At 45.9% G+C, this 144,179-nt stretch overlaps 3 protein-coding genes across 3 annotated transcripts in view; 2 read left to right on the top strand and 1 right to left on the bottom strand.

The window, feature by feature from the left end:
* The window catches only part of mlphb (melanophilin b), a 21,727-nt gene extending 2,664 nt beyond the window's left edge, over positions 1-19,063 (bottom strand). Inside the window, 13 exon segments of the mRNA XM_055053049.1 lie at positions 1-26; positions 386-515; positions 517-578; positions 1,370-1,453; positions 3,461-3,693; positions 4,441-4,561; positions 4,779-4,871; positions 5,179-5,228; positions 6,543-6,635; positions 12,731-12,821; positions 12,823-12,868; positions 14,062-14,283; positions 18,040-19,063. The exon segment at positions 1-26 is cut by the window's left edge and continues 172 nt beyond it. Coding sequence (XP_054909024.1) covers positions 1-26; positions 386-515; positions 517-578; positions 1,370-1,453; positions 3,461-3,693; positions 4,441-4,561; positions 4,779-4,871; positions 5,179-5,228; positions 6,543-6,635; positions 12,731-12,821; positions 12,823-12,868; positions 14,062-14,283; positions 18,040-18,164 — 1,376 coding nt within the window. The 5' untranslated portion in view covers positions 18,165-19,063.
* A 27,196-nt stretch (positions 19,064-46,259) lies between these two features.
* LOC129374375 (collagen alpha-3(VI) chain-like) lies at positions 46,260-139,830 on the top strand. Its single transcript, XM_055052751.1, is given in 50 exon segments — positions 46,260-46,477; positions 50,889-50,989; positions 57,279-57,875; positions 59,136-59,567; positions 59,570-59,614; positions 59,617-59,696; positions 59,699-59,723; positions 60,646-60,945; positions 60,948-61,097; positions 61,100-61,231; positions 61,319-61,912; positions 117,679-118,290; positions 119,899-120,516; positions 120,598-121,194; positions 122,293-122,904; positions 123,037-123,371; positions 123,460-123,538; positions 123,618-123,763; positions 123,852-123,944; positions 124,019-124,072; positions 124,156-124,227; positions 124,326-124,352; positions 124,431-124,475; positions 124,580-124,633; positions 124,717-124,779; positions 125,989-126,054; positions 126,131-126,184; positions 126,265-126,300; positions 126,373-126,435; positions 126,594-126,656; positions 126,740-126,802; positions 127,040-127,102; positions 128,011-128,061; positions 128,211-128,246; positions 128,333-128,395; positions 128,496-128,558; positions 131,261-131,293; positions 131,402-131,438; positions 131,522-131,533; positions 131,615-132,108; positions 132,182-132,284; positions 133,062-133,763; positions 133,847-133,937; positions 134,017-134,072; positions 134,907-135,167; positions 136,216-136,275; positions 136,702-136,887; positions 138,136-138,189; positions 138,466-138,651; positions 139,277-139,830. Coding segments are annotated over 49 exon segments (8,769 nt in total). The 5' UTR covers positions 46,260-46,477; positions 50,889-50,913; the 3' UTR covers positions 139,312-139,830.
* Positions 64,301-70,810, top strand: LOC129374376 (collagen alpha-3(VI) chain-like). The gene is made up of 5 exons (XM_055052752.1): positions 64,301-64,677; positions 66,527-67,812; positions 67,921-68,499; positions 68,595-69,191; positions 69,318-70,810. Exons 2-5 carry the CDS (start codon positions 66,954-66,956, stop codon positions 69,944-69,946), a joined length of 2,664 nt encoding a protein of 887 aa, XP_054908727.1. The 5' UTR covers positions 64,301-64,677; positions 66,527-66,953; the 3' UTR covers positions 69,947-70,810.
* Positions 139,831-144,179: the final 4,349 nt, after the last annotated feature.

The raw sequence follows: 144,179 nt of genomic DNA, 5'->3' as shown, positions 1-144,179 counted from the left end.
TCGGGGCTCATTGAGAGGCGGTCGGCCTGCAGGAGAAACAGCAGAAACAGTTAAACAGGTGAAACATGAATAAACTTTGCATTTATGAAGTTATTTTATTTTCCTTTTGGATCAAAAAAGCTTTTCTGAATTTGCACTCAACTGAAAATTCATAAATTTATTTGCATTTTTTAAGTGTCTTAATCTGGATGTTTCCCTAAAAACTAAAGCAGTGATAGTTGCTGGTGGATTCTGGGCTGAACTGGTTTTACTGGTGGAGCTGCAGAGCGTTTCACTGCTGCTTCATTTTCTCATTTGGATGATTTTATTTCTGCTTTGCTGTCAGAGAAATGAGAGGAAACAAACGTCATGACGCCGAACGTTCTCCGTCTGGAGCCCATCGAACCTTCAGGTCCTCCTCCAGCCTGGCCCTGGTTCTGGTTCCGGTGGGGATCCGGCTCGGCCCGCCCGCCTCGTCCTCCTCAGAGCTCAGGCTCTGGGTCAGCTGGTGCAGCTTCAGCCGGAGCTGCCGCTCCCAGTTCCTCTTCATCCCACTGAGGAAGACGAGGAGGAGACGGACTCTGGGCGGTTCGGACGTCCTGCAGAACCAGAACCCAGACTCTGGGTTTAACTGATTTTATATCAATAAAAACACATCAAAATAATCTAGAAAATGTGTTTGAGTGACATTCAGCTAAAGTCAGTGACGTTCTGCACAAACAGCAATAAAATAACATAAAACTAATAAATAATATTTAAATAAAATGACATTTAAAAACCTGGAATCACAAAGAGTAAAAAATTTATTAGATTAAAATAAATTAAACACATCATTGTAATAAAATAATTAAATCAATAATGGAAAATAAAAGTAAATTAAATAAATAAAACATAAAATAATGTCAAAAATAAATGTAAAAATTGAAATAAATAACTTAAAGTAAATAATAAGTGAAAGCAGCTGAACCTCTGAAGTCAGTATTTAATAAAACATAAAGTTTTTACTGAAAGAACACCTGAAGTTAATCTTTCATGATTTCCACTAATCTGCATGGTTTTAGATCCAGATGTGTTCTGGATGTTAATCGGATCAGAACCGCAGCAGAGAACCAGAGCAGAACCTGGAAATGTTCTGTTTGAAGTGAAACCAGACGGTTTGAGTCTTGATGAGATCCGGTCAGCCGGTCTGCTGCTCCTGTGAACGGCCACCAGGGGGCAGCGCAGCCACGGCTTTCACCGTTAAAACATTATTAGTTCAGAGAAAATGTCATTCCTGTCTCCTCTAACATTTCACAACCAAACAGGAACCAGCAATGTGCTGACATGAGGCCTGGCATCCATAGCTGCGTACTGATTGTTTAAAGCCGGTTACCAGGCAACGAGAGTTTACCTTCCTGTTAGCTGACGTCACTTTTTCCTCCAAGCAGCTCAGCAGCGTCTCAATGGCCGACATTCGCTTGTTCAGGTCACAGATCTACGGAACGCAGGAGGAAACCGTAAGCTATGCAGGATGAGGAGAATCCTGATGTTTTCATACAGTTTGAACACGTTTACAGAACCCATCAGAACCGGACCTGGAAAGCCTGGAGAACCTTCAGGACGACCTGAACCCGTCAAAATAAAAGTTAACGGCGGTAAAGAGGAACAATCTGGACCTATAGATCTAGATTTATACATCTAGAGTCAGCTTCAGTTGTTCCAGCTGTGAACCAGAGATCATGCTGACCTCTGACCTCTGACCCGAGCCTCCAGAGCCACATAAAGCCGGTTCCAAAGTGAGCCGTGTACCAGCTGCAGAACATTTCTAAAGGCTCAGGTCAGAAACTCATCCAGGATTCGTTTAAATCCTGCTGGTAGTTTATAATCCCTGAAGGTTTGGCATCACGACACCAACCAGAACCAGAACCAGACCCAGAACCAGAACCAGACCCAGAACCAGAACCAGACCCAGAATCAGAACCAGACCTAGAATCAGAACCAGACCTAGAATCAGAACCAGACCTAGAATCAGAACCAGACCTAGAATCAGATACTGAGAAGCAGAATTTGACTCTGGTATGACCACAGCACAGGGCATTCTGGGTAAATACAACCAAAGCTAACATGCTAGCCTAGCACCATCTTGTTTCCACCTGGTAAAGAAGGAAGTTACGCTGAGAGATCCATCAGAACCGGGTCTACCGGACCACAAGGTGGGAAATACCCAATGATTCCTGCAGGTCCAGAAAGCTCAGACCTGACAGTGGACCCGTCCTCCAGCCTAGAGCCTCCATGAAGGTACCGCCTGGTCCAGCTGGGAATTCGTTTCTCCTGATTGGTTGAGACCTGCTGAGTCAGCAGCTCCGTCATCGGCCTCCTCCTGGTGTTTGGTTGTCATGGTTATTCTGGTTTAGCGTCGCCCTCGTTTGTTTGGGTTTTTGTGGTTCACAGCGTAACTCTGCTGACTCCGTCCTCCTTGACTCCTGGCCCGTCAAACGGGACTGGAACGCTGACATCACGTCTCCACCGGCGGCCCCTGCAGGTCGTCTGAGGGAAACCCCGCAGGCCTGGCGGCCACATGTCTGGAGGCTTCCCAGCATCCGGTTTGGGCCGCCACGATGTCAGAGACCCAAACACATCAGCAGAGACGGTGACCTTCAAGTGACCTTTAAGTGACCTTTAGGGCTGCTGTTGACTCCAGAACCTGGTGTGCAGAGCGTGTCTCTGTTCCCATGGTTAGTCCACTGTGTGGATGAGCCCTGAGGTTGTCGTGACATCAGGTGTTGATCTGTTTCTCATGAGCGGCGCTGACGGGTCGGGTTGCTGCGGAGAGACGCTGATGTCACGGTTCTGGCCCGCATGCGATCCTGCAGCTGCCTCCAACATGTTGACGATGTGGGAAATCTGTTCACTGATGCAAGTCTTCAAGGAATCCAAACACCTTCAGATGCTCAGTGAGCCGCCGACACCTCCGACCAGAACCAGAAACTCTAAATGAGAATCCATCTGTTAACAGTTTGTGATTAAGCAAAAACTGAGAAATGAAGAATTCATCCAGTTTCTGTTTTAGCAGATTTAAGGAAAACCCACAGATGTTGACCCAGGTGAGCTTTGGGGAGAACAATCCAGAAACTTCATGTTTTCCTGCTTTTTCTGCTCCAGAACCGCTCTGGATCCTGTTGGATCACCCAACCGGGCCACAGCTTCAAGCAGACATGAGCTTGGAGGTTTAAAAGTTTAGCTCTGGTTTCCTCTGATCAGATTTATTTGTGGATTAAGCTTTTAACAATAGATCAACATGTCTGATCATCCCTTCAGTTTCACAGGCCGACCTTCCGGTTTGTCCCACCGGATCGTCCGGGTTCCTGGAATAACGGAACAAACGGAGAATTCAGAGTTTGTGAATCAGATTGTGACGCTGCAGGCCGACGCGAGTCGTCGCTCTGTGGAACAAACAGGATTTATTAACCGATCGGCTCCATCTGCTGGACGATTACTGGACCTGCGGCGCCGCGCCGGCTGAGCACAGGCTCTCCTGAGACGTGTGGCTGCCCGGGTCCGGTTGGGACCGGTACACCGGGACCCGGGGGCAAAGGTCGTCCTCGGAGTCGTCCAGGCTGGGCAGGAAGCTGCTGCCGCCCCGCAGGCCGATGCTGCCGCTGCCGCAGGACGAGTAGCTGAGCCGGGACACGGAGCGGGACGGGACGGTCCGGGTCTCCGCGTACGCCATCTCATCTGGACACACAGAGGAGTCCTATCATGACCTCTGACCTGCTGGCTGAGCATGTGGAGTCTGAAGTGGATCTCTGCTCTCAAACTGGGACCAAACTGGACCAAACTGGGACCAAACTGGACCAAACTGGGACCAAACTGGGACCAAACTGGGACCAAACTGGACCAAACTGGACCAAACTGGACCAAACTGGGACCAAACTGGACCAAACTGGGACCAAACTGGACCAAACTGGGACCAAACTGGGACCAAACTGGGACCAAACTGGACCAAACTGGACCAAACTGGACCAAACTGGGACCAAACTGGACCAAACTGGACCAAACTGGACCAAACTGGGACCAAACTGGGACCAAACTGGGACCAAACTGGGACCAAACTGGACCAAACTGGACCAAACTGGGACCAAACTGGACCAAACTGGACCAAACTGGACCAAACTGGACCAAACTGGACCAAACTGGACCAAACTGGGACCAAACTGGACCAAACTTGGCCAAAACTGGACCAAACTGGGACCAACTGGACCAAACTGGACCAAACTGGACCAAACTGGACCAAACTGGACCAAACTGGGACCAAACTGGACCAAACTGGACCAAACTGGGACCAAACTGGACCAAACTGGACCAAACTGGGACCAAACTGGACCAAACTGGACCAAACTGGGACCAAACTGGACCAAACTGGACCAAACTGGACCAAACTGGACCAAACTGGACCAAACTGGGACCAAACTGGGACCTCACCGTGCTGATTATGCATCTCCAGGTCCAGACTCTGGTTGTCCTGCAGGAGGTTCTGGTGGAAAACGTCCTGCAGGTCGGCCTCAGCGAGCATCGGGTCCATCGCGTCCTGAACGCCGGCGCCCTGCAGGCAGGAAGGACACAGACAGTCTGGAGAAAATAGCCGCCATTCCTCCAGAAAATTTTCACATGATCACAAATTTCAGGTTTTTATTTAGAGCAAGAATTTATTGAAAACATCAGAGATCAGATCGATTAAAGTAAAACTATACTGGGAGTACTGGTGTCTGTACTGGGAGTACTGGTGTCTGTACTGGGAGTACTGGTGTCTGATCCATTACCTGATCCTCCTGACGTCTGGAGTTTGCTGAGTAATCGAAGCCGAGAACGAAATCAACGGGATCAACAGTCAGCCTCCGTTTGGCCTTCTTCATCTTCAGAGAGAATCATCATCATCACCTTCATCATCATCACCTTCATCATCACCATCATCATCATCACCTTCATTATCATCATCATCATCATCACCTTCATCATCATCATCTTCATCATCATCATCAGTATGCAGGATGGAGAAACAGAAAAATATCCTGTTTGAAGCGTTTTATTCAGATTTACGTTGCTGTGGCTATAATTAATCATTATTACTATTATAAAGTGTCATCATCTTATCATTAGAGCCCAAACTGAGCTCCTGATGCCTCAGTAGCAGAAATAATATCGAGGTGAAACGGTTTGGACCTGCAAGTTTGGAGAGTCTGCTGCCTCCAGACTGAGTTCCTCGTATCCACCTGCAGACAGACAGCATGGAGTCATGAAGCTACCATCACTATTTCCTGCAGACTGAACCTGTCAGCTCTGAGCTTCACATTAAAACCTCAGATTCATTTTATTTCTTTATTTCAGATTTTTAAAAAACGAGAACAAGCAAAAGTTATAACAGAGAAAAAGATCTGCATACATATCAAGAACAAAATAGTTTACTGGAGCAGGAAGAACCAAACATTTAATCAGTTTCTATGATCACAATCAATCCTTGTAATGAAGCTGAACATGTTTGATCGGTTCCATGAAGCTGCATGTTTTCCTCTGAGCTCAAACTGGAGAAACAAAATGGAGGCAGACGGAGGGAACCGACTGATCAGAACCGTTCTGTTCCCAACCTACTGGACTGCAGCAGAACCGCTTTAACATTTGCCTGGACTTCACTACACAGCTAACTGCTAAACAACTAACGACTGATAGCTGCGGCTAACTGCTAACAGCTGAATAAACATTGACTCCTCGTCTTTTCATCCAAACATGGAGGAGATTCTCCAGTAGCAGACAGTGTTCAACAAATCTAAAGAGGCCTCTGACTGAAGACTGTTTAACAGTCCCATGCTAACATGCTAACAGTTCATTATGAAGACAGCAGAGAAGATATTCCTCAAGAAGATCCTGGATGACCTCATCAGCTGTTAGCTAGCTCTGCTAATCCACCTCTTTTTGCTTTTGCTGCTCCTCTTTAACCGTTTGATCAGAGAGACGTTGGAGTCTGAGATCCCATCCTCATCTGCATCCATGAAGCCTCCTGCTCAACTGGGGTCAGAGTTCATGTGTTATTTTAGCTTTTGAGATGCTAATCAGATAGCTCAAAGTAAATTTACTCCAGGTTAACATCTGCTGATTATGTTTCATGAAATGCTTGTGAGTTACGTGTGGAAAGTTGGACGTTGTTTTCTGCAGCTGCATCAGAACCAGAGACGGCAAAACATGCAGAGAAACGATAACGAAAGAAGAAATAAGATCCAGAATCAGATACAGGATCGGCTCGAACATAAATCAATATGTCCCGTCTCTGGCCTGGTTCTGTTGGACTGGATCAGCCTGGAAAACTCATCTTAACGATGGAAAATATGAGAAAATAAAACTTTCTGTGTATTTTCTCTGTTTCTGCAGGAGATTAAATCTGAAGTTCAGATGTTTAAATAAACAGAAATTATTTATTCCAACTTTCTGCTGCTTCATAATGTTTGATGGACTTTAATGAATTGTGTCATAAAGAAAATCCAACTGCAATCAGGCAGATAAATATAGACTCTATGATCATAAATCATTCCTACCTGCTTGGAAAACATGAGTTTTAATAAAACGACTGGAGAACATGGACTCACTGTGACGTTCCGGCTCACTGCGGGTGTCAAAGTCTGGACGCTCTGGAAGCAGGAACAGGAAGGAACAGGAAGAAACAAGGAAGAAACAAGGAAGGAACAGGAAGAAACAAGGAAGGAACAGGAAGAAACAAGGAAGGAACAGGAAGAAACAAGGAAGAAACAGAAGAAACAAGGAAGGAACAGGAAGAAACAAGGAAGGAACAGAAAGAAACAAGGAAGGAACAGGAAGAAACAAGGAAGAAACAAGGAAGGAACAGGAAGAAACAAGGAAGGAACAGGAAGAAACAAGGAAGGAACAAGGAAGAAACAAGGAAGGAACAGGAAGAAACAAGGAAGGAATAGGAAGAAACAGGAAGAAACAAGGAAGGAACAGGAAGAAACAAGGAAGGAACAGGAAGAAACAAGGAAGGAACAGGAAGAAACAAGGAAGGAACAGGAAGAAACAAGGAAGGAACAGGAAGAAACAGGAAGAAACAAGGAAGAAACAGGAAGAAACAAGGAAGGAACAGGAAGAAACAAGGAAGGAACAGGAAGAAACAGGAAGAACAAGGAAGAAACAGGAAGAAACAAGGAAGGAACAGGAAGAAACAAGGAAGGAACAGGAAGAAACAGGAAGAAACAGGAAGAAACAGGAAGAAACAAGGAAGGAATAGGAAGAACAGGAAGAAACAAGGAAGGAACAGGAAGAAACAAGGAAGGAACAGGAAGAAACAAGGAACAGGAAGAAACAGGAAGAAACAAGGAAGAACAGGAAGAAACAAGGAAGGAACAGGAAGAAACAAGGAAGGAACAGGAAGAAACAGGAAGAAACAGGAAGAAACAGGAAGAAAAGGAAGGAACAGGAAGAAACAAGGAAGGAACAGGAAGAAACAGGAAGAAACAAGGAAGGAACAGGAAGAAACAAGGAAGAAACAAGGAAGGAACAGGAAGAACAAGGAAGGAACAGGAAGAAACAAGGAAGGAACAGGAAGAAACAAGGAAGGAACAGAAGAAACAAGGAAGGAACAGGAAGAAACAAGGAAGAAACAGGAAGAAACAAGGAAGAACAGGAAGAAACAAGGAAGAAACAAGGAAGGAACAGGAAGAAACAGGAAGAAACAAGGAAGGAACAGGAAGAAACAGGAAGAACAAGGAAGGAACAGGAAGAAACAGGAAGAAACAAGGAAGGAACAGGAAGAAACAAGGAAGGAACAAGGAAGGAACAGGAAGAAACAAGGAAGGAACAGGAAGAAAAAAGGAAGGAATAGGAAGAAACAGGAAGAAACAAGGAAGGAACAGGAAGAAACAAGGAAGGAACAGGAAGAAACAAGGAAGGAACAGGAAGAAACAAGGAAGAAACAGGAAGAAACAAGGAAGGAACAGGAAGAAACAAGGAAGGAACAGGAAGAAACAGGAAGAAACAAAGAAGGAACAGGAAGAAACAAGGAAGGAACAGGAAGAAACAGGAAGAAACAAGGAAGGAACAGGAAGAAACAAGGAAGGAACAGGAAGAAACAGGAAGAAACAAGGAAGGAACAGGAAGAAACAAGGAAGGAACAGGAAGAAACAGGAAGAAACAAGGAAGGAACAGGAAGAAACAAGGAAGGAACAGGAAGAAACAAGGAAGGAACAGGAAGAAACAGGAAGAAACAAGGAAGGAACAGGAAGGAACAGGAAGAAACAAGGAAGGAACAGGAAGAAACAAGGAAGGAACAGGAAGAAACAGGAAGAAACAAGGAAGGAACAGGAAGAAACAAGGAAGGAACAGGAAGAAACAGGAAGAAAACAAGGAAGGAACAGGAAGAAACAAGGAAGGAACAGGAAGAAACAAGGAAGGAACAGGAAGAAACAGGAAGAAACAAGGAAGGAACAGGAAGAAACAAGGAAGAAACAGGAAGAAACAAGGAAGGAACAGGAAGAAACAAGGAAGGAACAGGAAGAAACAGGAAGAAACAAGGAAGGAACAGGAAGAAACAGGAAGAAACAAGGAAGGAACAGGAAGGAACAGGAAGAAACAAGGAAGGAACAGGAAGAAACAAGGAAGGAACAGGAAGAAACAGGAAGAAACAAGGAAGGAACAGGAAGAAACAAGGAAGGAACAGGAAGAAAAAGGAAGGAACAGGAAGAAACAGGAAGAAACAGGAAGAAACAAGGAAGGAACAGGAAGAAACAGGAAGAAACAAGGAAGGAACAGGAAGAAACAGGAAGAAACAAGGAAGGAACAGGAAGAAACAAGGAAGGAACAGGAAAGAAACAAGGAAGGAACAGGAAGAAACAGGAAGAAACAAGGAAGGAACAGGAAGAAACAGGAAGAAACAAGGAAGGAACAGGAAGGAACAGGAAGAAACAAGGAAGGAACAGGAAGAAACAAGGAAGGAACAGGAAGAAACAAGGAAGGAACAGGAAGAAACAGGAAGAAACAAGGAAGGAACAGGAAGAAACAAGGAAGGAACAGGAAGAAACAAGGAAGGAACAGGAAGAAACAGGAAGAAACAAGGAAGGAACAGGAAGAAACAGGAAGAAACAAGGAAGGAACAGGAAGAAACAAGGAAGGAACAGGAAGAAAACAGGAAGAAACAAGGAAGGAACAGGAAGAAACAAGGAAGGAACAGGAAGAAACAAGGAAGGAACAGGAAGAAACAGGAAGAAACAAGGAAGGAACAGGAAGAAAAGGAAGAAACAGGAAGAAACAAGGAAGGAACAGGAAGAAACAAGGAAGGAACAGGAAGAAACAGGAAGAAACAAGGAAGGAACAGGAAGAAACAGGAAGAAACAAGGAAGGAACAGGAAGGAACAGGAAGAAACAAGGAAGGAACAGGAAGAAACAGGAAGAAACAAGGAAGGAACAGGCAGGAATTATTTTAAATTCATTTTAATCTGACATTTCCTGCAGTAATAAAGAGCAACATTACGTTTTATTATCCTGACAGATCATCAGGTTAAAGAGTCATCTCTACATGAAGTCATGATGAAAACAGCTGGGATTAAATGAAGCTCTGTTAGCAGGCTATGCTAACAGCAGGACTCCCTCCGAGCTCTGAGGGCCCGGCGGACCGCAGAGCAGCACTCCCTGTCTGTGTGTGTGTGTGTGTGTGTGTGTGTGTGTGTGTGTGTGTGTGTGGGGGTGTGTGTGTGTGAGTGTGTGTGTGTGGAGTCATGCATGTTGAATTTAATCCAGATGGTCACATGAGTCGCAGCATGTGATGCGGATCTGGTCCCGGTTCTGTTAGCATTTATGACGGTTTCATAATAATCATCATAACGCTGCATTCCTCAGAGAACATGAGAACTTTCCGCCTCCTCCTCTTTGCTCCGCTGAGCCCCGCACAAAAATCAGAGACATGTGAGGAAGATCAGAAGGCCGCCAGCGTCTCTGCCTGCTGCTGCAGCTCGGCGCAGAGAGCCAGCCGGTGACTCAGCGTCAGCAGGAGTCTCTGCTGCACATCAAAACGCTTTCAGCTGAAATAAACCCAGATCCAACAGAACCACCGAGTATGTTCTGAACGCAGTTTCATGAAGTTTATCATCTTCATGAAATGTAAAACACATCATTCAGATGAACACTCCTAAAAAACAGACTTTACTTCTACTGTTACCACATTTTCTGTTCAAACATGAACATATTTTATTTTAATGAGAAAATCTGTCACTATAAAAAGACACTGAAGCTCCTTTTATTTCCTAGTTCTGGCATTAAATTACCTCCATACAAATAAAATGCATCTGTTCTGAAACATCATAAAAACTACCATTCATTACCTTTACAGTTTTCTATTTATTTACTCTATTTATAATAATTTTCTGCTAAAAAAAATTAATAAACACCACAAAGGCATAAATGCTACTGATATAACATAGCTTAGCTACATAGGCTAGCTGATATTAGCTTTGGTGACATAGTTGCTTATGCTACGCTAAAGATCTTAGCGCATCTGTTCAAAGTGAAGAAAATAATTAAACTTATATCTGTCCATATTGTTAAAAATGCTTTAGCTAAACAGAGAGATGTGAGAAATGATTGATTCATGTTGATCAGCTAAAGGGCTAACAGTCTTCGTCTTAGCTCAAAGAGCTAAACCACAACATCTGTCTGCTTTTAGCATTAGCTAGGTGAGACGATGAAGTAGTTCACCTGGCCTTAATCAAATGTAATTTAGTTTTTCTGTTATAGCTGGCAAAAAGGTTATGAAAATAAGAAAACTTGGCAGAATTAGCTTCAAGCCATAGCTAAAGCTATGCTAAGAGTTCCAAGCTTTGAAGCAAGCAATATCATAGTTTAACGTAAAACAATTTATAACATTTTTTTACAATATTAACATAAAATGAAGATTTTTGTGCATCTTTTGTGTTTTATGTTCTTAAGATGATGAAAAAAATCCTCCAAGGATTTAGTCTCTTTAACAAAGTTCAACAAACAGCCTCGTCTTGGACTTCAAACATGTCTTTTGCCACAGTAAAATCTTTGATTCTGGGGTTTTTAGGAGCAAACAGGAAGTTCAAAGGCAAGCAGCTGGTTGCTGAGGGCAGAAATCCTGAGAGTGGAGCTGAAGAGCAGCTGTGGTGAGTCGGATGAGAAAAACAGGAAAAATGGAATTAAATCCCTGTGTCACATCTGGCTTTTCCTGCTGACTTACTGTTAGAAGACTGAATGTTTTAACCAACAGATGTGTGACAAATTAAAGGATGAAGCTAAAAGCAAAGTAGTTTAATTACAGACTGACTCATTTCTAAAGTAATAAAATCTGTTGTGTGAAAATAATTTCTCCCAGTTTGAATGAAGGAGGTTTGATCGCATGAAACGATGCATTTATCCTTCCATGTTCCAAATATTTGATAAAAACAAAATAACCATAATTCAGCCTAAAAATTACAGTATTTTATTTTTTGTTCTTGCTAAAGAAATACAGATCTGTGAAAAATATCCAAACCAACCAAGTTAAATGGGAAAAATAATGCTCCATAAATCTAATAACTGCTTGCTGCACCTGCAGCAGCTGATAAGCACAGAGTCTTTAACATAATTGATGCACCGAAACATTTAAATTGACAAGAAGTAAAAAGAGAACAAAACTTTTAGGGGTGAAAATACTGTTTAGCAGCTGAAAGTTTGTCAGCTTGAGTTCATTAACATTTATACTCAAAATAAAAGTAAAACGTCTTTGAAATCCTGACAATAATCCACAGTGGTTTGCATCGCTAATGAAACATTAGCTAAGCTAATGCTAAAGCGCTACACCAACATTTAATGTATTTAATAGAAGCTAATGCTAACGTGTGAAATTCATGTTAACATTTGCATAAATGTTTAACGATCAGTCCTGGCTGTTCGTTCGTTGCCTTTTGCTCAATAAAGTTTCTTAGAAGAAAAAATAGAATCAGAATAAGTTTCACTCCCTTCAGAATAAGAGCATGAATGAGACATCTGAGAACAGTTGAGAACCAAAACTCCAACATGGATGCCAAACTTTGTTCATCTGATAGTTTATAAAACAGCCAAAGAAATTAGTGATTTAGAGTTTAGGGGAAGCTAAATGTGCAAAACATTTTCAACGTTAGCAAAATACTAAAGTGCTAAATGAACAGTTAGCTACGCTATGAGCGGATTAGCAGAAATGTTCCCACCGCTGATAATGCCGTTTACACATGAACAGTGAGTGACTGAGCTCAGAGGACTTCGCTTCACATTTTTTCTGTCCTTCCTGACAGTTTGCAGCTGCTGACTCTCAGCGAAGTCGTTCATTTTCTGGGATTTCTCCTGCTAAGCTCAAACAGACTTCCCTGACTCCACGTCCGAGTTTTCTGGCTGCAGCAGATTGAACTGTTGACCAGCAGCGACTCCTCAGGGCTTCCAGGAGGAGAAGTGAAACAGATGGTAATTTGTTCACATTTCCACTGAAGGCCGTCCTAATGCTCTTGTGGTTTTTAGTTTAGTTCATTTCCCTCCTCATGCAGCCATCTTGGACCTGGCAGCCATTCAGCAGCCACACTGTTTAGCCACTGAGCAGTTTCAGTTAATCAGTGAGGGCCTAATCTTCTAGCTAAGTGTTTTTAGAGTCAAGTGGTGTCACGTGTCGCTCACTTTATGCAGATTTTGGAACAAACGTTTGAAGCTGATCTTTGGCTGAGTTTCCTGTAAACCAGATTAGTGGAGCTCTGACCTTTGGGGCTCTGGGAGCGGCTGTGTTCCCCGCTCAGCCTCTTAAACAGACATCGCATCACCTTGGCGCTGCCGAAGCGCTTGAATCGGGCCCCGGACGTTCTCATGGTACCACTCCAAAGTACCGATCTTCAGAACCCTGCAAGAAAAACCAGCATTAGAAACACCAAACCAGCATTTCTGGAAGATTCTGGAGGAGAAGTGGATCCATGAACTGCTGATGCAACATTTCAGAAAACAATAGCATGACGGTTTGCACATGGAGCTGGAAGGAGCTAGATGTTTACATTTTTATGGCAGCACAGTGAGCTGCAGGCGTTACATAAGGAGTCTCTGTTCAAACACAGAGCCAGGATGTCAATCATGAGCTTCACTCGCGTTTAGGTAATCCTGGGAAAACCAGGATCTGCTCACACAGCTGCAGAGATCAAGACAACGACGCAGAAACGTAATAAAACGGCTGGATGTCAGCAGGAACCAGAAGAAATTCATTACATTCAGGCACTTATATCCTTCAACGTTCTGCACAAACTATAACAGAGAATAACCATTATTTTTGAATTCTTAAACATCCAGTGTTTTTCTAAAATATGAATATTTAAAACAACAATTAACCTCAAACACTTAGATGACTTTAGCTTCCGCCAGCTTAAGCTGTTTAACTCATAGGTAGTTAAACTGAAAAAGCTAATTTAGATGACATTAGTATGCTTGAGTTCATAAGTTGAAAAGAGGCTAATTGTTGACGCTGCCATCTTTAAAGGGCTGGAAATGCCGGGTAGTGACGGAGGAAAAACAACACAGCCTTCAGCTTCATTTGGCCTGAGTGCGCTGTGCGGTGCGGTCTGTGCGGTGCGCTGTGCGTGTGCGGTGCGGTGCGGTGTGCGGTGCGGTGTGCGGTGCTCACCAGAGCAACCTGTGGCCTTTTATTAACAGATTTCAGATTTCGCACACCTGTGTAAATCCCCGCCCACAACAAGAAATCAGCAAGAACACCAACAAGATTCAACACTAATTGCTAATAGTAACGAGCTTATAGCTCATAATGCATTATAATGTCTTATAATGCATTACAGCATTATAAGACATTATAATGCTATAATGAGGAACAGCTGCTGGAACAGCTGGAACAGCTGGAACCAGGTAAATCATGGATGTTATATGAACTGCAGAAATCTGCCTTGAAACAAAACTTCAGTTTGTTCTCAGTTATTTCTGCTTCCACTGAGTCCAACTGAGAAACTTTGACAAATCAGTCAGAAAGTTCAAGAATAACATTTGAGCTCTTCCTGGTGTGTGACGACCTGAGGGGACAGAACCGGGTGGCTTTACCTGGCCAGGTGGCAGGGCTCACACAGCCAGCCCTGCTCCCTCCTGCTGAAGCGGCTGCAGGAGCGACAGACGTAAAGCTGGCAGTCCAAACACTGGCGCCTGATGTTGAGCAGGAACCTGAAGGGCTGAAGGCAGCGGATGCAGTAGGACTCGGCCAAGCTGCTCCGGACCCCCAGCAGCTCCCGCTTGCTGTCTTCTTTCTCTATTTTACTCTTCAGCTCGCTGGAAAACAACCGGACCGAACAGAACCTTCAGCAACAAATCCTGATGTCTCCATGTTTTCAGTCAAAACTCAACACCTGATGCTTCAAGCACAGTTTGCTTTAGTTGGGTTGTCTGGATTAGTCATGAGCAGACAGTATCTAAACCACAGTTTGGACAACAGCCATCCTGCAGAGCCTCAAGCATAATCTGACTCTTTTCTAAATAATTCAGTTTTCCTCTGAAATACTTCATGTAAACAATAAAACAAACTCTAAAAAACTAACAATAGATTTTTCTTAAAATTGTAGTTGGTATGAATGACTTAACTCTTAAATTGCCTCTGCTTTGTGCGGTGTTTAGCTTGGATCTGTGATTCTGTCCCTTGAGGCCGATCTCCCTGCTGCAGGTCAGATACTGAGACCTCATAAAACCTCAGTGTGAAAAGTAGCTTCATCTCTGTGAGTTTATTCCACTGGGCTGAGTCTAGCACGATGCTAAGCTACGCTAACAGTGTCCAGCACAACTCATCCACAACACTTCCCCCAAACTGCTGAAGCAGTAACTCTTCCAAACTGCAGACATGAAGTCAAAGTGAGTTTCCAAGCCGCTGATCGCAGCTAAATAAACAAACTGGACAACTGCAGCGCGCAGACTTTCCTTTGACTTGTTTTTCTAACAAATAAGAGTTGATGAAAGACAGAAGAAGACTTTTTCTGGGAAGAAGTGGGATTATGCTGTTTTCACTCCTTCACACAATCAATCAAGTTTACAGAGAAACTGCAGAGCAGAAAAAGTCCTGAAGCGAAGCTGAGAAATGTGCAGAGAAAAGTGCCTTTCTGTGCACCGTCCTGCAGCCGCTCTGGTGTTGGGATAATTTCACCGCCTCCAGCCGAATGTTTTCTGCTGCAGAACTGAAAATAAAGCGTCTGATTGGTGGAGAGGTTAAAGCCCACCTCAGAGAGACGCTGGCTGCAGCAGAGGGGAAACTATTCAGATAACAAGCCCCAAATGTCCCAGCTGAAAAACAGAAATAAGAAACTATTCCTAAAGGACTAGGGGAGTTTTATTGCTTATTGAAGGCTTTTGTTTGGACCATACTGGTTGAATTATGGCCCATATCACTAGCTCAGTGGGACATGGTTCAGGATTCCTCAACCCATCGCACACAACTGCTTTGGTTTAAACTCTGAATGATTTCAAAGTAAAATTAGCTGAAAATTCTCAGTACTATTAAACTGCAAATCCCATAAATCTGGAGCGCAGGATTCCCTTCCACGGTCTGAGAGCAGAAAGCAGCGAAGCCACCAGGAAGAGTTCAGGTTGAACCTGGTTTCAGTTCTGGATGTCGGGACAAAACGGCTCTTCGATGATCTGCTCTTCATTTCACAGGGAATAAACTCACTGAGTGGAAACAGCGAAGCCAAACTCCAGTTAGCACTCAGATGGGTTAGCCACCGCTAATACACAGCTGGCTACGCTAACTCTGAGCTACATATGTAGCTCTGAGCTAAACATTGAGCTTGAAGTTAGATGTTCACTCAATATTTAACTTTAAAGTATTTAGTTTGAAAATGTGACTTTTACAAATATAAAAAGCTAAAAACGGCAGAATTTCTGCTGTAGATTAAAACCAGAACTGGACAGGAAAACAGTTGGGCTAGTAACATGTCAAAGGCTTTTTCACAATGATAAATTGGACCAAAAAGTGACATCTCTAGTTTTCTTTGGTGAAACTAGTTTCTGCTCTCAGACGGTTGAACCTGCTCCAGGTTTCTGCTGGTTGTGATTAACTGCAGAGTTTCACAGCAGACCTGAGGAATCTGGGGTCAGCAGCCAGACGTTTCTTTATTCTGCCTGACTGACGCTTTTACGTTTCCAACTTCCAAACAAATCCAGGCTCTCAGAAAGTGCTGCTTTCTGCAGCTGCTGCTGTTATCAGCATCACGGCAGATTTGATGGTTTCTTCCAGAAAAACAGGAATATTCTCCACCGTCCGACAAACTGAGACGCCTTTTACTTCATGCAAAGTTTAGTGTTCTTCTTAAAAGAACAAAGCTGCAGCAGTGTAATCGGTTTGTTATATTTTTATGACAAACACCATAAAAATAGTTCTTGACCATTTTTATGGCGAAGCCGTTTCTGTTTTATGAAAGTGAATGAATAAAGTTCTAACGCCGGGAGGAAATTATGGATATGAAACCAGGAACCAGTTCTGAAGATCTACATGTTTTATGAGCCTTTAAGGCCACAGATTATTAAAATAAGAAACATTTTCTGTGAGCATGAAGTCAGGACAGAAGTAAGTACACCCTTCAGTTCAGGAGTTTATTGGTCTCAGGTGGAATCATGTGGTCATCAGCATTAATATTATAAAACCTTCATCATGATGCTGAATGTTAAATGTTATTAAACTCTAACAGGATTTATCTCTAATAATTCCTCCTTAAGGCTCAGTTTTGTTTCAGTCTGATAGAGTCAGGGTTTAGATTTATTTCAGTTTTTCCTTTTAGCGAATAATAAACTGAACCTGATGCTTGTTTTTTGATTCTTTCAACAAAAGTGAATAAATGTATTCATAACATGAACTCTGTGGGCCGAGCAGAAAACAGAGAAAATGTTTTGCCTCCTGCTGCTTTTTTGCAAACTGTGAACCAACATATTTGGGTTCCATTGCAGAGGTTTGGACAGTTTTATGTGAAAACCACATGAAGAGCAGAACCAGTTCAGAACCGCAGAGGAAGAAACAGCAGCAGCTTCACAGGAACAAACATTCAGATGGAAGCAAGTAACTGCAGCAGAGAGCTAGCCAGGAATGCTAACAAAATGGCCTACAGTGTTGGCCCCGCCCCTCTGCTGGCCTTGCCCCTCTGTCTATTTTAGGAGGTGAATCCTGGATCCAGAACGGTTCAAGTGGCCAGAGGTCAGAGGTCACAGAAGCTAAGATGATAACATTAGTGAAGCCCTCAGTCGTCTGGCTATTTATTAATTGTTAAGGTTTAATATCATCAGCTCTGCTATGAAGGTTTTACAGACAGTCAGGAGTTTGATCAGGGGGATTTTTGTTCATTCTTCCTCATTCATATTAATGAGGTCAGACACTGATGTTGGACAGGAAGGCTTCAGGTTTCATTCTAAACATATTCACACATGTTGGAACAGGAAATGAGCCGTCGCCTTTTACCCTCCCAACATGTCTTGGGTTGGTAAAAGGCTGAACTCCTGAACAACAGCTGAGCCCCAAGATCCTCCTTCCACCAAACTTCCCACTTGACACGACGCAGTCAGAGAAGTCGTGTTCTCCTCAAAGAGTTGAACTTCTAGCTGACCGGATAAATAATGTGATGCTAATCGACTCGTGTATTTCTATCAACAGCTGCTGAAAACTAAATAACTAATTCAACTAAAATAATTAGCACTAATGGAAACACGTCCACTAACCCACTGACAGCACAGCTAATTTTATAGTTAGCGGTTTTGGTAACTCTGAACACATTTAGCTTCAACTGAAGTACATTTCTGCAGCACTTTTCTTGGCTGTTTAGTTGAATAAAGTTTGAGTTGAAGTTTTGATTATTGACTGAAGAATTTTTTTTATTATTCAGATGTTTATATTTATGTTAACTTTAATTCATTATGGAAGAATTTAGCGCTTTAGCGTGAGCTTCAGCTAAATACCATGTTGTCATAACACTTAGTGCTTCAGCATTAGCGCAGCTAGCTCTTGAGCTAGTGGTTCTCACCACTGATCACTAATTAATTCATTTCTGAACTTACCCGAGTCGGTCCTCTTCCTTCCTCCGCAGGTCAAAGTCTCTCTGGACGACGTCCCACACATGTCTGGCCTCTTCGTCCGTCAGTTTGGACAAATCCAATTTCCTGCCCACAGCAGTGGTCGGCATGGCGGCAGAGAACAAAGATGGCCGACGGATGACACCTGACAAACGACAGAAGGCCGAAAATGTTTCTCTGAGGTTTAGTGAAGAAAACTGAGATTGGAGGAAACCAAGATGGAGGAATCAAGATGGAGGAAACCAAGATGGAGGAATCAAGATGCAGCAGACCTGCTGTGAAGCACAGCAGTGGAGGTGTGATGGTTTGAGATCTGGGTCCAAACAGCAGCAGATTTGAACGACAGAAACAAAGAGATTCAAGGTGCTGCAATGGCCTAGTCAAAGTCCAGGCCTCTGCCTGACCGGTAGTCTGAACATAACCTGAATGGATCAGCGCTCCTGCACCTGCTGCTGGAGGGTGTACTTACTTTTTCACGCTCTGCTCCTGCAGGATGCATCAGATCCGTTTTATAGTCACTGAGAGATTTAGCGCCGCCTGGTGGACGGGTGTACTTACTTCCCTGTGGCGTCTCCATGTCCCGTTTGCAGGACTTTAATCAAATCTGGGTTATTTTGGCCTCAGAGGGAAACAGACTCACGTGGTTTCCTAATCTGGCAGGATGAAGGCTCTCCTCCTCTTCCTCAGCAGGCAGAAATCAGCAGACATCCCATAATATTCCTGCTAGGCACAGAAACTTCATCTGATTTCAGGTGGAGCTGCTGCGTGTTTACAGGTGGGAACATCCTGGCTTCTGATTGGTTAGCAGAGCAAACAGTTTATTATTTATTCAATAAAAAGTCATGAAAAGTTCAAACATGAACCAGACGCTTCATGTTTCTAACTGATGAAAGGATTAATGGAGCCGAAATCCTGCAGGAAACCCAGAGACTCACATGATTCACTAATGGAAAACCTGCTGCTCCACCGACCGACACGGACGAGACATGGAGACACGAAGGATCGTTGTATCAGACTCACCTGGCTTCTTCCTGCAGCTCCGATCACAGGTTGACAGCAGAGGTCAGCAGAGGTCAGCAGAGGTCAGCGGAGGTCAGGCGGTGCGTCTCGGACAGGAAGTGTTGCCAGGTGAGGTCGGCCGTCTGGAGGCTTCTGTCGGCTCGGCGCCGTCAGTCTGGATTTAAACTCTGGGTCACATGACTGGACCCAAGCAGGCAGAGCTGGCTGCTGATTGGCTGCTGCTGACTGGGCCCGGATGGGGCCCGCTTCATCAGAACCCTCAGGGTACTCCAAACTGAGGATTCATTTGATCTGATTTCTGTTCTGATTCTGCTAGAAATTTAACAATTTGCTTCAAAAGTCAGAAAGAAACCTTTGAAATATTGATGGGATAAAAACTGGAGCTGCACGATTGCAGATTTCTGCTCCATATCAATAATTTCTCTGCCAATTTTCTAAATGTAACAAGAAAGTTGCTGATTGGTTAGCAATGCAGCAGCTACTGTTAGCGGTTAGCTGCAGACCGACCCGGAGGACCGCGGTTGATTCTGGGAGGATCCGGTCCCACAATATCTGGACCTTCAGAACCGTTCTGACGTCCATCCAGGTTGAGAGCAACACTGATAATGGCATCATGTCACTGATAGGGTCAATAGGTCATGAACAGGACGTTCCATTAGGTCATGGGTCAGGGGTCGTGCTCTTTGTTGATCTGAATGTTCATGTTCACTTATGAACGGCTTCATGAAGCCGACCTGCCCTAAGCTGGACCTGCCTGACCATGACCTTTGACCCCTGAGCTGTTGATGACGTGATTCTGGAATGATGAGTTCGTGTTTGAATGAGAGGCTTTCGCACACCGACATCTGGTTGCCATGGAAACACTGATTTTTCTGTCAACACTGAAGGACCGAACTTTGGTTCAGATCATAAAACCCAAATGCAGAGAAAAGTTTGATCATCTCTAATTAATTGTCCAAAAACACAAACATATGAAAATGTTTTTTTATTTCACATAACACATTTAAAGAAAGTAATTTGGGTTCGGCTCCTAAAACTCCAGGCTGAGACCAACAGAGCAGCTGAGGAAACGCCGATGAAACCACCAGAACTCACATCAGATAAAAACTGCTGCGGCGCTCGGTTCCACCTGATCCGCTCCGTGTTTTCCCAGAGCTCCGGCCATGTGACCAGGGACAGAAACGCTTCTGTAGATTACGTCACCAAACAGAACCGCGCCGTTCACACTTCATTACTTCCATCTGCGCAGACTCTATAGCTGCAGACAGAACCGGACCAGAACCAGAACTGGTCCAGGAATCAGGCAAGGAAGCTGAAAACGGGCCACTGGTGCCAGACCAGAACATCAAAACCCGGTCCCAGACCAGAACCAGCTGGAGGTCTGGTTGGAAATAATCCAGTTATTTTAACAGTAAGTCTAGCTAACAAGTTACTGTTAGCTAACAAGCTAACAGGTTACTGTTAGCTAACAAGCTAACAGGTTACTGTTAGCTAACAAGCTAACAGGTAGCTTAGCTAAGCTAACAGGTTCTGTTAGCTAACAAGCTAACAGGTTACTGTTAGCTAACAAGCTAACAGGTTACTGTTAGCTAACAAGCTAACAGGTTACTGTTAGCTAACAAGCTAACAGTTTACTGTTAGCTAACAAGCTAACAGGTTACTGTTAGCTAACAAGCTAACAGGTTACTGTTAGCTAACAAGCTAACAGTTACTGTTAGCTAACAAGCTAACAGGTTACTGTTAGCTAACAAGCTAACAGGTTACTGTTAGCTAACAAGCTAACACTGTTAGCTAACAAGCTAGGTTATTAATGATTTCTGTCTGTGGACATGTAGCCTGATGTTTCCATGACGACGGTTGAGTCGTTATGGAAACAACATGTCACCCAGCAGCTTCTAAAATCACATATGAATAACTTTGTTCATGTGATGAATTAAAAACATGGCACCATCATCCTCCAGCTACTCCAGCATCTTCTTCATGTTTTCCAGCAGTAGCAACATCCTGATGCTACTGCAACACGATGTTGCACTAGTGTGACGGAAAAAAAGTGTTCACCTTCAATTTTGATAAACAAAGAAGAAAGCCGCCTCATCTAACGTTTATTTCCAATTAGATTTTTTTTCCATTAAGTAAATTTATTTTCGTTATTCCAGTTTAAACACCTGTATGGACAACGTCAGCACAGATACAGAGACACACAGGAAGCACTCATACCAAAGGTCCTCTGGAAATGACTGAACGCAACGGACTGAGGAACCCGGAGTACCCAGAGAGAACCCTCAGGGAGAACGGGCTCTCCAAGCTAACTGCGCATGAAGCTAACTGTATGATAATGATGTTTCTACAGGTTAGCAAACTGATGATCAGTTAATCCAAGCCAATACATCATGCTGACAGGAATATAATGTGGTTACGACCTTTACTAGTTAGTTAATACCATTAATAAACCTGTAATAAACTGCTGCTGTCCTCACTTTAAAACTAATTTATCACCACAAAAGAGAGAGGTCAGCAGTGTTAGCCTAGCCTAGCCTAGCTTAGCTACCCTAGAATGAAGCAACTGCTGGTTGTGGGATTTAAAGGTTTTCAAAGTCCATAAGATTCTCAACAGATCTGAACCGACTGACAGGGAAGTGAGGAACAGAAGTCTCGTTCTCTTATGTCCACTGAAAAAGTTTGAACATTCATATATTTTTTTATAGTGCAAGCGTGAATATATCCAAAAACAAAGATAAATGTAGAGAGCTTGTGGAATAAACAGTTTAAATGCTCTCACTGTGAGGAGCTTTAATCCTCAGGATGTGACTCTGAAATGTCACAACCAGAGCGAATCTTTACTGACCTGATCCGACTCCTCCTGTTCTGCTCTGGTTCCGGTTCGGTTCTTATTGCAGCAGCTCTTTTATGGGAATCCCCCGTTTTCAGAGCCTGGAGGTTTTTACTGGGAACCAACAGCTGTGAAACACATCTGGCCATTAATGCAGTTTTTAATGTAAGACGTGTTTGGAACAGAAGACAAAGAGCTTACAAAGGAAAACTGAAAGCCGTTCAGGACGACTGAGGAAAAAATAGATTCTGTCAAAGATTTTCTGTTTTAGTGTGAAACAGAAACCGTCTGGAAACATTTCATTCTATATTCTATCTGTTCATAACATGAGACTCTTTCTATAAACACATCAGACTCCCAGCAACAGGCAGCGTGAAACCATGAGAACCACCGGAACCATGAAACCACCTGAACCAGAGAACCACCAGAACCATGAGAACCCCAGAACCATGAGAACCACCAGAACCATGAGAACCACCAGAACCATGACAACCACCGGAACCATGAGAACCACCGGAACCATGAGAACCACCTGAACCATGAGAACCACCGGAACCATGAGAACCACCGGAACCATGAGAACCACCAGAACCATGAGAACCACCGGAACCATGAGAAACACCGGAACCATGAGAACCACCGGAACCATGAGAACCACCGGAACCATGAGAAACCAGAACCATGAGAACCACCGGAACCATGAGAACCACCTGAACCATGAGAACCACCGGAACCATGACAACCACCGGAACCATGAGAACCACCAGAACCATGACAACCACCGGAACCATGAGAACCACCGGAACCATGAGAACCACCGGAACCATGAGAACCACCGGAACCATGAGAAACACCGGAACCATGAGAACCACCGGAACCATGAGAACCACAAGAACCATGAGACCATGAGAACCACCTGAACCATGAGAACCACCGGAACCATGAGAACCACCGGAACCATGACAACCACCTGAACCATGAGAACCACCAGAACCATGAGAACCACCTGAACCATGAGAACCACTAGAACCATGAGAACCCGGAACCATGAGAACCACCTGAACCATGAGAACCACCGGAACCATGAAAACCACCAGAACCATGACAACCACCAGAACCATGACAACCACCGGAACCATGAGAACCACCTGAACCATGAGAACCACCAGAACCATGACAAACCACCGGAACCATGAGACCACCTGAACCATGAGAACCACCGGAACCATGAGAACCACCGGAACCATAAGAACCACCTGAACCATGAGAACCACGAGAACCATGAGAACCATGAGAACCACCGGAACCATGAGAACCACCGGAACCATGAAAACCACCAGAACCATGACAACCACCAGAACCATGACAACCACCGGAACCATGAGAACCACCTGAACCATGAGAACCACCAGAACCATGACAACCACCGGAACCATGAGAACCACCTGAACCATGAGAACCACCGGAACCATGAGAACCACCGGAACCATAAGAACCACCTGAACCATGAGAACCACGAGAACATGAGAACCACCGGAACCATGAGAACCACCGGAACCATGAGAACCACCTGAACCATGAGAACCACCTGAACCATGAGAACCACCGGAACCATGAGAACCACCTGAACCATGAGAACCACCAGAACCATGAGAACCACCGGAACCATGAGAACCACCGGAACCATGAAAACCACCAGAACCATGAGAACCACCTGAACCATGAGAACCACCTGAACCATGAGAACCACCTGAAACCATGAGAACCACCAGAACCATGAGAACCACCGGAACCATGAGAACCACCTGAACCATGAGAACCACCGGAACCATGAGAACCACCGGAACCATGACAAACCACCTGAACCATGAGAACCACCAGAACCATGAGAACCACCTGAACCATGAGAACCACCAGAACCATGAGAACCACCTGAACCATGAGAACCACCGGAACCATGAAAACCACCGGAACCATGACAACCACCGGAACCATGAGAACCACCAGAACCATGAGAACCACCAGAACCATGAGAACCACCGGAACCATGAGAACCACCTGAACCATGAGAACCACCAGAACCATGAGAACCACCAGAACCATGAGAACCACCGGAACCATGAGAACCACCTGAACCATGAGAACCACCGGAACCATGAGAACCACCTGAACCATGAGAACCACCAGAACCATGAGAACCACCTGAACCATGAGAACCACCGGAACCATGAAAACCACCGGAACCATGACAACCACCGGAACCATGAGAACCACCAGAACCATGAGAACCACCAGAACCATGAGAACCACCGGAACCATGAGAACCACCTGAACCATGAGAACCACCAGAACCATGAGAACCACCAGAACCATGAGAACCACCGGAACCATGAGAACCACCTGAACCATGAGAACCACCGGAACCATGAGAACCACCGGAACCATGACAACCACCTGAACCATGAGAACCACCAGAACCATGAGAACCACCTGAACCATGAGAACCACTAGAACCATGAGAACCACCGGAACCATGAGAACCACCAGAACCATGAGAACCACCGGAACCATGAGAACCACCGAACCATGAGAACCACCAGAACCATGACAACCACCGGAACCATGAGAACCACCTGAACCATGAGAACAACCTGAACCATGAGAACCACCGGAACCATAAGAACCACCTGAACCATGAGAACCACCAGAACCATGAGAACCACCGGAACCATGAGAACCACCTGAACCATGAGAACCACCGGAAACATGAGAACCACCGGAACCATGAGAACCACCTGAACCATGAGAACCACCTGAACCATGAGAACCACGGGAACCATGAGAACCACCTGAACCATGAGAACCACCTGAACCATGAGAACCACCAGAACCATGACAACCACCGGAACCATGAGAACCACCTGAACCATGAGAACCACCTGAACCATGAGAACCACCGGAACCATGAGAACCACCGGAACCATAAGAACCACCTGAACCATGAGAACCACAAGAACCATGAGAACCACCGGAACCATGAAAACCACCGGAACCATGAGAACCACCAGAACCATGAGAACCACCTGAACCATGAGAACCACTAGAACCATGAGAACCACCTGAACCATGAGAACCACCTGAACCATGAGAACCACCTGAACCATGAGAACCACCGGAACCATGAGAACCACCGGAACCATGAGAACCACGGGAACCATGAGAACCACCTGAACCATGAGAACCACCTGAACCATGAAAACCACCGGAACCATGAGAACCACCGGAACCATGAGAACCACCGGAACCATGAGAACCACAAAACCACCAGGTTCCGAACTCTGAACTCCAGCGACGTCATTAAATGAAAAATCTTCAAAAACAATAATTCAGGAATCATTTCAGACATTGCTGCTGCCGGAAAAAATTTTGTTTCTGTTTTATTGCCTTTAAAGTGTTTTGAATGGTTAAAGTCTCGTCTACCAACTAACTACAGATGTAAAAGGTACAGTTTTATTTGTTTAACACGTTGCCCCTTTCAACTAAACCACGAAGAAGAAAGTAAGAATTTCAGTGATTCTCAGAGTCTGAGGAGACGGAGATAGCGAAGGGAGATGTCCCATTAGCCAGTTTGTCCCAGAAATCACCCAGAAGTAAAATAAATTAATAAATAAAACCTGTAAAAATCCCATGTGGTGTCAGTCTGACAGCTTTTAGTCTGTAGCAGCTAATGCTAACATCAGCACCCACAATAGCAGCTAATGCTAATGTCAGCGTCCTCTTCTCTAAAGCTCAATGAATAATCAGGGTTTCATGAAAATGTGGAAAATGAACGGATAGAAAAGCACTTTGCTGCATGAAGAAACAGAAATACTTTTGTTGTTCAGCTCAAATATCTGTTTATTCAGTAATTAGCAGCAAAGGGGCTTTTGAATTGAAGATGTTGCTGATTTTGTTGATCTGTGTTTAATTTCAGATTCACTAGTTTAAAGAAATGCAGAATAAATGTGAAATTTCTCATAATGGAACCATGTAACAGTCAGAACTGGAAGCATTTAAAAGACGGATGTGTTTGGTAGGAATATCCCTTTAAGAAACCAGAGCTGTTCTCCAAACCGACTCGTCTCTTTCTGACCGCCGCTTCATTTATCCTCCTGCAGTTAATCACAGCGCAATGACAGACATGGCCTCTGGGGGCAGCACGTCCCCCTGTGCCTCGGCTCCTCATGCTGCAGACCAGTGGAGGTTAAAGGTCACCTTCCTCAGCTCATGAAGCATCAGCGGTGCTGACATGTTGTGCGGGATCGCGGCTCGTCCTGTAATCTCACGCTGCTCTGGCTCCCAGCAGCAGGACTGTTCGCCCATGAGCAGAAATTACTCGCAGATGTGAAACACGCTTACTCATTTCTACCAAATCATGGAAATTATATGTTCCAAGGTAAACATGGCTCTGAGAGCAGGATGGAAAAGTCAACGCTCTGGGTGAGTCAGCTCATAAACATCTACCAGGCGGCTGCAGAGCTAACCTCCCTACCTCTAAATCATCCAGCGCTCCACTCACAGCTTCACGTTTCACCGCTTGGGGTTTTCCTTGAGCTCCACTTTCTGTTCCGGCCTCACTTCCTGTTTTAGTTTGAAGGTCTGGTTCTTTTATTCATCGTTTCAAAGGTGAAATTTTCAACTTGCATGTTTGAAAAGTGAGCTGGAGCGATTCCTGAAATCTGATTTAGGAAGTCACATCTCACCATCAACAAGCTCAAACTCCAATATGGCTGCCCCTCAGACAGGTGGAAACCGATGCGTCCATCCACAGTGATCCGGTTGGACTGTGTGACTGAGAGGGCCCCGGCACCCCACCAGGAACCGGCGGAAGCCTTGTTCCTCCTGACGGTCCAGTCGACCCGGTTCTACTGGAACCAGAACTTCTGCTCCACCTCCAGCTGCTGTGGTTCTCACCCAAACCAGCCTGTTCCCCTCCTGGCCTGTGGGGCGCTGCACCAACAACCACTGCAGGAAACGACACTAAAACCTCTGAAGACGCTGAGAGCAACTTCCTGTTTTCACCAGATGAACCAAGATGGAGGCGTCAGAGTTTAGTGATTTCTCTTTAGTCTTTGGCTGAAGACCAGGAGCCATTTCTGCTGCTAGCGCTAGGCTAACACGTTAACATTGGTTACCCAGAATGCCCTGCGCTGTAGTCCACTTCCTGCTTTTGGAGCGGTTTTGGAGGTCAGAGGTTGAGTAGCGTTCAGTCGATGTTCAGCAGCATTTTACTGTGAAACTTCCTGTTTTTGTGTCGATCCAGCAGAAGATCCTGTTCTCCTTCATGTTTGGACCTCGAAGCGCCATCGTTTCCATCTCAGCGCCTTGTAGACATGAATCTACCGTCACCATGTTGGAGCTGCTGTGGCGTCACCATGGCGGCCGGCTAATAGATGCAGGCTGTCCGTTAGAGCCTTCAATGGCGGCCATTGTTCAGGAACGTTGGTGAGTCAGGGAGTAAGCCGAGGAGCAGGGGGCGGCTCTGTGTGGCTGCAGCTGGCACAACCAGAGGGGGATGTGATGCATCAGGAGCTGGAGAGACTTCCAGTCTCTGAAACTGAACAGGAGCCAGACGGACGGTCATGGCCAACGCCGATGACAGAACCGTATTTCAGTCACAATGCGCTTTATTGTCGTTAAATCAGAGAAGAAGTGTTCTTGTGTGAGTCGCAGTGGGTGAGGTGAAGGTGTGGTCGCTTGTTTCCATGTAGGAAGAGGAGCAGCAGCCTTCGTCGGCCGGCCATGGGAAAAAACAAGCGAGGGAACGGACCGGGTTCCAAACCAGAGCGGTTCTGGAAATATGTGTTGACCACGTGATGGGCCGCAGGGCCCGGCCGATTCCCCCGAAGAGCCTCGTTAAAAGCAAAATCCGCAGCAGAGCTCAGTGGGAAACGGACCGACGGCCCAGAAACGTCTGAGGAACCACAAGTTTACATACACCCTGTAAACACACGTTCTCTGTGTTCAATGAGAACCAAACTTCTCCGGCTTCAGATTATTTCTATTCACTGAAAGTCAGAAAATCAGCAAGAACATTTTCAGTTTCTCTGAGTTCAGAAGTTTACATACCTTTGGTCAGAATCTTAAACTGTCTGATTCGGGTCAGATGTTCTGGGTTTCATTCCTAACGTTTCACCCTGTAGTTTGCTGGAGTTCTGGTCCATTCCTCCCAACAGAACCGGTAGAACCGGGTCGGGCTTGTAGAACCTGTGGATGTGAAGCTCACCGTCCTTCTGATTTCTTCAGATGTTGCTTCAGTATTTCCACATAATCTTCTTTCCTCTGGATTCCATCTGGGTTCGGAAGCGCACCGGTTCCTCCTGCAGTAAAACAACCCCACAGCATCATGCTGCCACCACCGTACTTCAGTTAGGATGGTCCAAACAGTTCACTGACTTCTTCTTCGCTGAGTGGCCTTTCAGGTCCGATTCGCTGGATGAAGATGCCATCTCTGGTTTTGGTTCCGGGTCAGTCTGGACGGTTTGGACCAGAACCGTCCTTCCTGAGCAGGACACGTCCGTCCCCCCGGTGTCTCTGATGTCCTCCGTGAGCCCAGAACCGCCTCACGTCCATCAGAGTCTCAGAAGCTTCCTCTGATTTGTTTAAACTGGAATCCATTCAGAACCGGATCCAGAACCGGATCCAGAACCGCGTGTCCTGCATCAGGAATGAACTCAGCTCTTCAGATGGTTTGGGCTTTTGTTCGGTTTATCGTCTCACACTGACTGATGATCTCACCAGTCTATAAATCAGAACCTCGGTTCTTACAAAAACACGAGACAAGCGTTTTAAAGATGGCCGCCGTCCAGATTGGCGATCCTGATCTATAATCAATGAGCGAAAAATCAGGAGAGAACAGGCGATGTCCAACTTCCTGCATCATCAAAATCATTTATCACAGAGTTTTGTTCTTGACTTGGGGTTAAAGCTGCAGGCTCTGACAATAAGCCGATGACATCACGCAGTTCGGGTTGGGCCGAACAGAACCGCAGGAGGAACAAACAACCTCTGCCCGAGCTTTGATGTTTTCATTTAACGCCTGCCAGCATTTCTGAGGTTTTCTGCAGATTTTGGTTCTTCTCTTCCTAACTGAGCATGTTGATGTTGGAGCGTCACGTTGGGCCCGACGGGCTGCAACCGGGTCCAGGTGCAGAGCGGCCCATCAGAACCGGTCTGCGCGTGTTGATCAGCGTAGAGAAATGAAAGGAAACAGGATCGCTGGGGCGATCCGCATCTGGCAAACAGATTTTATACGCCGACGTTTTTCCGTCCTGCTGCTGCCGCCATCAGCTGCTCCTCATTCCAACAAATAAAACTGGAACGTTTTCACAGAAAGAGGAAAACTAAGTACACTCCATGATGACCTCTAACCTCAGCCCAGCAGCCATCTTGATTCTACAGTCATACTGGTTCAGGGTCATGACCTTTGACCTGTTGAGACTGAGATGGAGCTCTGAGCTGATCAGACGTGTTTTCATCTTGGGAATAATCTTCACTTTTATCTTTTAATTTCTATTTTTTAATTATATGTATTTTATCTATAATATTTTTTCTTTTTAAATTTATTGTCATTTAAACAAAAAACATTTTAGAATGTTTTTTAAATATTTATTTTAATTGGTTTTATTTTTTAAATTATTTGATTATTATCTTAAGGATATAAGAACTTTGAGTCGTCTTGAGGTGACCTTTGACCCTGTCTGTCCTGCGTCGTGCTAACACCCTGCAGCCTCCATGTTCCTCTCTTCCAGGTTCCTGCTGATGGATGTGTGGGACCGTCCAGGTGGATCCGGACCCGTTTGGGTTCTGCTGGAACCTCCCACTGCGACATCAGAGCCGTCTGTTCCTCGGCCTCCTACACGTGTAATGATCACATCTTCAGTGTTTATCTGTAAAGATCCTTAGAAGTGGAACCGGCTTTGATCAGGACGAGGAACAAATGAATCGGCGTTCGGACCACAAACTGCCTCCAAGCCGCCGATGAAGGAGGAGCAGAACAGTTCATCCCTGGAGAGGAAACAGGCTGTAAAAATAGTTTCTGCTCGTTTCAGAACCTCCAAAAGCATCAGCTGTTGCTCTGGAAACCAGGTGACCCAGAGGGGGAACACCTGAGCAGAGGCTTCATTTTCAGGTCCCGTCTCCTGACATGATCTCAGGTTTTCTGTGGCTCCAGCTGATCTCTGATGATTTATTGTTACTTTTATTTACAGTTTCAGCATCTAAATTCAGGTCCGGTCCACTCGGCCACGTCGTTTCTTCAGGAAGTCAGAGACCAACCAGCTATGGAAAATGAGAACACTACTAGCTAGCATTAGCATTGGTTATGCTAATGTTAGAAACAAAACATTTATCATTGATATGCAGAACCTGTAACTTCATACATCAGCTGCCTTGATGACAGTTTGCTGTAATCCAACGTGACACAAAGTATAAACATGATGCATAAAACTGAGCTGAAGTTGGCTTCTGATTGGGAAAATAACGTTTCACAACCTTAAGTTATCAAAAATTAATGTCTACTCATTGATTGTGATTATCCCAACCAATTATCTTTAACTTGTTCCAGTTCACAAACTTTAACTCTCAGACTCCTCAAACATGAACGATATTATTCTAAACTAAAAGCAGAATATTTATAGCCTAGTTTGTGATTTATGAAACTTTATTTGATCAGTGAAAATTCAATGCAGAATTATATTAGCATGTTCCACAAATCACAAACTAGATTAAAAATATTCTGCTTTAAATGTTGAAAAAAGTCAGTTACGCCCTGCCAAACTAAATATGCTAGTTGTTAGCCTGACCAAGGCTAACATTAGCTCAGGCAGTGCTAATGCTAGGCTAGCCAAATCTAACGCTAGCATGTCTATGCTAACAGTCAGGAGAGTAAGTAGGCAATCCAGCATACCACCCTTAGCTTGCTAGTCATTAGCCTATCTGATGCTAATGCTAGTGATTAGCTTCCTTCTCATTGGCTAGCACTGGTTGTTTCTGCTGGCCAATCACTAATCAGATGATCAGAACGAATGAGGACGTAGCCTCGTGTCAGCCTGGTGACCCCAGACTGTTCCTGGATCATTGACGGACGTTTGGTTCTGACTCTCTGGTTCTGGAGGCCCAATCCTCTGGAGGTGAACCGACCATACCGGACCGGACCAGAACCAGGACGTTTCTGTGGAGATGGAGATCCCAGCCAGAAGTTCTCATGACAGATATCATCTTTGCTCCAGTAAGAGAACCAGAACCGATCCTGGAGGCGGTTTGGACCCAAACCATGCTGCAGAAGAACTTCATCAGAACCTGATTCACCTGACATGAAGTCAGCTGATCCTCCGAGGAAACCAGTGAAGATGATTCACCTTCAAACTAACAGCATTCGTCAGTTTAACATCTGGGCCACATCTGGACCCGAGGCGCCGAGCTGCAGGACGCGTCGCTCCGCCGCTCTTACCTTCAGGGGCCAATCAGGACTCAGGATTTAAAGATGCTTCTTATTGTTGCTGTTGTTTCTGAAAGTGTAAGAAGAAATCAGAGCCAAAAGGAACCCAGAGGAGCTCAGGCTGATGACGCCTCTGCTCTGTGGGAAACTGTTTATATTTTGCTTTTTTACACGTTTAGGTCATCGAACAAGTTTTATTACGCAATAAAAAGTTCAAAAAAGCCGTTATTAGCAGATTTAGTTTGCATGACGGCAACCGCGCCGCGGTAACAAGGCCTTGAAGGTGGTTTAATGTTTCAGCATGATGTGACCCCATGACCTCTGGAACACTTACTCAGCCTGACTCTGAACCCGATCAGAAAGTCGGTCCGGTTTGGTTTTGGTCCGATCCGAAGCTTCCAGGTGAAACTGGTTTCAAGAACATGGAGCAGAAAACTTAAGTTCCACTTCAGATTTTACCAAAAGTAAAAATATGATGAATCGTCTGCTGTGTGTGAGCCAAGGTGACCCCCCCCCTCCCCCCCACGGCGATGGTGACCCCCCCCCCTCCCCCTCAAGGCGATGGTGACCCCCCCCCCCTCCCCCTCAAGGCGATGGTGACCCCCCCCCCCCCCCTCCCCCTCAAGGCGATGGTGACCCCCCCTCCCCCTCACGGCGATGGTGACCCCCCCCCTCCCCCTCAAGGCGATGGTGACCCCCTCCCCTCACGGCGATGGTGACCCCCCTCCCCCTCACGGCGATGGTGACCCCCCCTCCCCCTCACGGCGATGGTGACCCCCCCTCCCCCTCACGGCGATGGTTACCCCCCCCCCCCCCCCCCTTTGGCGGCGACAGGAGACACGTCTGTCTTCTCGTCCTGCTTTGTGTCGCCACTCAGGTTCCTGACAACTAAAACTATTCAGGAAATTCATAAATTTGACAAATTAAACTGACAACTGAAGTATTTATGACCTTTTGAGAATATTTAAAGTGTGATATATATATTATTCCAGGTCAAACCCAACAAATAAACAACGTTTTGCTACAGTCGGCTTCTGCTTTGGGACAGCCTTCCATCCGAGCCGAGTTTAGAAAGTTTATAATATTACAAAATGTTTTATTCAGAACATAAACAGAAAATCTCAGGCAGCGTTTCCTGAGCTTCAGATTCACTTCGTATTCCAGATGGTTTCACCGCCGAGGAAATGAAGAGGCAGCCTTCATCCTCCTCTTCCTCAGTGGACCTGAGGCTGGTTCACAGGACTTTGACTAGGCAGGAAGTTGAACCTCAGGAAGCTCAGAGCTGACGATTCGTCTCGATCCAGAATCAGTAAATCTGAAGCTGGAAGCTTCGGTTTTATGATGAATCTTCCTTCTTCTTCCTGTTTGCACTATTAAAGATGGAAACATAAATCTGCTGAACTGATACTCAGGAAACCAAAGTCCACTCAGGTATTTTAGGGAAAATAAAATATTTAGCGACGGATGGTCATGAAGGGTTAAATGATATGAGACATAATTTGATGGAAAACAAAACAGATCCCTGAGAACGGCAGCGACTCCGTTCCAATCAACATTTAATTTATTGATCTCATCCTGTTTATCTCAGTACATAAAATAAAGCTATTGTTTCATTAGCTATTGTTTCATTAGCTATTGTTTCATTAGCTATTGTTTCATTAGCTATTGTTTCATTAGCTATTGTTCCAGCTAATGAAACAATAGCTGGAACAATAATCAAGAAAAAATGTGATGTTAAAAGTCACAATGTATCGTTGTCTGGCCTGTTTCTACATATTAGTTTCACTTTAAGACAAAAAACTGATAATATTTGCTTGCTCCTTCTAAAGATTTGATTTTTTAAATTTGAAGTTGAAACTATTTCTTCTTCACAAGAAGGAAAAAGATTACCGTAAGTTTCAGTATATAAGCTGCGAGTTTTTCCCTTGCTTTCAACCGTGCGGTTTGTAGCCCGGTGTGGCCACTAGGGGGCTCTTTAGCAGGAAGTGAGTTATTGAAACTAAAAAATCCAAGAAGAAAGTGCTGATTTTCATTTAGAACAAGCCCAAGCTGGCAGCTTGTCATGGAAGAAGTTCATATGATGCAGCTTTCAAGTTAAAGGATGTCGATCTGGCAGGACAGATCGAGAGCCGCTGCACGGAAACTCACCGTGAATCCAAGGAGACACGAGCAATTTCTAGCTTATAGTCTGGAAAATACGGTGCTAGGATCAATTGGCACTTCTAAGATATATTTCAATCTGAAGTTTCTGCTTTAATCTGAAACAGTTATTTAATGTATTTACCTGGAACATCTTTTACAATAGTAAAACAACTTTTGGTAAGGTTCTGATGGTCATTAGAGAAAAGGAGCAGAAAAAAAGATTGGAGGAAGTTTTAGTACATCGACCTCAGTGAACTTTATTAAGCTGGCAAACGCATCAGATGGCGTCGCCTCAGACAGACGCTTCCAGATGGCGTCGCCTCAGACAGACGCTTCCAGATGGCGTCGCCTCAGACAGACGCTTCCAAGATGGCGTCGCCTCAGACAGACGCTTCCAAGATGGCGTCGCCTCAGACAGACGCTTCCAAGATGGCGTCGCCTCAGACAGACGCTTCCAAGATGGCGTCGCCTCAGACAGACGCTTCCGCTGAAGATTAAAAACTGTCCAGAAGTTGATGACTGATTTCATATGGAAATGCTAAAATATTTAGAAGATTCAGTAACTGAATCTGTATCTCGAGATTATTATAAGTGAGCCGCAAATACAAACTTTCTGCATCAATCAACAGGCTCCTGGCTCATATCTGACCTTTAACCTCTTCATTTCAAGCTGTTGCTGCTGATTGGTTTTAAGTTTTTATTTAGTTATTTAAAATGCTGCAGATAAAGTTATTTTGTTTTAAAGGTATGGTTCCATGTTCAAGGTCCTGGGTTCGATTCCCGCCCCGGGGTCTTTCTGCACGGAGTCTGCATGTTCTCCCTGTGCATGCTGGGTTCTCTCTGGGTTCCCCGGCTTCCTCCCACAGTCCAAAAACATGACTGTCAGGTTAATTGGCCTTCCCAAATCCTCCTAGGTGTGTGTGTGTGTGTGTGTGTGTGTGTGTGGGTGTGTGTGTGTGTGTGTGTGTGTGTGCATGGTTGTTTGTCCTGTTTGTCTCTGTCTTGCCCTGCGACAGACTGGTGACCTGTCCAGGTGACCCCGCCTCTCGCCCAGAACGCAGCTGGAGAGGAACCATCACCTCTTGACCCCGTTAGGGAGAAGGGTGCTCAGAAAATGGATGGATGGGTTCCATGTTAGTAATGTTAAATTAAAACCTGAACTTTCTCTGAAGCGGTTCTGAAGTCCTGTTCAGCGCCGGAGCAGCAGAGCCGACCCATAATCTGGAAATAAAATCCACTGGAAGGATTTCGGCGCTGATCAGGGACCGCCGCTGTCCTGATGGGGAACATGGCCGCCATCATGTGACCAGAGGAAGGAAAACAGTTTGATCCTGTGCAGACCTCTGGACTTCTGAACGCGACGTCTCTCCAGAAACGCCATAATTCGTCCCTGCTGGACGCTCACTTGCCTCCCGGTGTCTTCGCACGCCGACTTCCATCGGAAACAGACAAATGTGACGCTTTTTACATGACAGGCGGTGAGGTCCAGAGGCCCGGTTTGAGTCCACTAATCGCTTCATCGTTTTCATGTGGCTTCATGTTCTGTCAGGGGTCCAGGAAACAGGACGTCCTGTTTCCATGGCGACTGATTCTGGTGGTTAGCCTTCATGCTGACGAAGCCTCAGCTACACAGGAGATTTCTGGGAAACCAAATGAACTTTTATGTGTTTTGGCCTTTAATCCACATAAAACTCTGCTTAGAATCACTAAAAATAAAAATGCCGACCAAAGAGATTTGAGAATTCTCCTTATTTTAAGAGAGGAAAATGGAGGCCAAAGGTTAAGAGGTCAGAGCATGACCGTCTGCGCCACATACGACCGGTCGGCCATTTGGCGGAGGAAAGATGGCCGCTGTCACAGAGCAGCGGATTTCTACGTTGGCTTGGCTTCTGATCCCTTGAGACCCAAAACAGAGGAAGATGACTGTATGAATTATATGGTTGTAAGTTAATGGGTTTTAATAGTTTCTACATGCTACAGAATAATGAAAGACTAGAGAGGAACGACGACTGGAGCGCTGCCTCCAACATCCCATTACGTCTCATTATTTAACCAACTAACGTTTTACAATGTGCAAAGACAATGCTTTATGTTACTTTATTCCATAAATCTTGTTTACTTTTCTCAGAAGTCATAATCTACTTCAACATGTTACCATCCTTCCCTTAGATCAGTGCTTCTCAATTATTTTCCGTTACGCCCCCCCTAGCAAGAAGAAAACTATTCGCCCCCCACTCCCCACCGTGACTGTTGGCAATATTCAGCACGTTTTTGCTGAAAAAACTCTAGCGGCTTATCGGCGTGATTGGGATGTAACGTATTTAAGTGACGCGCTAATTTATTTGGCTTCATGCTGTCCGCTGCGAGCATTTTTAGACACAGCAAACACACCGGTCTTTCCTCTTCTCCAACTGTAGTCACAGTGAAGCCAAGCGCTAAATACGCTTCGTCGTATTTCCTCTTCTTAGCTTTCGGTTGACTTCTGTTGTCTCATTATCTTTGTCTCTCTCCGCTTTTCTTTTCATCCCTGTGAAAAACTTTTTCATGTTGGGGGTTGTTGAATAACGGAGGCCATAGACAGAACGCAGTCGGAGCTTTTTGTTGACTTAACACTGCTAACCAAGGCAAACCTGTTGTCTTGTAAGTCGTAAAATGTTGCACTGTCGCAAACGTGACAGAAGTAACAATGAGAGCGCCACTGCCGCCTACTGTGCGCAATTACACTTTATACTAGTACGGCCAAAAAAAAGCCTGTTCCCCAGGATCACACGCCCCCCCAGGTATCGCACCGCGCCCCCCAAAGGGGGCCCGCCCCACTATTTGAGAAGCACTGCCTTAGATGAAGAAAACGCAGGTAAATTATGTTAACCAGGATTAATGAACACTTTTTAAAGCCTTACTGCTCCAACCGACTTTGAAATGATCAAATTACAAGAAAAATATAGAATTTAAAATAATTCCCAAAGTTACTGAACAAAGAATAGTTTCTGTACCTCCCTTTACTCTCAGATACTTTATGAGTCACTAAATAATGTACCCTAGGATGGCCAGACGTCCCCGGCTGAAGCCGTCCCTGGAAAAGTCCCCGATTTTACTATTTTATTAACGAGAAAAAAAAAGTTTCCTGTAGATTGTTATTACGGTGGCCCTGCGACAGCCTGGCGACCTGTCCAGTGACCCCGCATCTCGCCTGGAACGCAGCTGGAGAGGCACCAGCACCTCCCGACCCCGTTGGGGAGGAGGGTGACCGGACAATGGATGGATGTATTACGGAAACCCCTTCGCCCCTTTTCCACCGGCAGGGAGTAGAAAGCGTGAGTGAACGAGTTGCGCGCAGACACAGCAGTTACGGTAGCTGCTCACGCTTCTGTTAACGTTACAGAGAAGAAGAAGAGCATCGTAGCCAACCGCCAATAAAAATGAAGAAGAGCAGCTGCAGTTTTGAGCAGCTGACCTGATACAGAAACATCGAGTTTTGTTTGAACTGCAAGTTGTTTGAACTTGCGTCATAAAGAATTGGTTCACATAAAACTAAACTTTTATTAACAAACACAACAAGACGAGAGCACAATGAACAGCTACAGAATGAGCCAGAGAGAAATAGCAACAGGATGGTTAAAATAAAGATGTTTTGGAATTAACTGGTGATCATTGGTTGTATTTTCCAAGCTAGATATGAGTTTATACATGTAAGTTTATCACAAACAGTGGAATCGATCAGTGACAAGAAAACTGAATGAAGAGCCTGAACTGAACCTGATGGAGAGATCATCTCTTCTGTTTGTCCAAACATCTTTATTTTTTTTTGCTAAATATGGAATTTTTGAGATTTCATCAGCTGATGAAAAAGGTTAATATTTTTACTAAGATTTTATTGGGAAGAATCCAGCTCCTCGTCTCAAAATAACCAAATTATATAGGAAAACTAATTTTATTTTTTAAATTGTACATTTTCAGTTTTTTTGGGAAATTGAGATGATTTTATGTGTCTGTTACTGGCAGACTGATAAAAGATGAAATAGGAGGAAAATATTCTGATAAACTGAATGAATGAGGAAAACAGGAAAACTGACAAAGCTGGAGAGAAATATGAAATATAAACATATTTAATATCTTATATCTTGCATTTTAAGTGTTTCTCTTTACTATCTTTGTGATGTTTTTCACATAATCTTTTCTGCTCTTATTTCATCCAGACGTCTCTGATCGTGCGGCTCTTCAGACTCAGGAGGTTTTCACATCCAGAGATGAAGTCATGTTAGTGGAGCAGAGTTCACTCATCTCCAACACACACAGCGTCCTCACATATCAGCTACATAATGTTACACACTCATGTATTTATGGACACTAATGTGTCCATTCATGCACGACATTCACTTGTGAACAAAGTTGTTGGTATCGTCTGTTAAAGACTGAAAAACCCACAGTGTCACTGAAACAACCTGAAACTGACAAAAAGTGATGAAGATTTACTGAAAATTAATCAATAAAAAAAATCAGACATGGTTTTTAATTGAGGTTCAGCAGAATAAGAAAATGACAAACCAAGATGACGACAGCCGTACAGATTATTCTGAAAGTTAAAGGTCCAACAGGACTGGAGCCGTTCAGCCTGGCTGTGATGGATAACAGTCCAGAACAACCAAGTTCAGAAAGTAAAGGTGAACTACAAGGTCAAGGTGGACTTCATGTGAGACGATGAAGGAAAGCAAATCATTAAAAAGTGAGGCTGGAATTTACAGACGAGACAAACTGTCCATCAGCTCCATGATCACAGACACAAACATGCTAATAAGTTTTAAGTACCATCATTTTAATTGAGCCACAATCTAAATCAGTAAACACTTTTTATTACTTTTGTCAGTTTTAAGTTACTTCAGTTTCCACTGTGGGCTTTTTGTTCATTAACAGAAAATACCAACTATTCATGTTTGCTCACTTACAAAGTATGAACACAATTTGCCCCATATTTCCAGTTTTAGTTTTCCATTACTTTTATTATTATCAATAGAAATATTACCACTGTGTGGAGAGACATGTTCCTGCTTTGATATTCTATTTTTAATGTTTACGTATTAATAGATATGTAAACTGTAACTGTCCCAGTTTCTTCATTTTATTTAGATAAATTAACTTTTCTTTATCGCTGAGCGAGAAATGTCCCCAGAATGAGTCTTGGAAATCTGGCCACCTTAATGTAAACTGACTATTACTGAAACTAAAGAAAACTTTTACAACTGGAGTGAAACCTGAACTGGAAACCATGAGGCAGGTTAGCAACAGGTTAGCAACAGGTTAGCAACAGGTTAGCAGGGAGGTGAACAGAAACTACAGCGCCACCTACTGAAGAGCAACAGGAAAACATTTTCTTGTGTTTTTACGGTGAACTGACCTGAGGAATCATGAAACAGGAGAGCAATAACGACCGAGCGCTGCCATTAGCATCCATGTTGCGTCTGACTCAAACAGGAAGTGCGCCCAAAACCGACCCGGAAGCAACGGTCCCCAGACAAAGGTTCCACCTGGCCCTTCTGATCCCCCATTACCCTCATAAATACAGGAACATTAATGCGCCTCAATGCAAACTAGATATACATTCTTCATTTTTCTTAGGATATAGAATAAAAAGTATATAATAATATTCTACAATCACAAAATAACCAAAATAATGCAGTGACATTTTAAGTGCACCACATAAACAAGGCTGATTCAAATGCTCATACAGATTATGCTAATCATTAGCATTAGCATGATAATACAAATGTTCAGATAAGAAGCTCAGATTGTTAGCCTAGAGCAGTGCTTCTCAAATAGTGGGGCGGGCCCCCTTTGGGGGGCGCGGTGCGATACCTGGGGGGCGCGTGTGATCCTGGGGAACAGGCTTTTTTTGGCCGTACTAGTATAAAGTGTAATTGCGCACAGTAGGCGGCAGTGGCGCTCTCATTGTTACTTCTGTCACGTTTGCGACAGTGCAACATTTTACGACTTACAAGACAACAGGTTTGCCTTGGTTAGCAGTGTTAAGTCAACAAAAAGCTCCGACTGCGTTCTGTCTCTGGCCTCCGTTATTCAACAACCCCCAACATGAAAAAGTTTTTAACAGGGATGAAAAGAAAAGCGGAGAGAGACAAGATAATGAGACAACAGAAAGTCAACCGAAAGCTAAGAAGAGGAAATACGACGAAGCGTATTTAGCGCTTGGCTTCACTGTGACTACAGTTGGAGAAGAGGAAAGACCGTGTGTTTGCTGTGTCTAAAAATGTTCGCAGCGGACAGCATGAAGCCAAATAAATTAGCGCGTCACTTAAATACGTTACATCCCAATCACGCCGATAAGCCGCTAGAGTTTTTTCAGCGAAAACGTGCTGAATATTGCCAACAGTCATCCCGCTTTGTGAAGGCTACTTCAGTAAACCATCGAGCGCTGCTAGCATCATATAAGGTGGCGTACCAAATTGCGCAGTGCAAAAAGCCCCACACCATAGCAGAGGAGCTGATACTGCCTGCAGTAGACATGGATAGACACGGTGGGGAATGGGGGCGCAAATAGTTTTCTTCTTGATATGGGGGGCGTAACGGAAAATAATTGAGAAGCACTGGCCTAGAGATAATAGTCATTAGCATTAGGGATGTACTTATTTTATGGTGCTGTAGGGTTATTCTTCAGAAATAAACTTTAACGCCTTACAGCTGCTCTTGACCAACTCACCAAAACACAATTTTCCACTTAATGTTTTAAAACCAGAAATAATTAATTGAACTGCTTTGATGTTTTAGCTTTAATTGGTTTATTTTTCTGTGGGCCTTTAATTTTTTAAAGGCGACGTTTCACTCAGGAAGATCATTGGTGGCGCGCTGCCTGCTTGGACTGATCTGACAGTTAATTGAGAAGTGTAATAAAAGCTCTTAGTTTAGCTTCTAATATGGATTTTATTACTATTAACGCTTTACTCATCAAATCTGGTGCAAAAGAGGCCAGTCATTCATCTCTCATTAATTTATGTTTTGGTGGAAATAAGCGGTGGAGCCACACAGATTTTCCTCGGCAGCTGCTGAGCGGTTTGTTCCAGGCTGATGAATCGAGTCGTTATGTGGAAGCGTTTATTTGGGAGCAGAATAAACATGGACTCTGTGGGATGTTTCTCTCCACGTCCGGCCCAAACCGTGATCCCACCTGAGGCTCAGGAAACGCAAGAAAACAATCATATCATCGATTTTAACTCCCATCGATGCAACATTACCATCAGACATGAAATATTGGTTCTGTCTGAGCTGAATCTTTATAACACGTCAACATTTCCTTCTGCTGCCGATTTGAGGCTGAAACTGTAAATCAGACCTGATGGTGGAAAAGTTGGAGCCGCAGAGAGAGCAGGCAGTGGCAGCATCATGCTGGGGTGGAGGTCGTCCCCCGTCTCTCTGCTAACATGTCGTGTTTCTGTAAACCTGCTGATGTCAGAGTCAAAGCTCAGTGGAGTCCCTCACGGCTCAGTATCAGGACTCATTGCACTTATTTTGAAAATGTTCCTGGAGGACAAATAATAAAACATTTTTCACAGAAACAGACGATTCTGGATCCGATCCAGAACTCGATCTAGAACCTGATCTAGAACCTGAACCCGATCCAGGACCTGATCCAGAACCTGATCTAGAACCCGATCCAGAACCCGATCCAGAACCAGATCTAGAAACCGATCCAGAACCCGAACCAGATCCAGAACCTGATCTAGAACCCGATCCAGAACCCGATCCAGAACCCGATCCAGAACCCGATCTAGAACTCGATCTAGAACCTGATCTAGAAACCGATCCAGAACATGATCTAGAACCTGATCTAGAACCAGAACCCGATCCAGAACCCGATCCAGAACCTGATCTAGAAACCGATCCAGAACATGATCTAGAACCTGATCTAGAACCAGAACCCGATCTAGAACTCGATCTAGAACCTGATCTAGAAACCGATCCAGAACATGATCTAGAACCTGATCTAGAACCAGAACCCGATCCAGAACCCGATCCAGAACCCGATCCAGAACCCGATCTAGAACTCGATCTAGAACCTGATCTAGAAACCGATCCAGAACATGATCTAGAACCTGATCTAGAACCAGAACCTGATCCAGAACCCGATCCAGAACCCGATCCAGAACCTGATCTAGAACCCAATCCAGAACCCGAACCAGATCCAGAACCTGATCTAGAACCCGATCCAGAACCCGATCCAGAACCCGATCCAGAACCCGATCTAGAACTCGATCTAGAACCTGATCTAGAAACCGATCCAGAACATGATCTAGAACCTGATCTAGAACCAGAACCCGATCCAGAACCCGATCCAGAACCTGATCCAGAACCCGATCTAGAACCAGATCCAGAAACCAATCCAGAACCTGATCTAGAAACCGATCCAGAACATGATCTAGAACCTGATCTAGAACCTGAACCCGATCCAGAACCTGATCCAGAAACCGATCCAGAACCCAATCTAGAAACCGATCTAGAACCTGAACCTGATCTAGAACCCAATCTAGAACCCGATCTAGAACCTGATCTAGAACCTGAACCCAATCTAGAACCTGAACCCAATCTAGAACCCGATCCAGAACCCGATCTAGAACCTGAACCCAATCTAGAACCCGATCCAGAACCCGATCTAGAACCTGATCTAGAACCTGAACCCAATCTAGAACCTGAACCCAATCTAGAACCCGATCCAGAACCCGATCTAGAACCTGAACCCAAATAGAACCCGATCCAGAACCCGATCTAGAACCTGATCTAGAACCTGGACCCAATCTAGAACCCGATCTAGAACCTGATCTAGAACCTGAACCCAATCTAGAACCTGAACCGGATCTAGAACCCAATCCAGAACCCGATCTAGAACCCGATCCAGAACCTGATCTAGAACCTGATCTAGATCTTTAGCTCCTCTCTGAGATCTCAGAAAAATCCTTCAGACTTTGTGCTGCTTTTTTCTTTTTCTTTGTTTTAATATTTGTGGTTTGTGATGTTTTAAAGCTGCAACATAAATAAGCTGGTGATGCTGCAGCAGGAAAACCTGCAGCGTTCCATCGGAACCTTCACCCTGCAGAACCTTATCTGGATCCAACATGGTTTTGATTGAAAAGTCGTTTCACTCTGTAGTGATGAAGTGAAACTGCATTTGTTTCGATCATATTGTGCATCAATGTATACTTCACATTTGTGGTGCAATTTTAAAAAAGCCAGTCTTCAAAGATTGAAAGTGGCTTTTAATGATGCTTTAAGACTTTTGTTAAATACGCCCAGATGGACCAGTACCAGTGAATTGTGTGTATCTGCTCTTGTCAGCACTTTGATGGCTGTTTTCAGAAAGTTTATGTATAAATGTATTTGTCCTGTAAACGAGTCTAATAATAGAATTATTCTATGTGCCGTAAAATACTCATCTCTACTCTGATGGCCTCCTGACGGGTTAGTTGCCATTTTTAATCCACTTTTTATTCTTTTATCGTTTTTGTTTTCTTTTTGATCTAAATTTGGACTTTAAGTCTGTGTATAAAAAAAATCTATCTACTTTCACATGATGAGCAACAGGAACGTTCAGCGTCAACTTGTCAGAAAAAAAGAAACAATACTATTACTATTACTATTACTAGTACCATTACTAGTACTATTAATAGTACTATTACTAATATTATTACTATTACTTGTACCATAACTAGGACTAGTGATATTACTATTACTAGTACTATTAGTATTACTAGTACCTCTGCTGCTGTATGCTTATCAGTAACATTTCAGCTTCTGCAGTTTAAACTATGAAACGTTCAGAGTCTCTGAGTTTCCTCCTGGTTCTGTCTTCAGGGTTCTGGCGGTTCGGTCCAGCTGCTGATCCTGGTTCATGTTTTCCCCTCACAGCTGGTTGCCTAGCAACACCATAACAGCACAGGAAACCGGCGGGGTGAGTAATGGACCGGGCCTCTGGACGGGCCTCTGGACCGGGTCTCTGGACCGGGCCTCTGGACCGGGTCTCTGGACCGGGCCTCTGGACCGGGTCTCTGGCCGGGCCTCTGGACCGGGTCTCTGGACCGGGCCTCTGGACGGGTCTCTGGACCGGGCCTCTGGACGGGCCTCTGGGCCGGGTCTCTGGACCGGGCCTCTGGACCGGGTCTCTGGACCGGGCCTCTGGGCCGGGTCTCTGGACCGGGCCTCTGGGCCGGGTCTCTGGACCGGGCCTCTGGGCCGGGTCTCTGGGCCGGGCCTCTGGACCGGGTCTCTGGACCGGGCCTCTGGACCGGGCCTCTGGGCCGGGCCTCTGGACCGGGCCTCTGGGCCGGGCCTCTGGACCGGGCCTCTGGACCGGGTCTCTGGGCCGGGCCTCTGGACCGGGTCTCTGGACCGGGCCTCTGGACCGGGCCTCTGGGCCGGGCCTCTGGACCGGGCCTCTGGGCCGGGCCTCTGGACCGGGCCTCTGGACCGGGCCTCTGGACCGGGCCTCTGGACCGGGTCTCTGGGCCGGCCTCTGGACCGGGCCTCTGGACCGGGCCTCTGGACCGGGTCTCTGGACCGGGCCTCTGGGCCGGGCCTCTGGACCGGGCCTCTGGACCGGGTCTCTGGGCGGGCCTCTGGACCGGGTCTCTGGGCCGGGCCTCTGGGCCGGGCCTCTGGACCGGGTCTCTGGACCGGGCCTCTGGACCGGGCCTCTGGACCGGGCCTCTGGGCCGGGCCTCTGGACCGGGCCTCTGGGCCGGGCCTCTGGGCCGGGCCTTTGGACCGGGCCTCTGGACCGGGCCTCTGGACCGAACGCGCTGCAGACACTTTATCAGCTGTCTGTGACCCGATGGGCCGACCCGTTTTTAGGTTTCAGGCTCCATTGGAGGTGAAATCGCGACCTGCTGACCTCTGGGAACCACAGAGAGACGCCTGGTCCGTTTGGGCCGGCGAGCCGTCCTCTGGGTCAGAACCGGGTCAGAACCAGCTGCAGTCCAGGGAATGCGTCACACAGATGGTTGTGTTTACTTTTGCACGTGAAACAGCAGAACCTCCACAGCTCAGCTAAAAGCCCAAACTGGATTTATCAGCGGCTGGTTTCACTAAAACCTCCAGATGATTTAGTGTCAGCAGGTCGTCGTGATTCTGGATCCTCCGAACAGAACCAGCTGGTTTCATTTGCTCTGAAGCCACTTTAAGACCAGAGGACACGAAGCAGGTTGGGCAATGAAAACTGCAGCTAACTGCAAAGCTAACTGAAAGCTAACGCTAAAAGGCAAAAATCTTAGTGCTTTGTAATTTATCTAGAGAAGCTAAGTGCTACATGTTTAACAGAAAATTAGCTCTGCTGTTAGCGGATTAGCACAGGTCCACTGTTTGCCTCCATCTTGATTGTGTGGCCTCTTTAAAGAGACGGTTCATCCCTCCTGGCTGCTTCATTCTGTTTTATCTGGTGATTTTAATGTTTGTTTGTGAGGTTTATAAAACATACTTCACTTCTTCTCTTGAGAAAACTGGAACACAAAGCCACGTTTCCTGGGAAATCTGCATGTTTTCCAAAAGCTGCTGAAACCTCTGACCTCTGACCTCTGTGTCTGCAATCAGATGTAAACAGTTATTAATCATTGTGGTCAGACTGCAGCGCCACCTGCTGCTCCACTTTGACACAACGCTTTCCGAAGGAGCTCTACTCTTTAAATATTTTATATTTTGACACTTTTATTAATATTTTATGTGACAAACTGACACAAAGTCCTGCAGAACAGAGAAGTGGAAAGAAAACCAACTTATCTCTGCTTTGGATTCGAACCCACAACCTTTTCTCTGGAAGGCAGGAGGCTAACTGCACCGCAGTGCAGCTGTGGGAAGGAAATGTTTCATGAGTTCCAAATTATCTTTTACACTAACTAATCTAAAAGCTGCATTTGTATTCAGCCCCTTTACTCTGATACCTCAAAACAAAATCTACCAAGACCTGAGCATCGACCTGGGCTGACAGGAGTTTGAATCCTCAGAGGAGACAAAACTTCTGCTAGTCCTCTGTTAGCTAATTCTTAGCTTAGTGCATTACCACTTTTGCAAACATTTAGCAAACTGTGCTTCTCCTAAATTACATTTTTCAGACAAATTCTTGAATGTGATTTACTTCTCTGGATTTTAAAGTTTGAGTTGAATAAACTTTTGCTTTTTGTTGTAACCAAAGTTTTCATTGAATTGAAGTGAGTGCGTTAGCATTAGCAGGTCTAGCGCTTCTGACTGCAGCAATAGCGTTAGCGGAGCTAGCTGTTTAGCTAGCTGTTTAGCTAGCGTTGCTCACTACTGTCACCTGGAATGTTTTAATCTCTTTATGACTTTTTCAAATCAACCCTGATCAAATCTTGATTCAACAGAAACTCGATAAAGTGATTTCTGAAAAGTTTTCAGGCTGCAGTAGTTTTTTGACAGATTGTTTCTCTGGAACTTTTCCTCTTTGGTTTCTGGTTCAGCTTCACCAAACTTTAATCACTGGGTATCGTGTTAAAATCAGAATCCTGGGGTTGAGACGGTGAGATGCATGAAGAGTAAAATGTGGCTGCCTGACCTCACCCTGCACTGCTCAGATCTTCACCAAACAGGGAGATGTGTCTGGTTTCATTTACCCCGCTCTCCCTCCTCTTCACATTTTTCCTGTTTCTGCAGAGAAAGTGGGAGGAGAGGATCAGGATGGCAAACCTCCAGGCCGTTGAAGTTTGTCCCGTCCCAGCCGCGGACTCTGCCCCACTCCTCCTCTGGCTGCAGAGCGGGACGCCGCCGCCTCCACTCAGCTGCTCTGTCTGCATCTTCATCAGCGCTCAGCTCCGTCCCAGCAGGATTTCACCAGGAGGATAATGACCACAGGTCCATCCTGCTGCCGTCTGTCATAGCTCTGGTCTCTGTTCTTCACCAAGCGGCCTGGTCCGGTCCGGTCCGGTGGAGCGGCTGTGCTTCGGCTCGGGGTGAGTCCTGCGGAGGAGCTTCAGCTCATGTGAACTCAGGATGGTTGTGATAATTACAGCTCTGAGACGTTTCTGGTTTATAGCCCATAAAAGACGCGGCAGCGAGCGTTTTAGCGCTGAAAGCTGTACTTTGGGTTGAGGTCAGGCCAAGAGGTGAAGAGGAGGAAGTTCTGCTGCAGACGGTAAAACCAGCAGATGCTTGAACCTCCATGGTTCTGCTGCGGCGCTGATCCGTAACGAGCAGCAAGAAAAACTCTGAGGCTCAGGAACAAGTTTCCACAGCAGCTGCAGCAGCAGCAGCGGTAGCTGCGGCAGCTGCCACACCCTGAGTCAGCACAGGAAGACACTCCCAGACCACTGGGATGGTTTTACTGGTTCTACTGGTTTTACTGGTTCTACTGGTTTTACTGGTTCTACTGGTTTTACTGGTTCTACTGGTTTTACTGGGCCAGGTTTGAGTCATGGGCTCCTGGTTGGTCTGGTTGGAAGCAGCTGATGGTCACAGAAGCTGAAAGTTAAACTGTTTCTGTTTTCAGCATCATGAAGAAACGTCAGGTTTTCAGGTTTTGTGCTCATGGCAACAATGGTTTCCATGGTTCCATGGTTTCCATGGTTCCATGGTTTCCATGGTTTCCATGGTTTCCATGGTTCCATGGTTCCATGGTTTCCATGGTTTCCATGGTTTCCATGGTTCCATGGTTTCATGGTTTCCATGGTTTCATGTTTTGATGCAGCTGCAGTTTGAAAACAAAGCAGTAAAAATAGTTTTGTCTCTGCTGATAATTTATGAACCTGGCTCTGATTGGCTGCTGGCTCTGATTGGCTGCTGGCTCTGATTGGCTGCTGGCAGGTGTCCCACCGTCGCTCCAGATGTCAGCCTCCTCCTCATCCTCATGACCTTCATCCTGCAGCATCTGCAGCACACATGTGGCCCTGCAGCGTTGGGTTTGTGGTTCATCGGATCAGAACCGAGCCGCTCCGTCTCGCTGACTCAGTTCAGAAGCTTTTGTGGGTCTTTTAAATTCCTGAAAACTGGAACAAAGTTTCTTTCTCTCAGCGTTTCTGTCCCAACTGGTTTGTTCATCCAATCACAGAACTTTTTATTCATGAGTGACTCACAGGTCAAAGGTCAGGCATTTACTAGAGAAAAGCTGAAACTGGTTCTGGACCAGAGAGAAACAGAGCTGGATCCGTTTAAAGGAATAAATTTGTTTGGCTGCTGGCAGGGAAAATCTGGAGTTCAGGTTCTGGTTCTGTTCATCTTGTGTTCAGGTTCTGGTTCTGTTCAGGTTCAGGTTCTGGTTCTGTTCAGTAGCTCAAAATGTTTATGCCATGAAAACGTTGCTGTTTTCTGAAAGTTTGTTCCACATTTTGGTTGGACTGGTTCTGGTTCTGGAAGCAGAGCAGAACCGGAACCAGAACCAGAACCAGCTGTTTGATCCAGTCTGATGAGTCTCTGTGTTTGCAGCGGCTGCAGGAGCCGAAACGTCCGGCCTTAGAAGGCCTGCAGCTGGTGGGCTGATGGATGCGTGTGTGTGTGTGTGTGTGTGTGTGTGTGTGTGTGTAGGTGTGTGTGTGTGCGTGTGTGTGGGTGTGTGTGTGTGTAGGTGTGTGTGTGTGCGTGTGTGTGTGTGTGTAGGTGTGTGTGTGTGTAGGTGTGTGTGTGTTGTGTGTGTGGGTGTGTGTGTGGGTGGGTGTGTGTGTGTAGGTGTGTGTGTGGGTGTGTGTAGGTGTGTGTGTGTGCGTGTGTGTGTAGGTGTGTGTGTGTGTGTGTAGGTGGGTGTGGGTGTGTGTGTGTGTGTGTGTGTGTGTGTGTAGGTGTGTGTGTGTGCGTGTGTGTGTGTGTGTAGGTGTGTGTGTGTGTTGGTTTACTCAGACATCCAGCTCTTCTTTCCATCGTTACGTAACAAACATGGAGGTCTCATCAGCTGTTCATGAATAAAAATGTTTGAAGTTGAAAGTTTTAATCTGACCGGATTAGAACCAACAACTGAAACAACCAGCAGAACTCCTGCTAACCTCTAAAAGAGGAGCTAATTTTTAGCTTAGCGCCTTAGCGTGTTTGCTAACCTTGAAAACGTTTTAGCGCATTTAGCTAACCCTAAACTTCATTTCCTCAATAAATTCTAAAGTTTGCAAAGTTTCCATTTAAAGTTCAACATCTGTGTTGACATGTTAGTTATAGACGGTTTAGAAAATCCAAAACATCAACATTGAACTTCTCATTTTGAAGGAGAGAAGACTATTAATGCAGCGGTTCTGTTGGACCCATTAGCTTTATGAAAAAGAAGAAACAAGACAGACAGTAAAGATGTAAAATAAATAATCACAGTCTTTGTTGTCTTTCAAGGACAGAAATAATTTGAAGTTAGCGCTTTCGAATTAGCTCCTGCTAGGTGCCGCTACCGTACTTAGCATCCTGATGAGGAATCACAGGCTGCTGTTTCCCTGAGTGTCCACTAGAGGTCAGCACTTGTTTCCAAGCAGCAAATGGAAACTCTGCTCTGCTGAGAAACCAATAAAGATCCAAATCTCTGTTTCTCAGCAGACCTATGCCGACTCGTCGTCCCGCAGCATCACTTTTACTTTGTGCTGTTACTATGAAACATCTTTACTCTAAAACCGCGGCCAACATTTCGCTTTTACTGCCTCATAAAAACTCCTCCTAATGGCTAAAATCACATCTGCTGATTGCAAGCAGAACTTTGGTTTGTTTTAGGAAGTAAAAGGAATAAATTTATTTTAAAAAGCGTTAGAAATGCCAGGCCTTGGCTCTCGGTGTGAAGGTTTAATTTTGTCTGAAAAAGAAGTAGAAAGAGCCTCTTTTATTTCCTGGGACATGACTTCACATCCCGCTGTAGGAAAAAGTGAGTCTCCTGCAAGCAGCAGCAGCCTGCAGTGAAGCTGAGCAGTTCTCTTAAAAAACAGAATAATGTGAGAGGAAAGTCCAGCGTTTCCCCTGGAGACCCCATTACTAAACTTCTCCATCTGGCAGCTCGAGCAGCTGCTTCCAATCATCGCCCTCTGACTACCGAACCCGCTCTGCCTCACACCCACAGACTCCCGGCTCAATGCATAAATGCCTGATTATAAGCAGATAAAACATCAAACTCAAAGATTCTCATCTAAATTTCTCCAAACATGGAGGCGCGTTCCCCAGACTGACAGCTTTCTCTGGGAATCCAGATACTTTCCAACAGGGAGCGATCCGAACCTCACAGTTTCTGACCCAATCGGTTCGTCTGGCGACGCAGCGCCGTGTTTCCATCAACGTTTCTTTAGTTATGATTAGATATCGCAATAGAAAAGCTTCATGGAAATGGAGAAATTGGAAAACATTTCATTGGAAACTTTGCAGAATAAAATCTGATGTAGTGAATGTTTACGTCACATGACGGAGCAGCTGGTTCCTGTTGTCTGTTTGTCTCCAAACATCCTGCAGCATCAGCAGACAGAACCGTCACAGCCATCCGACACCAACCAGATCCGCTCTGGATTCGCTCCAGACTGAATTCACATTATTTCATTTTTACGATGTTTTTTAGAGAGAAACATGGAAACAGGATGTGGCTCTTCCTGGTCAGAACCTACAGGTCACTTTCCACAAGCTCTTGAATCATATCAGACATTTTACAATCAGGTGTTCTCATCATGTGACACAGAAAATGTTCCTTTGTGGAACGTTCAGGTTCTCTAAACCTACAGGCTGCACCTGTGACCTGTGACCTTTCTAAACGTACGTGGCTACATTTCCCAATATAGGTATCGACTATTTCCCATTACTCTCAGACACTTTCCAGAGCTTTCTGTGACTTTCAGGGATCTTTTCTTGCTTCTACACAGAACTTGTCAAACTAACACAAAACTTTCAGGGATCAGATTGTGGAGACTTGTATCGTGTGACTTTCCTTACAAGATGTTGTGGGAAATATTCAAATGACATTCCTAAAACTGCAGGATTCTGTTTTATGTGGCGACTTTCCAAAGTCTTTCTGAAACATGCTGGAGGTTTTATGAAACATGTGGGCTAATTTACGTCTGGTCACCTACAATCTTTTTATAGCATATTTTCCAGAACCTGCAGCGTAGTTTTAGCGCTAGCTCTGCTATCACTTGCTACTTACTGGAAGCACCGTGTTGCCTTCAGGAACAAAACGAGAACTTAGTTTAATTTATGGAACTTGAAAACTTTCTGGAACAAAGAAATGTGTTTTTTTTTCTGTTTTGTTTGGACTGTGGAAGATGCTTTGCTTCAGGGTTGTGGGTTGAATTATAACAGTAAATGTAAACAGAAATAGTTAAAGACCAGAAACTTCTCAAATGCCAAACTGATAGCAGAAAATGAAAGTTAATGTTTTCATGTTTCCCTGAGCTGCTCAGAGTCGTCCTGATGACTTTTTCTGTTTCTCAGCTGTGTGTGTCAGTTTCACCTGAAGATGGGGTGGCAGCGCTTGTTGCCCCTGTGTGTCCTCCTGGGGGCGCTGTTCCCCCCTGAACTCCATGCTCAGGACGGTAAGAAGAACCATCTCACCTTTTCTTCACCTTTCCTCCTTCAGCTGAGTTTACAAAACAGTTGATGATGAGAACTTTAAATAAAAACTTGCATTTTATGAAAGTGAATGTAAAATAAATGAAACGACTGAAACTGAAGTTGACAAAAAATCACAAACAAACAATCATCGTTATTTAAATTTTCATGGACTTTTTGTGAAGCTGGTTGTAAAGTTTACCAATATGATCATCTTACCTGATTGATCAGAGGATTGATAACTCAAAGAGAGCAGAGTGAAATGTTCTGGGCAGCTGAACAGTCAGTTTAATGTGAAACATTGTCACATAAGAAACACACCCAGTGTCTTTTCTCGGTCTTCTGTCCTCTGACGCTCTCCTCTGAAGACTGTGCACGAGGCTCGGCAGCTGATGTGTACTTTCTAGTGGATTCGTCGTGGAGCATGGGGCCGGAGAACTTTGACCTGATCAGAACGTTTCTGTACAGCCTGATCAAATCGCTGCACCAGGTTGGAGGAGGGAGGTTTAAATTCGCCCTCACGCAGTACAATAGCAGGCCCCGAACCGAGTTCCACCTCAACACCTACCCAACGGCGCCGGACGTCCTGGCACACGTCAAGGCCATGTCGCACCTGGGCGGCGGCACCCGGACCGGCCTGGGCCTGGACTTCCTGATCCGAACACACCTGACGTCTGCGGCGGGGAGCCGCGCGGCTGACGGGGCGGCCCAGGTGGTGCTGGTGCTGACCGACGGGCGCTCGCAGGACGACGTGGCCGAGCCGGCTCAGGCGCTGCGCACGGCGGGCGTGGAGGTGTTTGCAGTCGGCGTTCAGGACGCGGTGGACTGGGAGCTCCGGGAGCTGGCCAGCCAGCCACAGGAAACGCACATGTTCAATGTAGACTTCTTCCTCAAGTTGCGGGACATAATTCAAGATTTGGTAGTGAGTGTGTGCGGTGCAGTGAGCCGGGTGGGGGGCCCTCTGCTGGCCAATGAGGCCCCGGTGGCTGGACGAGGGACAGGTAACCAACAGTCCCACCTCAACTACCACACTAACCTGCCCACATGTGCAGGAAGAAGCTGCTGCTGAGATCAGGAACCTCCGATTAACACCGCCCAGTTTTTAATTCGATTTTAGCACCATAACGTTTCCACCTGCAACATTAACCTGATGCCGAGTGCAACTCATACTGTCCTGGTGCTAACAGGTTATTTCTGCAACTAACAGTCACTTTTACAGAGTTCATACGACACGTCTTGGAAACTACCGCGTGATTTTCCAAAACTTACGGAATAATCCCCAAAACGTCTCAGAGGAACGGAGCTGAAGTGACTTCAATCCCCGTCTACCAGAACTCATAGGAACTTTAGACGAAGTCACCGGTTCCGGTACTGGAACCGAGAGGTTCCCAGACGGACCGCTTTAAGAACCAACAGAACCAGCCAGTGCTTTCTAACTTATACTGAACTATTATCAGAAACCAAAATTACAGTCAAACATTGACAGCAACATTTTCATAACAAGAAGAAGTTGGCAAGATATTCATTTGTTTGTTTAATTTATTAGGGACACATTAATGAACAATCAATACTTCTGTACAGACTGTAAATGAGCCAGATTATAGCATATTCGCTCATTTCCATCTGTAGTCCCAAGACAGGAAGACCCAAACAACCAAAAGACATTATAAATGAAGAAATCACATTAACAAACATTCACAAAACATACATTAAAAAGTTAGTTATTAATTTATAAATGTTGTTACTGGATTTATATTTATTTAATTAGCAAGAAAACTACTGTCTACAAACTAAATGCTTGAAGACAGTACTCTTTGTTTCACTAATATTAGTCTGTAGCCAAATATTAACCAAGTTAGATAAATGTTAGTAATTGTGGTTGAAAAATGACGGAAGGGAAAACCCGAGTCAATCTGAATTAAATCTGACACGTCCTCATTGAGCTTCAGAACATTTTAGGCTAGTCAGGACTTTTTAGCAAGAAAGTGAGTTTGAAGGAAAATCTGCTGGGTTTTATTGGCATCTAGAATAAATAATCAGATGAAATCTAAAAACGTTAACCTGAAATAAGAAGAGAAATATCAGGTAGTTTGCCCTGACGCTTGTTTGTGGCGCACCACAGGGATCAGTCCTTTCCACAAACAAGTCGACTGCTTTCTGATGAAGTTTCAGTTTGTAGATCATAAACAGCAGAAAGATTTTGAAATTCCTCAGATTAACACAACTTGATCTGATCTTGATGGAAGCCTCAATTCCTGGAGGCTTTTACTTTGAAAACGTCCCAACCTGAAATCATGGAGCTCCTAACCAAAGCTAACCACACACCACTGCTTATGTGTCCTGCACATGTTTGTCTGTCTTTATCAGCCACAATGTCTCTGTGAAACATGTTCAGGAAATGAAACAGCTATGAACCTGACAGGAACCAACCGCGACCTGCTGCAGTACTGAACCTGGCCACTAGAGGGGGAGTTCAAATATACAGTGCTTGAAAGGAAATGGGATTCCTTTCAATCACTTTAACCTCATTGGTCCAGCATCACCTGAACCAATGAGGTCTGAATGAAATGGGACTGAATCAGATGTAAGATTCTGCAGCAGGAAGCTGGGAGGACCGCAGGTTCATGACTGGTCAGCTCACCTCAGGTCTGTAACAAGAGTCTGCATGAGAGGCTGAACGCAACGGAGCTCACTTCACGACAAATTACCCCAGGACAGGTTACCCCAGAACAGGTTACCCCAGGACAGGTTACCCCAGGACAGGTTACCCCAGGACAGTTTACCCCAAGACAGGTTACCCCAGGACAGGTTACCCCAGGACAGGTTACCCCAGAACAGTTTACCCCAGGACAGGTTACCCCAGGACAGTTTACCCCAGGACAGGTTACCCCAGGACAGGTTACCCCAGGACAGTTTACCCCAGGACAGGTTACCCCAGGACAGGTTACCCCAGGACAGGTTACCCCAAGACAGGTTACCCCAGGACAGGTTACCCCAGGACAGGTTACCCCAGAACAGGTTACCCCAAGACACGTTACCCCAGGACAGGTTACCCCAGGACAGGTTACCCCAAGACAGGTTACCCCAGGACAGGTTACCCCAGAACAGGTTACCCCAGGACAGGTTACCCCAGAACAGGTTACCCCAGGACAGGTTACCCCAGGACAGGTTACCCCAGGACAGGTTACCCCAGGACAGGTTACCCCAAGACAGGTTACCCCAGGACAGGTTACCCCAGAACAGTTTACCCCAGAACAGGTTACCCCAGGACAGGTTACCCGAGGACAGGTTACCCCAGGACAGGTTACCCCAGGACATGTTACCCCAGGACAGGTTACCCCAGGACAGGTTACCCCAGAACAGGTTACCCCAGGACAGGTTACCCCAGGACAGGTTACCCCAGGACAGGTTACCCCAGGACAGGTTACCCCAAGACAGGTTACCCCAGGACAGGTTACCCCAGGACAGTTTACCCCAGAACAGGTTACCCCAGAACAGGTTACCCCAGAACAGTTTACCCCAGAACAGGTTACCCCAGAACAGGTTACCCCAGGACAGGTTACCCCAGGACAGTTTACCCCAAGACAGGTTACCCCAGGACAGGTTACCCCAAGACAGGTTACCCCAGGACAGGTTACCCCAGAACAGTTTACCCCAGGACAGGTTACCCCAGGACCCCAGGACAGGTTACCCCAAGACAGGTTACCCCAGGACAGGTTACCCCAGGACAGGTTACCCCAGGACAGGTTACCCCAGAACAGGTTACCCCAGGACAGGTTACCCCAGGACAGGTTACCCCAGGACAGTTTACCCCAAGACAGGTTACCCCAGGACAGGTTACCCCAAGACAGGTTACCCCAGAACAGGTTACCCCAGGACAGTTTACCCCAAGACAGGTTACCCCAGGACAGGTTACCCCAGGACAGGTTACCCCAGAACAGGTTACCCCAAGACAGGTTACCCCAGGACAGGTTACCCCAAGACAGGTTACCCCAAGACAGGTTACCCCAGGACAGTTTACCCCAAGACAGGTTACCCCAGGACAGGTTACCCCAGGACAGGTTACCCCAAGACAGGTTACCCCAAGACAGGTTACCCCAGGACAGGTTACCCCAGGACAGGTTACCCCAAGACAGGTTACCCCAGGACAGGTTACCCCAGGACAGGTTACCCCAGAACAGGTTACCCCAAGACAGGTTACCCCAGGACAGGTTACCCCAAGACAGGTTACCCCAAGACAGGTTACCCCAAGACACGTTACCCCAGGACAGGTTACCCCAGGACAGGTTACCCCAAGACAGGTTACCCCAGGACAGGTTACCCCAGGACAGGTTACCCCAGGACAGGTTACCCCAAGACAGGTTACCCCAGGACAGGTTACCCCAGGACAGGTTACCCCAGGACAGTTTACCCCAGAACAGGTTACCCCAGGACAGGTTACCCGAGGACAGGTTACCCCAGGACAGGTTACCCCAGGACAGGTTACCCCAAGACAGGTTACCCCAAGACAGGTTACCCCAGGACAGGTTACCCCAGGACAGGTTACCCCAAGACAGGTTACCCCAGAACAGTTTACCCCAGGACAGGTTACCCCAAGACAGGTTACCCCAGAACAGGTTACCCCAGGACAGGTTACCCCAAGACAGGTTACCCCAAGACAGGTTACCCCAGGACAGGTTACCCCAGGACAGGTTACCCCAGGACAGGTTACCCCAAGACAGGTTACCCCAGAACAGTTTACCCCAGAACAGGTTACCCCAGAACAGGTTACCCCAGGACAGGTTACCCCAGGACAGGTTACCCCAGGACAGTTTACCCCAGAACAGGTTACCCCAGGACAGGTTACCCCAGGACAGGTTACCCCAGGACAGGTTACCCCAGGACAGTTTACCCCAAGACAGGTTACCCCAGGACAGGTTACCCCAGGACAGTTTACCCCAAGACAGGTTACCCCAGAACAGGTTACCCCAGGACAGGTTACCCCAAGACAGTTTACCCCAGAACAGTTTACCCCAGGACAGGTTACCCCAGAACAGGTTACCCCAGGACAGTTTACCCCAAGACAGGTTACCCCAGGACAGGTTACCCCAGGACAGGTTACCCCAAGACAGGTTACCCCAGGACAGGTTACCCCAAGACAGGTTACCCCAAGACAGGTTACCCCAGGACAGGTTACCCCAAGACAGGTTACCCCAGGACAGGTTACCCCAAGACAGGTTACCCCAGGACAGGTTACCCCAGGACAGGTTACCCCAGGACAGTTTACCCCAAGACATGTTACCCCAGGACAGGTTACCCCAGGACAGGTTACCCCAGGACAGGTTACCCCAGGACAGGTTACCCCAGAACAGGTTACCCCAGGACAGGTTACCCCAGGACAGGTTACCCCAGGACAGGTTACCCCAGGACAGCTTACCCCAGGACAGGTTACCCCAGAACAGGTTACCCCAGGACAGTTTACCCCAAGACAGGTTACCCCAGGACAGGTTACCCCAGAACAGGTTACCCCAGGACAGGTTACCCCAGGACAGGTTACCCCAGGACAGGTTACCCCAGGACAGTTTACCCCAGGACAGGTTACCCCAGGACAGGTTACCCCAGGACAGGTTACCCCAGAACAGGTTACCCCAGAACAGGTTACCCCAGGACAGTTTACCCCAAGACAGGTTACCCCAGGACAGGTTACCCCAGGACAGGTTACCCCAGGACAGTTTACCCCAGGACAGGTTACCCCAGGACAGGTTACCCCAGAACAGGTTACCCCAAGACAGGTTACACCAGAACAGGTTACCCCAAGACAGGTTACCCCAGGACAGGTTACCCCAGGACAGGTTACCCCAGGACAGGTTACCCCAGGACAGGTTACCCCAAGACAGGTTACCCCAGGACAGGTTACCCCAGGACAGCAGCAGTTCAGTGTGAGTTTCCACAGAAGGTGCACCTCAGAGCGTTGTGTTAGGCAACATCTAAAATACTTTCTACATTATAGTCATGTGTTTTCACACATGGATCCGTGGACAGGGATGTTTATCGCCATGGAAACAGCCAAACTGTGGTAGGAGGGCTGCTGATCTAAAACACCTGAGCAAACAGTTTAGGGACCCTCCTTGGTTCAGCCTACATGCAGTATGATGTTTTGTCGTTGATTCATTCACTCTGGATGTTTTGTCACACATGCAGTGATTTTCTAACTCAGTTGATGTCTTTGTCTCACTAGATTATTTGCTTTCACTATTTCCATTTGTTCTGTTTTTTCTCTTTCTCTCCTTAAAGCACCAGATTCATCTGACCTAATATTCTTAATTGATGGATCACTGAACGTTGGAGCAGCTAACTTCCCCTATGTGCGTGATTTGGTTACGAGAATCGTTGAGCGCCTGTCTGTGGGCAGGGATGGCATTAGGGTGGCTTTGGTCCAGTACAACACCGACCCACAAATAAAGTTCTATCTGAATAGCTATTATGAGAAGTCGTCGGTCCTGGAGGCGGTGAAGGGCCTGAGCTTCTCGGGCGATGATGAGTCCAACCTGGGGGCGGCCCTGGAGGAGGTGGCTGACAGCCTGCTGGGCGAGTCGGCCGGAGGCCGGGCAGAGGAGGGCGCGCCCCAGGTTTTGGTGGTCATCAGTGCCGGAGCGTCCAGTGACGACACCGGCGCCGGCCACCGGGCCCTCATCAGGGCCGGTGTGGTCACTTTAGGGGTGGCGGTCGGTGCCGATGCTGCTGCAGAGCTGGAAGAGGTGGCCACAGATAAAAGCTTTGTGGTGAAAGCTGACAGTTTCAGAGATCTGACCTCCGCCGATGAAAATGTCTATGGCTACATTAACGGCTTGGCGACGCGCTCCATTATATTTCACAATGAATTCACTGAAGGTATGTAACTTCTTCTGGTGTTGGTGGGTTGGGGTTTGTAAAGCCGGAGGGTTTCATGAACTGTTTGACAGATTCAGGTAGGTTAAGATGAATAATGTCAGGATTCCTGTAATTCTGCTGTTAAGTTCACACATAACAACCAGCAATGGACAGAAAACTGGTGACAGCATGATGTCACTTCCTGTTTCTGACTGCAGACAGCAGAGAAGTTTTAATGGCGTCTGTTGCTCATGTGACCAGATAGAACGAAAATATCCTTTATCAGTCAAACATAGGCAAAATTCATCAAGGTGTGTAGATTCACACAAGTGTTAAAATATATATAAACAAGAATAATAATAACATTGATTTATACTGTATAGATTAAAACACAAAAATACTGTAGTTATCAGAAATAAATCAGATTAAAGGTACAACTCAGTAGGATGACTTTTCTTAATTTAGATGCATAAAATTTGCACTTGCAGATTCAGAAGACAGATTATTTACAATATCTAAAAACAGAAATATCATTTAAAATGAATGAAACTGTGAGTACAGCTGGGACCAGAATAGATGAACACATGAATCAAACCAGTTCAACCTTCATCAGAGAGGAAGAGGAGGATGAAGGAGCACAGAGCCTCAGCTCACAGATTGAGACACAAACATTGAGACACAATATGCCATCAGTTCATGATCTACGGGGATAAATTAATGCCAACAAAGAACAGAGCTGCACACGCTGCTGCTAAAATGCTAATTCCTCATTTAGCATTTTGCCAAACACTGTAAACCTTCAACACACTTGAGATAATTTTACAGATAAATTCAAAAGCATTATTTGCTTGGCTGTTTTATAAACTTTCAGCTGAATAAAGTTCAAAATCTGTTTTAAAGTTTGATTATATTAAAAATTCAAGTAGCTTGATGTTTATATTCATGCTCTTAATTTGAAGTGGCTGATAGACTTCAATTATGTTTCCTCCCAATAACCATTTAAAACAATAAACATACAGGAACCAAATAAAATAGAGAACAATACAAACAACAATAAGAGCTTTATGAAACATTTATATCATCTGAAAATTATGTTGATTTTTAAAGGTTGTAGTTTTAATATCAGATATGATTTGAATGGCTTCAGCATTAAACTTGATTTTTAGAATGCTAAAGATATTAAAATACAATAAAATCTGTAAATTGCACATTTGGAGGTGTTAATAAAAACGTTCTGCTTCACATGTGCAGATCGACATTTATTCTTTTTTCTGTTTTCAGTCGTAACGGTTGGAGAACGAGACATCATTTTCCTGATCGACAGCACAATGGGAACGGCCGTCATCAACACTGTGCGGGAATACATCCGGCGCTTCGTCAGCACCAAGGAAATCGGTCCCAACGCAGTCCAAGTGGGCATCGCCCAGTTCGCCACCGACACCAGGCTGGTCATGGACCTCCAAACCCACGGGACCAAAGAATCGCTGCTCAGTTTGGCAGCCATCAGAGCCAGATCGGGACAGACCATCAACATCGGAGCCGCCTTGGACTTTGTGCGGGCTCAACATGCTGAGGCCTGAGAAGGCAGCCGCATCAGCCGCAACGTCCCTCAGCTCCTGTTGCTTGATTGTCAGCAGCAGTCCAGCGACAGCGTGGCGGGGGCCGGCTCAGGCTCGGCAGAAGCTGGCGTTCTGGCGCTGGCCGCGGGCTCCAGGCTGCCGTTGAGGACGAGATGAAACAGATCGCCTTTTCTGATAGCCTGGGTTCATGGCAAAGGACTTCAGACAACTGTTTCGCAACGCCAGGGAGATAACCGACGCCCTCTCAACGCTTTCTGGACGGTGGTGGTTGAATCCCCCACTGATCCAGGTAATTCCTCATTTTCCTAACCACCTTCGCAAAATTGGTCAATGAGCAAAAACTGTAACATCCCAGCCAATAAAAATGAAAGAAAAGGCACTTTGAACAAAATTCACTTGAACAAAATTCACTTGGGTGAATCTGGATGGTTGTTTTCCAGTTTCAACACAACCCTCTTAATTTGAAGTGTTAAAAGAGAAACTAAACCCCAAATCCACATTTCTATGCAGATATGCTCACCAAAGATATAAACCCTTCAGGGTTATATCTTCATCTTTCTGTGCAATTTGTGCCATTTTTAAAAAAGATCGGTTTGTTCACACGGTCCAGCTTGGTTGATGTCATCTCAGCCCCTGCTCTGGAATAAAATATTACAATTCATGATTTGCCACCTGGTGGCGTTCCTCTGCTTCATGTGTGAGTAATATGGAGATGGAGTGGAAGGGTCGGCTCTGCCCCGCGGACCAGGAGGGGCTCACAGGGTCAGGCTCAGCTGCTGCACAGTCGCTGCTGATTTCATGTGTTTGTTGCCATAAAAGTCTCCAGCAACAGAAAAGATTCGTCGATAGTCGCTTTTGCGAAAATAGTTGCTAACATTGCTACAAAGGTGCTAAGTTTCCCTCATCTGCAGCACTGGCCCCTCAATGTGGCTTGGCTCCGCCCACTTTGCTGCAGGTTTTCCTCATTTTTGTCCACATTTTCACAAGGGGTTTATAGTTACACTTTAAAATAGCAAATCTATACATATTTCAATTCAACTGATTTATTCACATTGCATCACATTTATTAAAGGAAAGACAAGGACATAAGGAATGACCTCACTGAGGACCACAGCTGCTCACCTGTGGTACAAATGGTTTAAAAGTTACTGATACAAAAGCTAGTTAAGTTGCCCTGCAATAAGATTTGCATTTTTTGTGCTTTCCTTTAGCGGTGATCACCACGGTGCAGAGAGTGTTTCGAGACATCGTGTTCCTTGTGGACGGATCAAACTACGTGGGGAGCAGCAACTTGCCATTTGTGAGAGACTTCATGATCAACATCGTCAATCAGCTGAACATAAGTCCTGAGCAGGTCCAGATTGGACTCATGCAGTTCGCAGAGCAGCCAAGGATTGAATTTTACCTGAACAGCTACAACAACAACCGAGACGTCGTGGACAAAATCTCTCAACTCAGGCTGACCGGAGGCTCGGTGCTGAATACTGGAGCTGCCATGAGTTACGCTTTGGACAAATGTTCCAGACATCAGTTGGGTCACGCAAACTCCAGGGTGCCGTGCAAGTGCTGATCCTGATCACTGGTGGTCCCCTGCAGGATGACGCTGGAAGCGAGGCTGATAGATTGGCTTTGGCAAATGTTTTGACTTTTACAGTGAGTTCTGGCAAGCTGACCAAGAAGAACTGAAAAAGATTGCCTTCATTCCAAACCTGGCCTATCACAAACAGAGATTCTCTGAGTTACCAGCCTTGGTCGATGATATGATGCAGAATATAATAACTGTAGTTGGTGACACAGGTTAGTCTCCAAATGTTCTTTTAACACTGATAAAGTTGAATATATATGAATGCAAGACGCACTAACAGGCTTCTTTCCTTCCCACAGAGGTGATTACTGGAGGTGAAAGAGACGTTGCCTTCCTGATTGATGGGACTGACAGTGTTCAAGGATTTTTCCCCTACATTCGGGATTTCATCCTCAAAGTGATTGAACCACTTGACATAGGGACTGACAAAATTCGCGTCTCTGTGGTTCAACACAGTGAGAAACCCACCCCGGTCTTCTACCTCAAGACTTATCAAACCAAAGAGGAGGTGATAAGAGCTGTTCAGGGGATGGCTCTGGCTGGCGGACGCAGCCTGAACACAGGAGCCGCTCTGAGATACATGAAGTCCACCATCATGTCTGACAGCAATGGCAGCCGCGCTGCTCAAAACGTCCCTCAGTTTCTGATTGTTTTGGCTGCAGACAGATCCATGGATAGCGTCACGGGACCCGCCGGGGAACTGAAGACGGACGGAGTTGTACCGTTTGGTGTTGGTGTCAAGAACGCAGACAAGAAGCAGATTGAGGCCATAGCGCACAACCCTTCGTTTGCTTTCAATGTGAAGGAATTCAGGGAACTGGAACCCATATTGCCGAGGATCAACAACTATATTTCCCTATCGAAGGACCAGCTGGAATCCGCCCTACGGCAAGGTAAGACAGACAACCTTTCCTTCTCGGTGCGATGAAGCTGCCGTGTGAAACGCTGCTTTTTTCTCATGTTTGCTGCTTGACCAGAATAACTGAACTTTATCTGTGTCATAGTGCAAAATGATGCTGTAAAAAGAGATATTGTGTTCCTGCTGGATGGGTCTGATAACACCAGAGACGGATTCACAGACATAAAGAGTTTTGTTAAAAACATAGTGGGACGCCTGTATGTTGACGAGGGCCTTGACAGAGTGTCTGTGGTTCAGTTTGCCGACAGACCCGCGGTCGGCTTTCATCTAAATTCCCACAAGACAAAGAGCGACAACATGAACGCCATTGATAACTTAGCGCACAAAGGTGGGAGGCGACTCAATGTTGGTGCCGCTCTTCAGTTTGTAAGGCACAGGGTCTTCACGTCGTCCACAGGCAGCAGGAGGCTGGAAGGGGTGCCCCAGACTTTGATCCTCCTCACTAGCAAAGCGTCTGCAGACAGTGTGAAAGGACCAGCATTTGCCCTGAAAGAACATGAGATTGTGGCAGTCGGGGTTGGAGTGGCAGACGCTAACCTTGCAGAATTGGAAATGATTGAATTTAAACCTGGCTTTGCATTCAAGGTCACTGACTTTTCCAGTTTAAACTCAATCCAAACACAAGTTCTCTCTGCACTGAACATACAGCAAGACAATCAGGAAACCAAGAATGGGATTTCTGACTTAGTAGGTAAGAACACCAAATGTAAACGATATTTTATTTCTTTAAAACTATTGCCGAGTGAAACCTCATTAAGTCAATCAAAGGTTGGGACGAAATCAGGAATATTTCAGTTTTTTCTGTTCAGGTAGTAATTATTCTCACTAAAACCTTTAAATTATTGTTTTCTTTTTAATTCTTCATTGAGCTTCATGTAGTCCTATATATAACAAAAACATAATTCCTTACATAAAGACACGAATCCTCCGTTTCCAACCACCCTTTCTATCCGTGTATCAACCAGTTGACATGTTCAGCAGTAAGAGGGACGTAGTGTTTCTCCTTGACGGATCAGACGACTCCAGAAATGGACTTCCAGCTTTCCGAGAGTTTGTCAGAAGAGTGGCAGAAGAGCTGGATGTTGGCAAAGATGGCGTTCAGTTAGCTGTTGTGCAGTACAGTGATGATGCCACGGTTTACTTTAACCTGGCAACCCACAAAACCAAAAAGGAAGTTATCTATGCCATCAGGGCGCTTCGACATAAAGGAGGAAGAACCCGTAACACCGGCGCTGCGCTGGAGTTTGTGCGAAAACATGTTTTTTCAGCGTCCTCTGGCAGCAGGCGCCTGGAGGGCGTCCCTCAGGTCCTGGTCGTGCTGACCGGTGGTGCGTCCAGTGACGATGTGTCCAGCGCTGCTTTGGGCCTGAAGCAAGTTGGAGTTTTTTCTTTCGTCATTGGAATGAAAAGTGCTGACCAGGAGGAACTTGAGAAAATTGCCTCCTCCTCCAGGTTTCTTTTCAACTTTCCTGTCTTCAGTGAGCTTCTGTCCATTCAGCCTGAGACGGCTGCGTTCATCCAGACTCAAGTACAAACTCAGCCTCCTTCTGGCGTGGGTAAGAAGCCTCACAGATTTACAGCCTCCCTGCTCGTGTCCCGCTACCACAGACTTTAATGCCAAAGAAACTGCATCATCTTCTTCCTCAGTCGATCAGTTTCATGCTTTTTGTTCCTTGTGGAAGATGCAACATCTCGGTTGCATTGTTTCTTGTTTTGCTCTGAATATTTTTCTTCTCGGACCTTGGAGAGGATTTCTCTTGCTTCTGCAGCTCTTCCTTGAGCCAATGATAAACTCATCATTGACAGATTATTATTCATAAAAGGGTGAATGACTGAATGTAGTGTGAAGCGCTTTGAGGTCCGCTGGACTCAAAGCGTTATGCAAGTACAGTTTCTTTCTACTGTTTAGAAAAATATAAAATGTGTTGCTTCTCTCCATCTTTAATTTAAGAAAGATGAATATTTCCTTTGTTTCACAAGATTCTTCTTGATTAAACATTTACCCAAAGTATTTAAGTACTGAATACTTTTTTACTGCAAAGCTTCTTAGTCTTTCACTCCCAACTGGTTTTGCTCTGATAACTGTTTGCAGCTTTTGATCATCGTGTCTAATCGTAAAACTTGCATTCTCTTCTAGTGGAGCTAGAGTCTCCTGAAAGAGACATTGTGTTTCTGTTGGACGGCTCTGATGACACGCTGAGTGGCTTCCCAGCAATGAAAACTTTTGTCCAACAAGTAGTAGAAACCCTCATTGTTGGTGAAAACAAAGACCGTGTTTCTGTGGTTCAGTACAGCCAAGATCAACAAACACATTTCAGTCTGAACACCTACACGGACAAACAAGCTGTTCTTAACGCAGTCCGACAGCTGGACCACAGAGGGGCCGACCCCGAAACACTGGTGCAGCTCTGGAGCAGGTGAGGAGGAACGCTTTCGCAGAATCCTCAGGGAGTCGCTACCAGGAGGGCGTCCCTCAGGTCCTGATTCTGTTGACTGGGGGAAGATCCGGAGACGATGTCACAAGAGCTGCCGCCGATCTGAAAAAGGACAAAGTTGTCCCTTTCTGTGTCGGAACAAAATCTGCCGACATTTTAGAGCTCCAATTGATTGCTCATAACCCATCCTATGCCTTCTCTGTTCTTACATTTGATGACATTGGAAGCATTCGTCAGCAGCTTGAGTCTTTGGTGCAAAGGGTGCCACGGCAACAGCCCAGAGAAAGAGCACTTAATGTTTTAGGTAAGAACATTTTCTGAATCTGAGCTCAGCAGGCAGTAGCTTATCCAACCATCCCTTAAAGCACTAAATCATCCCACATTTACTAAAATAATGATGCACTTTGGTCTGTTTTTAAGTCAGTAAAAATACATTTTCTCAGGTACAAAAAATGTTGTCCAAGGTTAGAAAATGTAAATGTGAATGTCTGCAGGGTCCTCTGCTGTGTCTGACAGCAGGAACGGAATCAGAGACAGACGGGACGGAATCAGAGACAGACGGGACGGAATCAGAGACAGACGGGACGGAATCAGAGACAGACGGGACGGAATCAGAGACAGACGGGACGGAATCAGAGACAGACGAGACGGAATCAGAGACAGACGAGACGGAATCAGAGACAGACGGGACGGAATCAGAGACAGACGGGACGGAATCAGAGACAGACGACGGAATCAGAGACAGACGGGACGGAATCAGAGACAGACGGGACGGAATCAGAGACAGACGGGACGGAATCAGAGAAGACGGGACGGAATCAGAGACAGACGGACGGAATCAGAGACAGACGAGACGGAATCAGAGACAGACGAGACGGAATCAGAGACAGACGGGACGGAATCAGAGACAGACGGGACGGAATCAGAGACAGACGGGACGGAATCAGAGACAGACGAGACGGAATCAGAGACAGACGGGACGGAATCAGAGACAGACGAGACGGAATCAGAGACAGACGGGACGGAATCAGAGACAGACGGGACGGAATCAGAGACAGTTCGTTCGAGTTGTTAAACAATGCAGCAAGTTCAGTTTGTTATAAAAATGGACTGAAGTGTCCAGCAGAGCATCCACTGAACCAGCAGGTCACGACAGTGGAGAGGAAAAACTCTCCTTTAACAGGAACGAATCTCCAGCAGAATCAGAACTCAAATCAGAAGCTGTTTTTCTATCAGTGATTTTTATGTCCATTTTAAAGTATTGCATTAGAAAAGTTTGGTGGAAACAGCAAAATGAGATGTAATTTCCTCAACTTCACAACTCGGCTCACTTGAGCTCAAAAACTTGAATAGCATAGACCAACTTTATTGTCTTTGCACGTCAGACGTTCAAAGTGCTTAGCAAAAGAATAAAATTACATATTAAATATGGACCTTGAAGGGTTTTTTAAATATGTTGAAACTGTAAGTCTACATATATTCAGGCTATCAGCGAACAGGAGTAGATTATCTAAACCAGATGTGACTAATGGATAATACTGAAGGTAAATAAGAGGTACTTTACCATAAGTTATTGGGTCAAAGGAGCTGAAAACACTTTAGCCAAATGAGTTGTGATGTAGCGACATTTCCGTTCAGTGGTGGATCCACTTCCTGTTTTTTCCAGCTGTGCGCAGCGTCAACATCTGATGAAGTCACGCTCTGCGTAGATGGAGTCGCAGTTTCCTTCTTCTTCTCTTTTGCGACATTTCTAAAGTTTGCTTACAGTCGCTATGACAGTTGAAACGTTGGTAGTGGCAACAGCCAGGAGAACCGTCGGTTCACAGCGTGACGGACGGAGCAGAAACCCAGCAGAGATTCTTCCTAATAACGTTCATAGGACTTGTTACAAATTAGATTTGTCATTATTATTTTGTAAAGTGGTTATGCAAACAGAGAAACATATTATCTGTTTGGATTGATATGAGATGAAACATGTCCTTCAGTTGTATTATTGATCATTAAAAGATTTGTATTGACTTAAAAATGTGGAACAAACTAATCCGTTAAAGAGTTTGTAAAGTTTAATCCACAAGACAGTTTGTATTTTAAGGAACAAGCATCTATCTCTGAGGATGAACCTGCACCAACTCCACATTGTGTTTTCTGTTAAGGTTCCACACAACAGAGAGAGTTCATGCACAGAGACATTGTGTTTTTAATGGATTCCTCTGATGAAATGCTGAGTGACTTCACACAAGTGCTTGGCTTTATTGAGCAGATGGTGGAGAAACTCACTGTGGGTGAGAGGAAAGATCAAGTTTCTGTGGTTCAATACAGCAACGAACCTTCTGTCGAGTTTCTCCTGAACACACACAAATCACAGCAGAGCGCTGCCGACGGTTTAAAAACCATCAGACACAAAGGAGGCAGGTCGCGCAACACAGGGCAGCTCTGAATTACGTCAAGGAAAATGTTTTCACAACTTCCTCTGGAAGCAGACGCCAACAAGGAGTCCCTCAGGCCCTGGTTCTTCTGACCAGTGGACGCTCAAATGACGATGTCAGGAGCGCTGCGGAAAACCTAAAAGAAATTGGTGTGATGATATTTGTGGTGGGAATAAAGAATGCAGACATCCTTGAGATGCAGTCCATTACCCAGGAAGCCAGTCAAGTTTTCCTTGCAGCAGACTCCAGTGACATGTCAGACACTGAACAAGAAATCCTCACATCCATTCAGACGAGTCAGAAGTACGTTGCCACAACAGCGTCAGATGGTAAGATTTTAACAGTTTGCCCACAGCTTGATGAATGCTTAGTTTTCGTCGGTGGCCGTTCACTGAATCAGCCAACTTGTCTGGTTCATCTGGCTCCAGATCCCAGCAGCAGAGACATCGTGTTTCTGATTGATGGCTCTGATGATTCTCAGCGAAGATTCCCAGACATCACAGATTTTGTCCAGAGAATAGTGAGAGACTTGAGCATTGGTCCCGACAGTGACCATCTGGCTGTGGTCCAGTACAGCAGCACCGCTGAGATTAATTTTAACCTGAGTCGCTTCATGACTGAGGATGATGTTCTGGAAGCGGTTGATGGCCTGACTCACAAAGGAGGTTATCCTAAAAACATTGGAGCTGCTCTCCAGTATGTGAGAGACCACGTCTTTACTCCAGAGTCAGGAAGTCGGATCCGGCAGGGCGTCCCACAGATGCTAGTGCTGCTGAGCGGAGGACGATCTGGGGACGACATCAGAACCTCAGTGAGGTTACTGAAGGAAATGGGTGTTTCTATAGTTGCCATCGGGACGAGTGATGCAGACACCTTAGAGCTTCAGACAATATCTCATGAACCCAGATATGCACTGTCTGTTACTGACTATGAGGAACTGTCCACTGTCAAGCAGGACGTGTTGTTGTTGTTGAGAGAGCCGTCCCAACATGTGGTGCATTCAGTAGATTTTGGTAAGATCTGCTCTGACTCTGATGTTGTTTAAAAGAACGTCAGGTTTTCTCATGTCATCATGAGAAAACCTGCATGCCTTTAATCTTTGCTTCTTGTTTTTGTTGCAGATTCAAAGAAAAGCGATGTTGTTTTTCTAATTGATGGCTCCTATGACTCAAGAAATGGCTTTGAGGAGATTCGAGCCTTTATTCAAAGAATTGTTGAAAATTTAAACGTGAGTCAGAACGGAGACCAAGTAGCTGTTGTTCAATACAGCCGTGACGCCACAGCTAATTTCTACTTGAACTCCTATTCGTCTAAGAGCGATGTGCTCAGTTCCATTAGAACGATGAGGCATAAGCTGGGACGGCCGCTTAACATCGGTAAAGCACTGGAGTTTGTCAAGGACCATGTCTTTGCTGCTTCAGTGGGAGGCAGAGGAGCCGATCGGGCTTCTCAGCATCTGTATTTGTTCAGTGGTGGTAGGTCTGGAGATGATGTTAGAGGACCAGCTCAGATACTGAAAGCCAAAGGGATAAAGACTTTGAGTATTGGAACAAAGAATGCAGATACATTGGAAATGCAAACAGTGGCTTACACACCTGGACATTATTTTTTTGTTCCAAACTATGAAAACCTGCAAAGAATTCACACATCTGTGGAAACCAAACTGAGGGACTCACAAGAAACCACTGAGTTCACAACTGGTAAGAAGCAAAACATAAGAGTTCTCCAGGTGGCTGAAAATTCATGTTCTTTTCAAATTCATGAACTTGTCTAAATGTGCTTGTATACATTTCAGACACTTCTACAGATGTAGAAACGGAACATCAGAAAGCTGATATTGTTTTTCTTGTTGACGGATCCGATAACATGCAACCTAATGAAAGACTAATTTTGGAGTTTGTGACAGATTTTGTCAAGAAGTTAGAAATTGGGCCGAGTAAAGCACAGGTTGCTCTGGTCCAGTACAGCACAGAACCTACTGCTGACTTTACCTTGAACAGATACTCAGTGAAGGAGGACACCTTGAATCACCTGAGCAATGTGAAGCTGAAAGGAGGTGGCTCAGTAAACACCGGCAGAGCCATTGATTTTGTGAGGAATACGATCTTCACTGCTTCATCGGGAAGCCGGCTCCAGCAGGGAGTCCCACAGGTCCTGGTCCTTGCAAGTGGGAGAAAGTCTGAGGATGATATCCTACGCCCAGTGGGAATGCTGAAAAACGCTGGAATTGTTGTGTTTGCTGTTGGAGTGGGCAGTGCAGACAGGTCTGAGATGGAGCGGTTTGCCCCAGGGGCATGGTATTTTCTCAAGGAGTCATCTGATTTTCCGCTGGTGAGGCAGCAGCTGTTGTCAGCCACTGCCGCTCTCAGAGGCTCTGTAAGCCCAGGGATTGGTAAGTGAAAAACTTTCTCTCACCTAAAACGCAGAACATTCAACTATATTGAGCATATTTTGGTGGTGACTATACTTGGTTGTTCAGCAGCACTTTCAAAATGTATCTGATGATTCACATTCTTAGGTTCTAGTTCCACAATGAAAAGAGATATTGTATTTCTCATTGATGGATCTGATGACGTCAGGAACACATTCAGCACCATTCGTGAATTCATCGCAAACCTGGTTCAAAATTTTGATCTAGACCATGAGCAGGACAAAGTTGCTGTTGTCCAGTATAGCAACAAGGCTGAAATCAGTTTCGGTCTCGATTCCTTTTCTACAAAAGATGACGTTCTCCAGCACATTGCGAGCCTCAAGCCAAAAGGCGGCCGCCCTCAGTACATCGGGGCAGCTCTACAGTTTGTAAAAGACAAAGTTTTTGTCTCAAATGCTGGTGGGCGAAAAAATGAAGGCGCACAGCAGATACTTGTTGTACTGGCCGGGGGAAGGTCAAGAGATTCGCCGCGGGGCCCGGCAACCGCACTAAAACGTGGGGGGGTTGTCATATTGGCAGTTGGATCAAAACAGTCGAATTCAGCTGAAATGCAGGCCATTTCATCTGACACAGACTACACCTACTCTGTCCCTGACTTTGTAAATCTGCCTCGTATTCAACAACTTCTGATGAGGCGTCTTACTGGAATCAAGAGTCAGGAGACGACAGAAGGTAAGGGTGAAGGTTTAAAGGTCACATATATACATAGTGGGTGAAAAGTGTTGCCACCTTACTCACTTCCTATTTTTTGCATGTTTGTCAAACTTCAGTGTTTCAGAACATCAAATCAATTGAAATATTAGTCAGACAACAAGTAACACGACATGCAGTTTTTAAATGGTGTTTCTACACCTACATGGCCCCATTAAAGGAAAAGTGATTTATCACACCTGAGCTCCAACCTGATTCCTCTTCTGTTCTCGTGACATCACTTAAATCAAGGGATGCATTGATCCACCGTAATACAGACATCTGAGGTTTAGTATCTGCCAATTCTAAACCTCAGTTTCCTGAGGGAGTCTTCCCAAGGGATCAATAAAGTACTAGTCTAAGTCTAAGCAATGCAGAAAAACTGCTGAATTGACTTTTTTTTTAAACAAACAGAAATGTAGTGAATTACAAATTTATTTCCTAGCTCAGTAAAACATACTTCAATATACCAACAACTTCACAAGTTTCAGCTGTTACTGAACGACTTTAATTTGTTCAGTTAATGCAGTTAGGAGCATAACAGTCAATGTAAATTAAAAAAACCTGAAACTGACATAAACAATAGGTTGACTGCTTTGGGCAGAAATGCAAATGTGAACTGCATCAACCTTTCTGTCATGCTTCAGGAAGTGCGATTAAAATCAATGCAAAATAAATAAACGCAGAAGAAAAGGGCAGAAGTATTTGTTTGAATCAAAATACAGAAACAAACGATCTCTTCTGCACCAGGAAATAATGTGTGGATAATATTATCCACACATTTGTACCAGTTGCATTTAAATAAATGCAGAGCATCATAAGCAAGCTGAATCGTACAAAGCAAAAACCAGCAGTCCTACCGTTCACAGAATCGAATTGCCCCATCAGGTATGGCGTCACTTAAATATATATTTTTGAAGTTTTGAGCTTTTGTTCCATCTTCCAACCACGCTGTGAGTTTCTGTCCTTTTAGCCTTGTTAGCAGGTTAGGGACCAGCTAACAAGGGATTCCCTCAAATAAGCAGAAGAAAATAATAAATATAACAAGTTTTCTTCAACCCCAAAGGAAAATATAACAATTCTCATATTGTAGGTGATACAACTCTAGCAGTGAAGCCCAGGAACGGGGAGACATACATACATGTGTGCAGTGGCATGCAATGTATTGGTATAATGTCTAAAGTAATAAAATCTCTGAAACTCACTGAGAAACTAAAAAACATTCCTGTGGACATGATTCCTCCGATCACATTTCTAGTTCTGGCGCTGTTTTCTTTTCACCGGTATCTTGATCGTCTCTGACGTATCTTCTTTTCCAACGCCTGATACCAGCGTGGGTTGAGTGATGCGCTGGAGATGCTAATGAGCCGTGTGAAAACTTCAAACTTGACATTTAATGACCAAAACAAAAGTTTGAGTGGTAAATTAAGAATTGTGTAACAGTCAGCTCTGGATTTTCCCTCCACATCCCCTGAAACTGCAGACTTACAGTTAGTAGCCGATGTTACGACAGGAGATGTTTTTCATATTGATATAAATATATTAATATCGGATCGGCCCATCTCTAATTAAAATAAGGCCTAACTCAACAGCTGCACATCATGTTGAGGTCCAAATAAATTCAGAAACAAAAGAGGGAGAAGATAATTGATGTCTATCAGTTTGGAAAACTGATATAAAGGAATCAAAAGGCATTTCTAAAGCTTCGGAAAGCTGTTCACTCCAAACATGGAGTGAATAAGTAAAAGTGATGAACCTTTCAAGCAGTGACTGGCAGATCACACTTACTTCCTTAAGAAGTCACAAAAACCCAAAAATAAATCCAGAGGACAGAACTCCCCTCTGACATGATCAGCCGTCATGCTGCCAATAAAACGAAAAAAATGCGGAAAAATGGCCTGCATGGGACAGTGAATGGATGAAGATCATAGCCGAGCAGAAAAAACATAAAAACATATCTAATTTTACAAGAACAGACCTTCCGCATGTATTAAGTTTAAATAGCAAAAACTTTCTCAAACAGGAAAATAACGGGTCGGATTTTTTTCACAGATTAAAAAAACACACCAGAAAACAACTGTTAATTGTATTTATTTCTGTTTTCAAAAAACAGCAGTTTAAAATGATTAGATGTTCTAAAAAAATGTTGAAAAAATATGCGAAAAAAAGGAATGGAGAAAAACATTTTCATTACTTCAAATATGATTGAGTTTAAAGTAAAATTTGAGATTTCTTTTCCAGCCTCGGTCAAGAATCCACAAACTGGAATACAGGAGTTTGTCTAGCACTGATAAAATAACTGATGTTTGGAGGTCAGCTTATTGCCTGACTTACAATAGGGCCAGAATTTGCTACTTCAACCTGAAATTGTCTTATGCTCCCTAGTGGTGAGACAGCAGCCAGCAGGAAGGGATGTGGTGTTCTTGCTGGATGGATCTGACGGCACTAGATCTGGCTTCCCAGCAATGCGAGACTTTGTCCAACGGGTAGTCGAGACACTCAGCGTAGATGACAACAAAGACCGTGTCTCAGTGGTTCAGTACAGCAGGGATCCAACTGCCCAGTTCTATTTGAACACGTACACGACAAAAGGCCAGATCCTTGACGCCGTCAGGGGTTTGAGGCACAAGGGCGGAAGACCCCTCAATACGGGAGCAGCTCTCCAGTACTTGAGGGATAACGTCTTCACTCCCTCTGCCGGAAGCAGGCGGCCGGAAGGAGTTCCACAGGTCCTAGTATTGCTAAGTGGCGGAAAATTCGACAGTGTTGACGCACCCCGCCGCCCTCAAACAGATGGGCGTCTTGATCTTTGCAATTGGAAGTAGAGGCTCCGACAGCAGAGAATTACAGAAAATGTCCCACGATCCCAATTATGCTCTGTCCGTGTCCGAATTCACTGACCTTCCCAGTGTCCAACAGCAGCTTCAGGCCTCTGTGGAGGCCGTGGTTGTTGACGTCACCCCTGAGTCACCAACTGTACTCGGTATGTTTTCAGGCATGCTCCTCGAAAGGCGACCTAAGCAGTTGCCTGTCTTAATTCTAAGCACAAGTAGGAAGAGAACTTGTTGGATCCATGCTTAGTTCCCAGCTTGCCTGTTGTGATGATGCATGCCATGCTTAGCTTCTGTAAGACGTGAGAAAGCTTAGGACATATTGTCATTTCAAAACAGTCCTGTAGTTGACAGGGATCCTGGGAGGCATCCTTTTTCAAAGGTTTTCACTCTTTTGCCTTCCCCCTTCTATCCCAGGGCACGGCCAAAAGGACATTGTATTCCTTCTCGATGGTTCTGACGGCACAAGGAATGGCTTCCCCGCCATGCGGGATTTTGTGGAGAAAGTGGCGGAAAGGCTCGATGTGGGAGAAAACAAAGACCGTGTATCTGTGGTCCAATTCAGCAGAGAGGCTGAAGTCCAATTCTATCTAAACACGTACAGTACAAAAGAGGATATCGTGGATGCAATCAGAGGGCTTAGACACAGAGGAGGAAGACCCCTAAACACCGGGGCAGCCCTCCAACATGTCAGGGACAACGTCTTTACAACCTCCTCGGGGAGTAGACATCGGCAAGGTGTCAAACAAATGTTGATCCTGCTAACTGGGGGAAGGTCTTTTGACAACGTTGACGCCCCAGCCTCTGCTCTCAAGCAGCAGGGCGTCTTTGTGATTGGTATTGGAACCAGGACCTCTGACAGCAGAGAGCTGCAGAAGTTATCATATGAGCCCACTATGCGCTATCAGTCTCTGATTCACAGACCTCCTAGTGTCCAAGCACAACTCTCCTCTGTCATGGGCACGGCGCTAACAAGGGTCACACCTTTGCCACCAACAGTGACGGGTAAGAAAGTGATGCATTTTTAACATGGCAAGGTTTGAAAGATGTTGTTTGAAGTCAGTTCATGAATAAATTTTCCAGCCTCGGTCAAGAATCCACAAACTGGAATACAGGAGTTTGTCTAGCACTGATAAAATAACTGATGTTTGGAGGTCAGCTTATTGCCTGACTTACAATAGGGCCAGAATTTGCTACTTCAACCTGAAATTGTCTTATGCTCCCTAGTGGTGAGACAGCAGCCAGCAGGAAGGGATGTGGTTTCTTGCTGGATGGATCTGACGGCACTAGATCTGGCTTCCCAGCAATGCGAGACTTTGTCCAACGGGTAGTCGAGACACTCAGCGTAGATGACAACAAGACCGTGTCTCAGTGGTTCAGTACAGCAGGGATCCAACTGCCCAGTTCTATTTGAACACGTACACGACAAAAGGCCAGATCCTTGACGCCGTCAGGGTTTGAGGCACAAGGGCGGAAGACCCCTCAATACGGGAGCAGCTCTCCAGTACTTGAGGGATAACGTCTTCACTCCCTGCCGGAAGCAGGCGGCCGGAAGGAGTTCCACAGGTCCTAGTATTGCTAAGTGGCGGAAAATCATTCGACAGTGTTGACGCACCGGCCGCCGCCCTCAAACAGATGGGCGTCTTGATCTTTGCAATTGGAAGTAGAGGCTCCGACAGCAGAGAATTACAGAAAGTGTCCCACGATCCCAATTATGCTCTGTCCGTGTCCGAATTCACTGACCTTCCCAGTGTCCAACAGCAGCTTCAGGCCTCTGTGGAGGCCGTGGTTGTTGACGTCACCCTGAGTCACCAACTGTACTCGGTATGTTTTCAGGCATGCTCCTCGAAAGGCGACCTAAGCAGTTGCCTGTCTTAATTCTAAGCACAAGTAGGAAGAGAACTTGTTGGATCCATGCTTAGTTCCCAGCTTGCCTGTTGTGATGATGCATGCCATGCTTAGCTTCTGTAAGACGTGAGAAAGCTTAGGACATATTGTCATTTCAAAACAGTCCTGTAGTTGACAGGGATCCTGGGAGGCATCCTTTTTCAAAGGTTTTCACTCTTTTGCCTTCCCCCTTCTATCCTCAGTTGACACGGCCAAAAGGACATTGTATTCCTTCTCGATGGTTCTGACGGCACAAGGAATGGCTTCCCCGCCATGCGGGATTTTGTGGAGAAAGTGGCGGAAAGGCTCGATGTGGGAGAAAACAAAGACCGTGTATCTGTGGTCCAATTCAGCAGAGAGGCTGAAGTCCAATTCTATCTAAACACGTACAGTACAAAAGAGGATATCGTGGATGCAATCAGAGGGCTTAGACACAGAGGAGGAGAGACCCCTAAACACCGGGCAGCCCTCCAACATGTCAGGGACAACGTCTTTACAACCTCCTCGGGGAGTAGACATCGGCAAGGTGTCAAACAAATGTTGATCCTGCTAACTGGGGGAAGGTCTTTTGACAACGTTGACGCCCCAGCCTCTGCTCTCAAGCAGCAGGGCGTCTTTGTGATTGGTATTGGAACCAGGACCTCTGACAGCAGAGAGCTGCAGAAGTTATCATATGAGCCCACTTATGCGCTATCAGTCTCTGAATTCACAGACCTCCCCTAGTGTCCAAGCACAACTCTCCTCTGTCATGGGCACGGCGCTAACAAGGGTCACACCTTTGCCACCAACAGTGACGGTAAGAAAGTGATGCATTTTTAACATGGCAAGGTTTTGAAAGATGTTGTTTGAAGTCAGTTCATGATAAATTTTCCAGCCTCGGTCAAGAATCCACAACTGGAATACAGGAGTTTGTCTAGCACTGATAAAATAACTGATGTTTGGAGGTCAGCTTATTGCCTGACTTACAATAGGGCCAGAATTTGCTACTTCAACCTGAAATTGTCTTATGCTCCCTAGTGGTGAGACAGCAGCCAGCAGGAAGGGATGTGGTGTTCTTGCTGGATGGATCTGACGGCACTAGATCTGGCTTCCCAGCAATGCGAGACTTTGTCCAACGGGTAGTCGAGACACTCAGCGTAGATGACAACAAAGACCGTGTCTCAGTGGTTCAGTACAGCAGGGATCCAACTGCCCAGTTCTATTTGAACACGTACACGACAAAAGGCCAGATCCTTGACGCCGTCAGGGGTTTGAGGCACAAGGGCGGAAGACCCCTCAATACGGGAGCAGCTCTCCAGTACTTGAGGGATAACGTCTTCACTCCCTCTGCCGGAAGCAGGCCGGAAGGAGTTCCACAGGTCCTAGTATTGCTAAGTGGCGGAAAATCATTCGACAGTGTTGACGCACCGGCCCGCCGCCCTCAAACGATGGGCGTCTTGATCTTTGCAATTGGAAGTAGAGGCTCCGACAGCAGAGAATTACAGAAAGTGTCCCACGATCCCAATTATGCTCTGTCCGTGTCCGAATTCACTGACCTTCCCAGTGTCCAACAGCAGCTTCAGGCCTCTGTGGAGGCCGTGGTTGTTGACGTCACCCCTGAGTCACCAACTGTACTCGGTATGTTTTCAGGCATGCTCCTCGAAAGGCGACCTAAGCAGTTGCCTGTCTTAATTCTAAGCACAAGTAGGAAGAGAACTTGTTGGATCCATGCTTAGTTTCCCAGCTTGCCTGTTGTGATGATGCATGCCATGCTTAGCTTCTGTAAGACGTGAGAAAGCTTAGGACATATTGTCATTTCAAAACAGTCCTGTAGTTGACAGGGATCCTGGGAGGCATCCTTTTTCAAAGGTTTTCACTCTTTTGCCTTCCCCCTTCTATCCTCATTGACACGGCCAAAAAGGACATTGTATTCCTTCTCGATGGTTCTGACGGCACAAGGAATGGCTTCCCCGCCATGCGGGATTTTGTGGAGAAAGTGGCGGAAAGGCTCGATGTGGGAGAAACAAAGACCGTGTATCTGTGGTCCAATTCAGCAGAGAGGCTGAAGTCCAATTCTATCTAAACACGTACAGTACAAAAGAGGATATCGTGGATGCAATCAGAGGGCTTAGACACAGAGGAGGAAGACCCCTAAACACCGGGGCAGCCCTCCAACATGTCAGGGACAACGTCTTTACAACCTCCTCGGGGAGTAGACATCGGCAAGGTGTCAAACAAATGTTGATCCTGCTAACTGGGGGAAGGTCTTTTGACAACGTTGACGCCCCAGCCTCTGCTCTCAGCAGCAGGGCGTCTTTGTGATTGGTATTGGAACCAGGACCTCTGACAGCAGAGAGCTGCAGAAGTTATCATATGAGCCCACTTATGCGCTATCAGTCTCTGAATTCACAGACCTCCCTAGTGTCCAAGCACAACTCTCCTCTGTCATGGGCACGGCGCTAACAAGGGTCACACCTTTGCCACCAACAGTGACGGTAGAAAGTGATGCATTTTTAACATGGCAAGGTTTTGAAAGATGTTGTTTGAAGTCAGTTCATGATAAATTTTCCAGCCTCGGTCAAGAATCCACAACTGGAATACAGGAGTTTGTCTAGCACTGATAAAATAACTGATGTTTGGAGGTCAGCTTATTGCCTGACTTACAATAGGGCCAGAATTTGCTACTTCAACCTGAAATTGTCTTATGCTCCCTAGTGGTGAGACAGCAGCCAGCAGGAAGGGATGTGGTGTTCTTGCTGGATGGATCTGACGGCACTAGATCTGGCTTCCCAGCAATGCGAGACTTTGTCCAACGGGTAGTCGAGACACTCAGCGTAGATGACAACAAAGACCGTGTCTCAGTGGTTCAGTACAGCAGGGATCCAACTGCCCAGTTCTATTTGAACACGTACACGACAAAAGGCCAGATCCTTGACGCCGTCAGGGGTTTGAGGCACAAGGGCGGAAGACCCCTCAATACGGGAGCAGCTCTCCAGTACTTGAGGGATAACGTCTTCACTCCCTCTGCCGGAAGCAGGCGGCCGGAAGGAGTTCCACAGGTCCTAGTATTGCTAAGTGGCGGAAAATCATTCGACAGTGTTGACGCACCGGCCGCCGCCCTCAAACAGATGGGCGTCTTGATCTTTGCAATTGGAAGTAGAGGCTCCGACAGCAGAGAATTACAGAAAGTGTCCCACGATCCCAATTATGCTCTGTCCGTGTCCGAATTCACTGACCTTCCCAGTGTCCAACAGCAGCTTCAGGCCTCTGTGGAGGCCGTGGTTGTTGACGTCACCCCTGAGTCACCAACTGTACTCGTATGTTTTCAGGCATGCTCCTCGAAGGCGACCTAAGCAGTTGCCTGTCTTAATTCTAAGCACAAGTAGGAAGAGAACTTGTTGGATCCATGCTTAGTTCCCAGCTTGCCTGTTGTGATGATGCATGCCATGCTTAGCTTCTGTAAGACGTGAGAAAGCTTAGGACATATTGTCATTTCAAAACAGTCCTGTAGTTGACAGGGATCCTGGGAGGCATCCTTTTTCAAAGGTTTTCACTCTTTGCCTTCCCCCTTCTATCCTCAGTTGACACGGCCAAAAAGGACATTGTATTCCTTCTCGATGGTTCTGACGGCACAAGGAATGGCTTCCCCGCCATGCGGGATTTTGTGGAGAAAGTGGCGGAAAGGCTCGATGTGGGAGAAAACAAAGACCGTGTATCTGTGGTCCAATTCAGCAGAGAGGCTGAAGTCCAATTCTATCTAAACACGTACAGTACAAAAGAGGATATCGTGGATGCAATCAGAGGGCTTAGACACAGAGGAGGAAGACCCCTAAACACCGGGGCAGCCCTCCAACATGTCAGGGACAACGTCTTTACAACCTCCTCGGGAGTAGACATCGGCAAGGTGTCAACAAATGTTGATCCTGCTAACTGGGGAAGGTCTTTTGACACGTTGACGCCCCAGCCTCTGCTCTCAAGCAGCAGGGCGTCTTTGTGATTGGTATTGGAACCAGGACCTCTGACAGCAGAGAGCTGCAGAAGTTATCATATGAGCCCACTTATGCGCTATCAGTCTCTGAATTCACAGACCTCCCTAGTGTCCAAGCACAACTCTCCTCTGTCATGGCACGGCGCTAACAAGGGTCACACCTTTGCCACCAACAGTGACGGGTAAGAAAGTGATGCATTTTTAACATGGCAAGGTTTTGAAAGATGTTGTTTGAAGTCAGTTCATGTATAAATTTTCCAGCCTCGGTCAAGAATCCACAAACTGGAATACAGGAGTTTGTCTAGCACTGATAAAATAACTGATGTTTGGAGGTCAGCTTATTGCCTGACTTACAATAGGGCCAGAATTTGCTACTTCAACCTGAAATTGTCTTATGCTCCCTAGTGGTGAGACAGCAGCCAGCAGGAAGGGATGTGGTGTTCTTGCTGGATGGATCTGACGGCACTAGATCTGGCTTCCCAGCAATGCGAGACTTTGTCCAACGGGTAGTCGAGACACTCAGCGTAGATGACAACAAAGACCGTGTCTCAGTGGTTCAGTACAGCAGGGATCCAACTGCCCAGTTCTATTTGAACACGTACACGACAAAAGGCCAGATCCTTGACGCCGTCAGGGGTTTGAGGCACAAGGGCGGAACCCCTCAATACGGGAGCAGCTCTCCAGTACTTGAGGGATAACGTCTTCACTCCCTCTGCCGGAAGCAGGCGGCCGGAAGGAGTTCCACAGGTCCTAGTATTGCTAAGTGGCGGAAAATCATTCGACAGTGTTGACGCACCGGCCGCCGCCCTCAAACAGATGGGCGTCTTGATCTTTGCAATTGGAAGTAGAGGCTCCGACAGCAGAGAATTACAGAAAGTGTCCCACGATCCCAATTATGCTCTGTCCGTGTCCGAATTCACTGACCTTCCCAGTGTCCAACAGCAGCTTCAGGCCTCTGTGGAGGCCGTGGTTGTTGACGTCACCCCTGAGTCACCAACTGTACTCGGTATGTTTTCAGGCATGCTCCTCGAAAGGCGACCTAAGCAGTTGCCTGTCTTAATTCTAAGCACAAGTAGGAAGAGAACTTGTTGGATCCATGCTTAGTTCCCAGCTTGCCTGTTGTGATGATGCATGCCATGCTTAGCTTCTGTAAGACGTGAGAAAGCTTAGGACATATTGTCATTTCAAACAGTCCTGTAGTTGACAGGGATCCTGGAGGCATCCTTTTTCAAAGGTTTTCACTCTTTTGCCTTCCCCCTTCTATCCTCAGTTGACACGGCCAAAAAGGACATTGTATTCCTTCTCGATGGTTCTGACGGCACAAGGAATGGCTTCCCCGCCATGCGGGATTTTGTGGAGAAAGTGGCGGAAAGGCTCGATGTGGGAGAAAACAAAGACCGTGTATCTGTGGTCCAATTCAGCAGAGAGGCTGAAGTCCAATTCTATCTAAACACTACAGTACAAAAGAGGATATCGTGGATGCAATCAGAGGGCTTAGACACAGAGGAGGAAGACCCCTAAACACCGGGCAGCCCTCCAACATGTCAGGGACAACGTCTTTACAACCTCCTCGGGGAGTAGACATCGGCAAGGTGTCAAACAAATGTTGATCCTGCTAACTGGGGGAAGGTCTTTTGACAACGTTGACGCCCCAGCCTCTGCTCTCAAGCAGCAGGGCGTCTTTGTGATTGGTATTGGAACCAGGACCTCTGACAGCAGAGAGCTGCAGAAGTTATCATATGAGCCCACTTATGCGCTATCAGTCTCTGAATTCACAGACCTCCCTAGTGTCCAAGCACAACTCTCCTCTGTCATGGGCACGGCGCTAACAGGGTCACCCTTTGCCACCAACAGTGACGGTAAGAAAGTGATGCATTTTTAACATGGCAAGGTTTTGAAAGATGTTGTTTGAAGTCAGTTCATGTATAAATTTTCCAGCCTCGGTCAAGAATCCACAAACTGGAATACAGGAGTTTGTCTAGCACTGATAAAATAACTGATGTTTGGAGGTCAGCTTATTGCCTGACTTACAATAGGGCCAGAATTTGCTACTTCAACCTGAAATTGTCTTATGCTCCCTAGTGGTGAGACAGCAGCCAGCAGGAAGGGATGTGGTGTTCTTGCTGGATGGATCTGACGCACTAGATCTGCTTCCCAGCAATGCGAGACTTTGTCCAACGGGTAGTCGAGACACTCAGCGTAGATGACAACAAAGACCGTGTCTCAGTGGTTCAGTACAGCAGGGATCCAACTGCCCAGTTCTATTTGAACACGTACACGACAAAAGCCAGATCCTTGACGCCGTCAGGGGTTTGAGGCACAAGGGCGGAAGACCCCTCAATACGGGAGCAGCTCTCCAGTACTTGAGGGATAACGTCTTCACTCCCTCTGCCGGAAGCAGGCGGCCGGAAGGAGTTCCACAGGTCCTAGTATTGCTAAGTGGCGGAAAATCATTCGACAGTGTTGACGCACCGGCCGCCGCCCTCAAACAGATGGCGTCTTGATCTTTGCAATTGGAAGTAGAGGCTCCGACAGCAGAGAATTACAGAAAGTGTCCCACGATCCCAATTATGCTCTGTCCGTGTCCGAATTCACTGACCTTCCCAGTGTCCAACAGCAGCTTCAGCCTCTGTGGAGGCCGTGGTTGTTGACGTCACCCCTAAGTAACCAACTGTACTCGGTATGTTTTCAGGCATGCTCCTCGAAAGGCGACCTAAGCAGTTGCCTGTCTTAATTCTAAGCACAAGTAGGAAGAGAACTTGTTGGATCCATGCTTAGTTCCCAGCTTGCCTGTTGTGATGATGCATGCCATGCTTAGCTTCTGTAAGACGTGAGAAAGCTTAGGACATATTGTCATTTCAAAACAGTCCTGTAGTTGACAGGGATCCTGGGAGGCATCCTTTTTCAAAGGTTTTCACTCTTTGCCTTCCCCCTTCTATCCTCAGTTGACACGGCCAAAAAGGACATTGTATTCCTTCTCGATGGTTCTGACGGCACAAGGAATGGCTTCCCCGCCATGCGGGATTTTGTGGAGAAAGTGGCGGAAAGGCTCGATGTGGGAGAAACAAAGACCGTGTATCTGTGGTCCAATTCAGCAGAGAGGCTGAAGTCCAATTCTATCTAAACACGTACAGTACAAAAGAGGATATCGTGGATGCAATCAGAGGGCTTAGACACAGAGGAGGAAGACCCCTAAACACCGGGGCAGCCCTCCAACATGTCAGGGACAACGTCTTTACAACCTCCTCGGGGAGTAGACATCGGCAAGGTGTCAAACAAATGTTGATCCTGCTAACTGGGGGAAGGTCTTTTGACAACGTTGACGCCCCAGCCTCTGCTCTCAAGCAGCAGGGCGTCTTTGTGATTGGTATTGGAACCAGGACCTCTGACAGCAGAGAGCTGCAGAAGTTATCATATGAGCCCACTTATGCGCTATCAGTCTCTGAATTCACAGACCTCCCTAGTGTCCAAGCACAACTCTCCTCTGTCATGGGCACGGCGCTAACAAGGGTCACACCTTTGCCACCAACAGTGACGGGTAAGAAGTGATGCATTTTTAACATGGCAAGGTTTTGAAAGATGTTGTTTGAAGTCAGTTCATGATAAATTTTCCAGCCTCGGTCAAGAATCCACAAACTGGAATACAGGAGTTTGTCTAGCACTGATAAAATAACTGATGTTTGGAGGTCAGCTTATTGCCTGACTTACAATAGGGCCAGAATTTGCTACTTCACCTGAAATTGTCTTATGCTCCCTAGTGGTGAGACAGCAGCCAGCAGGAAGGGATGTGGTGTTCTTGCTGGATGGATCTGACGGCACTAGATCTGGCTTCCCAGCAATGCGAGACTTTGTCCAACGGGTAGTCGAGACACTCAGCGTAGATGACAACAAAGACCGTGTCTCAGTGGTTCAGTACAGCAGGGATCCAACTGCCCAGTTCTATTTGAACACGTACACGACAAAAGGCCAGATCCTTGACGCCGTCAGGGGTTTGAGGCACAAGGGCGGAAGACCCCTCAATACGGGCAGCTCTCCAGTACTTGAGGGATAACGTCTTCACTCCCTCTGCCGGAAGCAGGCCGGAAGGAGTTCCACAGGTCCTAGTATTGCTAAGTGGCGGAAAATCATTCGACAGTGTTGACGCACCGGCCGCCGCCCTCAAACAGATGGGCGTCTTGATCTTTGCAATTGGAAGTAGAGGCTCCGACAGCAGAGAATTACAGAAAGTGTCCCACGATCCCAATTATGCTCTGTCCGTGTCCGAATTCACTGACCTTCCCAGTGTCCAACAGCAGCTTCAGGCCTCTGTGGAGGCCGTGGTTGTTGACGTCACCCCTGAGTCACCAACTGTACTCGGTATGTTTTCAGGCATGCTCCTCGAAAGGCGACCTAAGCAGTTGCCTGTCTTAATTCTAAGCACAAGTAGGAAGAGAACTTGTTGGATCCATGCTTAGTTCCCAGCTTGCCTGTTGTGATGATGCATGCCATGCTTAGCTTCTGTAAGACGTGAGAAAGCTTAGGACATATTGTCATTTCAAAACAGTCCTGTAGTTGACAGGGATCCTGGGAGGCATCCTTTTTCAAAGGTTTTCACTCTTTTGCCTTCCCCCTTCTATCCTCAGTTGACACGGCCAAAAAGGACATTGTATTCCTTCTCGATGGTTCTGACGGCACAAGGAATGGCTTCCCCGCCATGCGGGATTTTGTGGAGAAAGTGGCGGAAAGGCTCGATGTGGGAGAAAACAAAGACCGTGTATCTGTGGTCCAATTCAGCAGAGAGGCTGAAGTCCAATTCTATCTAAACACGTACAGTACAAAAGAGGATATCGTGGATGCAATCAGAGGGCTTAGACACAGAGGAGAAGACCCTAAACACCGGGGCAGCCCTCCAACATGTCAGGGACAACGTCTTTACAACCTCCTCGGGGAGTAGACATCGGCAAGGTGTCAAACAAATGTTGATCCTGCTAACTGGGGAAGGTCTTTTGACAACGTTGACGCCCCAGCCTCTGCTCTCAAGCAGCAGGGCGTCTTTGTGATTGGTATTGGAACCAGGACCTCTGACAGCAGAGAGCTGCAGAAGTTATCATATGAGCCCACTTATGCGCTATCAGTCTCTGAATTCACAGACCTCCCTAGTGTCCAAGCACAACTCTCCTCTGTCATGGGCACGGCGCTAACAAGGGTCACACCTTTGCCACCAACAGTGACGGGTAAGAAAGTGATGCATTTTTAACATGGCAAGGTTTTGAAAGATGTTGTTTGAAGTCAGTTCATGAATAAATTTTCCAGCCTCGGTCAAGAATCCACAAACTGGAATACAGGAGTTTGTCTAGCACTGATAAAATAACTGATGTTTGGAGGTCAGCTTATTGCCTGACTTACAATAGGGCCAGAATTTGCTACTTCAACCTGAAATTGTCTTATGCTCCCTAGTGGTGAGACAGCAGCCAGCAGGAAGGGATGTGGTGTTCTTGCTGGATGGATCTGACGGCACTAGATCTGGCTTCCCAGCAATGCGAGACTTTGTCCAACGGGTAGTCGAGACACTCAGCGTAGATGACAACAAAGACCGTGTCTCAGTGGTTCAGTACAGCAGGGATCCAACTGCCCAGTTCTATTTGAACACGTACACGACAAAAGGCCAGATCCTTGACGCCGTCAGGGGTTTGAGGCACAAGGGCGGAAGACCCCTCAATACGGGAGCAGCTCTCCAGTACTTGAGGGATAACGTCTTCACTCCCTCTGCCGGAAGCAGGCGGCCGGAAGGAGTTCCACAGGTCCTAGTATTGCTAAGTGGCGGAAAATCATTCGACAGTGTTGACGCACCGGCCGCCGCCCTCAAACAGATGGGCGTCTTGATCTTTGCAATTGGAAGTAGAGGCTCCGACAGCAGAGAATTACAGAAAGTGTCCCACGATCCCAATTATGCTCTGTCCGTGTCCGAATTCACTGACCTTCCCAGTGTCCAACAGCAGCTTCAGGCCTCTGTGGAGGCCGTGGTTGTTGACGTCACCCCTGAGTCACCAACTGTACTCGGTATGTTTTCAGGCATGCTCCTCGAAAGGCGACCTAAGCAGTTGCCTGTCTTAATTCTAAGCACAAGTAGGAAGAGAACTTGTTGGATCCATGCTTAGTTCCCAGCTTGCCTGTTGTGATGATGCATGCCATGCTTAGCTTCTGTAAGACGTGAGAAAGCTTAGGACATATTGTCATTTCAAAACAGTCCTGTAGTTGACAGGGATCCTGGGAGGCATCCTTTTTCAAAGGTTTTCACTCTTTTGCCTTCCCCCTTCTATCCTCAGTTGACACGGCCAAAAGGACATTGTATTCCTTCTCGATGGTTCTGACGGCACAAGGAATGGCTTCCCCGCCATGCGGGATTTTGTGGAGAAAGTGGCGGAAAGGCTCGATGTGGGAGAAAACAAAGACCGTGTATCTGTGGTCCAATTCAGCAGAGAGGCTGAAGTCCAATTCTATCTAAACACGTACAGTACAAAAGAGGATATCGTGGATGCAATCAGAGGGCTTAGACACAGAGGAGGAAGACCCCTAAACACCGGGGCAGCCCTCCAACATGTCAGGGACAACGTCTTTACAACCTCCTCGGGGAGTAGACATCGGCAAGGTGTCAAACAAATGTTGATCCTGCTAACTGGGGGAAGGTCTTTTGACAACGTTGACGCCCCAGCCTCTGCTCTCAAGCAGCAGGGCGTCTTTGTGATTGGTATTGGAACCAGGACCTCTGACAGCAGAGCTGCAGAAGTTATCATATGAGCCCACTTATGCGCTATCAGTCTCTGAATTCACAGACCTCCCTAGTGTCCAAGCACAACTCTCCTCTGTCATGGGCACGGCGCTAACAAGGGTCACACCTTTGCCACCAACAGTGACGGGTAAGAAAGTGATGCATTTTTAACATGGCAAGGTTTTGAAAGATGTTGTTTGAAGTCAGTTCATGTATAAATTTTCCAGCCTCGGTCAAGAATCCACAAACTGGAATACAGGAGTTTGTCTAGCACTGATAAAATAACTGATGTTTGGAGGTCAGCTTATTGCCTGACTTACAATAGGGCCAGAATTTGCTACTTCAACCTGAAATTGTCTTATGCTCCCTAGTGGTGAGACAGCAGCCAGCAGGAAGGGATGTGGTGTTCTTGCTGGATGGATCTGACGGCACTAGATCTGGCTTCCCAGCAATGCGAGACTTTGTCCAACGGGTAGTCGAGACACTCAGCGTAGATGACAACAAAGACCGTGTCTCAGTGGTTCAGTACAGCAGGGATCCACTGCCCAGTTCTATTTGAACACGTACACGACAAAAGGCCAGATCCTTGACGCCGTCAGGGGTTTGAGGCACAAGGGCGGAAGACCCCTCAATACGGGAGCAGCTCTCCAGTACTTGAGGGATAACGTCTTCACTCCCTCTGCCGGAAGCAGGCGGCCGAAGGAGTTCCACAGGTCCTAGTATTGCTAAGTGGCGGAAATCATTCGACAGTGTTGACGCACCGGCCGCCGCCCTCAAACAGATGGGCGTCTTGATCTTTGCAATTGGAAGTAGAGGCTCCGACAGCAGAGAATTACAGAAAGTGTCCCACGATCCCAATTATGCTCTGTCCGTGTCCGAATTCACTGACCTTCCCAGTGTCCAACAGCAGCTTCAGGCCTCTGTGGAGGCCGTGGTTGTTGACGTCACCCCTGAGTCACCAACTGTACTCGGTATGTTTTCAGGCATGCTCCTCGAAAGGCGACCTAAGCAGTTGCCTGTCTTAATTCTAAGCACAAGTAGGAAGAGAACTTGTTGGATCCATGCTTAGTTCCCAGCTTGCCTGTTGTGATGATGCATGCCATGCTTAGCTTCTGTAAGACGTGAGAAAGCTTAGGACATATTGTCATTTCAAAACAGTCCTGTAGTTGACAGGGATCCTGGGAGGCATCCTTTTTCAAAGGTTTTCACTCTTTTGCCTTCCCCCTTCTATCCTCAGTTGACACGGCCAAAAAGGACATTGTATTCCTTCTCGATGGTTCTGACGGCACAAGGAATGGCTTCCCCGCCATGCGGGATTTTGTGGAGAAAGTGGCGGAAAGGCTCGATGTGGGAGAAAACAAAGACCGTGTATCTGTGGTCCAATTCAGCAGAGAGGCTGAAGTCCAATTCTATCTAAACACGTACAGTACAAAAGAGGATATCGTGGATGCAATCAGAGGACTTAGACACAGAGGAGGAAGACCCCTAAACACCGGGCAGCCCTCCAACATGTCAGGACAACGTCTTTACAACCTCCTCGGGGAGTAGACATCGGCAAGGTGTCAAACAAATGTTGATCCTGCTAACTGGGGGAAGGTCTTTTGACAACGTTGACGCCCCAGCCTCTGCTCTCAAGCAGCAGGGCGTCTTGTGATTGGTATTGGAACCAGGACCTCTGACAGCAGAGAGCTGCAGAAGTTATCATATGAGCCCACTTATGCGCTATCAGTCTCTGAATTCACAGACCTCCCTAGTGTCCAAGCACAACTCTCCTCTGTCATGGGCACGGCGCTAACAAGGGTCACACCTTTGCCACCAACAGTGACGGGTAAGAAAGTGATGCATTTTTAACATGGCAAGGTTTTGAAAGATGTTGTTTGAAGTCAGTTCATGAATAAATTTTCCAGCCTCGGTCAAGAATCCACAAACTGGAATACAGGAGTTTGTCTAGCACTGATAAAATAACTGATGTTTGGAGGTCAGCTTATTGCCTGACTTACAATAGGGCCAGAATTTGCTACTTCAACCTGAAATTGTCTTATGCTCCCTAGTGGTGAGACAGCAGCCAGCAGGAAGGGATGTGGTGTTCTTGCTGGATGGATCTGACGGCACTAGATCTGGCTTCCCAGCAATGCGAGACTTTGTCCAACGGGTAGTCGAGACACTCAGCGTAGATGACAACAAAGACCGTGTCTCAGTGGTTCAGTACAGCAGGGATCCAACTGCCCAGTTCTATTTGAACACGTACACGACAAAGGCCAGATCCTTGACGCCGTCAGGGTTTGAGGCACAAGGGCGGAAGACCCCTCAATACGGGAGCAGCTCTCCAGTACTTGAGGGATAACGTCTTCACTCCTCTGCCGGAAGCAGGCGGCCGGAAGGAGTTCCACAGGTCCTAGTATTGCTAAGTGGCGGAAAATCATTCGACAGTGTTGACGCACCGGCCGCCGCCCTCAAACAGATGGGCGTCTTGATCTTTGCAATTGGAAGTAGAGGCTCCGACAGCAGAGAATTACAGAAAGTGTCCCACGATCCCAATTATGCTCTGTCCGTGTCCGAATTCACTGACCTTCCCAGTGTCCAACAGCAGCTTCAGGCCTCTGTGGAGGCCGTGGTTGTTGACGTCACCCCTGAGTCACCAACTGTACTCGGTATGTTTTCAGGCATGCTCCTCGAAAGGCGACCTAAGCAGTTGCCTGTCTTAATTCTAAGCACAAGTAGGAAGAGAACTTGTTGGATCCATGCTTAGTTCCCAGCTTGCCTGTTGTGATGATGCATGCCATGCTTAGCTTCTGTAAGACGTGAGAAAGCTTAGGACATATTGTCATTTCAAAACAGTCCTGTAGTTGACAGGGATCCTGGGAGGCATCCTTTTTCAAAGGTTTTCACTCTTTTGCCTTCCCCCTTCTATCCTCAGTTGACACGGCCAAAAAGGACATTGTATTCCTTCTCTCGATGGTTCTGACGGCACAAGGAATGGCTTCCCCATGCGGGATTTTGTGGAGAAAGTGGCGGAAAGGCTCGATGTGGGAGAAAACAAAGACCGTGTATCTGTGGTCCAATTCAGCAGAGAGGCTGAAGTCCAATTCTATCTAAACACGTACAGTACAAAAGAGGATATCGTGGATGCAATCAGAGGGCTTAGACACAGAGGAGGAAGACCCCTAAACACCGGGGCAGCCCTCCAACATGTCAGGGACAACGTCTTTACAACCTCCTCGGGGAGTAGACATCGGCAAGGTGTCAAACAAATGTTGATCCTGCTAACTGGGGGAAGGTCTTTTGACAACGTTGACGCCCCAGCCTCTGCTCTCAAGCAGCAGGGCGTCTTTGTGATTGGTATTGGAACCAGGACCTCTGACAGCAGAGAGCTGCAGAAGTTATCATATGAGCCCACTTATGCTATCAGTCTCTGAATTCACAGACCTCCCTAGTGTCCAAGCACAACTCTCCTCTGTCATGGGCACGGCGCTAACAAGGGTCACACCTTTGCCACCAACAGTGACGGGTAAGAAAGTGATGCATTTTTAACATGGCAAGGTTTTGAAAGATGTTGTTTGAAGTCAGTTCATGTATAAATTTTCCAGCCTCGGTCAAGAATCCACAAACTGGAATACAGGAGTTTGTCTAGCACTGATAAAATAACTGATGTTTGGAGGTCAGCTTATTGCCTGACTTACAATAGGGCCAGAATTTGCTACTTCAACCTGAAATTGTCTTATGCTCCCTAGTGGTGAGACAGCAGCCAGCAGGAAGGGATGTGGTGTTCTTGCTGGATGGATCTGACGGCACTAGATCTGGCTTCCCAGCAATGCGAGACTTTGTCCAACGGGTAGTCGAGACACTCAGCGTAGATGACAACAAAGACCGTGTCTCAGTGGTTCAGTACAGCAGGGATCCAACTGCCCAGTTCTATTTGAACACGTACACGACAAAAGGCCAGATCCTTGACGCCGTCAGGGGTTTGAGGCACAAGGGCGGAAGACCCCTCAATACGGGAGCAGCTCTCCAGTACTTGAGGATAACGTCTTCACTCCCTCTGCCGGAAGCAGGCGGCCGGAAGGAGTTCCACAGGTCCTAGTAGTGCTAAGTGGCGGAAAATCATTCGACAGTGTTGACGCACCGGCCGCCGCCCTCAAACAGATGGGCGTCTTGATCTTTGCATTGGAAGTAGAGGCTCCGACAGCAGAGAATTACAGAAAGTGTCCCACGATCCCAATTATGCTCTGTCCGTGTCCGAATTCACTGACCTTCCCAGTGTCCAACAGCAGCTTCAGGCCTCTGTGGAGGCCGTGGTTGTTGACGTCACCCTGAGTCACCAACTGTACTCGTATGTTTTCAGGCATGCTCCTCGAAAGGCGACCTAAGCAGTTGCCTGTCTTAATTCTAAGCACAAGTAGGAAGAGAACTTGTTGGATCCATGCTTAGTTCCCAGCTTGCCTGTTGTGATGATGCATGCCATGCTTAGCTTCTGTAAGACGTGAGAAAGCTTAGGACATATTGTCATTTCAAAACAGTCCTGTAGTTGACAGGGATCCTGGGAGGCATCCTTTTTCAAAGGTTTTCACTCTTTGCCTTCCCCCTTCTATCCTCAGTTGACACGGCCAAAAAGGACATTGTATTCCTTCTCGATGGTTCTGACGGCACAAGGAATGGCTTCCCCGCCATGCGGGATTTTGTGGAGAAAGTGGCGGAAAGGCTCGATGGGAGAAAACAAAGACCGTGTATCTGTGGTCCAATTCAGCAGAGAGGCTGAAGTCCAATTCTATCTAAACACGTACAGTACAAAAGAGGATATCGTGGATGCAATCAGAGGGCTTAGACACAGAGGAGGAAGACCCCTAAACACCGGGGCAGCCCTCCAACATGTCAGGGACAACGTCTTTACAACCTCCTCGGGGAGTAGACATCGGCAAGGTGTCAAACAAATGTTGATCCTGCTAACTGGGGGAAGGTCTTTTGACAACGTTGACGCCCCAGCCTCTGCTCTCAAGCAGCAGGGCGTCTTTGTGATTGGTATTGGAACCAGGACCTCTGACAGCAGAGAGCTGCAGAAGTTATCATATGAGCCCACTTATGCGCTATCAGTCTCTGAATTCACAGACCTCCCTAGTGTCCAAGCACAACTCTCCTCTGTCATGGGCACGGCGCTAACAAGGGTCACACCTTTGCCACCAACAGTGACGGGTAAGAAAGTGATGCATTTTTAACATGGCAAGGTTTTGAAAGATGTTGTTTGAAGTCAGTTCATGATAAATTTTCCAGCCTCGGTCAAGAATCCACAAACTGGAATACAGGAGTTTGTCTAGCACTGATAAAATAACTGATGTTTGGAGGTCAGCTTATTGCCTGACTTACAATAGGGCCAGAATTTGCTACTTCAACCTGAAATTGTCTTATGCTCCCTAGGTGAGACAGCAGCCAGCAGGAAGGGATGTGGTGTTCTTGCTGGATGGATCTGACGGCACTAGATCTGGCTTCCCAGCAATGCGAGACTTTGTCCAACGGGTAGTCGAGACTCAGCGTAGATGACAACAAAGACCGTGTCTCAGTGGTTCAGTACAGCAGGGATCCAACTGCCCAGTTCTATTTGAACACGTACACGACAAAAGGCCAGATCCTTGACGCCGTCAGGGGTTTGAGGCACAAGGGCGGAAGACCCCTCAATACGGGAGCAGCTCTCCAGTACTTGAGGGATAACGTCTTCACTCCCTCTGCCGGAAGCAGGCGGCCGGAAGGAGTTCCACAGGTCCTAGTATTGCTAAGTGGCGGAAAATCATTCGACAGTGTTGACGCACCGGCCGCCGCCCTCAAACAGATGGGCGTCTTGATCTTTGCAATTGGAAGTAGAGGCTCCGACAGCAGAGAATTACAGAAAGTGTCCCACGATCCCAATTATGCTCTGTCCGTGTCCGAATTCACTGACCTTCCCAGTGTCCAACAGCAGCTTCAGGCCTCTGTGGAGGCCGTGGTTGTTGACGTCACCCCTGAGTCACCAACTGTACTCGGTATGTTTTCAGGCATGCTCCTCGAAAGGCGACCTAAGCAGTTGCCTGTCTTAATTCTAAGCACAAGTAGGAAGAGAACTTGTTGGATCCATGCTTAGTTCCCAGCTTGCCTGTTGTGATGATGCATGCCATGCTTAGCTTCTGTAAGACGTGAGAAAGCTTAGGACATATTGTCATTTCAAAACAGTCCTGTAGTTGACAGGGATCCTGGGAGGCATCCTTTTTCAAAGGTTTTCACTCTTTTGCCTTCCCCCTTCTATCCTCAGTTGACACGGCCAAAAAGGACATTGTATTCCTTCTCGATGGTTCTGACGGCACAAGGAATGGCTTCCCCGCCATGCGGGATTTTGTGGAGAAAGTGGCGGAAAGGCTCGATGTGGGAGAAAACAAAGACCGTGTATCTGTGGTCCAATTCAGCAGAGAGGCTGAAGTCCAATTCTATCTAAACACGTACAGTACAAAAGAGGATATCGTGGATGCAATCAGAGGGCTTAGACACAGAGGAGGAAGACCCCTAAACACCGGGGCAGCCCTCCAACATGTCAGGGACAACGTCTTTACAACCTCCTCGGGAGTAGACATCGGCAAGGTGTCAAACAAATGTTGATCCTGCTAACTGGGGGAAGGTCTTTTGACAACGTTGACGCCCCAGCCTCTGCTCTCAAGCAGCAGGGCGTCTTTGTGATTGGTATTGGAACCAGGACCTCTGACAGCAGAGAGCTGCAGAAGTTATCATATGAGCCCACTTATGCGCTATCAGTCTCTGAATTCACAGACCTCCCTAGTGTCCAAGCACAACTCTCCTCTGTCATGGGCACGGCGCTAACAAGGGTCACACCTTTGCCACCAACAGTGACGGGTAAGAAAGTGATGCATTTTTAACATGGCAAGGTTTTGAAAGATGTTGTTTGAAGTCAGTTCATGAATAAATTTTCCAGCCTCGGTCAAGAATCCACAAACTGGAATACAGGAGTTTGTCTAGCACTGATAAAATAACTGATGTTTGGAGGTCAGCTTATTGCCTGACTTACAATAGGGCCAGAATTTGCTACTTCAACCTGAAATTGTCTTATGCTCCCTAGTGGTGAGACAGCAGCCAGCAGGAAGGGATGTGGTGTTCTTGCTGGATGGATCTGACGGCACTAGATCTGGCTTCCCAGCAATGCGAGACTTTGTCCAACGGGTAGTCGAGACACTCAGCGTAGATGACAACAAAGACCGTGTCTCAGTGGTTCAGTACAGCAGGGATCCAACTGCCCAGTTCTATTTGAACACGTACACGACAAAAGGCCAGATCCTTGACGCCGTCAGGGGTTTGAGGCACAAGGGCGGAAGACCCCTCAATACGGGAGCAGCTCTCCAGTACTTGAGGGATAACGTCTTCACTCCCTCTGCCGGAAGCAGGCGGCCGGAAGGAGTTCCACAGGTCCTAGTATTGCTAAGTGGCGGAAAATCATTCGACAGTGTTGACGCACCGGCCGCCGCCCTCAAACAGATGGGCGTCTTGATCTTTGCAATTGGAAGTAGAGGCTCCGACAGCAGAGAATTACAGAAAGTGTCCCACGATCCCAATTATGCTCTGTCCGTGTCCGAATTCACTGACCTTCCCAGTGTCCAACAGCAGCTTCAGGCCTCTGTGGAGGCCGTGGTTGTTGACGTCACCCCTGAGTCACCAACTGTACTCGGTATGTTTTCAGGCATGCTCCTCGAAAGGCGACCTAAGCAGTTGCCTGTCTTAATTCTAAGCACAAGTAGGAAGAGAACTTGTTGGATCCATGCTTAGTTCCCAGCTTGCCTGTTGTGATGATGCATGCCATGCTTAGCTTCTGTAAGACGTGAGAAAGCTTAGGACATATTGTCATTTCAAAACAGTCCTGTAGTTGACAGGGATCCTGGGAGGCATCCTTTTTCAAAGGTTTTCACTCTTTTGCCTTCCCCCTTCTATCCTCAGTTGACACGGCCAAAAAGGACATTGTATTCCTTCTCGATGGTTCTGACGGCACAAGGAATGGCTTCCCCGCCATGCGGGATTTTGTGGAGAAAGTGGCGGAAAGGCTCGATGTGGGAGAAAACAAAGACCGTGTATCTGTGGTCCAATTCAGCAGAGAGGCTGAAGTCCAATTCTATCTAAACACGTACAGTACAAAAGAGGATATCGTGGATGCAATATCAGGGCTTAGACACAGAGGAGGAAGACCCCACCGGGGCAGCCCTCCAACATGTCAGGGACAACGTCTTTACAACCTCCGCGGAGTAGACATCGGCAAGGTGTCAAACAAATGTTGATCCTGCTAACTGGGGGAAGGTCTTTTGACAACGTTGACGCCCCAGCCTCTGCTCTCAAGCAGCAGGGCGTCTTTGTGATTGGTATTGGAACCAGGACCTCTGACAGCAGAGAGCTGCAGAAGTATCATATGAGCCCACTTATGCGCTATCAGTCTCTGAATTCACAGACCTCCCTAGTGTCCAAGCACAACTCTCCTCTGTCATGGGCACGGCGCTAACAAGGGTCACACCTTTGCCACCACAGTGACGGGTAAGAAAGTGATGCATTTTTAACATGGCAAGGTTTTGAAAGATGTTGTTTGAAGTCAGTTCATGTATAATTTTCCAGCCTCGTCAAGAATCCACAAACTGGAATACAGGAGTTTGTCTAGCACTGATAAAATAACTGATGTTTGGAGGTCAGCTTATTGCCTGACTTACAATAGGGCCAGAATTTGCTACTTCAACCTGAAATTGTCTTATGCTCCCTAGTGGTGAGACAGCAGCCAGCAGGAAGGGATGTGGTGTTCTTGCTGGATGGATCTGACGGCACTAGATCTGGCTTCCCAGCAATGCGAGACTTTGTCCAACGGGTAGTCGAGACACTCAGCGTAGATGACAACAAAGACCGTGTCTCAGGTTCAGTACAGCAGGGATCCAACTGCCCAGTTCTATTTGAACACGTACACGACAAAAGGCCAGATCCTTGACGCCGTCAGGGGTTTGAGGCACAAGGGCGGAAGACCCCTCAATACGGGAGCAGCTCTCCAGTACTTGAGGGATAACGTCTTCACTCCCTCTGCCGGAAGCAGGCGGCCGGAAGGAGTTCCACAGGTCCTAGTATTGCTAAGTGGCGGAAAATCATTCGACAGTGTTGACGCACCGGCCGCCGCCCTCAAACAGATGGGCGTCTTGATCTTTGCAATTGGAAGTAGAGGCTCCGACAGCAGAGAATTACAGAAAGTGTCCCACGATCCCAATTATGCTCTGTCCGTGTCCGAATTCACTGACCTTCCCAGTGTCCAACAGCGCTTCAGGCCTCTGTGGAGGCCGTGGTTGTTGACGTCACCCCTGAGTCACCAACTGTACTCGGTATGTTTTCAGGCATGCTCCTCGAAAGGCGACCTAAGCAGTTGCCTGTCTTAATTCTAAGCACAAGTAGGAAGAGAACTTGTTGGATCCATGCTTAGTTCCCAGCTTGCCTGTTGTGATGATGCATGCCATGCTTAGCTTCTGTAAGACGTGAGAAAGCTTAGGACATATTGTCATTTCAAAACAGTCCTGTAGTTGACAGGGATCCTGGGAGGCATCCTTTTTCAAAGGTTTTCACTCTTTTGCCTTCCCCCTTCTATCCTCAGTTGACACGGCCAAAAAGGACATTGTATTCCTTCTCGATGGTTCTGACGGCACAAGGAATGGCTTCCCCGCCATGCGGGATTTTGTGGAGAAAGTGGCGGAAAGGCTCGATGTGGGAGAAAACAAAGACCGTGTATCTGTGGTCCAATTCAGCAGAGAGGCTGAAGTCCAATTCTATCTAAACACGTACAGTACAAAAGAGGATATCGTGGATGCAATCAGAGGGCTTAGACACAGAGGAGGAAGACCCCTAAACACCGGGGCAGCCCTCCAACATGTCAGGGACAACGTCTTTACAACCTCCTCGGGGAGTAGACATCGGCAAGGTGTCAAACAAATGTTGATCCTGCTAACTGGGGGAAGGTCTTTTGACAACGTTGACGCCCCAGCCTCTGCTCTCAAGCAGCAGGGCGTCTTTGTGATTGGTATTGGAACCAGGACCTCTGACAGCAGAGAGCTGCAGAAGTTATCATATGAGCCCACTTATGCGCTATCAGTCTCTGAATTCACAGACCTCCCTAGTGTCCAAGCACAACTCTCCTCTGTCATGGGCACGGCGCTAACAAGGGTCACACCTTTGCCACCAACAGTGACGGGTAAGAAAGTGATGCATTTTTAACATGGCAAGGTTTTGAAAGATGTTGTTTGAAGTCAGTTCATGAATAAATTTTCCAGCCTCGGTCAAGAATCCACAAACTGGAATACAGGAGTTTGTCTAGCACTGATAAAATAACTGATGTTTGGAGGTCAGCTTATTGCCTGACTTACAATAGGGCCAGAATTTGCTACTTCAACCTGAAATTGTCTTATGCTCCCTAGTGGTGAGACAGCAGCCAGCAGGAAGGGATGTGGTGTTCTTGCTGGATGGATCTGACGGCACTAGATCTGGCTTCCCAGCAATGCGAGACTTTGTCCAACGGGTAGTCGAGACACTCAGCGTAGATGACAACAAAGACCGTGTCTCAGTGGTTCAGTACAGCAGGGATCCAACTGCCCAGTTCTATTTGAACACGTACACGACAAAAGGCCAGATCCTTGACGCCGTCAGGGGTTTGAGGCACAAGGGCGGAAGACCCCTCAATACGGGAGCAGCTCTCCAGTACTTGAGGGATAACGTCTTCACTCCCTCTGCCGGAAGCAGGCGGCCGGAAGGAGTTCCACAGGTCCTAGTATTGCTAAGTGGCGGAAAATCATTCGACAGTGTTGACGCACCGGCCGCCGCCCTCAAACAGATGGGCGTCTTGATCTTTGCAATTGGAAGTAGAGGCTCCGACAGCAGAGAATTACAGAAAGTGTCCCACGATCCCAATTATGCTCTGTCCGTGTCCGAATTCACTGACCTTCCCAGTGTCCAACAGCAGCTTCAGGCCTCTGTGGAGGCCGTGGTTGTTGACGTCACCCCTGAGTCACCAACTGTACTCGGTATGTTTTCAGGCATGCTCCTCGAAAGGCGACCTAAGCAGTTGCCTGTCTTAATTCTAAGCACAAGTAGGAAGAGAACTTGTTGGATCCATGCTTAGTTCCCAGCTTGCCTGTTGTGATGATGCATGCCATGCTTAGCTTCTGTAAGACGTGAGAAAGCTTAGGACATATTGTCATTTCAAAACAGTCCTGTAGTTGACAGGGATCCTGGGAGGCATCCTTTTTCAAAGGTTTTCACTTTTGCCTTCCCCCTTCTATCCTCAGTTGACACGGCCAAAAAGGACATTGTATTCCTTCTCGATGGTTCTGACGGCACAAGGAATGGCTTCCCCGCCATGCGGGATTTTGTGGAGAAAGTGGCGGAAAGGCTCGATGTGGGAGAAAACAAAGACCGTGTATCTGTGGTCCAATTCAGCAGAGAGGCTGAAGTCCAATTCTATCTAAACACGTACAGTACAAAAGAGGATATCGTGGATGCAATCAGAGGGCTTAGACACAGAGGAGGAAGACCCCTAAACACCGGGGCAGCCCTCCAACATGTCAGGGACAACGTCTTTACAACCTCCTCGGGGAGTAGACATCGGCAAGGTGTCAAACAAATGTTGATCCTGCTAACTGGGGGAAGGTCTTTTGACAACGTTGACGCCCCAGCCTCTGCTCTCAAGCAGCAGGGCGTCTTTGTGATTGGTATTGGAACCAGGACCTCTGACAGCAGAGAGCTGCAGAAGTTATCATATGAGCCCACTTATGCGCTATCAGTCTCTGAATTCACAGACCTCCCTAGTGTCCAAGCACAACTCTCCTCTGTCATGGGCACGGCGCTAACAAGGGTCACACCTTTGCCACCAACAGTGACGGGTAAGAAAGTGATGCATTTTTAACATGGCAAGGTTTTGAAAGATGTTGTTTGAAGTCAGTTCATGAATAAATTTTCCAGCCTCGGTCAAGAATCCACAAACTGGAATACAGGAGTTTGTCTAGCACTGATAAAATAACTGATGTTTGGAGGTCAGCTTATTGCCTGACTTACAATAGGGCCAGAATTTGCTACTTCAACCTGAAATTGTCTTATGCTCCCTAGTGGTGAGACAGCAGCCAGCAGGAAGGGATGTGGTGTTCTTGCTGGATGGATCTGACGGCACTAGATCTGGCTTCCCAGCAATGCGAGACTTTGTCCAACGGGTAGTCGAGACACTCAGCGTAGATGACAACAAAGACCGTGTCTCAGTGGTTCAGTACAGCAGGGATCCAACTGCCCAGTTCTATTTGAACACGTACACGACAAAAGGCCAGATCCTTGACGCCGTCAGGGGTTTGAGGCACAAGGGCGGAAGACCCCTCAATACGGGAGCAGCTCTCCAGTACTTGAGGGATAACGTCTTCACTCCCTCTGCCGGAAGCAGGCGGCCGGAAGGAGTTCCACAGGTCCTAGTATTGCTAAGTGGCGGAAAATCATTCGACAGTGTTGACGCACCGGCCGCCGCCCTCAAACAGATGGGCGTCTTGATCTTTGCAATTGGAAGTAGAGGCTCCGACAGCAGAGAATTACAGAAAGTGTCCCACGATCCCAATTATGCTCTGTCCGTGTCCGAATTCACTGACCTTCCCAGTGTCCAACAGCAGCTTCAGGCCTCTGTGGAGGCCGTGGTTGTTGACGTCACCCCTGAGTCACCAACTGTACTCGGTATGTTTTCAGGCATGCTCCTCGAAAGGCGACCTAAGCAGTTGCCTGTCTTAATTCTAAGCACAAGTAGGAAGAGAACTTGTTGGATCCATGCTTAGTTCCCAGCTTGCCTGTTGTGATGATGCATGCCATGCTTAGCTTCTGTAAGACGTGAGAAAGCTTAGGACATATTGTCATTTCAAAACAGTCCTGTAGTTGACAGGGATCCTGGGAGGCATCCTTTTTCAAAGGTTTTCACTCTTTTGCCTTCCCCCTTCTATCCTCAGTTGACACGGCCAAAAAGGACATTGTATTCCTTCTCGATGGTTCTGACGGCACAAGGAATGGCTTCCCCGCCATGCGGGATTTTGTGGAGAAAGTGGCGGAAAGGCTCGATGTGGGAGAAAACAAAGACCGTGTATCTGTGGTCCAATTCAGCAGAGAGGCTGAAGTCCAATTCTATCTAAACACGTACAGTACAAAAGAGGATATCGTGGATGCAATCAGAGGGCTTAGACACAGAGGAGGAAGACCCCTAAACACCGGGGCAGCCCTCCAACATGTCAGGGACAACGTCTTTACAACCTCCTCGGGAGTAGACATCGGCAAGGTGTCAAACAAATGTTGATCCTGCTAACTGGGGGAAGGTCTTTTGACAACGTTGACGCCCCAGCCTCTGCTCTCAAGCAGCAGGGCGTCTTTGTGATTGGTATTGGAACCAGGACCTCTGACAGCAGAGAGCTGCAGAAGTTATCATATGAGCCCACTTATGCGCTATCAGTCTCTGAATTCACAGACCTCCCTAGTGTCCAAGCACAACTCTCCTCTGTCATGGGCACGGCGCTAACAAGGGTCACACCTTTGCCACCAACAGTGACGGGTAAGAAAGTGATGCATTTTTAACATGGCAAGGTTTTGAAAGATGTTGTTTGAAGTCAGTTCATGAATAAATTTTCCAGCCTCGGTCAAGAATCCACAAACTGGAATACAGGAGTTTGTCTAGCACTGATAAAATAACTGATGTTTGGAGGTCAGCTTATTGCCTGACTTACAATAGGGCCAGAATTTGCTACTTCAACCTGAAATTGTCTTATGCTCCCTAGTGGTGAGACAGCAGCCAGCAGGAAGGGATGTGGTGTTCTTGCTGGATGGATCTGACGGCACTAGATCTGGCTTCCCAGCAATGCGAGACTTTGTCCAACGGGTAGTCGAGACACTCAGCGTAGATGACAACAAAGACCGTGTCTCAGTGGTTCAGTACAGCAGGGATCCAACTGCCCAGTTCTATTTGAACACGTACACGACAAAAGGCCAGATCCTTGACGCCGTCAGGGGTTTGAGGCACAAGGGCGGAAGACCCCTCAATACGGGAGCAGCTCTCCAGTACTTGAGGGATAACGTCTTCACTCCCTCTGCCGGAAGCAGGCGGCCGGAAGGAGTTCCACAGGTCCTAGTATTGCTAAGTGGCGGAAAATCATTCGACAGTGTTGACGCACCGGCCGCCGCCCTCAAACAGATGGGCGTCTTGATCTTTGCAATTGGAAGTAGAGGCTCCGACAGCAGAGAATTACAGAAAGTGTCCCACGATCCCAATTATGCTCTGTCCGTGTCCGAATTCACTGACCTTCCCAGTGTCCAACAGCAGCTTCAGGCCTCTGTGGAGGCCGTGGTTGTTGACGTCACCCCTGAGTCACCAACTGTACTCGGTATGTTTTCAGGCATGCTCCTCGAAAGGCGACCTAAGCAGTTGCCTGTCTTAATTCTAAGCACAAGTAGGAAGAGAACTTGTTGGATCCATGCTTAGTTCCCAGTTTGCCTGTTGTGATGATGCATGCCATGCTTAGCTTCTGTAAGACGTGAGAAAGCTTAGGACATATTGTCATTTCAAAACAGTCCTGTAGTTGACAGGGATCCTGGGAGGCATCCTTTTTCAAAGGTTTTCACTCTTTTGCCTTCCCCCTTCTATCCTCAGTTGACACGGCCAAAAAGGACATTGTATTCCTTCTCGATGGTTTCTGACGGCACAAGGAATGGCTTCCCCGCCATGCGGGATTTTGTGGAGAAAGTGGCGGAAAGGCTCGATGTGGGAGAAAACAAAGACCGTGTATCTGTGGTCCAATTCAGCAGAGAGGCTGAAGTCCAATTCTATCTAAACACGTACAGTACAAAAGAGGATATCGTGGATGCAATCAGAGGGCTTAGACACAGAGGAGGAAGACCCCTAAACACCGGGGCAGCCCTCCAACATGTCAGGGACAACGTCTTACAACCTCCTCGGGGAGTAGACATCGGCAAGGTGTCAAACAAATGTTGATCCTGCTAACTGGGGAAGGTCTTTTGACAACGTTGACGCCCCAGCCTCTGCTCTCAAGCAGCAGGGCGTCTTTGTGATTGGTATTGGAACCAGGACCTCTGACAGCAGAGAGCTGCAGAAGTTATCATATGAGCCCACTTATGCGCTATCAGTCTCTGAATTCACAGACCTCCCTAGTGTCCAAGCACAACTCTCCTCTGTCATGGGCACGGCGCTAACAAGGGTCACACCTTTGCCACCAACAGTGACGGGTAAGAAAGTGATGCATTTTTAACATGGCAAGGTTTTGAAAGATGTTGTTTGAAGTCAGTTCATGAATAAATTTTCCAGCCTCGGTCAAGAATCCACAAACTGGAATACAGGAGTTTGTCTAGCACTGATAAAATAACTGATGTTTGGAGGTCAGCTTATTGCCTGACTTACAATAGGGCCAGAATTTGCTACTTCAACCTGAAATTGTCTATGCTCCCTAGTGGTGAGACAGCAGCCAGCAGGAAGGGATGTGGTGTTCTTGCTGGATGGATCTGACGGCACTAGATCTGGCTTCCCAGCAATGCGAGACTTTGTCCAACGGGTAGTCGAGACACTCAGCGTAGATGACAACAAAGACCGTGTCTCAGTGGTTCAGTACAGCAGGGATCCAACTGCCCAGTTCTATTTGAACACGTACACGACAAAAGGCCAGATCCTTGACGCCGTCAGGGGTTTGAGGCACAAGGGCGGAAGACCCCTCAATACGGGAGCAGCTCTCCAGTACTTGAGGGATAACGTCTTCACTCCCTCTGCCGGAAGCAGGCGGCCGGAAGGAGTTCCACAGGTCCTAGTATTGCTAAGTGGCGGAAAATCATTCGACAGTGTTGACGCACCGGCCGCCGCCCTCAAACAGATGGGCGTCTTGATCTTTGCAATTGGAAGTAGAGGCTCCGACAGCAGAGAATTACAGAAAGTGTCCCACGATCCCAATTATGCTCTGTCCGTGTCCGAATTCACTGACCTTCCCAGTGTCCAACAGCAGCTTCAGGCCTCTGTGGAGGCCGTGGTTGTTGACGTCACCCCTGAGTCACCAACTGTACTCGGTATGTTTTCAGGCATGCTCCTCGAAAGGCGACCTAAGCAGTTGCCTGTCTTAATTCTAAGCACAAGTAGGAAGAGAACTTGTTGGATCCATGCTTAGTTCCCAGCTTGCCTGTTGTGATGATGCATGCCATGCTTAGCTTCTGTAAGACGTGAGAAAGCTTAGGACATATTGTCATTTCAAAACAGTCCTGTAGTTGACAGGGATCCTGGGAGGCATCCTTTTTCAAAGGTTTTCACTCTTTTGCCTTCCCCCTTCTATCCTCAGTTGACACGGCCAAAAAGGACATTGTATTCCTTCTCGATGGTTCTGACGGCACAAGGAATGGCTTCCCCGCCATGCGGGATTTTGTGGAGAAAGTGGCGGAAAGGCTCGATGTGGGAGAAAACAAAGACCGTGTATCTGTGGTCCAATTCAGAGAGAGGCTGAAGTCCAATTCTATCTAAACACGTACAGTACAAAAGAGGATATCGTGGATGCAATCAGAGGGCTTAGACACAGAGGAGGAAGACCCCTAAACACCGGGGCAGCCCTCCAACATGTCAGGGACAACGTCTTTACAACCTCCTCGGGGAGTAGACATCGGCAAGGTGTCAAACAAATGTTGATCCTGCTAACTGGGGGAAGGTCTTTTGACAACGTTGACGCCCCAGCCTCTGCTCTCAAGCAGCAGGGCGTCTTTGTGATTGGTATTGGAACCAGGACCTCTGACAGCAGAGAGCTGCAGAAGTTATCATATGAGCCCACTTATGCGCTATCAGTCTCTGAATTCACAGACCTCCCTAGTGTCCAAGCACAACTCTCCTCTGTCATGGGCACGGCGCTAACAAGGGTCACACCTTTGCCACCAACAGTGACGGGTAAGAAAGTGATGCATTTTTAACATGGCAAGGTTTTGAAAGATGTTGTTTGAAGTCAGTTCATGTATAAATTTCCAGCCTCGGTCAAGAATCCACAAACTGGAATACAGGAGTTTGTCTAGCACTGATAAAATAACTGATGTTTGGAGGTCAGCTTATTGCCTGACTTACAATAGGGCCAGAATTTGCTACTTCAACCTGAAATTGTCTTATGCTCCCTAGTGGTGAGACAGCAGCCAGCAGGAAGGGATGTGGTGTTCTTGCTGGATGGATCTGACGGCACTAGATCTGGCTTCCCAGCAATGCGAGACTTTGTCCAACGGGTAGTCGAGACACTCAGCGTAGATGACAACAAAGACCGTGTCTCAGTGGTTCAGTACAGCAGGGATCCAACTGCCCAGTTCTATTTGAACACGTACACGACAAAAGGCCAGATCCTTGACGCCGTCAGGGGTTTGAGGCACAAGGGCGGAAGACCCCTCAATACGGGAGCAGCTCTCCAGTACTTGAGGGATAACGTCTTCACTCCCTCTGCCGGAAGCAGGCGGCCGGAAGGAGTTCCACAGGTCCTAGTATTGCTAAGTGGCGGAAAATCATTCGACAGTGTTGACGCACCGGCCGCCGCCCTCAAACAGATGGGCGTCTTGATCTTTGCAATTGGAAGTAGAGGCTCCGACAGCAGAGAATTACAGAAAGTGTCCACGATCCCAATTATGCTCTGTCCGTGTCCGAATTCACTGACCTTCCCAGTGTCCAACAGCAGCTTCAGGCCTCTGTGGAGGCCGTGGTTGTTGACGTCACCCCTGAGTCACCAACTGTACTCGGTATGTTTTCAGGCATGCTCCTCGAAAGGCGACCTAAGCAGTTGCCTGTCTTAATTCTAAGCACAAGTAGGAAGAGAACTTGTTGGATCCATGCTTAGTTCCCAGCTTGCCTGTTGTGATGATGCATGCCATGCTTAGCTTCTGTAAGACGTGAGAAAGCTTAGGACATATTGTCATTTCAAAACAGTCCTGTAGTTGACAGGGATCCTGGGAGGCATCCTTTTTCAAAGGTTTTCACTCTTTTGCCTTCCCCCTTCTATCCTCAGTTGACACGGCCAAAAAGGACATTGTATTCCTTCTCGATGGTTCTGACGGCACAAGGAATGGCTTCCCCGCCATGCGGGATTTTGTGGAGAAAGTGGCGGAAAGGCTCGATGTGGAGAAACAAAGACCGTGTATCTGTGGTCCAATTCAGCAGAGAGGCTGAAGTCCAATTCTATCTAAAAACACGTACAGTACAAAAGAGGATATCGTGGATGCAATCAGAGGGCTTAGACACAGAGGAGGAAGACCCCTAAACACCGGGGCAGCCCTCCAACATGTCAGGGACAACGTCTTTACAACCTCCTCGGGGAGTAGACATCGGCAAGGTGTCAAACAAATGTTGATCCTGCTAACTGGGGGAAGGTTTTGACAACGTTGACGCCCCAGCCTCTGCTCTCAAGCAGCAGGGCGTCTTTGTGATTGGTATTGGAACCAGGACCTCTGACAGCAGAGAGCTGCAGAAGTTATCATATGAGCCCACTTATGCGCTATCAGTCTCTGAATTCACAGACCTCCCTAGTGTCCAAGCACAACTCTCCTCTGTCATGGGCACGGCGCTAACAAGGGTCACACCTTTGCCACCAACAGTGACGGGTAAGAAAGTGATGCATTTTTAACATGGCAAGGTTTTGAAAGATGTTGTTTGAAGTCAGTTCATGAATAAATTTTCCAGCCTCGGTCAAGAATCCACAAACTGGAATACAGGAGTTTGTCTAGCACTGATAAAATAACTGATGTTTGGAGGTCAGCTTATTGCCTGACTTACAATAGGGCCAGAATTTGCTACTTCAACCTGAAATTGTCTTATGCTCCCTAGTGGTGAGACAGCAGCCAGCAGGAAGGGATGTGGTGTTCTTGCTGGATGGATCTGACGGCACTAGATCTGGCTTCCCAGCAATGCGAGACTTTGTCCAACGGGTAGTCGAGACACTCAGCGTAGATGACAACAAAGACCGTGTCTCAGTGGTTCAGTACAGCAGGGATCCAACTGCCCAGTTCTATTTGAACACGTACACGACAAAAGGCCAGATCCTTGACGCCGTCAGGGGTTTGAGGCACAAGGGCGGAAGACCCCTCAATACGGGCAGCTCTCCAGTACTTGAGGGATAACGTCTTCACTCCCTCTGCCGGAAGCAGGCGGCCGGAAGGAGTTCCACAGGTCCTAGTATTGCTAAGTGGCGGAAAATCATTCGACAGTGTTGACGCACCGGCCGCCGCCCTCAAACAGATGGCGTCTTGACTTTGCAATTGGAAGTAGAGGCTCCGACAGCAGAGAATTACAGAAAGTGTCCCACGATCCCAATTATGCTCTGTCCGTGTCCGAATTCACTGACCTTCCCAGTGTCCAACAGCAGCTTCAGGCCTCTGTGGAGGCCGTGGTTGTTGACGTCACCCCTGAGTCACCAACTGTACTCGGTATGTTTTCAGGCATGCTCCTCGAAAGGCGACCTAAGCAGTTGCCTGTCTTAATTAGCACAAGTAGGAAGAGAACTTGTTGGATCCATGCTTAGTTCCCAGCTTGCCTGTTGTGATGATGCATGCCATGCTTAGCTTCTGTAAGACGTGAGAAAGCTTAGGACATATTGTCATTTCAAAACAGTCCTGTAGTTGACAGGGATCCTGGGAGGCATCCTTTTTCAAAGGTTTTCACTCTTTTGCCTTCCCCCTTCTATCCTCAGTTGACACGGCCAAAAAGGACATTGTATTCCTTCTCGATGGTTCTGACGGCACAAGGAATGGCTTCCCCGCCATGCGGGATTTTGTGGAGAAAGTGGCGGAAAGGCTCGATGTGGGAGAAAACAAAGACCGTGTATCTGTGGTCCAATTCAGCAGAGAGGCTGAAGTCCAATTCTATCTAAACACGTACAGTACAAAAGAGGATATCGTGGATGCAATCAGAGGGCTTAGACACAGAGGAGGAAGACCCCTAAACACCGGGGCAGCCCTCCAACATGTCAGGGACAACGTCTTTACAACCTCTCGGGGAGTAGACATCGGCAAGGTGTCAAACAAATGTTGATCCTGCTAACTGGGGGAAGGTCTTTTGACAACGTTGACGCCCCAGCCTCTGCTCTCAAGCAGCAGGCGTCTTTGTGATTGGTATTGGAACCAGGACCTCTGACAGCAGAGAGCGAAGTTATCATATGAGCCCACTTATGCGCTATCAGTCTCTGAATTCACAGACCTCCCTAGTGTCCAAGCACAACTCTCCTCTGTCATGGGCACGGCGCTAACAAGGGTCACACCTTTGCCACCAACAGTGACGGGTAAGAAAGTGATGCATTTTTAACATGGCAAGGTTTTGAAAGATGTTGTTTGAAGTCAGTTCATGAATAAATTTTCCAGCCTCGGTCAAGAATCCACAAACTGGAATACAGGAGTTTGTCTAGCACTGATAAAATAACTGATGTTTGGAGGTCAGCTTATTGCCTGACTTACAATAGGGCCAGAATTTGCTACTTCAACCTGAAATTGTCTTATGCTCCCTAGTGGTGAGACAGCAGCCAGCAGGAAGGGATGTGGTGTTCTTGCTGGATGGATCTGACGGCACTAGATCTGGCTTCCCAGCAATGCGAGACTTTGTCCAACGGGTAGTCGAGACACTCAGCGTAGATGACAACAAAGACCGTGTCTCAGTGGTTCAGTACAGCAGGGATCCAACTGCCCAGTTCTATTTGAACACGTACACGACAAAAGGCCAGATCCTTGACGCCGTCAGGGGTTTGAGGCACAAGGGCGGAAGACCCCTCAATACGGGAGCAGCTCTCCAGTACTTGAGGGATAACGTCTTCACTCCCTCTGCCGGAAGCAGGCGGCCGGAAGGAGTTCCACAGGTCCTAGTATTGCTAAGTGGCGGAAAATCATTCGACAGTGTTGACGCACCGGCCGCCGCCCTCAAACAGATGGGCGTCTTGATCTTTGCAATTGGAAGTAGAGGCTCCGACAGCAGAGAATTACAGAAAGTGTCCCACGATCCCAATTATGCTCTGTCCGTGTCCGAATTCACTGACCTTCCCAGTGTCCAACAGCAGCTTCAGGCCTCTGTGGAGGCCGTGGTTGTTGACGTCACCCCTGAGTCACCAACTGTACTCGGTATGTTTTCAGGCATGCTCCTCGAAAGGCGACCTAAGCAGTTGCCTGTCTTAATTCTAAGCACAAGTAGGAAGAGAACTTGTTGGATCCATGCTTAGTTCCCAGCTTGCCTGTTGTGATGATGCATGCCATGCTTAGCTTCTGTAAGACGTGAGAAAGCTTAGGACATATTGTCATTTCAAAACAGTCCTGTAGTTGACAGGGATCCTGGGAGGCATCCTTTTTCAAAGGTTTTCACTCTTTTGCCTTCCCCCTTCTATCCTCAGTTGACACGGCCAAAAAGGACATTGTATTCCTTCTCGATGGTTCTGACGGCACAAGGAATGGCTTCCCCGCCATGCGGGATTTTGTGGAGAAAGTGGCGGAAAGGCTCGATGTGGGAGAAAACAAAGACCGTGTATCTGTGGTCCAATTCAGCAGAGAGGCTGAAGTCCAATTCTATCTAAACACGTACAGTACAAAAGAGGATATCGTGGATGCAATCAGAGGGCTTAGACACAGAGGAGGAAGACCCTAAACACCGGGGCAGCCCTCCAACATGTCAGGGACAACGTCTTTACAACCTCCTCGGGGAGTAGACATCGGCAAGGTGTCAAACAAATGTTGATCCTGCTAACTGGGGGAAGGTCTTTTGACAACGTTGACGCCCCAGCCTCTGCTCTCAAGCAGCAGGGCGTCTTTGTGATTGGTATTGGAACCAGGACCTCTGACAGCAGAGAGCTGCAGAAGTTATCATATGAGCCCACTTATGCGCTATCAGTCTCTGAATTCACAGACCTCCCTAGTGTCCAAGCACAACTCTCCTCTGTCATGGGCACGGCGCTAACAAGGGTCACACCTTTGCCACCAACAGTGACGGGTAAGAAAGTGATGCATTTTTAACATGGCAAGGTTTTGAAAGATGTTGTTTGAAGTCAGTTCATGAATAAATTTTCCAGCCTCGGTCAAGAATCCACAAACTGGAATACAGGAGTTTGTCTAGCACTGATAAAATAACTGATGTTTGGAGGTCAGCTTATTGCCTGACTTACAATAGGGCCAGAATTTGCTACTTCAACCTGAATTGTCTTATGCTCCCTGTGTGAGACAGCAGCCAGCAGGAAGGGATGTGGTGTTCTTGCTGGATGGATCTGACGGCACTAGATCTGGCTTCCCAGCAATGCGAGACTTTGTCCAACGGGTAGTCGAGACACTCAGCGTAGATGACAACAAAGACCGTGTCTCAGTGGTTCAGTACAGCAGGGATCCAACTGCCCAGTTCTATTTGAACACGTACACGACAAAAAGGCCAGATCCTTGACGCCGTCAGGGGTTTGAGGCACAAGGGCGGAAGACCCCTCAATACGGGAGCAGCTCTCCAGTACTTGAGGGATAACGTCTTCACTCCCTCTGCCGGAAGCAGGCGGCCGGAAGGAGTTCCACAGGTCCTAGTATTGCTAAGTGGCGGAAAATCATTCGACAGTGTTGACGCACCGGCCGCCGCCCTCAAACAGATGGGCGTCTTGATCTTTGCAATTGGAAGTAGAGGCTCCGACAGCAGAGAATTACAGAAAGTGTCCCACGATCCCAATTATGCTCTGTCCGTGTCCGAATTCACTGACCTTCCCAGTGTCCAACAGCAGCTTCAGGCCTCTGTGGAGGCCGTGGTTGTTGACGTCACCCCTGAGTCACCAACTGTACTCGGTATGTTTTTCAGGCATGCTCCTCGAAAGGCGACCTAAGCAGTTGCCTGTCTTAATTCTAAGCACAAGTAGGAAGAGAACTTGTTGGATCCATGCTTAGTTCCCAGCTTGCCTGTTGTGATGATGCATGCCATGCTTAGCTTCTGTAAGACGTGAGAAAGCTTAGGACATATTGTCATTTCAAAACAGTCCTGTAGTTGACAGGGATCCTGGGAGGCATCCTTTTTCAAAGGTTTTCACTCTTTGCCTTCCCCCTTCTATCCTCAGTTGACACGGCCAAAAAGGACATTGTATTCCTTCTCGATGGTTCTGACGGCACAAGGAATGGCTTCCCCGCCATGCGGGATTTTGTGGAGAAAGTGGCGGAAAGGCTCGATGTGGGAGAAAACAAAGACCGTGTATCTGTGGTCCAATTCAGCAGAGAGGCTGAAGTCCAATTCTATCTAAACACGTACAGTACAAAAGAGGATATCGTGGATGCAATCAGAGGGCTTAGACACAGAGGAGGAAGACCCCTAAACACCGGGGCAGCCCTCCAACATGTCAGGGACAACGTCTTTTACAACCTCCTCGGGAGTAGACATCGGCAAGGTGTCAAACAAATGTTGATCCTGCTAACTGGGGGAAGGTCTTTTGACAACGTTGACGCCCCAGCCTCTGCTCTCAAGCAGCAGGGCGTCTTTGTGATTGGTATTGGAACCAGGACCTCTGACAGCAGAGAGCTGCAGAAGTTATCATATGACCCACTTATGCGCTATCAGTCTCTGAATTCACAGACCTCCCTAGTGTCCAAGCACAACTCTCCTCTGTCATGGGCACGGCGCTAACAAGGGTCACACCTTTGCCACCAACAGTGACGGGTAAGAAAGTGATGCATTTTTAACATGGCAAGGTTTTGAAAGATGTTGTTTGAAGTCAGTTCATGAATAAATTTTCCAGCCTCGGTCAAGAATCCACAAACTGGAATACAGGAGTTTGTCTAGCACTGATAAAATAACTGATGTTTGGAGGTCAGCTTATTGCCTGACTTACAATAGGGCCAGAATTTGCTACTTCAACCTGAAATTGTCTTATGCTCCCTAGTGGTGAGACAGCAGCCAGCAGGAAGGGATGTGGTGTTCTTGCTGGATGGATCTGACGGCACTAGATCTGGCTTCCCAGCAATGCGAGACTTTGTCCAACGGGTAGTCGAGACACTCAGCGTAGATGACAACAAAGACCGTGTCTCAGTGGTTCAGTACAGCAGGGATCCAACTGCCCAGTTCTATTTGAACACGTACACGACAAAAGGCCAGATCCTTGACGCCGTCAGGGGTTTGAGGCACAAGGGCGGAAGACCCCTCAATACGGGAGCAGCTCTCCAGTACTTGAGGGATAACGTCTTCACTCCCTCTGCCGGAAGCAGGCGGCCGGAAGGAGTTCCACAGGTCCTAGTCTTGCTAAGTGGCGGAAAATCATTCGACAGTGTTGACGCACCGGCCGCCGCCCTCAAACAGATGGGCGTCTTGATCTTTGCAATTGGAAGTAGAGGCTCCGACAGCAGAGAATTACAGAAAGTGTCCCACGATCCCAATTATGCTCTGTCCGTGTCCGAATTCACTGACCTTCCCAGTGTCCAACAGCAGCTTCAGGCCTCTGTGGAGGCCGTGGTTGTTGACGTCACCCCTGAGTCACCAACTGTACTCGGTATGTTTTCAGGCATGCTCCTCGAAAGGCGACCTAAGCAGTTGCCTGTCTTAATTCTAAGCACAAGTAGGAAGAGAACTTGTTGGATCCATGCTTAGTTTCCCAGCTTGCCTGTTGTGATGATGCATGCCATGCTTAGCTTCTGTAAGACGTGAGAAAGCTTAGGACATATTGTCATTTCAAAACAGTCCTGTAGTTGACAGGGATCCTGGGAGGCATCCTTTTCAAAGGTTTTCACTCTTTTGCCTTCCCCCTTCTATCCTCAGTTGACACGGCCAAAAAGGACATTGTATTCCTTCTCGATGGTTCTGACGGCACAAGGAATGGCTTCCCCGCCATGCGGGATTTTGTGGAGAAAGTGGCGGAAAGGCTCGATGTGGGAGAAAACAAAGACCGTGTATCTGTGGTCCAATTCAGCAGAGAGGCTGAAGTCCAATTCTATCTAAACACGTACAGTACAAAAGAGGATATCGTGGATGCAATCAGAGGGCTTAGACACAGAGGAGGAAGACCCCTAAACACCGGGGCAGCCCTCCAACATGTCAGGGACAACGTCTTTACAACCTCCTCGGGGAGTAGACATCGGCAAGGTGTCAAACAAATGTTGATCCTGCTAACTGGGGGAAGGTCTTTTGACAACGTTGACGCCCCAGCCTCTGCTCTCAAGCAGCAGGGCGTCTTTGTGATTGGTATTGGAACCAGGACCTCTGACAGCAGAGAGCTGCAGAAGTTATCATATGAGCCCACTTATGCGCTATCAGTCTCTGAATTCACAGACCTCCCTAGTGTCCAAGCACAACTCTCCTCTGTCATGGGCACGGCGCTAACAAGGGTCACACCTTTGCCACCAACAGTGACGGGTAAGAAAGTGATGCATTTTTAACATGGCAAGGTTTTGAAAGATGTTGTTTGAAGTCAGTTCATGATAAATTTTCCAGCCTCGGTCAAGAATCCACAAACTGGAATACAGGAGTTTGTCTAGCACTGATAAAATAACTGATGTTTGGAGGTCAGCTTATTGCCTGACTTACAATAGGGCCAGAATTTGCTACTTCAACCTGAAATTGTCTTATGCTCCCTAGTGGTGAGACAGCAGCCAGCAGGAAGGGATGTGGTGTTCTTGCTGGATGGATCTGACGGCACTAGATCTGGCTTCCCAGCAATGCGAGACTTTGTCCAACGGGTAGTCGAGACACTCAGCGTAGATGACAACAAAGACCGTGTCTCAGTGGTTCAGTACAGCAGGGATCCAACTGCCCAGTTCTATTTGAACACGTACACGACAAAAGGCCAGATCCTTGACGCCGTCAGGGGTTTGAGGCACAAGGGCGGAAGACCCCTCAATACGGGAGCAGCTCTCCAGTACTTGAGGGATAACTTCACTCCCTCTGCCGGAAGCAGGCGGCCGGAAGGAGTTCCACAGGTCCTAGTCTTGCTAAGTGGCGGAAAATCATTCGACAGTGTTGACGCACCGGCCGCCGCCCTCAAACAGATGGGCGTCTTGATCTTTGCAATTGGAAGTAGAGGCTCCGACAGCAGAGAATTACAGAAAGTGTCCCACGATCCCAATTATGCTCTGTCCGTGTCCGAATTCACTGACCTTCCCAGTGTCCAACAGCAGCTTCAGGCCTCTGTGGAGGCCGTGGTTGTTGACGTCACCCCTGAGTCACCAACTGTACTCGGTATGTTTTCAGGCATGCTCCTCGAAGGCGACCTAAGCAGTTGCCTGTCTTAATTCTAAGCACAAGTAGGAAGAAACTTGTTGGATCCATGCTTAGTTCCCAGCTTGCCTGTTGTGATGATGCATGCCATGCTTAGCTTCTGTAAGACGTGAGAAAGCTTAGGACATATTGTCATTTCAAAACAGTCCTGTAGTTGACAGGGATCCTGGGAGGCATCCTTTTTCAAAGGTTTTCACTCTTTTGCCTTCCCCCTTCTATCCTCAGTTGACACGGCCAAAAAGGACATTGTATTCCTTCTCGATGGTTCTGACGGCACAAGGAATGGCTTCCCCGCCATGCGGGATTTTGTGGAGAAAGTGGCGGAAAGGCTCGATGTGGAGAAAACAAAGACCGTGTATCTGTGGTCCAATTCAGCAGAGAGGCTGAAGTCCAATTCTATCTAACACGTACAGTACAAAAGAGGATATCGTGGATGCAATCAGAGGGCTTAGACACAGAGGAGGAAGACCCCTAAACACCGGGGCAGCCCTCCAACATGTCAGGGACAACGTCTTTACAACCTCTCGGGAGTAGACATCGGCAAGGTGTCAAACAAATGTTGATCCTGCTAACTGGGGGAAGGTCTTTTGACAACGTTGACGCCCCAGCCTCTGCTCTCAAGCAGCAGGGCGTCTTTGTGATTGGTATTGGAACCAGGACCTCTGACAGCAGAGCTGCAGAAGTTCATATGAGCCCACTTATGCGCTATCAGTCTCTGAATTCACAGACCTCCCTAGTGTCCAAGCACAACTCTCCTCTGTCATGGGCACGGCGCTAACAAGGGTCACACCTTTGCCACCAACAGTGACGGGTAAGAAAGTGATGCATTTTTAACATGGCAAGGTTTTGAAAGATGTTGTTTGAAGTCAGTTCATGTATAAATTTTCCAGCCTCGGTCAAGAATCCACAAACTGGAATACAGGAGTTTGTCTAGCACTGATAAATAACTGATGTTTGGAGGTCAGCTTATTGCCTGACTTACAATAGGGCCAGAATTTGCTACTTCAACCTGAAATTGTCTTATGCTCCCTAGTGGTGAGACAGCAGCCAGCAGGAAGGGATGGTGTTCTTGCTGGATGGATCTGACGGCACTAGATCTGGCTTCCCAGCAATGCGAGACTTTGTCCAACGGGTAGTCGAGACACTCAGCGTAGATGACAACAAAGACCGTGTCTCAGTGGTTCAGTACGCAGGGATCCAACTGCCCAGTTCTATTTGAACACGTACACGACAAAAGGCCAGATCCTTGACGCCGTCAGGGGTTTGAGGCACAAGGGCGGAAGACCTCAATACGGGAGCAGCTCTCCAGTACTTGAGGGATAACGTCTTCACTCCCTCTGCCGGAAGCAGGCGGCCGGAAGGAGTTCCACAGGTCCTAGTATTGCTAAGTGGCGGAAAATCATTCGACAGTGTTGACGCACCGGCCGCCGCCCTCAAACAGATGGGCGTCTTGATCTTTGCAATTGGAAGTAGAGGCTCCGACAGCAGAGAATTACAGAAAGTGTCCCACGATCCAATTATGCTCTGTCCGTGTCCGAATTCACTGACCTTCCCAGTGTCCAACAGCAGCTTCAGGCCTCTGTGGAGGCCGTGGTTGTTGACGTCACCCCCCTGAGTCACCAACTGTACTCGGTATGTTTTCAGGCATGCTCCTCGAAAGGCGACCTAAGCAGTTGCCTGTCTTAATTCTAAGCACAAGTAGGAAGAGAACTTGTTCCATGCTTAGTTCCCAGCTTGCCTGTTGTGATGATGCATGCCATGCTTAGCTTCTGTAAGACGTGAGAAAGCTTAGGACATATTGTCATTTCAAAACAGTCCTGTAGTTGACAGGGATCCTGGGAGGCATCCTTTTTCAAAGGTTTTCACTCTTTTGCCTTCCCCCTTCTATCCTCAGTTGACACGGCCAAAAGGACATTGTATTCCTTCTCGATGGTTCTGACGGCACAAGGAATGGCTTCCCCGCCATGCGGGATTTTGTGGAGAAAGTGGCGGAAAGGCTCGATGTGGGAGAAAACAAAGACCGTGTATCTGTGGTCCAATTCAGCAGAGAGGCTGAAGTCCAATTCTATCTAAACACGTACAGTACAAAAGAGGATATCGTGGATGCAATCAGAGGGCTTAGACACAGAGGAGGAAGACCCCTAAACACCGGGCAGCCCTCCAACATGTCAGGGACAACGTCTTTACAACCTCCTCGGGGAGTAGACATCGGCAAGGTGTCAAACAAATGTTGATCCTGCTAACTGGGGGAAGGTCTTTTGACAACGTTGACGCCCCAGCCTCTGCTCTCAAGCAGCAGGGCGTCTTTGTGATTGGTATTGGAACCAGGACCTCTGACAGCAGAGAGCTGCAGAAGTTATCATATGAGCCCACTTATGCGCTATCAGTCTCTGAATTCACAGACCTCCCTAGTGTCCAAGCACAACTCTCCTCTGTCATGGGCACGGCGCTAACAAGGGTCACACCTTTGCCACCAACAGTGACGGGTAAGAAAGTGATGCATTTTTAACATGGCAAGGTTTTGAAAGATGTTGTTTGAAGTCAGTTCATGAAATTTTCCAGCCTCGGTCAAGAATCCACAAACTGGAATACAGGAGTTTGTCTAGCACTGATAAAACTGATGTTTGGAGGTCAGCTTATTGCCTGACTTACAATAGGGCCAGAATTTGCTACTTCAACCTGAAATTGTCTTATGCTCCCTAGTGGTGAGACAGCAGCCAGCAGGAAGGGATGTGGTGTTCTTGCTGGATGGATCTGACGGCACTAGATCTGGCTTCCCAGCAATGCGAGACTTTGTCCAACGGGTAGTCGAGACACTCAGCGTAGATGACAACAAAGACCGTGTCTCAGTGGTTCAGTACAGCAGGGATCAACTGCCCAGTTCTATTTGAACACGTACACGACAAAAGGCCAGATCCTTGACGCCGTCAGGGGTTTGAGGCACAAGGGCGGAAGACCCCTCAATACGGGAGCAGCTCTCCAGTACTTGAGGGATAACGTCTTCACTCCCTCTGCCGGAAGCAGGCGGCCGGAAGGAGTTCCACAGGTCCTAGTCTTGCTAAGTGGCGGAAAATCATTCGACAGTGTTGACGCACCGGCCGCCGCCCTCAAACAGATGGGCGTCTTGATCTTTGCAATTGGAAGTAGAGGCTCCGACAGCAGAGAATTACAGAAAGTGTCCCACGATCCCAATTATGCTCTGTCCGTGTCCGAATTCACTGACCTTCCCAGTGTCCAACAGCAGCTTCAGGCCTCTGTGGAGGCCGTGGTTGTTGACGTCACCCCTGAGTCACCACTGTACTCGGTATGTTTTCAGGCATGCTCCTCGAAAGGCGACCTAAGCAGTTGCCTGTCTTAATTCTAAGCACAAGTAGGAAGAGAACTTGTTGGATCCATGCTTAGTTCCCAGCTTGCCTGTTGTGATGATGCATGCCATGCTTAGCTTCTGTAAGACGTGAGAAAGCTTAGGACATATTGTCATTTCAAAACAGTCCTGTAGTTGACAGGGATCCTGGGAGGCATCCTTTTTCAAAGGTTTTCACTCTTTTGCCTTCCCCCTTCTATCCTCAGTTGACACGGCCAAAAAGGACATTGTATTCCTTCTCGATGGTTCTGACGGCACAAGGAATGGCTTCCCCGCCATGCGGGATTTTGTGGAGAAAGTGGCGGAAAGGCTCGATGTGGGAGAAAACAAAGACCGTGTATCTGTGGTCCAATTCAGCAGAGAGGCTGAAGTCCAATTCTATCTAAACACGTACAGTACAAAAGAGGATATCGTGGATGCAATCAGAGGGCTTAGACACAGAGGAGGAAGACCCCTAAACACCGGGGCAGCCCTCCAACATGTCAGGGACAACGTCTTTACAACCTCTCGGGGAGTAGACATCGGCAAGGTGTCAAACAAATGTTGATCCTGCTAACTGGGGGAAGGTCTTTTGACAACGTTGACGCCCCAGCCTCTGCTCTCAAGCAGCAGGGCGTCTTTGTGATTGGTATTGGAACCAGGACCTCTGACAGCAGAGAGCTGCAGAAGTTATCATATGAGCCCACTTATGCGCTATCAGTCTCTGAATTCACAGACCTCCCTAGTGTCCAAGCACAACTCTCCTCTGTCATGGGCACGGCGCTAACAAGGGTCACACCTTTGCCACCAACAGTGACGGGTAAGAAAGTGATGCATTTTTAACATGGCAAGGTTTTGAAAGATGTTGTTTGAAGTCAGTTCATGAATAAATTTTCCAGCCTCGGTCAAGAATCCACAAACTGAAATATTACTTTCAGTAACAGATTTATCTTTTTCATTGGAGAATCATTCTTCCAAATGTGGTCATTTTTACATTCAGAATAAAAAATCCCCTAACACATTAACTCCTTTTTTACTATCAAATTTTATGCTTAAAAAATCTACCCAAAGTCTTTTTGCAACAACGTAGGTATGTGCGTGCATTTGAACACCACAGGGATGTGTGCTTTGTTCGGTTCTTTTTACACTCTTCACCCATGAATATGTAGTCATCCACTCCTCTCACATGTTTCAAAACCTTTCAGGTTACACCATTGCAGTGGCTCTGATAACAAACAATGATGAGACCCTGTACAGAGAGGATATCCAGAACCTTTCCCAGTGCTGTTCAGTAAAAAACCTGATGCTCAGGAAGGTAGGAGAGTGTGTAGGCAACATCAAATTGCTCAGTTTTTGTGAGCATCCACATCAACTCTGACCTGGTCATTGAACATTTCTTTTCTGATGAAGAAGGCCCAGAAAAAACTCTTCTTCCTCAGGAAATTGAAAAGTGCTGGACTCCCAGCTCAGTTACTAAACAACCTCCACAGATTTTTAACTGAGAGCATCCTCTGCCCCAGCATGACTGTGTGGTACAGCAACTGCACAATCTAGGACAAAAAGCATTTAGCCCAGGTGCTGAAAACTGCCCAGTGGATTGTGGGGAGTTAGTTACCAAGCTGATACACCCCACCTTGCACATAAACTGTTCCACTGCCATCAGGGAAATGGTAAAGATACACAAGTATTGGACAGAAATCTGTCTATTTCAATATTCTCTGCCCCTGCAGACATACCCTCACTCTTATGCTTTTTCATAAGGACTGATTAAGACTTTATCACTGAAGGTACCACTCCAATTTCATTCTGATGAAGAAACATAATGACAAATAAAAATATTTTTTATTTCTTTGAAGGTTTGATTCAGCCGTCGATTGGTTCAGTTGTCTCATACACTAACAAGTCGTCTTCCTGATCTTTTCAGAGGGTCCACTGGACTTTTTTGATATCCTAATGTCATTTTTTTTCTCCAGACTAAAACCAGTGATTGTGGTCAGAGTAACTACATATAAACAATGAGATTAAATAATAGCACTTCAATTAGGAACATAGACATGAATCGTGTGTAATCAGATGTTCTAGGGTTTTGATGTTGATCAGATGCAACAACATCATGTGATCCTTCCAAGCATCACATCATCATTAGAACATTTTTCTAATCAGAAGTTGCCAAGACTTTCTGACCGAAGGGCAGTGGAAGGAATTCAATAAAGACTCACTTTAAAAGCACTTTGTTCATAACTCTTCAACACTCAGATGGGATTTTATAAATTCAGTTACATCCAGGATGTACTCTGTGCTTGCAGTTAAAATGTTTAGCATTGGGACCAAGGGGTTGTGTGCAAATTCATCAAAATAACAGTTAGCCTTCAGTTTTTTTCTGTCATTGTTTAAAATAACCAATAAGAGATGAAAAGCATTCTATTAAGGCAGCTCCTTCTCAGATGGAAGCTTCTTTATTAATCATTGACATTAAAGGCAAAGCTGAGGTCATTTTAAAGCCTCTGAGTGATGGGTTCTGAAACTTCAGCGAGAATTTGTTTGATTCCTGCCGACTTTGGAGGTGGTGGCCCTCTGGGGCCTCTGGGGCCGCCACCTCGGTCTAAATACAGCCAGGGCTGTGGTGCAAAAAGGCCTATTGAGTAATATCTCAATGAGGTCCACAGCATTGAAATCAAGTTATTTTGATCCCTCACTTAAGATCACTTTTAATTTATACTAATTCATTGTCATTTTGTTTTTCTTACAGCGGAATCGCAAGGCCCAAGAAAAGACATTGTCTTCCTCATTGATGGATCGGATGGTGTTGGGCGAGAATTTGCTATCATCCAAGAGTTCATCCGCAGAGTGGTCGAGAGTCTCAACGTGGGGGAAAACAAGATCCGAATTGGTGTTGTCCAGTATGGTGACTCTGCCAAGGCTGACATGCATCTCAATACCTATACAACCAAAGAAGGCGTCCTAAACGGCATCAGGGAAATGAGACAGCTTGGAGGAAGACAGCGGAACCTTGGCCAAGCGTTGCAGTTTCTCAGTCAGAATGTTATGATACCAGCACGAGGTAGCAGGAGGCGAGAAGGTGTGCCGCAGTTTACTATTGTTGTGTCCAGTAGGCCCTCAACAGATGATATCACTCGTCTAGCCTCTTCCCTCAAGCAATCTGGAGTCATCTCATTCAGCATTGGCACAAGGGAGATCAACCCCACAGAACTAAATGTATTGTCATATGTCCCAAATTTCTCCTTTACTGTTGATGACCTCCCCGGCTTGTACACAGTCCAAGAAAATCTCATCAACACAATAACAGAGTTATCAGACGAGGATATTGCAAGTTTGAGACCTCGATTCCCAACATATGAAGGTGAATTGTCTTTATTTCTTTTCTCTTTAAATCTCTATAGTTTTTAGCTCTGAAGGACGCTGTACTAATAAAGTTTACTTACCTACTTACCAGGATTACAACAAGCTTTAGTATCCCTAAAACAGTGCTGCAACATCCTGAGACAGTCAGGCCATTTCTAAAGGTGAACTTCCTGTTCTTAGCCAGGAAACATCTGACACATCCACAGTTAGAACAGCTGCAGATGATTTGGTGTTGACGTTAGGGGGAGTGCTGATAATTTGTGAATACGCAGTTTTAGGTTGAGTGCTGGCAAAGCTTTAAAAGTATATTTATGGCTCGAGTTCCTTCCAAGTTAATGATGTTTAAAGCATTGCAACAGCAGAAAAGCAACTGATGATCAAAACGTGTAAATTAACACAAAGATAAAAATATTAAATATATAACACAAAAGAATAATATACAGCATAGAAAGAGCAACATTACAACATAAAAAATGTAGATTAATTAAGTGAATAAAGGAATGTGAGCCTGAGTAAATAACTGAATGGATGCGACTGAGTATTTTCACAATAAACCTTTTAGAAAAGTATGTACCATATTTTCCGGACTGTTTGTCATGTAACATCAGCATACCGTACAATTATTCAGCCTGTCGTTAACTCTATTCTATTTTTATTGCATTTCAAGATGACATGTCTGTTCTTGGTGTTGGATTTTATCAAATAAATTTCCCTCAAAAATGTAACTTATATGGCGGTGCAACTTACAAATGTATTTTTCTTCTTTGTTATGCATTTTATGGCTGGAGCGACTTATACTCCAGAGTGACTTAATAGTCTGGAAAATATGGTCAATGAAATGGTCAAACACAAACCATTTTCTTTTCATTTGTTCAGAGTTTTTCTAGTAAATACTGCATTGACTTTGACTAGTAACCAATCACAACCAGTAGATCAAAACGCAGCACTAGGCTGCAGTCCTTATTAATACAATACTTTATTCTTTAATTTCTTACTCTAGGAATTTGTAGTTGAGCCTACAAATATTTAATATTTGCTGTTTGTTTTAAGTAATATTTTAACTTATTTTGTACTTGAATCTGACCAGCATTAGATATTAGGATATAGTTTAAGATTACATATCTTGTTTTAAAATCTACTCAATCTGGATGTAAACTGGAGAGCACAAAGTGATGCACCATATTTGAATTGTCTTTCATTGTGTGTATCTTTTTAAGACGCTTTATGGTTGTACTGTCCATAATGTCTTCCCAAAGCACATAGTGACCAAGTCAAATGTTCGAATTTCCTATGAATATTTTTTAAGATAACACAGTGGGCCACTGGAGGGGAAATCCTGATTTTAAGGTACAGAAATTTGAAAACACAGAAAAAACTTTGGTTCCTACAATGGTCAAACCAAAAGAGTTTAATGCGTTTCAATCATTTGTATAAATACCTTAACGGTCTTGTTGGTCTCTTTCTGTTTACAACTGACATAGATTAGGGTTTCTACATGCCCCATGTTTTTAATCGTATATCCCAGTAAGGGATGTACGATCCTTTACTGATCCTTAATTGCTATGATCCTTAATCGTAGTGTTTTATTTTGCTTGTATCTGAACAGTATTCACACCACCGGCAACAGGAGATAAGAGGGATGTTGTCTTTCTGATTGATGGCTCTTCTGCAACACGTAGTGAGTTCCCGTCCATCCGTGACATGATAAGAAGAGTTGTGGAGCAGCTGGATGTAGGACTGGACAGGGTCAGAGTCTCAGTGGTACAGTACAGCGACGATCCAAAGCCAGAATTCCTCCTCAACGAACACTCCACCAAAGCTGAGGTCCGGCAGGCTGTGGGGAAACTCAGAAGCAGCGGTGGAAATCGCCTCAACACGGGCCGGGCTCTCGAATGGGTCTCCAGGAACATCTACCAGAGATCTGCAGGAAGCCGCATCGAGGAAGGCGTGCCTCAGCTCCTCATTCTGGTCACAGGCGGCAGGTCTTCAGACGATGTGTCCACACAAGCCAACCAGCTAAAGAGAAATCAGGTTGCCCCCCTTGCCATTGGTTCGAGGAACGCAGATGTAAATGAGCTGAGACAGATTTCCTTAAAGCCAGAGCTCGTCTACTCCGTTGACAGTTTTCAAGACTTTCCGAGAGTGGAGCCACAACTCATTAGTTCAGTCCAAACAATATCCACCTCTGACATTATCAGCAGTTACATTCCAACAGTGGATATAAGTAAGAAATTTTATTTTTACTTTACTGTTAGTGGTAACCTGCTGGAATTTATGTTTTGTCACATTCTTGTTTACTTTGCAGCCACCCTAGATCTTGGGAAAAAGGACATCATCTTCCTCATTGACGGCTCAGACACCACAGGCCCCAGTGGGATTGTCCATATCCGAGACCTTATCGTCAGCATTGTCCAACAGCTTGATGTGCAGCCTGATAAAGTTCGGATTGCTGTTGTCCAATACGCAGACAGAGCGAAAACTGAGTTCTCACTCAACACCCACAACAACAAGCAGGCTGTGCTGTCTGCTGTCAGACGCCTTCGTCAGATGGGCGGACGCTCCTCTCAGCTGGCCAATGCCATCGATCATGTCTTAGAGAACGAGGTCAAACCATCGGCTGGCGTTCGTCTGTCTGACGCCTCCCAGCATCTCGTGGTTCTCACAGGAGGACCGTCCTCCCAACCGGTTTCTATCTCTGGACCACTGCTGAAGAACAAGCGGGTGAACTGCATTGGTGTTGGGGCTGGCAACGCTGACACATCTCAACTAAGACAAATTGCCACGTCGTCAGAAGACGTTGTTACAGTGCCTACATTCCCCAACTTATCGACAACAAAAGACAAGATTATTTCCAGACTGAGAGGCTCCACAGGGACGGATTTCCCCACATATGTTTATCCAAGTAAGTCAGATAACTTTAACGTGTGCACCTATGGGACAGATTCGAACCAAAAATATGGCCTAAAAACAAAGAAAAATAACAAAAATAGATAATAGCCAAGTGTACAAAAGTAGTTTGGAAGTTAGTACAACTTCAAAAAGTAAAGTGAGTCAAGTGCACGGCACTTATTCATAAAAATGTAGATTATTTTGTTCTGCACAGAAGCTGAGATAGGACACTTTTAATAATTAACATTATTCTAAATAAATTCTTTATTATAATGTCTCTTTATAAATGAGCCTAAAGTAATCCAGATTATTTACATAGCTCTAATTCACTATAAATGTCATCTCAAAGAAGCAAACAATTATTTTCTTCCACATTTTCTATAATCAGACAGAAATAAATTCAGTTTAATTTTATCCTAAACACAAAGCAAGACATTTAATAGCAAGTTGGTCAAAAATTATAAATCTGGCCGACTGGATCAAGATTCTGAGTTTCCAACCATTAGAATAAAAAGCATTCATCCAATCAAAAGGAAAAATCTTTTCAGGCACTGCAGATTTAAGGGTTGATGTGTAGATAATAGCTGCAGCACAGGAACCGCTCAGGTGTTTTACACCGATGCATTCTGGGTAAAGTGTTTCTCATCATGACCATCATGTTTGAATCTCTGTCCAGAATTACTTCCCTAATTTCTGGTGAAGATGTTTACTGGCAGCATTAATCTGATTTCTGTATCATTTAGTTGTTTTGACTAATTAATCCTTGTACATCTAAAACATGGACATGATTACATTGTAGCACAACAAAATACATTTTATTGTCTCTTAATAATAAAATAGCTAATTATTTAAATATTTTACCATTTCTGAGTAGATTTTTATCTTTTGTTATTCTGGGCATTTCTAGTTTTTATGTAGTCAAAAGATGAGATTCACCTGAAAAACAAAGTCAAACTTATTTTAAACTGTAGCAAAAGCATAAGTGTAAATAATATCTTCTGTTTTTTGGTTTGAGTCAAAACAGAAATGTAAACAACAGCAAAGACTTGGATACGCTCCCTGTTTCACCTCATATGTTCTGAGTCTTTGCTACATGTTTGTTTCCTTTTAGCGGAAGATCTGCCTCAATCCAAAAAGGCTGACATAGTTTTCCTCATGGATGGATCCATCAACCTGGGCCAGAGCAACTTCAACGACGTCAGGGACTTCATCATGAATCTTATTGATCTGTTCTACAGCGAGAGAGACAACCTGCGAATCGGCCTTGCGCAGTATGCCACAGATGTGAGCGACGCCTTTTTCCTCAACACCTATAGCAACAGGGACGACGTCATCGAAGCTATCGGCAAGATAGAATACAAAGGCGGACGCAGAATCATGACCGGCGACGCCATTCGCCACGTGCAAGACGTCCATTTTACCAAGCAGAGAGGCAGCAGGAAAGATGAAGGTACCCCTCAGATCCTCATGCTCGTCACAGGAGGTCGCTCACAGGATGACGGGAAGACGGCCGCGCTGGGCCTGAAGAAGAGAGGCGTAAGGATCTTTGCTGTTGGAGTGGGCGACATTCAGGATGAGCTGGAAAACCTTGCGAGTCAGTCGTCCACCGCGGCCCGAGCTCAGACCTTCCAGGAGCTGTCAGAGCTGAATGAACAAATCCTGGAGGCTTTGGACGATGAAGTGAAGGGGAAACCTTGCATTGATACACAACAAGCAGCAAAACGTGAGAGAAAATTATTTTGGCTTCCATAACTAACTTTACTTTATAGAGCTGTTAAACCTAAAATTTGCTTTTCAGATTAGAATTTCAATGTTTTTGATAAAGTATCTAAAGTACAATAATGTTGTTTTACAGCCTGCAATGTTGAGGTGGTAGTTGGCTTTGATGTGTCTGGTCAGAACATCTTCAGCACTCAAAGTAACATTCAGAGCAAGATGAACGCCATCCTGCAAAGAATTTCCAAAATGGCCCCCATCAGTTGCTCTGGAGGGCAGAACCCCTCCATTCAGGTGGGCATATTGGCCTTGGACTCTGCCTCCAAGCCGGTCCAGATCGACTTCCAGGTCAACCCTGATGAGCTGATGGAGGCCTTCAGAGGCCTGCGGAGTCAGGGCCCCTTCTTCCTGAACGCTCAGACCATCCAAGCCTACATGAACCGGTTCCGAAGCAGACAATCCGACACCATCAAGGTTGGTTCCTCAAACACTTGGAAATGACTTGCAGAGTTGTTTGTTGTTAAATCAAAAACTGATCATTGTTTCCACTTTGAACCTAAAGGTCATCATCCACCTGACGGACGGTCTCGATGCTCCATACCCTGAAATGAAGAGACGAGTTGAGGAGCTTCGTCAGTCGGGTGCGGAGATCTCACAGGAGACAGCCTGACTACCATCCAACCATTTTTTAACAGGATGTTTCTGTACAACCTCAATCAGGAGTGAACAGTTTCATTCTGGTGGGGCTGGAGCGGGTGGAGCAGTTTGAAGAGGCGTTGCTGTTGGAATTTGGCCGCGGCTTTCGATACACAAGGCCCTTAAAACTCAACGTTATGGACCTGGACTATGAACTCCTGGAGGAACTGGTGAGTACAGATAAAACCCAACCATCGTCTTTTCTGGAGGTTAATTTTCCTTAGAGGTCTTGAAAAATACTTTTCTTCCCCTCCTTAGGACAACATTGCAGAGAGGGAGTGCTGTGGCGTTCCATGCAAATGTACTGGGAACCGAGGAGACCGAGGGGGCGTGGGCCTGCCCGGGATCAAGGTACCTTAACTGGACAACGGCATATTTCTGTAACCATGGGTTAGCTTCCTAACACTTTCATTGCTCTGCTGCAGGGAAGTCCAGGATTACCAGGAAGCCCTGGACATCCTGGTGACGAGGGTGGACCAGTGAGTCCAAATGTCTTCTTCCATCAGACACCTGTTACATCTTTAATGTTTGTGTATTCAGTTTCCATTTCTTCTAATCCCAGGGAGAAAGAGGTCCGCCGGGTGTCAACGGTACTCAGGGCTTCCAGGGATGTCCTGGACAGAGAGGTGTCAAGGTCATTGGAATAATTTTTTCACCTTTCGGCTGAATAAAGGGATACGTTTTAATTAAATTACTGCAACAGTGATTCAAATCTACAAATTTTCTTTCCAGGGAGCTCGTGGGTTCTCAGGAGAAAAGGTGAGTGTAACCTTCCTAAGTAATAAAAAACATGTGATATAATATATTCATCTCTCTAAGCATGTAATTTTGCTTTAGGGTGAATTAGGAGAACTTGGACTTGATGGCATCAATGGAGAAGAAGTGAGGTTTTTTTCTGACATAATGAATCAGTTGCATTATGTCGTGTTTTCAGTTCTCTGTTTTTCTCTCAATGCTTGGCTTAATGGTGTTTAACATCTTTGCAGGGGAAAAGTGGAGTTGCTGGACCTCCAGGTGACAGAGGAAACCCTGGCAGGAGAGTAAGAAACATCACACATTTTCATTTGTTTCCTCTGATGCATTTAAAAAATGGCTAAAAAAAACATTGTTTGATTATTTTTAGGGTGCTAAAGGAGCCAAAGGTCAAGCAGGCGACATCGGACAAATGGGAATCAGAGGAGACCCTGTGCGTATTATAACATTTAGCTTTGTTTGAATAACTCCTGGGGAATGAAACTGTCTCATGTCCTCACCTTGTCTGCAAACTACTCTAGCGTCCTCCCACAGTCCAAAACACAAATGTCAGATTAATTGGTCACTTCTAACCCCCAACTACAGCCATGTTTCCATTGACTTTTCTTCATCCACATTTTGAGGAATTGGACGAGAAAAGGTCGGAGACGGCAAAACTCCAAAAAACTTTGTCAGTTTTGTAAAGGAGTTTTTGGGCCCAACCCAAAGAAACCCTTAAAGATAAATAAAAGCACATTTACAGAATGAGGCACTTTTCCTCCTGACGGTCCGGTCGACCCGGTTCTACTAGAACCAGAACTCCATCATCTGCTCCACCTCCAGCTGCTGTGGTTCTGAGTCCAACCAGCCTGTTCCCCTGGCCTGTGGGGGCGCTGCACCAACAACCACTGCAGGAAACGACACTAAAACCTCTGAAGCAACTTCCTGTTTCACCAGATGAACCAAGATGGAGGCGTCAGAGTTTAGTGATTTCTCTTTAGTCTTGGGCTGAAGACCAGGAGCCATTGCTGCTGCTAGCGCTAGGCTAACATGTTAGCTTAGGTTTGATTTACCCAGAATGCCCTGCACTGTAGTCCACTTTCTGCTTTTGGAGCGATCTCTGGTCCGCTTGGTGATCACATTCAAACTGAGCCCAGACCTGGAGGACCAGAGGTCAGAGGTCGACCAGCATCAACACCTCATCAACTGAACAGAACTTTGACTAGGCAAGTAGACTGGAGTCGGGTTCTGACAGTGAATATTTACCTCACATGACCCATCGGCTGCTTTCCAGTTCGGCCTTCGATAGAATTGCATTTCTACGTGTCCAGACAACACGTACCGTTGCCAACACCAGTTGACAGAGCAGTGGATGAAACCTCGCCTCATCAGCAAAACTATCCCAAGTCTTCTGGAAACTCGGCTGGTGGATGTTTAGCTGTTTGTCTTCTTCTCTGTGTCAACTGGAAATGGAACTTGTTGTTCTCTGAATGCCAGACATTTGGGTGGAAGGAAAATGTCTCTGGTTCTGTTCTTGGGTTCTTTTTAAACTAAAGAGAGAGTAATCATATTCCACTGATATTTTTTTTATCAACATGGTCTTTACTTAGTTTTCTTAACATTAAGTGGAGGTAAAACTCAGGGAATTGTGTCTGTTCTTTAGGGGACGAGGGGACGAGATAACAACAGTCCAGGACCTAAAGGAGAGCGCGGTGATATTGGACCGCCGGTACAGCCTAATCTTTTTCTGTACCGTTGATGTTGATGTAATTATGGTGACAGAGATATCTGTTCCCGAATGACAGGGAGTTCCTGGTGAAGATGGGTTGAAAGGAACTCCTGGCGATCGTGGTAGACGGGTAAATAACTCATTTAATCACTTACAAAGTTCTCAGGCTTCTTGTGAACCTAGACTTAAGTGTATCCTATGCTTTTTAAGGGACTTGATGGCAGAAGAGGTCAGCCAGGACGGCCGGTAAGTTCCTCTGTGAAGAATCGCATCCCAATGTCTGAGTAACTCTGGTAGTAATGTGCTGCTCATCTAAAGGGAAACCGCGGGCTTCCTGGAGACAGAGGCCAGGCCGGACAGCCTGGGATCGCAGGCTCCAGAGTGAGTTTAGTCCTTTCACTTCCATCACATTTCACAATTTCCTTGTTTTCATTGGATCCCAGCAAATCCAAACAAACTTGTGTGTGACTATAGCTGACTTCATTCATTAGCTGATAAGATGAATGAACAACGTAAAGACTTGCCCTGTCTTTTCCCAGGGTGCAGCTGGACCAGTCGGTACACGAGGACCCAAAGGGGAAGATGGGAACCCAGGACCCAGAGTAAGCCAACCAAACTCAGCTCTTCTGTGCCTGAGGTCGTGTTGGACACCTAACCCAAAATGTCCCGACGTTTCACCGTTTAGGGTCCTGGAGGTAATCCTGGTCCAAACGGAGAAAACGGAAGAAGAGGACCTCTGGGTCGCAAGGTAGGGAGTGAATGCGACGAGTGTCAAGTTTCATTTTGAGACTGTTTGGAGAACCAAGCTGCTTCACACGACGGCACACAGAGAGGCTGAGCTCCAGCCGCATGAGCCTGATTAAATCTGTGGAAGCGAACCTTACAGCCCACAGAAACACTCCCCTCATGATTCATTACTCTGGCATTTTCTCAAAAAATACTCCTATCCTCATTCCCTGTGTCTGGTTCTCATGCTCTCTTGTAGGGAGAACCGGGAGAACCGGGACCCAAGGGTGTGATTGGACCGGTTGGCCCCCACGGAGAGCCTGTGAGGATGAAATCTTAACTTCTTTCACAGAAACATATTTATTATGCGCACATTTTAATTATTTTCTCTTTTCATGCTTTCAGCAGTTCAGAAATTTTTATTGCTTGACCTCTTAAAACTCGCAGCCGTGAAACTGCCAGTCATTTGTGTTTCCAGCTGCGGATCATGGAGCTTCTTTAGAAACGTAGCGTTAGCTGCTACATGTTTAGCATTGAGATGCTATTTTAAGCTAGCACAGCTTTGCTGACAGGCTAACTGCTAGATCAGTTTAGAAGCAGAAATTAACCCCTGGTGGGCCGAGCCGCTACTTCGTGTTTGCATCAGAAACACATGAATGAGTAAAAGATGCAAAAATTGTGTTTGGATCTTTTTTAATGCATTCAAATCAATGAAATTTGTCGAAATTAATGTGCAAAAGTCTTAGCCATATATTTTTGTAACTATTGCGACCCCCGTGTGACAGACATGCACAGTAACATGATTATGATGCATATTTATTTCCTGTGACAAATAGAAAAAATCTTTTTTTTCACTCTTTGCAAATTATTTTCAAACAACTTCATCTTGAAAGGTTTACGGAAATATGAAAACTGTGACTAAGAGATCATACTTAAAGGAATTTAACACTTTAAAGATCAATATGTTTACATAACTCCCCTTAAAAAACTGTTATTAAAGATCAACAAACAGTTTGGAAAGCATCAAGCAAACAGGCAAACTATTTTTAAGGATAAAAATATTTTCAATTGCATCTTTTGTCATTTAAAATCATGACATTTCTTTTTTATAAATATATAGTAAATATAAGGTATTTTCATTGACATAAAACTGAAGAGGCTTGAAAACAAGGAAACCAGAAAGCCTCTGTGTTTCAAGGTCACAGCAGTTTGTTTCTATTTTCTGTTCAGGGTCAAGATGGCAGAGATGGAATCGGTTCGAAGGGAGAAAAAGGAAGGAAGGCAAGTGATTGTTCAGGACACAACATGTTTGATGGTTCTAGTTCTGGTTCTGGTCGACATTTTGATCAATTGATTTTATGTGTTTGGCTACTCACTGCTTCATGGTGACGTAAGTGTAATTATTTCATACCATCTGCTCTTCTTTAAAGGGTGATGATGGTTTCCCAGGATTCCCGGGACTCAAGGTCAGCCGAGGTCACGTTTCCAGGTCACGTTTCCGGGTCACACTCTGGATCGTTTGCAGGATGTCTGATGAGTTTGATGGTTTCAGGGTGCAGCCGGAGACCCTGGACCCCGTGGAGGACCCGGACCCAGAGGGAACCGTGGACAAAGAGTACCTTCACATTCCTTTTCTATTTTGCACTAAGAAATCTTTGCAGCAGTGGAAGGAAATCACCTTGCACACATCCTGACTTCATGCCGACTCGTTCCAGGGCGTCTCCGGGGATGTTGGATCACCTGGACAGAAGGGAGAAGTTGGATATCCTGGACCCTATGTGAGCATTTTAAACCCCTAAACTTCCCAAAAATCTAATGACATCATCCAGATGTCAAATCTTACAGCATTGCCGTCTCATGGGACCAGTTGGATGCTTTAGGGCGTTTCGCCTTCACACTGCTTGATGCCCATTGTTGATTTATATTCCAGGTGATTTGAATGCTATAGCAAAGAGGAAATTTAGAAAAAGTTCAGAAAAAACTATCTCAGTCCTCCTCAATATTCAGCAAGAGTAGCATAAATAGATATTTTATATGGTGCCACAAACAGGGCAGCATCAGCACTGTAAACTTTGACCTGGATTTTGAATGTGGCACTGTCTTTATCTCAAGGTGAAGTATTGTTAACGTCATCATTTCAAGATGTGTTGACATGAATCAATAAAAATATTTAAATCAGAGGGAGCTTCAACCATAAAGCAAAGGAGCAGCCAATGTTTAGTTTGAAAATGTCAGAACCCTAACCCCAACAGTAACATGATCACCATCGGCTTAGGCTAACCATGATGCTAACCGTGATGCTAACCATGTAGCGCATCAAGGTTATCTCAGGGCAAATTCTGCTTTATTCTCACCAAAGTGCACCACAGCACATGGTCACAAGTTGGGTTTGACAACAGCAGGTAATAAGGAGCTTCACAATGAATACCTGTGGATGCTAACGTTAGCGTCCTGTGTCGGTGCCGTGTCACTATCTGCTTACGTCACACCAGCCAAGTTTTAGACTTGAGAATACAGGAAAACTGAATTTATAAAGAAATTAACTCAACAACGACCAGTTGTTTAACAGTGATGGTCTGTTGTTGAGTTAATTTCTTTATAAATTCAGTTTTCCTGTCTCTCCTGGGGAATATGCCAAAGTTCTTGGATCTACAAAGATGTGATTCAGACAGAAGCCGAGAGTCGATTATCAGTCTCCAGTTCGATCTGCCAAACATTCTCCTGTTGGCAGAATGTCTTATTGTTTCCTCCTCACAATAATAAGTGGATCAGATCCCTGTTTCTGGAGGTCGTGACCTCTGTTCCTGAACATCATTGAAATGTCTTTCGTATCACTTTGTCCTGGAAATTAATCTGGCTGCTCAATAATCACTTTCTTCTCACTAACAAGGTAAAAGAAGTTTCTTTTAAAGTCGTTCCCAGAATCTTCCCCGTTAAAGTTTATCTAAAGAAATTCAACTCTAACATTGATGTGAAGTAATGTGACGTTTGCCCAGAATCATTTGTTCTGGTTTTGTCCTCGTTCTAAAGTATTTTGGAAACATTTTTGTAACTTTATTGATTCCAAAATATCAGCAGGATTTCAGTTATATTGGAAAAATGTCTTGTTCATATTTCAACAAAATGGAGGAACGAATGTGAAAAGTTTCCTTATCAATTTAATAATTATTAAGGCTAAATTTCACCCATAAATGCACATATTTGAAGAAAAAAACAAACTTAAACATTATTTATTAACAATTCGATCCTCAACCAACCAAAGAGCAAAATCAACAATATGTTCTTGAATCAACTTGGACTTTTATCTTTATGCTTTATCTGATGCTCCCCCTGGTCAAGTATTATTATTGTCTTATTGTGTTATGTTCACAATACAATTGTATTGTTGTTCATTGGACTAAATAAAGTTAAAAAATGTCGTCATGACGCGACTGTCAAGGCGAGAGAGACGTAGGAGCCAAGCGGAGAGAAAACGGGACAGCTGATATGCAGATAAGATTTATTACAATGAAACTTAAACTCTTAGATTTTGGCAAACTGACTGGCGGACATGTTGGATCAAAGCAGCTCAACATTCTTCATTTGAACACACAAGGCGTTTTGGTTCTCTTAAAATTGCTACTTTATTCATGATAATAATCAATTCTGGTTTTATATTGACTTTCTTATGGTCAATATAATAAAGTCAATTATAACACATCCCAACACATTATTGACAAATGTGTTGTCAATATAAATACACTGCTCCAAAAAATAAAGGGAACACTCAAACAACACAATATAACTGCAAGTCAATCAAACTGTCCACTTAGAAAGCAACACTGATTGACAATCAATATCACCTGCTGTTGTGCAAATGGAATAGACAACAGGTGGAAATTATTTTCATATTTATTTCATTCATTCAGTTCTAGGATGTGTCATTTGAGTGTTGCCTTAATTTTTTTGAGCAGTGTAAATTAACAACACATTTTATTTGAATCAAACAAAATTAAAAACACTTAAGTTCATCAAACAAAACCATCCTCTTGTAATTTCAATGAACTAAATAATTTTAATCTGACCTAATCTGAAACACATGACCTTTTGATTTTTTGTCAACATCTTCTACAGGAAAGTTCTTATTTTTAAGAACCACTGCTTCATTATAGTTTTAGGTTTTTCCAAGAGGATGGACATTAGTTCAATTTTCCAAACTAACAAGAAACATAAACGTAAAATAAATTTTTGTGTCAGTGTTGTGGAAATTCAATGATATTATTCTATGAAAAAAACTTAAAAACTGCTAAAACCTAAATTTGTTGTGTCTATAATTAAAATGTTGATGGTTTTTTTAGCATTTTTAGCTAAAGTTCAAAGCCTTGGTTGATGGAGCAGGAGCTGCTGCTCTAATGTGGGAACATGGAGATAAAAACATTTGTGGAAATGATCCTGTTGTAAAGTCAGGTTGCGATTTGATCGACTTGTTTTTGCTTCACAGGGGGCCAAAGGACCCAGAGGACCAGGTGTTGTGGTATGTCTCCATTTCATCAAATAAATTATACCGAGCTAATAAATCAAACTTTCCTCTGCCTCTATTTAGTTCACTTTTAGTTTTCTAATCATTTCTTATCCGTTTCAGCAATGTGACCTGGTCAAGAAGATCAGAGATAACTGTCGTAAGTTTTCTTCGTTTTTTTTACCTCTGCATGCGTTTTTGTTCTTTACAGTCAGTTTCTCACTCTTTTCTTTTCTCTCCCAGCTTGCTGTTATGGTGAGTATAGAGGATTGCTGAATTGCAGGAAATGAGTCAGGCGGCGTGTTTCTCCAGAGAAACGGGTGTCTTTGGTTTTAGGTAAGCAGGAATGTCCGCTGTACCCCACCGAGCTGGCCTTCGCATTGGACGTCTCGCAGGGCGTGGACCGCCAGGTCTTCAACAACATGCGGGACACGGCCGCCCTCCTGGTCAGGAACATCACCATCGCCGAGAGCAACTGTCCGAGAGGAGCTCGCGTCGCTCTCACCTTGTACAACAACGAGGTGATCACCGAGTTCCGGTTCGCCGACTCCATGAAGAAGCGATCGCTGGTGGAACACATCGAGGTGCTGCAGAAACCGCGGTCCAGTAAGGAGGCCAGTCTGGACACGGCCATGAGCTTCGTGGCCCAGAACACCTTCAAGAGAGTACGCAGCGGTTTCCTGATGAGGAAGGTCGCAGTCTTCTTCGTTGGTCATCGTGTCAGGCAGACCCAGAGAATCACCAACGCCGCCCTTCGTCTTCACGATGCCGGAATCGCCACGCTACTGTTGGTGAACAGCGAGAGCAGAGAGCTGAGCCGGGCCGTTCAGGTACGACCCAGCCAGAAAAATGATGGGCGGTCCTGTGAAAGCAGCTCATCTCAGTCATTCTCCTTTAAACCAGGTCAACAACACGGCGCTGGCCCAGGTCATCGTCCTTCCCTCCCCAGGAAGCTCCCAGTACAAGTCGGTCTTCCAAAAGATCTTGAGCTGCCACGTCTGCTATGGTGAGACGCTTCCGGCTCAGAGTTAAACTGGGACGCAAAATACATGTTCACTGCATTTTATTTGGGAGAAAAACTTTTGACATAAAGTATTTGATTATTTATATGCACAGGAAATTACATGGAAATGAAAGAGATTAGCTTTTTATTTCATCCATTAATTTCTTAGTGACCATTTTGGAGAAAAATGTCAAAGCGTCAGAAAATTGTTCAAAGATGTGGCCTCTTCATTTTTAAGTAAATTTTGTGAAAAGAAAATGTAGAAACAAAGAAGAGTTAGGTGGTGCTAAAGTTGGAGATGAAACCTCAGTTCAAACCCATCCGGCGTGATGTTGGCTCGCGCCGGGTTCGTTTGGTGGTCCAGTCAGAAAGCAAACCTGGACAGGAATCCAAAATGCTGAAGACAAATCAACAGACATTTTCTGTTAAATATACTCCATTAGCTGTGGGCAATGTTTGTTTGATCTGAACCATCTGGAGTGAAATCCTTTGTGTTGCTCCAATCACACTGTAAAACCAAATCTGTTATATCTGCAATGTTTAATTGCTCTCTCCTGCTTTGAAAACAAAAGTTTGAATGGTGCCGTGTGAGCCAGCGTTTCTAATTAATGTTTCACACTCACAACCTCGAGATTCATCCGTCTCATCAGAGCAGATCCCTGACCAGTCTGCATATCGGTCAGATTGATTCAGACATTTCCTCCAGCCAGACTGAAACAACAGAGTTGTGTTTAGTTTGATGTATCTACATCATTAGTAATAATACTTTGTCTTTTCTAGATTCCTGCTCTCCAGACCAGCTTTGTGACTATCTGCCTCCGTCAGCCAGCCGCGATCGGCGATCTCTGACGTCTGACGTGGACATCGACATGGCGTTCGTCATAGACAGCTCCGAGTCGACCTTCCCGTCCTTTTTCATCGAGATCAAACGATACATCGCTCACATCGTAGAGGCTCTACACGTGTCTTCGGATCCCACCGCCTCTGTCCATCACGCCCGAGTGTCTGTCGTTCAACAGGCTCCCTACGAGTTCATCCACAACCGGACCGGCCAACCCATTCGCGTGGACCTGGGCCTGACCGATCACGCCTCGGCTCAGGCCGTCGTCCGGTTCCTGCTGGACAAGACGGAGCAGCTGGAGGGCGGCCGCGCCCTGCCGGCGGCCATCGAGGCCACCGTGGATCAGGTGTTTGAGAAGGCGCCGCTGCAGCGCGACAGGAAGGTGATCGTGCTGTTTGTGACCGGCAGCGTGGAGGCGGACGAGGAGCAGCTGGTCCGCATCGCCAACGAGGTCAAATGCAGAGGATACTTCCTGGTGATCTTCGGCGTGGGCGAGTCGGTGGGGCCCAGGGACGCTCACGTCCTGTCACGCATGGCGAGCGAGCCCTCTGATGTCTTCTTCAAACGCCTCGACCTCATTTCCCACTTTTATGACAAACACATCCAGACGTTTGGCCAACTGTTTGCTAAGTATATCAGCTGTGAGTCCATCCGATTTTCCTCGGCAGCTTGTTTCACAATCCTTCTCCAGCACGAAATTCATGACATCTTCTCTGCTTTGTAGTTGAAAACCGACCTGAACAATCTAAAAACTGTCAGTGGACGCAGAGCGACCAGCCGCTGAAGACCCCTCTGCCACCTTCCCCCCACCAAGAGTGAGCCAGAAAATCTCTGCATTAGTTCCCAGCGTTAGCCTGTCTTTAATCGCCGTTTTCACCAATGTTTATTCCCTAGGAAACACCAGAAGCATCATGACGGCCACCAAACAGTTCATGAAAGAAAACCTCATAGTAAGACGCACAAACTTCATATTTACTGATATTTCTTTTAATTATCCAAGATGGCCGCCGTGGTTGTCATGGAAAATGAGTTTTTACACTAAAATCGCCAATTGGATGAATGTGTTTTATGTCAAATTAAACACATTTTGAACCATAGATGATATATATTTTCTCGACTTTGTGTTTCCATTTTTCAAAATGGTTGACAGGGTTGTAACGGAGGATTTATTTTTGCACTAAAATTGGCAGTAGCTTCTGCCAGTACCAAAATCTAATCAAAAAGTTAGCTTCACTTAACACTGATTTACTAAATATTAGCTCTGCTATCGCTAAGCCGCTAAACATATAAAAACATGAGCAGAAATTGTCAGAAGCAAATGCTAAACCACAAAATACAAAAGAATTAGTAACACATGAAAAATTAGTCAAAGCTAATGGTAACATTAAGATGTCGGTTTCTCCTTCCAGATATGAGACTCGCGAACAGTAAAGTCCTCAGTTTCTGATTCTGCCGCATTTTTTTATTTTAAAGTTGTACGAATATGTTGACCAAAGTCCGGGTTTTGAAAATTGGAAGCATTTTATGACAATAATTTGTTTAAAAGGCGGCTGTCATGAAACTCAAGTAGCTGATGAAAACATGAAAACATCCAACCTGAGAGGTCAGCATGTTAGCATGGGGTTAGCATGCTAATTTTAAAGCTTGTTTCCACACTTACATTTTTATAGTGAAATGTTGCACTACTAGTACTTGTATCAGCATTGAACCTTTTTGTATTTGTATCCTAATGTAAAAAACAAGGTAGATTTCCTTTATTCTGACGTTTTGTTTCCACCCTCCAGACGCTGATGAGCTACACGTCTCCAACGTCACCGCCAGCAGCTTCACGCTGCGCTGGAGAAACCCCGAAACCAAACTGCCGGTCTACTTTGAGGTGGTGGTGACCCGACTGATGGACCACAGCCTGGTGGTGAAGACCAACGTTTCAGGCTCAGAGATTGCCGTGTTCAACGTGGAAAGCTCTCAAACGTATCACGCTGTAGTCACGGCGTACACAGCAGAGGGGCGGGCCGTCTCCACCCGGAAGGGCATCGTCTCAACCAGTAAGTTCAACAAACACACACTACCGACTGCTCACACACATTTCTTTGTTAGGGCCGGGACTAATTTTGATTCGTTAGCTATAGTTTTGATGCATTAAAATTTTCATTTTGTATAACTTTTGTATTTGCACATTTCTGGTCCATTTATAAGTCTGATGCATCAGCGACATCCGCAAACAAACGCCACAATGAGGAAGCTGCTTCTCTTGTTCCACTGGGGGATCATTTTGTTTCAAAGAAACAATCTGACATTTGACTAACCTAAATAACAAATTAAAGACATTTATTCTATAACTCAGCTGCAAAAAGAAGATTATGAGTTGACGGTCCGGTCGACCCGGTTCTTCTGGAACCAGAATTTCTGCTCCACCTCCAGCTGCTGTGGTTCTGAGTCCAACCAGCCTGCTCCCCTCCTGGCCTGTGGGGGCGCTGGACCAAGAACCACTGCAGGAAACGACACTAAAACCTCTGAAGACGCTAAGAGCAACTTCCTGTTTCACCAGATGAACCAAGATGGAGGCGTCAGAGTTTAGTGATTTCTCTTTAGTCTTTGGCTGAAGACCACGAGCCATTTCTGCTTCTAGCGCTAGGCTAGCATGTTAGCTTAGGTTGGATTTACCCAGAATGCACTGCGCTGTAGTCCACTTCCTGCTTTTGGAGCGCTCTCTGGTCTGCTTGGCGTTCACATTCAAACTGAACCCAGACCTGGAGGACCAGAGGTCAGAGGTCAATTAGTGTTCACACCTCACCAACTGAACCAGACTTTGACTAGGTTCAAAGTCCGGTCTGGTTTTAATCCACCCACTCTCCCCCCCTGATTAAAACGGACTGAACTCTGTTTATACTTATAATTTCTGCTTAGTAAATGAGATTTCTTGTCTAAAGTAATTGAATCATCAAACTAAAACTTTTATCATCTTCAAACGCTGCTTCATACCTAAAGAATCGCTTGTAAAAGAATCTTTCCTGAAGTTTCATATTAATTACCTGAAGTTTCCTAAAGTTTGTCTGTTATTGAAGCTTCATTGTAGCCTCTTTCTCCTCCCAGAAGCAGCCAGCCTTGGCAGCAGCACTGTAAAAACTACACCGCTGGACAAACCAGAGCCTGGTAAGCCGGTCTGCAGAGACAGCAGGAAAACCATCCAATGAGAACCAGTGTGAATTTAGCCAGCAGCTGCTGAGGTTCACGACCTGGACCAAAAACAGCCTCTAAATTACGAAAGAAACTAACATTTTAGCAGATGTAGTCATAACTAACTTTTCAGTTCACTTGTGAAAACTCCAAATTAATCCACTTTCATTCTCCTGTCTTCATTTTGGATAACATAGCTGCCCTGGAGATCATAGGTTCTTGTTTTTGTAGGAAAAACTTCTGAATGTCTAAAAAAACTGCTTGCATAGTAAAGTTGATTTTAACACACATTATCTTCCATGTTTTAAATTTAATCGTAACACAAACGCTTTCTCTCCCTGTCTGTCCTTCTGCACATGTGTGTGTTTCTGTTTCCCATTATTTTCATGTTGCATGTTGTAGCTAATGGCCTGGCTGACCCCTGCTCACTTGACTTTGACCCGGGAATGCCGTGCAAAGACTTTGAGGCTAAGTGGTTCTTTGACAGACAGAATGGGTTCTGTGCAGAGTTCTGGTTTGGAGGTTGTGCAGGAAATGAGAATAGGTTCGACTCAGAAGAACTTTGCTTGAAAAACTGCATGAGGTCAGGTGAGTTGCGGCCAGAGGAATGCCTTCAAAACAAAGTGACCATTTGGGTTCAACTTAAATAATTTGTCCAATATTTAAAAACTAAATATTAATTCTTGGTCAAACTTTTGTAAGTCTTTCAATAAATTATTCCTCAAGTTTTTTAATGGTGTGAATGCTGAACAAAATCAATGAACCAAATCAAATAATGTAATGCTAATCTCAAAATTAGCCTTTCAAGATAATGTTAGCACTAAGAAACATTAGCATAGCTAGCATCGGGTTAATATCACCATGTCGACGTCTTTTTCAGATTTTTAATTGAAAAAAATATTTTGTGTTTATATGCTAATTTAAGACTAGAATTTTTAAATAAATTAAAAAGTAACTTTCTGATCTTTAAATTTGAGCTTGCAGCTAGCTAACATTTAGTTATAAATCTTTAAGAGATTGTCTGAAAAGAAATATGTAATATTAAATAAATTAATAAAATATTGCCATAATAGCTCATATCACAAGCTAAAAGCACTTTAGCTACAGTAGCATTTCAGATCTCATCTTCTAATATTAAAATTTTTAATGATGTTAAAAAAATGAGCATGACTCCAGGGACCAACGTTGAGCTTTCACTGAATATAAAACAAATACAAATAGCCAATAACCGCAAGTTATTTCTACTAATACAAACAATTTTAGGTATACTTTAACCTAAATGAAAGAAATTTAAGAACATGAATTATTTATAAAATAGCCCTTTTTAATCATGTTCCTCCAGTTAACAAACCAATCCATCCAAATATTAAACTAATATTTGTTGCAAAGTTTACAGAATGGGTCAAAAATATAAAAAAACTGGTTTAATATTTATTTGAAAGTATATTTTCATGATTTATGAACGGGATTCATGACATCAAGTTGCCATGTTCTACTTATCAGTCTAATTATTATGATTCACAATAAAATAAAATATACTTCTAGTTAGTTATTTTAGTCAAGAGACAGGTGATCTCAAAGGAACTGAAATAATTGGTTTAATTATGTTATGGAGTTAAACTCAGAGGAATGAAATTGTCCCCTTGAACTTAAAGCAACCAAAGTAAAGAAATAATGTTTAAGATTTCATGCATAAGGTGGGGAGACATTTTCTTGGAGGTCCAAAGTGTCCTTCAATAGATGCAGTGTTCAGAAACACCATTTTTAGAATCTGGAAGCCCAAAATGCACCGAATTCAGAGAATCACCAGCTGATGTTTTCCTGTCGCCTCTGCAGCGCCGCAGCCTGAGGAGCAGCGAGCCGAGCAGCTGGAGATTCTCCCGGCTCCTGGTGAGAACTTTCATTAACGGGATTCATTTTAAGACTAATTCATCCAAAGACAGTGAAAAACCAGAGTCCACATGACTCATCTTCTCAGGAACAAGACTGAATTACAGCTTTATCAGCCAGATTGTTTGTAAACATGTGCTCTAAAATGTTTCTGTTCTTATGACCAAACATCAGAAGCAGAAGTTAAAACGATTCATCTCCCATCGGTGGAGAGCTGGCCATGTTGCGCTGGCTGTGAAGCTGCTTTGTTTTTACTCATTTCTTCTTCACTTCCAGCTGCCATTACGTCTGTGGACATTTGTCAGCTTCCCAAAGAAGAAGGAAAATGTGCAAAGTTTGTTCTGAAGTGGCATTTTGATGCCGATAGCAGGAGCTGCAGCCGCTTCTGGTACGGCGGCTGCGACGGGAACCAGAACCGCTTTGACACATTTGAGCAGTGCATGAAGGCGTGTGGAGCCGCAGGTACGTGTCACCCGGTCCAGTCTCACCCGGTCCAGTCTCACCCGGTCCAGTCTCTGAATGAAGCATCACTCATCTGTCACTAGTGCGTACAGATGAGTGACAGAGATCAGTGTTTTATGTTACTTTAACAGTGTCATGCATACAAGATTTATGTTGCAAATATAACATTAGCTTCTATTAATATTGCTCAAACTAATAATGAGCCATTAATGGAGGCCTGGACTGTAGCCGGATACATGGGCAGACAAACATTATTTTATTTATTTTGACTGTTCATTCACATGAAACTGTTTAATATCACAAAAAAATATTTATAAAAACTGCAACCAAACTGGAAAAGTGAGAAAACTCTGTATTTATGACTTCATGTCTGCGACAAACAACAACCCGATATTTCCACATCGTGGCGTCTTTAGTTCTAATAACTTTACATTCAGGTTTTAGCTCTGCGCTACACTGCCCCCTGCTGGTTCTCATGATTAAAACATGCGGATTTCTGAAAGAGATCCCGTGTTTATGATGTTCATTTCAACAATGTTTGACAAATTCACACATTTAATGTTAAGTAAAGCACCAGACTGCGGCGCTACGTTTCCAGATAACCTGACTGGTTTCCTCCCAGCAGGGAACCCGGGGCTCCTGGCTGCAGTGAGAACATAGGAGTGGCGCCTCAACCTCGTCTGCAGAAGCAAAGGGCCGCACTGTAAGGACGTCTTGCTGAAGCAATGGTGGCAGCACTGGACTCAACACACATGAACTTTGACCCCTCAACTTCCTGAAGTAGTCTGTTTGACAACGAGATGTAAGGAAGACAGTTTGCTGCGTGAAAACTTTCATCTATTGGTGCTAAACGTCTGAGTTGAATAAATGCAGCAGTTTGTCTTGAACCATGAAGTCAAACAGGTTTTAATGTTTCTATGATCCATCTGTAATGAATCTTGAGGACTTGAGTCTCGATCCTGTGGAGTCGTGAGTTTCTTCACTGCAGCGCCGTGCGGCTCTTTACGGCCATGTTCGTCACCCAGAATCCCGCCGCTCTGATGTCCAGTTAAAGTCACGTCCAGATCCGTTTCCTGCTACTTTAACAGAATGTATCGTCGCTCTGGTTTTTGGTTTTTATGAGGTTTGCCTGTCAGTCTGTGTCTGGGGGAAATAAAATGAAGTAGACTTTGTAATAAACACGAGCGTCTGACTTTTCTTTCTGCTCAACTGTTTACCGTCAGAAGTCAAAGGAAAACTTTAAAATCTTCCAAAAAACATTTGGAAGAAGCTGTGATGAAACCAGCGCTGAATTATTACTACTGAATTAAAGTGGGCAGAGCGGAATCGTTTTTCGGAGCAGTCTGGAGCAATCTGAGGTCGCGACCTCTGGGTCTGATATTCTGGATGGCGAGCAGCTGAACTTTGGACCAAACAAACGCTGCTATGACGGAGCGAGGAGACGAGTGAAACAGCATGAGGGGAAAGCTGAGCCACTTTTCAGTTTCCAGCATAATTAGAGAATCTGTTCTCTGATTTTCTGCCTTTTGGTTTGTCTTCACTGGCACGGCCTAGTTAAAGTCACACAGACCAAATTCAGAGCCTCTCAAGCAGCAAATTATTGAATGATGCTGAACATTAAAACTGGAAGTACTTGGTGGTGAAATTGAACATAAAGTTATTTGTCTCTGTGAGATCTGATCACCATGTTGCCTTCAGTCTGCATGTTTATGCATTTAAATGGGAAACAAATGAGCCACTGGCAGCTTTTACCTGAAAATAACTTCAAATTAATCATCATGAGGAAACACATCAAATCTGGATCTGTAAAATGAGATAATTTGTTCTACAGTTATTTGAGAATAAAGTTTTAACTTTATAAAATCAGATTCTCAAAATGACTAACACCACAAGAACTAAGAGTTAAAGGACATCAGGTTAGCATTAGCATTAGCTGAGGTTCACTGTTCCCTCTTCTTAACAATGGCAGCTCAGATCAGATCTAAATTAGCTCAGCATTTAAACCAAGACGAATCCACTTGCTACAAGCTAATAGCATTTTCCCTCCAAAACGCTGGCTAAGCTAAGCTAGCATTAGCATCAGAGATGAACTCAAAATTCTTCAGGTTATTCTCATTCTGCTAAACAAATCAACTTTGTTTTCATGGCTTTGCTACTCCAGAATAAAACCAGAATATGAGAATTAAACAGTAAAATGAGGGAATAAGATCATTTTTATGGTAATATAAAAAGTCAACACAATCTCATTTTGCTTGAAACCACAATCTGGTTTTAGATTAAAGACAGAAAGATGAGAACATGAAAATCCCAGCATGATCAATAAATAAGATCAGGCACGTTGTGTTTGTCATGATGAGCCTCCAGTTCCTCGCAGCAGTTTCTCCTCTCTGAGTGACTAAACAAACTGTTGTCCAGCTGAACCACAACCAGGCAGTTTTTCCTTCCACTGCCTTTCTGGGTCAGCCTCCCATCACTTTGACAGAAGAGTTCACAGTTTATTAAACGTCATCTTATTTAACTTTGGATCATGTTCAGCAGTCTTTTGTGTGACTGAAAGCATTTGAGCTGCAGCCGCCAGCAGAACACAAAGCTGAGACTGTTGGTCGGATTTCACAGAGTTCAGAGAGTGGCTCGCTGCTCTCTGAGCCGCCGATCCCGCCAAGATGAAACCAACATGGTGGCAACATGGAGCCAACATGGTGGCAACATGGAGCCAACATGCTGGAAATATGAAACCAACATGAAACCAACATGGTGGCAACATGAAGGCAACATGAAGGCAACATGGTGGCAACATGGTGGCAACATGAAGGCAACATGAAGGCAACATGGTGGCAACATGGTGGAAATATGAAACCAACATGAAACCAACATGGAGGCAACATGAAGGCAACATGGAGGCAACATGGTGGCAACATGGAGCCAACATGAAGGCAACATGGTGGCAACATGGAGCCAACATGGAGGCAACATGGAGGCAACATGGAGCCAACATGAAGGCAACATGGTGGCAACATGGAGCCAACATGGAGCCAACATGGAGGCAACATGGTGGAAATATGAAACCAACATGGTGGCAACATGGAGCCAACATGGAGTCAACATGGTGGCAACATGGAGCCAACATGGAGCCAACATGGAGTCAACATGGTGGCAACATGGAGCCAACATGGAGGCAACATGGTGGCAACATGGAGCCAACACGGTGGCAACATGGAGCCAACATGGAGGCAACATGGTGGAAATATGGAGCCAACATGGAGGCAACATGAAACCAACATGGTGGCAACATGGAGCCAACATGGTGGCAACATGGAGCCAACATGGTGGCAACATTGAGGCAACATGAAACCAACATGGAGGCAACATGGAGCCAACACGGAGGCAACATGGAGCCAACATGGTGGCAACATGGAGCCAACATGGAGGCAACATGGTGGAAATATGAAACCAACATGGAAGCAACATGAGGCAACATGAAACCAACATGGAGGCAACATGGAGCCAACATGGAGGCAACATGAAACCAACATGGAAGCAACATGAAACCAACATGGTGGCAACATGAAACCAACATGGTGGCAACATTGAGGCAACATGAAACCAACATGGAGGCAACATGGAACCAACATGGAAGCAACATGAAACCAACATGGAGGCAACATGGAACCAACATGGAAGCAACATGAAACCAACATGGTGGCAACATGGAGCCAACATGGTGGCAACATGGAGCCAACATGGTGGCAACATTGAGGCAACATGAAACCAACATGGAGGCAACATGGAGCCAACACGGGGGCAACATGGAGCCAACATGGAGGCAACATGAAACCAACATGGAAGCAACATGAAACCAACATGGAGGCAACATGGAGGCAACATGAAACCAACATGGAAGCAACATGAAACCAACATGGAGGCAACATGAAACCAACATGGAGGCAACATGAAACCAACATGGTGGCAACATGGAGCCAACATGGTGGCAACATTGAGGCAACATGAAACCAACATGGAGGCAACATGGAGCCAACATGGAGGCAACATGGAGCCAACATGGTGGCAACATGGAGCCAACATGGTGGAAATATGAAACCAACATGGAAGCAACATGAAACCAACATGGAGCCAACATGGAGGCAACATGAAACCAACATGGAAGCAACATGAAACCAACATGGAGGCAACATGAAACCAACATGGAAGCAACATGAAACCAACATGGAGGCAACATGGAGCCAACATGGTGGCAACATGGAGGCAACATGAAACCAACATGGAAGCAACATGAAACCAACATGGAGGCAACATGGAGCCAACATGGTGGCAACATGGAGCCAACATGGAGGCAACATGGTGGAAATATGAAACCAACATGGAAGCAACATGAAACCAACATGGAGGCAACATGAAACCAACATGGAAGCAACATGAAACCAACATGGAGGCAACATGAAACCAACATGGAGGCAACATGGAGCCAACATGGAGGCAACATGAAACCAACATGGAAGCAACATGAAACCAACATGGAGCCAACATGGAGGCAACATGAAACCAACATGGAAGCAACATGAAACCAACATGGAGGCAACATGAAACCAACATGGAGGCAACATGTAGCCAACATGGAGGCAACATGAAACCAACATGGAAGCAACATGAAACCAACATGGAAGCAACATGAAACCAACATGGAAGCAACATGAAACCAACATGGAGGCAACATGAAACCAACATGGAGGCAACATGGAGCCAACATGAAACCAACATGAAACCAACATGGTGGCAACATGGAGCCAACATGGAAGCAACATGAGGCAACATGAAACCAACATGGAAGCAACATGAAACCAACATGGAGGCAACATGAAACCAACATGGAAGCAACATGAAACCAACATGGAAGCAACATGAAACCAACATGGAGGCAACATGAAACCAACATGGAGCCAACATGGAGCCTCCCTCCAGGCTGGCTTCGAAAGCAAAGACTCTCAGTGGCTAGCAGAACGTAGCTTCATCCTGTTTACAGTACAGCCAGCAAACTCATCCAACCATCATCTCTTATCCTGGAGGTTAAAGGTCAACAATGCCAGTAGATTCATTTCATCCTCAAATTACTCTCAGGTTTTTTTTCCTCTTGCTCATCTTTTTATTTTCTATCTCCACTGAAATATCTGTATTATGGTCTGTCTGCAGAGCTGAACTCTGGGATGCTGTTTATTTTACATTCAACCTTATAAAAATGTTCCAGCTGCAGGTTCTGCAGGTTCTGCACCTCAGAGCCAAAGCATTTGTCTGAGTTTTTCCTGCCGTTCCTGTGACTGGTGAATTAAATGCTCTGACTGCTGTTACGAAGCTGCAGCTGGAAGACATTAAATCATTCTAATGCTGCTGAGCTCAAACACTGAAACCATCTTCAGAGCAATAAACAGCATAAGACGAACTTTCAATCCTCTGAGATAGGACATCAAATAAATCAGCTGATAAAACTTTTTTAAAGTGCAGATCGTCTCCTAGTG

The sequence above is a fragment of the Poeciliopsis prolifica genome, unplaced genomic scaffold (genome assembly GCF_027474105.1).
Source record: "Poeciliopsis prolifica strain line A6 unplaced genomic scaffold, Auburn_PproV2 SCAFFOLD036, whole genome shotgun sequence".
NCBI classification, from domain to species: Eukaryota; Metazoa; Chordata; class Actinopteri; order Cyprinodontiformes; family Poeciliidae; genus Poeciliopsis; species Poeciliopsis prolifica.
Note: the sequence above shows the minus strand (reverse complement) of the source record. Positions and strands in the feature narration are given on the sequence as shown.

Bases quoted from the DNA above. Each gene is read 5' to 3' on its own strand.
- LOC129374376 (XM_055052752.1), top strand. From the start codon at position 66,954: ATGATATTTGTGGTGGGAATAAAGAATGCAGACATCCTTGAGATGCAG. The intron at 67,813-67,920 runs GTAAGATCTGCT...TTTTTGTTGCAG, and splicing joins GGTGCATTCAGTAGATTTTG to ATTCAAAGAAAAGCGATGTT. The intron at 68,500-68,594 runs GTAAGAAGCAAA...TATACATTTCAG, and splicing joins AACCACTGAGTTCACAACTG to ACACTTCTACAGATGTAGAA.